Source organism: Squalius cephalus (genome assembly GCF_949319135.1).
Source record: "Squalius cephalus genome assembly, chromosome: 5".
NCBI classification, from domain to species: domain Eukaryota; kingdom Metazoa; phylum Chordata; class Actinopteri; order Cypriniformes; family Leuciscidae; genus Squalius; species Squalius cephalus.
Genome location: NC_137126.1, coordinates 24,803,484 through 24,925,379, shown reverse-complemented (window position 1 = coordinate 24,925,379; position 121,896 = coordinate 24,803,484). Strand labels below are relative to the sequence as shown.

General features: G+C 38.1%; 5 protein-coding genes across 11 annotated transcripts in view; 2 read left to right on the top strand and 3 right to left on the bottom strand.

Moving 5' to 3' along the window:
- Positions 1-236: 236 nt before the first annotated feature.
- On the bottom strand, positions 237-61,969 carry fam222ba (family with sequence similarity 222 member Ba). 6 transcript variants are annotated; one of them, XM_079871464.1, is made up of 3 exons: positions 61,776-61,969; positions 12,753-12,945; positions 237-3,372 (listed from the first exon to the last, which is right to left on the bottom strand). In XM_079871464.1, exons 2-3 carry the CDS (start codon positions 12,832-12,834, stop codon positions 1,697-1,699), a joined length of 1,758 nt encoding a protein of 585 aa, XP_079727590.1. In that variant the 5' UTR covers positions 12,835-12,945; positions 61,776-61,969; the 3' UTR covers positions 237-1,696. The 6 variants fall into 6 exon arrangements, with proteins under 6 accessions (XP_079727590.1, XP_079727591.1, XP_079727589.1 ...); XM_079871465.1 differs by lacking the exon at positions 61,776-61,969 and adding an exon at positions 54,477-54,628; XM_079871463.1 differs by lacking the exon at positions 61,776-61,969 and adding an exon at positions 53,023-53,198.
- On the top strand, positions 61,350-66,820 carry eral1 (Era-like 12S mitochondrial rRNA chaperone 1). Its single transcript, XM_079871471.1, has 11 exons — positions 61,350-61,608; positions 61,809-61,973; positions 62,153-62,280; positions 62,373-62,450; positions 62,556-62,602; positions 62,749-62,810; positions 64,090-64,202; positions 64,460-64,774; positions 64,885-65,034; positions 65,633-65,713; positions 65,921-66,820. The coding sequence occupies exons 1-11, from the start codon at positions 61,500-61,502 to the stop codon at positions 66,041-66,043; spliced, it is 1,371 nt and encodes a 456-aa protein (XP_079727597.1). The 5' UTR covers positions 61,350-61,499; the 3' UTR covers positions 66,044-66,820.
- A 6,715-nt stretch (positions 66,821-73,535) lies between these two features.
- tbx16l (T-box transcription factor 16, like) lies at positions 73,536-79,836 on the top strand. The gene is made up of 9 exons (XM_079870654.1): positions 73,536-73,669; positions 73,846-74,011; positions 74,506-74,608; positions 75,539-75,703; positions 75,831-75,980; positions 76,369-76,439; positions 76,727-76,812; positions 77,051-77,258; positions 78,798-79,836. The coding sequence occupies exons 1-9, from the start codon at positions 73,579-73,581 to the stop codon at positions 79,420-79,422; spliced, it is 1,665 nt and encodes a 554-aa protein (XP_079726780.1). The 5' UTR covers positions 73,536-73,578; the 3' UTR covers positions 79,423-79,836.
- A 1,250-nt stretch (positions 79,837-81,086) lies between these two features.
- Positions 81,087-104,827, bottom strand: LOC307158242 (flotillin-2a). 2 transcript variants are annotated; one of them, XM_079870656.1, is made up of 11 exons: positions 104,587-104,827; positions 99,357-99,438; positions 95,954-96,044; positions 86,082-86,205; positions 85,582-85,700; positions 85,313-85,426; positions 84,297-84,416; positions 83,949-84,163; positions 82,736-82,919; positions 82,386-82,535; positions 81,087-81,769 (listed from the first exon to the last, which is right to left on the bottom strand). In XM_079870656.1, exons 1-11 carry the CDS (start codon positions 104,633-104,635, stop codon positions 81,731-81,733), a joined length of 1,287 nt encoding a protein of 428 aa, XP_079726782.1. In that variant the 5' UTR covers positions 104,636-104,827; the 3' UTR covers positions 81,087-81,730. The 2 variants fall into 2 exon arrangements, with proteins under 2 accessions (XP_079726782.1, XP_079726781.1); XM_079870655.1 differs by lacking the exon at positions 95,954-96,044 and adding an exon at positions 95,296-95,386.
- Positions 104,828-120,912: 16,085 nt separating this feature from the next.
- Positions 120,913-121,896, bottom strand: part of LOC307159622 (C-X-C motif chemokine 11-6-like) — a 1,632-nt gene continuing 648 nt past the window's right edge. The window contains exon 4 of the mRNA XM_079873091.1: positions 120,913-121,748. Within this exon, the coding sequence (XP_079729217.1) occupies positions 121,727-121,748 (22 nt within the window). The 3' untranslated portion in view covers positions 120,913-121,726. The remainder of the gene's footprint in view (positions 121,749-121,896) is intronic.

Here is a 121,896-nt window from a genome sequence, read left to right as displayed (position 1 = left end):
CGAAATCAGAATTCATTATACCTTTATCATAATCATGCTTGTTGTCAAAGGAAAGTCCAAGGACCAAATACTTAAGGCTTCATGAGGGCTGTTAAGGGGAGGCAAACCAACAGCGAGTCAAGACTAATTGACCCACCAGCACACACACACACACACACACACACACACACCTGCGCTCTTCACATGCACACCAAGTCCGTGAACCCATATCCATATGCAGCCGCATTCATACACAGTTATTACACTTCTTTAAAGATACAGCAGTACAGTAGATAAGCCAGTGTACAATAAAATAAGCAATCCACCTGCCGTGTCACTGTTTTGACTTTTTTCTCTTAAAAAGTCCTCCTTAATTTAACCACAAATGATCTTGCAAGTGATCAATTTGGTCAATTCAAGCACACTTCACAAAAGAATCAGTAGCAATTCCTACTTTATGTTATTATAAAGGATGAATTAGAAAAAGCAGGATCATAAACCCCTTGATTTGGTACATAGTTTCTACATCATAATATTAGTAACAAGCCTACAGACACCACCTTCAGTAGTATGTTTAGTCCTGCAAACCCACTTACAGCTATACCACATATGACCCACCTGAAACTGCACAACTCATCTATACAATTCAAGTAGTAGTTTCTCATATGTTAGGAAATAAAAGGAGTATAATGATTAGGTAAAATGAAAATGGCACAGCTTTAACATTGAAACCTCTGTAGCTCTTCTCCTTTGGCCTTTACAGCTTTACAGAGAAAAGAGAGAATCTTTCACAATCATTATACAAAACTTCACTCACATTAGTGACTCAGAATGCAAATGACACCTGATTTGTTGCATCACTAAAAGAGGCATGATACATGTATGCGGTTCCTGTCTTTTAAGTTTCCTGTCGGTCACAATGTGTCCAGCAAAATGAGGTGATGTTTCAACCTTTCACAAGCTTAAAGCAGTTCCCATTTTACACAGAAATCCATAAAGCCCATAACAAATACATTTTATTTCTAAAAATAAAGAAACAGGGGTGCCTGGTGTAAAGGAACACATGACAAGAGCTTTCACCTAGGAACAGTCTGAAGGGACCAGTGATTGGCATTTTTCCACATAGTTCAGACACGAAAAAAAAAAAAAAAAAAAAGGACAAAGAATGTGTCATGCTGAAGAGGGAAGTGCTCTGAGCCTGTCAGCCATCTTGATGTTAAAAGACAGGCTTGAAACAAAGATCTCTCAAATGAAAGCAAGTTGGTTGTCCAATGCACAGAAGGCCTGGCGCTCTCAGCTTAAAAGTGATCTATTTCACAAGACACTTTTAATAATGTAAGTACTAACACATGGTCTAAAGATGGTCATAAATAACCCAGGAGCACTTGAGATCCAGGTACTAGGAGATAGACAGGACTCAAGTTTGGAAAAAAACTAAACTAAATTCCCTTTAGTGCCTCAAAAAGCACTTGTTAAAAGAAAATAAATTGATCACTTGCAAGATTACATACACAAAACACTGCTCTTCATTAGACATGTTTATATTCTTTTTTTTTTTTTTCTTTGTTTTCATCAACAATCATCCTTGAGATTTTGAGCTCATTTAGTTCCTCTCGTAATGTAATTTTATTAAGACTAACAGAAGATGTCGAGGACACGTACATGTGTGGCTGACTTCACTGAGGAGAGACTGTGTCTGAGGCTTGTGAGCTGAAGCTTATCTATACCCTGGGTGCTGGCCTTGCGTCTCGGAGGGGGGGACCACTACCCGGCCCATAGGGGGTGGCCTGTGCATCTTCCCCATCAGGATGAGATTCTGATCTCGGAAGCAGGGCGTCTGGAAGTCCCCTCCCATGCAATCTGCCGTTTGCATCAGATTAGTCTGCCCTATTAAGGCACCCCCTACTAATCGATAATGGGCCGCTCCTCCCACGGGGTCCATCCCTGGGGTGGGGTTGGTATTGCCCGTGCCAGTGCCATGGAAGGGCAAAGGGAGGTCCTGTGAGCCAGAGCTGTCACTGTTGGGTGTGGGAAGAATACTGCCCCACACTGGCGGCTGGTGGTAGTACTGCCCGTTGGTGTAGTGCGTCACCATGCCTGGTGGCATTGCATTGCTGCTGTGGTTGTTGGCAAGTGGCGATGAAGGGCTGGAGGGTTTCATGGCATAAGGCTGCCCCATGCCCATCTCTGGGGGATAGGTACGACTCTGCGGTTTGCAGGGGTGTCCGCCCCCTTCTGAAATGTGCTGAAGGTGAGCAAGCTGATGCTGAGTCCAGGACCTCATCTGCGGATGCTGGGGATTTCGCTGAGGTTGATGGCTTTGATGCTGTAGGTGCTGTTGTTTCATATCGCTGTGATACATGTGGTTCATTGCAGCCATGTTATGTGGAGGCATTGCACTCACTGGCGCAGAAGCAGTTACTTTATCAGGAGGTCCAATAGCACAGGATGGGTGCATGAGACCAGGAGCGAGTGCACTAGGGTTTCCCGCATGCACTGAGACTCGAGAACTGGCGTTGATGAGTAGATTTCGGTTAATGGGACTGGGGTTGGCGATCTGTCCTTCACACATCGACGTGGCACCGGCGCCCTGAGCCCTAGCCTGGCAGAACTGGCTAATCTGATGCACTATGCTGTTTAAGTCCGCCTGACGGTCCTGGTGGAGCCCTCCGGCCATGGACAATGGAATGGTTGAGGTAGAAACAGTCACGTTAGGAGGGGCGTCTGCAACCGGTACCTTCCGAGCACCCACCTGCAGGCTTGCAGAGGGGTTTTGTAGGTGCTGCTGAGGAAGCAGGATGGCTGAAGGTGGGTGGGCGCCAGGATGGCCTAAAGAAGCTGCGTGGGACAGATTTTGAGGCCTCGGAAGGCCCTGGAGCTGTTGTGGCATGGAGGAAGGAGGTCTGTGTCCAAGTCCTTGGTGTGGAGGCCCAGGCTGCTGCTGCTGCTGCAAAGTCTGGAGATTCTGAGGGTGCTGAGGAAGTCCCTGCGGATTCTGGGACGCTCTGGGAGGACCCTGCGACAGGTGGTGCAGGTTTAAAGTGCTGGCCGAGGTGGCTGCATAAGGGCCGCCGGCGGCATTCATAATCACCTCTGGGTGCAGACGTGCCCGTGTGCCGTTAAAGTCCTTGATGATGCCCTTGATGAGGGGAACTTTGACGATGGCAAGGAGACCAGTCTTGGCAGTGGTCTGAGAAGAAGGGTAGGGACTGTATCGGGGGCCAGCTGTGTCAAGTCCGTTGACTGTACGACGAATGTGGTTTCGCTGAGGGACCTTGACGCTGTTGGGGAAGATCTTGATGGTGAGTGGATTGTTGGCAACCTTTTTAGCATATGCATCCAATTCCGCAGGGGTTGGATACTGAGCAGATCTCATCCTTTGTGGAGTGTCCCCTGTATGTAAAAGGGACAAAAAGAAAGAAGAAAAACACATTATGCCTTGGGAATACGAGTCTTTATAACCTGTCCATTTTGTTCACACAACTGGGCAGGCGAGAGAATGGAAACTAAGGAGAGGATCAGAGATATTCTCACTTCACAAACCTGAGCTCAAATAACAAATTCTGTACGAAAAATGCGAGAAAGACGCCATAGTGCCCTTAGAAACTGCATTGGCACAGCTTAATTTCACACATACAATACCTTTCAAAAGTTTAGGGGTCAGTTTTTTAATCCTTTTATTTAGCAGGGACACATCAAAAGTGACAGTAAATAAATGTTTGTTTTGTTTTTTCCATTTCTAATAAATGTTGTTAAAATGTATATTTAAAGAGTCTTGAACAAAAATGATCACAGTTTCCACAAAAATACTAAGCCTCACAATTGTTTTGAACATTGAGCACCAAATCAGCATATTAGAATGATTCCTGAAGGATCACGTGAGACTGAAGACTGGAATAATGATGATGAAAGTTCAGCTTTGCCGTCATGGATATAAAATACATTTTTAAAATATATAAGTGTAATAATAATACTTCAAAATATTACTGTTTTTACTGTTTGATTAAATAAATACAGTCTTGGTGAGCATAAGAGACATAAAAAAAAAAAAATAAAAAAAAAAAAAAATATATAATACCAACCCCACACTTTTGAACTGTGGTGTACATTACTATTATAAATTATGGACACATTTAACTAAATTTGTTTCTCATGATCTTGATAGCTGCAATTCATTCAAAACCTTACTTTGGTGTTAAGTCACATGCCAAAAAGATGTAGGTGAATGTTAGCTATCTCACTTCCTCTCCATCACTCCAAACATAGCATGCTTCCTGTATGCCATGGTGTTAATGCCACACACACACACACACACACACACACACACACACAGAAAGTGTCCTCATAACATTGTAATAAAACCCATGTCATTTTACACGTCTGTTCTCATAAACCATATACAAGAACACAAACACACACTCACACACAATGTGAACACGCAGACGCCAGACAACACAAATAACTTTTAAGTACCTCTGTTATATTTAACAACCCCTCTGTGATGTGTCTATGCTTGATTCTCTAACAGTTTCAGTCTTAGAGTGTGAATAAGAAATTAAAACCTGTCTTGCCCAGCCCCCAAAAATATAGCAACCATGTATGTCTGCGTGTAGTGCGGTAAGCATCTTAGCTGCAACTGCGCTCCAAATAAACCGTCTAATTGGTGAGCTTTTCTATCTGTTTTTCACAAACATCTGTTCTTCTCTTCAGGATCACAGTAATGCTTTTAAAGGTGAACATAAAAGAAAAAAAACATTAATGAGCTGAATTATTTAACTGGTTTTACATTCAGAAGTCTGCAGGTCTACGCTCACAATACAAGCTCTTTCCTTGATACAATGCTGCTTTTCCAGATAGTGACATCCTCACCTGCCAGGACATCTCTGATTCGATGGGTTGAGAATAGAGGAGAGCGGATGAGAGACAGATAGAAAAAACAAAGGAAGCGAGGGATGATAAGTGCTCTCTGTGAGGCTGCTGTCTGCCTGCTGAAAGGGGGTCTTTGTATAAAACAAGCTTTCATCACTTGAGGGGAGAAGAGAAAAGAGAGATAGACAGAGAGAGACTTCTGATGTGCACCCACCTGCACTTCCCTTGCTCACACTGATATGGAGCACACACACACACACACACACACACACACACACAGTATTAGCATGCATTTCTATGCGTTCCTGGCCCCCTCATCCCCAGTGAGAGGATGAACAGCCTGTGCTCTGTGACTGAGCTCTTTCATCCAGCCTGAGCTGATTCAGTCACTGCTCACAGCTCACACTGCCCCGACAAACACCCCAAACACTGAACAAACCCTACACTAGGGTGTAACGGTTCAAATTACTCACAGTTCGGTTTTTATCATGGTTTTAGGGTCACGGTTTCGGTACTGTTTGGTATGTGCTATGTTCAGGGGAAAAAGGACTACTGCCAAATAAAAAATGAAGAAAATAAGAATAATCAAACCACAAGCAACAGCACAAATAAATACAATAAAGCAAATGTACAAATAGAATAATCAGTGTTTTTCAGGTATCTAACAGTAGTTTTCAGGTACAGAAATTGAATAAAGTAATCAAATGTAAAATAAAATATTTCACTGTATAAATTAAAGATTAATTCTTATTAAAGTTACAAAAACTATTCAGTCAAGAGCAGCGAGTGATTTCCTTGTCTTTTGTTGTTTGATTAACATTAAAAACACAGACAGCAGGAATATTAGGTTGCTGTCACTGTAAAACATAATGCACAATCCAAAATACTGACACTGTTACACATGCGCTGTCTTTCTCGACTGTTTACGTTCACTTAAAAACCCAACCGACTATGTCTGCTAGGACACTCGCCAAGATGGGCATGTTGACAGTTTTTGTGTGAATATGTCTGTTACTCAATATTTGCGCGCACGAGTTCTCTTTCTCGTCTTCTTGCCCTTGAATGTTTAAATTGGCATGGCTTACATGAGTTTAGTTTAAAACACAGATAGCAAAGTGTGCCGTTTAGGTTTTACCAGCGCTCGTGCCTATCAACACCCGGGTGATGACGGCGTAAATGACTGGTCATATCAGAGCATACGGCATTCACATTGAACAAAGTTTAACATTAGCCTAACTCTGTCTGTCTGTTTTACACGTTGTTATTTTCAATAAACCATATTATAAATGCATATGCGTCAACATATTTTAGATGAACCGCAGTGCATGCCGAACCGTGGGTGGAGAACGGTACAGTTCGATTTTTTACAGAGAACCGTTAAACCCCTACTTCCTACCAAATACTTAGAAGAACTAAAACCCTGTAAAAATCTAGAAAAAAATTATTAAGGCATGTTTTCCACACAACTTCCAAGTAAGAATGATATATGCTCCAATATACAATAACAACACACAGTAACGTATACACTACCGTTCAAAATTTTTGAGGTCAGTAGGAAATAAATTAATACTTTTATTCAGCAAGGATGCATTAAATTGATCAAAAGTATTTAAATACAAAATATATTTAAAATAAAGGCTGTTTTTTTTAACTTTCTATTCATCAAAGAATTCTGAAAAATTTATCAGTTTCCGCAAAAATATATTAAGCAGGAAATCTCCTCAGTACTGATCATAAGAAATGTTTTTTGGAGCACCAAATCAGCATATTAGAATGATTTCTGAAGGATCATGTGACACTGAAGACTGCGGTAATGATCCTGAAAATTCAGCTTTGACAACACAGGAATTAATTACATTTTAAAATATATCAAAATAGAAACGTTATTTTAAATTCGAATAGTATTTCACAATATTACTGTTCTTTATTTTTGAAAAATTAAGAGACTTTTTCAAAAAAGAATAATCAAATACTGAATAAGTGAACATGTGAGGGGTGGTAGATGTGTATGTCTTTGTGAATGAAGGGCGTTTAAATTCTGAAGAAATTCTGTGGAGCTTTATGGAATTCTGTGGGCACAAGTCTGTGCAAGCATGCTTTATATATGCTAACTTATCCTAACTAGCAAACACAAACATCAACATACACACATATACACCTTATGTTCTTGTTAATGACATTCAGGAAGAAGGAATCACAATTCTCACCTCCATCCTCCAACACCTCACACAACATTCAGAAGCCCTGCCATTCACTCATCTCATCTGTCTTTCTGTTTTTCCCTCTCCCTCTCTCTCTATGTGGGCTGTTGACTAAACAAAATGGCCCCTGACATTTCTTAGCTAAATAGCTTTCCTGCCAATCTCAGGCCATGTCAGCTACCTTCACCGGCTGCCCACATTTGCTCCCCTCCTAAAAGGAGAGAAGAGAGAATGAGGAGAATCAGAGGAAGAGATGGAGGAGGAAGAGCCACGCTGTGCTCAATAAATGAAACACCGCAGGACTAGAACAAGGAGCGAGGAAGAGGACAGTCATTATGTTAATAACTCACAAGGGTGCGCTCTCTCTATTTCCACCGCATCTTTCTCTCTGTCTTTGCCTTTCTCCCCTGTTGAGTGACATCCCGGGGGAGGCCGGCCGGCGATAATGAGGAGTCAATCTTGTTAGGATTAGACAACAACATACAGGTCGGCAGTCATGCAATCCATTCTGAGTACAGGAGAGGAGGGCAGAGGAAAGCGATCAGGTGACATTTAAACATGCACTGAGCATCTATGTAAATGTCTCAAGGGACTTTAACATCTCTAGAGCTCAGTGCCAGATCTGCTTAACTTCTTTTCGGGATTTGTAATTAAAGGGATAGTCCACCTAAAAATGAAGGTTCTGCCATCACATACTTGTATGCCTTTTTTATGTGGAACACAAAAGGAGATATCAAGCAGAATGCTCAAGTTGCTCTTTTCCCTACAAGTGAATGGTGACCACAGCTGTCTCTGGTCCCCATCTACTTTGTGTTTATGCACTTCAGAAGTTCTATTTCAGTCGGACAAAACAGTAATTAAGATAAACGTAATTAATCTTAAAAAAAAAATATATAATGTAAATGTTTTAGTTGAACTGAAATCGTAGCAGCCTATTTTTAGTCAGACTAACAGCTACATCAACTGTAGCTTCATCCAGCATATAAACATTGTAGTCAGACTATAATTCTTCTCAAGGTACACGTGATCTTGAAAGAGATGATGCTCAATGTGTGTTTAATGCTTCAAATGTTTATTCATAATTTTGCATGTACACTACCTTTAAAATGTTTGGGGTCAGTTCCCCCATTGTTACATAATATGTTACATGCAATTACTATAGTAATAACTATAAATTATGCATAATTACATGCTACTAACTCTAAACCAAACCAAACCCTAATCCTAACCCTATATAATAGTAATTATAAATGTATTTACTTAATATCACTCAGTACTTACATGTATAATAACAGTGTGACAAAGACACCTTAAAATAAAGTGTAACCAAAAGTTATTTTAAATTGAAAACATATTTCAATATTACTGCTTTGTCTGTATTTTTGACCAAATACAGCCTTGGTGAGCATAAGAGATTTCTTTCAAAAACACTTGTCAAAATTGTACTGACCCCAACCATTTGAACGGTAGTGTAAAAAGCAACTTGGACATTATTCTAAACATCTGCTTTTGTGTTTTGTATTCAGAAGAGATTTTTCATTTCTTTTTTGAACTATCCCTATTTGAACTATAGTGTTTTGCACTAACTAGCCCCCCCCCCATCTCTCTCTCTCTCTCTCTCTCTCTCTCTCTCTCTCTCATCAGCAGCAGTGATTTGAGGATCACAGTAATCAGCCAAACCCCAGGAGCGCCATTACAGACACACAGGGTTGTTACACAGCTATTGTCAGCCTTTTCTGTCTAAGCACACCATACACATCTCCCAACTGCCTTTTTCCCCTCAGCACAGACATCACACACACACACACACACACACACACACACACACACACACACACGCTTTTAAACTCTCTTTAATCCGTGAGACTGCTGATCTGAGTGGGTGTTCTTATATTGTCTTATATAGGGTTATTCCTCATGGAGAAGCAAAGCCTCCTTCTATTCATCTCTTTCTTCTCATCTAAAGCCATCTCTTCCTCCCCGCTCATCTCACCTTCTTTTCAGCTCCCTTTGAAAGAGTTCAGAGAGAGAAAAGCAAAAGAAACCATGCTCTATTTAGACAAAAGACTATCTTTTTTTGCCCCAATGTATTTTCATGGCTTGCATTCCTGCATTCCAAGGTATATTCTGGCTCTTCCTGCGTCTCCCGAGTTCCCTGAGGGAAACTGTGCCAGTGCCAGATGTGCTCCAGTAACATCTGGACCACAACAGGGAGCACATGAATTTGAAAGGGCAGTTAATGACATGCCATGGGACGTTTAAACCAGCATATGCATCATTACATTACATGATTTTGAGTGCTTTAAACAACTGAGGTTTCTCTGAATCTTTCAGTTTGGAAGTCGGGGGGAAACTGGATAGTGTTAACCTAAAATGCAGTCATTTACCAGATTTAAAAAAAACACTATCACATGGGTGAGGCACAATGACGTTCAGGTAGGGTTAAATGATTTTTTTTTTTTTTTTTTAAACCCAATTGTGATATTTCAGATAAAATGTAACTTTAATTAGAGCTTCAAGTTTGCTGTGCTCGTTTGTAGGGCTATTATTATTATTATTATTATTATTAATAAATAAAATACTAAACAAAATAAGAAATATATTACTGTAGTATAACAAAATATTTAATAACAAATCTTTTTTAAATTGCAATACTAATATTTGTCTTAAACCAGGATTCGCTACAGGTTTAAAAACACTAATTGAAAATCGGATAAAAAGGGTGGCACACATCGTGTTTCCGAATGCACATTTATGGGAAGCAGAATTTACTGCAAACTGAGCCTGAGACACAGATAACACTTATCATGAGATCCATGCGTGTAAAAGAACATTTGATAAGCCATATTACAATTTAGATTTAAGTTTTAAATTTGATTATTCATTCAGCTCAACCTTGAAGTTAATATTTCTATCATTTACATTTTATTTTCATGGAAAAGACAATCTGAATATATCAAATTGACACTAAAAGCCATATTTTGATCAGAGGATTATATTGAAATAGAGGTTTATAGAATGAAATTGTGTTATTTGAGCCCCAATGTATCGGAAAACAGCCATAAATCAATTGTTCAGAAGTTTCTGCCCATTTATTGGCTAATACATGGCTATGCACTATTGAATAAATGGAATTATCAGAGAAATGAAAACAATTTTTTTTTTTTTTTTTTTACCACCAGGTAAAAAAAGGGACTGGATGTGGAACGTTAAAGCTTGATTTTCATTTATGTTTTTGTCCAGTTCATTGGCATTTCTGTGACGTTCTATAAGACAACATCAGTAACATCACAGCAAAGCATGTGGCAAATGAAGGAATCCTCTACAGTTGCTCTCTTCAGAGACAAACACTCTTTGCCTGTAGTTATAGGTCTAACTTCATTGAGTCTTGCGGTTTTGTGCAATGTTTAATGCATCAGAGATATGCCTCGAGTTCCTCTTTCCTACCTGTTCTCCCCATGTAATTCCTGTAGTTAGTAGTATGACTCCATCTCTTTCTGCATTCCCACTAGTTAGAAATACGACTTCCATCTTTCTGTGATTTCTGTTCTCTCCTGCAGTTAAAGATATGTCCTCAGCCTCTCAGTAATTGCCGCCTGATGAGGGTCTTCCTGAGGCGATGTGAGACTCATCAGTCTCCGGGCCATCGGCACTCCCCCGGCCGCGTGTCTCCATAGCATCATTTGTCATCCTGATGGAGAGCTAATCTGACAGGATGTCTGCCCACTGACGGAGAAGGCGAGATACTCTGTCTGTACGTATCCTTTTCCCTCCTTGCCTGACTCAGTTTCTCTGTTTGTCTGACTCTCATTTTCTCGCTGCCTCTGTATGCCACTTATCTGCCTCAATCTATCTCTCTGTGAGCGGTGTGGTTCAGCAGGTGTCTGTCCTTGTAAACCGCCCTAATAAAAATCCTGGGATTTGACAATCTGTCTCTGCAAATATGCTTTTGCTCACACACTGCTCCCCCCCCCCCCCCCCATTCCATTTCCTTTCTTTCTCAGTTCTGTTTAGTTTCTTGTCAGACATTTATCTGCTTTTATAGATCTGTTTTAATCTTGTCATTTCTTCAATGCACTTAATTGCCATTTTTGACAACGTCTGTATGAATTTGTGGTATTAAAACAGACACATAACATGCACAGCATGAGAGAATATTTGTCTGGTTCATTTGAGACTGCTGAGAGGAAGGTAAACAGGAGCATGAAAGGAATATTCACTCAAAAAAATGAAAATTCTGTCATAATTTATTCACCTTCATGTCGTTTCAAAACCGTTTGACTTACTTTCTTCTGTTCAATCCAGAAAGATGCACTTTTCCATACCATTAAAGCAAAAGATGACAAAAAGCACCATAAAAGTAGTAATTATGTGTGATGCACTTCTGTGGCTTACACAGAAAAACATTATTTTATTTATTATGTAGTTGTCTTCATTCGGCTTGTTTTCTGTGCAGTTTGTTTTTGGTAAGATTTCTGCTCATTCGTGGAGTATCACATCATGCCCAGTTTCAACTGTTTAGTTAAATTTTTTATTTGTTTCCTACACTATATGTCTTAACATAAGGAGTATTGTTGACAGAAACATCCAGTTTTCCGTGTTTTCACTGTTATACACTATTACGCATCTTCTGGAAGATGATCAAAACACATGCGAAGAATATGCAGAAACAAGCGATATCATATGTAAGTAGATATAAGTGTGTATCATTATGTAAGCATATGTAAAATAACGCGCTCATCAACATTAAACAGCATATAAATTAAAACTGCCTAATGTTACTGAATTTAATGTCGACCCAGGACGAGCTATAGGACTGCGCAAGCATTTGGGGTGTTGATGGACTCGATCTACTCCATCTATGTTTTGATTATCTTTCTGAATCTGATCCAGATGTAGTCTTTGACAAAAATGTGATTTTCTCAGCTTTTTGCTCAAAATGTTGCTTCTTTATGAAACTTACCCACATTCAAGTGTTGATAAAAAATGCATGAAGCTAGAATAAAACTTTTGTAGTTGTTGTTTAAAAGCAGAGGGTCTATTCCTTCTTTTGATATTATTGCATATACAGATACTCATACAACATAATATTCTGGGGGCCATGAAACTTTTGTGAAAATGATCAAAAATGTCTTTTAGCTAAATATAAAAATAAATGTAAAAATAGGGGAAATAAAACAAACCATTGTCTTTCATTTTGAAGGCAGAAGTTCAACAAAACCTAAAAATATAAAGTCTGTAAAATCTGTTAATATTTGTAAAAAAAATAATAATTCCCCCCGTTTATCCTGATACTTCCCTGCTATATTTGTAAATCTTTAAAAATGAGTGATGTGCTATATTTTTCTGAAGCTCTGTGATACAGTTGTGTGAGGAAAAAACTAAACAAAATGTAAGTCATTATTCTCGCAAACTTTTTGAAAATACACAAAAGTGTTTAAGATCTTAGAGCTGAATTAGTTTATCAGTGCATAATGATTTTCTGTCTTTTTTCACACAAAACTCTCATGTAACTTCAAGAGTTGGAACATATTATGGTGCTTTTTGTCATTTTTGGAGATTCACTTTCCCTGGTCACCTATAATCTTCATTTTATTTTATGCTCATTTTATTTATTATCTTCTTTTATGCTCCACATAAGAACGAAACGGTTTGGTGAGTGATGATAGAAATTTAAACAGTTTTTTTTGTTTCTGTACTTACATTTCTGAAGTCCAGTGTTCATCTGCGAGTGGGGGTGGAGCTGAAGGGAGAGATCACCTGGCCCTGGCAGACAGGCCAGCATCTCATACACACACTCACACACACACGCACACACTCACACACACACCCACACTCACACACACACACACACACTCACTCCTAGAGCAACATGGGCCAAACACTCCGCCTCACACTATAGAGAAAAAAAAAAAAAAAAGAGAGAAAAAAAGGAAAATTAGATATTACTGTAAGCACCTCAGTACCAAGTTCCGGGCCAACACTAGGAACTTTCGCACCGGAGGAACCTTTTCATAGTTCCTAGAACTACTGGCGGTACCCGCTTTTTGGCGTGTTCGCACCGCAGGAACTAGGAATGATTTTAGTTCTAGGAACTCCTTTTGGGGGAACTAAATTAGCTCCTACTTCAGAGTACGGTCTAAACCAGTACTATAGGAACTACCAGTGACGTAAGTGTACACTGATTGGCCGAACGTACGCAAAACACCGGCACCTGCCATTTAAAAAAAAAAGCTGTGTACGCACAGATTATAGCCTATATATTTACTCCACAAACTAACTCTACGAACATGGAAAACAGTGATAGATGGACCTCTCAACCGTTACGCTGAGGAGAAAATCCAACGCACCTTTGGGCCAAGCAAAACATGATTATGTACTTCTGCTCAGCTAGAGACATTGGACATCAATCATACGGCAAATGCAAATACTTTTTCATATACTGTCTACTTTCTTTGTATAACAGTATCTAATAACGTATTAGACAGGACAGACTTAAACAGATCATAAACTAATGGAGAATAGGAGCACTGTGTGCTCAGGCTCTGGCTTTCTCAGCACCATCAAAATAAAAGTCACAACAACAAGTGTGGCTTACGTCACTTCAGAGTTCCTACTGGCAGTGCGAATCCAACCAGGAAAATGGCCCTAGGCCTAGGGGAACATTTCGTTCTCGGGGAACAACCCTGGTGGCTAGTTCCTAGTACTAAGTTCCTAGAACTACCCGGTGTGAAAGCCCCTACTATGTCAGTGTCATTCACTTTGGTTCTAGTCTCGCGTAGCCAGACCTTCAGACTGACAGCAGAAGGTCTGGACTCTATCGCAGCTTTTCTTGGCCAAGGCCCGCCCAAGAGGACGTTTGACTGACAATCAAACAACAAAAGAAAAAGGAAAATCACTCACTGCTCTTGACTAATAACTTTAGTAGCTTTAATAAGAATCTATGTATATATAAGTCATACAGTGAAGAGAGTGTAGTGTTGCAGTATATAGTGTTATATTTTTACATTTGATTACTTTATTCAGTTTCTAAGTAGGCTTTAAGCTGAATACTATATTGTTAGATAGACTTACATGAAAAAGCATTGTTTATTTATTTTTTGTCTACTGTATTTGTCCCATTTTAGTAATTTTCTTAATTTGAATTGTGCCTAGAATTAGTTTCTGCTGTAGTATCGAAATTGGTATCAAGAATTAAAAAATTTACTGTAAAAAAAACCCAAAAACGCTCGTATAAGGTTTTGGTCTTATTAATTGTGTTAAATAATCATGATTACAACAGCGATTGATGATTATGATTTTGCCACAATTGAGAAGCCCCACTTCACATAACTGAACACCAGATATGTTCTGATTAGCTGTGATTGAGTCGTGTTGTGCAGCATTTTTGCATTCAATAATTGTTTAGTGTAATTATTGTTAACTAAACCTATGAAAAATTTCCTTTTGAATTTAAATTGCTGAAATGAAACAAGTTTGTTGAACTTCTAAAATTACCAAATAAAATAAATAAAAGCAAAAATATATAAAAATAAAAGCTAATTCAAAATATGAATAAATCCTTTAACAGTTCATAATGAATCTAAAACAAAACTAATATTACATCTGGTTAGGACACAGTGTTTGTATAAAAGCTTTTCAGAATGACATGATTAAAAGCTTTCACAGTACAGAACACAGTCCAAAATACAGAAAGAAGACAAAAACAATCCATTGATACATGTAATATTAACATGCTGCTATTCACTATACAATAAAAATGTATTAACATAAAATAAATATGTTTGAGGTTTGTGAACTGATGGATGCCTACAGTCTTCATTATGGTTAATAAAAATACAAAAATAACAATCAAAAATAACAGAAATTTCAGATTATTTTCAGAACAAACAATTTCAAAATGTGTCTTTTGATTTAGAATTAAGCGATAATATGATTTTAAAGGGATGGTGTGCATTAAGAAAAGGTGCAAAATAAATGACTCACAAACATGTTTTGGATCATTTTCCAACATAACAGGAGCAATGAGATAATTACCATCTGTCAGTTTTACACACACACATTTTCACTGAATTCATTAAAACTCAGCAAGTCTTCTAATCAAGTGTGTCGTGAGGAATGCATCCAAACATTAATTCAAATGTGCGTTTGAGTGCAATTTCACACATATTTATGTGAGCAAATGAATTGCATGGCAGAGAACCAGTGATAAAAGAACCAGTGATAAACTTAGCAATGATAGCTGCAAAGCTTTGGATTCACATCAATTAACCAACCAATAAACTAACTAATCAAGTGAAGGTTAGAATATCAAAATATCCTTCTCTTTAATCATCTTTTTTGTCAACCGAGTGTGTTCAGAGCAGCAAAAACCCTTCTCGTACCCAAGCCACACTTACTAACCGTACAGCAGCAGGCAAAACACACTTAATATGAAATCTGAACTTCAATTTAACATCAAACATACCAGCCAGAGTGCTCTGACCGTGCCTCAGGCACTTCATCTCTCTCTCTCTTCACCTTCACATCCTCTACCCATCTTCTATAGTGTGAGTGCTGTGATCTAAGGTGACCTTTGCTAAATTCCAAACTTTCACATCAAGCATAGCGTTAGTTCTGGCAGGTCACGTCAGTCAAGCTCGCATCAGAGTGTCTACGTACTGTATATGTGAATATGACGCCTATCACAGCATATAAGATCCATTCAGTATTATCAACAGCTTTATAGCATTGCTCAGGAGCTAATTACCCTCCTCCATCCCCAGAATGATCAACTGCTAGGTAATGCAAATATCGAATCAGCCAATCAAATGGCAGCAACTCAATGTCTTTAAGAATGTAGACATGATCAAGACGATCTGGTGAAGTTCAAACTGAGCTTCAGAATGGGAAAGAAATGTGATTTAAGTGACTTTGAAGGTGGCATGGTTGTTGAGTTTGATTTTGTGGTCTGAGAATTTCAGAAAATGCTGATCTACTGGGATTTTCATGTACAACCATCTTAGGTTTTACAGAGAATATGTACCTCCACATTGTTTAAATGCCACAGCCTTCCAGAGTATTGTTGCTGACCACCATGTTCATCCATTTATGACCACAGTGTTTGTAACCATCTTCTGATGGCTGAACCCAGCAGGATAACGCGTCACATCACAAAGATCAAATCATCTCAAACTGGTTTCTTGAACATGACAATGAATTCACTATACTCAAATAGACTCCACAGACCCCGGGAGAGTGGAACGGGAGAGTCTCATCATGGATGTGCAGCCAATAAATGATGCTACCATGTCAATAATATGGACCAAAATATACCATATTGAATCCATGCCATGAAGAATTGAGGCAGTTCCAAGGCGAAACTAAGTGTAATGTAGTTTTTGACAGGCACAGATGATAGCTTCAACAGAAGCATATACACTATCAATTAATAGTAGCTCACTAAGGGACCGAATTTCACACAGAATAAATTTCTGTCTTTAAAGGTTTATACGTTTTTCTTTAAAATCAACTCCCCATCATGACAATTAATGGGATTTTTACTTCTCGAACTGTTGCACTCTATAACAGTACACTGAATGTTAAATATCATCTGATGGGCTGTGTGATTGGGTCAGGTCGTGAAGCATTTTGGCATGGTGCGGACACCCAAATTGCTGTATTACACCAGGTGCTGCATGTGGCAGCTTGACTCATTCCATCCTCTCTGAATCAGCAACAGCGATGGATAGCGCTGGTGATTTGTGGTGGGAAACTACGCATACAAACATGTACTACATCATCTCACTGCACACTGACACCAGACGGAAACGATTAAAACATGTATAAGCAGACAAACAGTTCAGACAAGAAGCAATTATAAACCAAACAACTCTGACAGGGCAGCACAAGGCCAGACAGAAAAAGGGAGAGAGAGAGCAAGAAACAAAGAGTTAGTATGTAGTGAAAGGTCATGATGGCAGCTCATTAAAATCCTGGCAGTGCACTAACAACGCAGCAGGGTGCGAAACCAGCATGCTCACTCTTTATCAGATATACCTGAGCTCTTATCTGAAACCTTGTGAGCTTCCTCACTGTCTTCTGTCTAAATAGTATGCCTTCTGAGGAAGCTTTATGAGTGACTGATTAGTAAAATCAAATAGTGTTCCACATGTGAGACTCGACTCACTTCAAGAGTCTGTTGTTAGCATGTTGCTAAGCTAATGGCACACTACTCTAATAAGTACAAAAATAAAAAGTACACATAAATATTGGGTAAAATAATCAACTTTAATTACACTGAACTCTCTTTATCAATACGTTTCAATACTGAATGAAACAAGTTTACTTATGATCGATATTTTTCTCTCCTCGTTTTCTTCAATTGATTTTTTCACTGACGGTGCTTCATCCATTTCTTCCTCTCAGCCTGAATCTTTGATTTCTCCTAAGTCGTCACGCGGTGCTTGTATGCGTGCTGAGTCTCAAACACAGACACCTGTCTAGATGAAAATATCTACACAGAGATGAGAAAACTACAACCAGAGGCGTAGCAGTGTTTATATCAGCCAATAAATGATTTTTGATTGTGCATGCTCACTGTCATTGCCCTTGTTTTTACATTAAGATTACCTTTGCTGTAATCTAACGCTTACACAAAGTTTAACTTTTAAAAAACGACTTATTTAATAACACTATTAAAATGTAATCTTTAGCAAATCTTAAAATGAATATCATTTTTCATACTCTATGATGCGAAAATTCACATACGATTAAAAATTTTAGGTGCATTCCTATAGATTCATCTCATATGCCCCTTATTTTATTCAGCAAGGATACATTAAATTGTTGTGACAGTAAAGACATTTACAACGTAATAAAAGATGTTTGAACTTTCTATGCATCAAAGAATCCTGAATTTTTTTTTTATAATAATTAATATTCCATTAATAATAATAAATGTTTCTTAAGCAGCAAATCAGCATATTAAAATGATTTCTGATAACTGATATAATGCCATTACTGGAATAAATTACATATATATTAAAATAGAATGTTATTTTATATTGTAATAATATTTCACAATACTGTTTTACTGTATTTTTGATATGCAGCCTTGGTGAGTATAAGAGACTTCTTTCAAAAAACAATAAAAAAATCTTGTTGACCTTATGACTGGTATAAAATTATAAATATGTGGAGCAAAAGTTCCATCAGAACAGTCCAAACTGCTCCAAAGTCAAAACACACATAAATTCACCTCTGTCATATCAGAGCTGGTGGAAAAACTCTATCTGGAAGAGGGAGAGAAAGAGAGAAAGTGAGTCTGGATTCTCAATGGCTGGGGATGTTTGGGTCAGACCGCATCTGATAAAAGACTTTTCTAAAAGACTCCACTGCTTTTTCTCTTTCTTTGTGCGCATGGGAGGCTGAATGTGGGAGAAGAAAGGATAGAGGGAGGAAAGTGGAGTGGAAGTGAGCTATTTAGAAAATGACTACAGTAAGCTGTAATCAGGCTCTGGTGGGGCTGAGCTCTGGAGCTCAGACAATCTGCCTACACTGGCCTTTACGCTCAGGAAAAACACAGGCTAATTACACTAAAATATACACATACAATAGAGAGAGAAATCCAATGTACGCTTGCATGTACAGTTTTCCAGGAACACAAAAAGCTATTGAGTGAAATGACTTTTCAGGGGAAGAGCTGGGAGGAGAGATTGTGATTATCATTTATGAGGACTATGGAGGAGGACATCAGGTGGGTGGGGGAGGTGAGAGCTCACATTTAGATTTTTTCAAAAGCTTTACCCTTGAATACGAGAACGGCTCAATAGGAGGGAGAGAGAGAAAGCAACGCTGCTTGTAAATAAACGTTCACATTAGTGCAGGCCCATTTAGAACATCAATTTATATAGCAGCCTGAATAGATTGTGCTGTAGCTGCGTGTTGAAGACGCGCAGGCATGTGTTGCTGTCAGCGTGTTACTGATGACTTAAGCACATCCCCTGAACGGCACGCTCTCTTTTTTTTTTTATTCTGGGAGAGATATTCTGAGAGGTTTTTTTTGGGCTAACAGTGTCAATTTTAAGCATATGAGAGTGTGTAACACGCAGTTTGAGAGATATAAGCAGTCAGAGAAAAATGCAGCTAAAAGCCTGTGATAGTGAGAAAGAAAGAAAGAAAGAAAGAAAGAAAGAAAGAAAGAAAGAAAGAAAGAAAGAAAGAAAGAAAGAAAGAAAGAAAGAAAGAAAGATTTGGACTTGAGTAAGTGGAAGAGAAAAATATATGAAGCCATTATTTAAGCAACAAATGAAGTAATAAAGCATTGACACTTCTCTAATTAAAGGTTAACAGAAATGAAAGATTAATAGAAGAGGTGAAAAGAATTAAAGCTTGAAACAGAGACAGAGACACTGGCTGTCTGAGAGCACTTCAGAGTGGAGACTCCCATGATGAGATATACATTATGTGCTGGTATTCAGTAATATGCCATGTTGCTGTAATGAACACACATACATTGTTTTTGTGGGCACTTCAAAATACCATGAATAATTCTAGATACTTTAAGCCCAAAATATACTTCAGTTTTGGTGTGAACGCTGAACGTACGCATACAGCGGAATATGTAGCCTTTCAAAGTATACTTCATTTGACAGTGTGTATGAACACACGCACTGGACGCATGCACACAAGAAATCTTTTCAGTATCTGCACTATGTTTGTCCAGAAGTTATGACCGATAAAAAATCTGTATCCGAAAAATTAGGCAGCTGACTTGTCTCGCTGCCTTATAGGCAATGACTCTGCAGGCAGCATTTGCGCATGAAGGTACCTCACGAAACTGATTTACTACAGCTAAATAGAGTGAGCTTTGGTGAGAACTAAACAAATATTTAATTACTACAGTAGTAATGTCTCGCTAGAAATTACATCAGAAGTGGAAAATGTAGGTCAAAAACATTACATTTACACACAAACTGACCAGCAAACGCAACTTTCAGACGCCATCTTTCTTTTTCTGGCTCAAATGTCACCAAAAAGAAAGCATAGGATTGAGGGATATCAAAGGCAGCGAAGGATACATCTATGCTGCCTTCAAAAATCAATCAGATGAAGGTATCTCAGGAGACAGGAAGTGAAGCTAACATTGGATTCGGAAATGCCTTGATGCCTTAGTTCCTACCTTACAATGCGTCCTCCGAAGGCAGCATTTTTCAGATGAGTTTTCGGATGCAGCCAAAATGTCTTTGTAAACTCGAAGCAGGAAATTTATTTTGACAGCGTGTGGGGCTTTTATTTTGAAAGTGCTGAGAACACCAGTGTAGGCCTACTCTGTGCGCAACGATCGGTCCATGTGAATCGGATGTGGACAGTTCAGCTGTCACTGGACACGGACGATCGACAAACTTTAAATCCTTGATTTCAAATTATGGTGCACAACAGTGGGCCTCTACGTCATGTTCATTGTGTGTGATTATTTCAGCAATTATCATGATGTGAAAATTTGATACCATCACATACCTAATATACATATAGCGCAAATCACAGCATATTTATATGACTAAGACCACTGACATTATGCAAACTTTATTCAAATGAGCAGGGACTTCCAATGAAAGTACAGACAGTGATCAGTCAGTGTTTAGAGTAGAACGCCTACAAGAAACCAGCAACAGCACAGCGACATGATGACCTCCAGCGATTTAATCATGGCAGTGTGAGCGATTGAGAGAGCCTCTGACATTTCTACTCATGATCATTCAGCCACTGAACATAAGGTGTGAGTGCAGTAGAAACTGAGCGATTTGTGGGTGTGCGAGAGTGTGAATAAACGTGTGAAAAGATCAGACTAGTAAATGTGAGTAAGCGTGACTGTTTATATGCATGAAAGAGAAAATGCGGATAGAGCCAGCTTTAGGGCAAGAAATAAAATGATGTGTATCCAATTCATTAATATATCTTCATTTCTATTCTAACATATAGAAGAAACAACCAGGAAAAGCAATATGTAGGATGTGTGCGTGTGTGTCGACCACTTACAGTAAGGTGATGTGTGAACAGTGAACCACAGTCCAAATGAAAAGGTGTTGATGCTCTCTGCATTTTTATTTATATCTGGACCTGCCTGAGAAAGGCTGTGTGCCCCATAACGTGTCAAAAACAAGAATAACGTTGAGAAAAAGGAAGCAGACCTGAAGAGAGACAGAACAGAACTGCACCACATGCCTCGTCACAATGGTATTCCAAAAACAATGCATCTCAATTGTTCAGCAGCATATGGGTGTACATCTTTATTGTGTTGCCAAATTCAGTATAAGGATTTCACTTTAAAAGCCATACTAAAAGTAGAAGGTGGAAAGAGAGATTGATCGCTTATGAGAGGAAGAGCCACTCACTAGATATTGGAGTTGTATCTGGGCGCTGTAAATCATTGGATGTACCCTGCAGACACACAGCCATTAACTGCTTCATACACTAGCAACTGGAATCACAATTGAACAATTCTGCTTTCAATTCCTTAACAATTCTTTTAGTACTTGTTTGTGCATGTTTGGTTATGCTAGAGGTGCAGAAATTACAATTGATTTTTTAAGTACACATAAAAACTAAATTCCTTAACAATTATTTTAGTACTTTTTCGTACATGTTTGGTTATGCTAGTGTCACAGAAATTAATTTTATTTTTTAAGTACACATAAAACTATTAATTACTCAATTTTGAATTGCCAGTAAAATGTGACACTTTTAGTCAGTGAGTGAGTGACTTGACTTTTTATTGTAATAAAATCTTATTGTAATAAAATAAAAACAAATAATCAAACTACAAGCAATAGCAATAACACAATAGAACAAATATGCAAATTAAATAAACAGTGCTGTTTCAGGTAGATCTAACAGTAGTTAGATACAAATTAGGAAGATTATGTACAGAAATCAGTAATCAAATGTAAAATAACACTGCATAGTCTTCACTGTTAAATATAGACGAATCCTTTTTAAAGTTACAAACGTTTGTCAAGAGCATTGAGTGACTTTTTTGCAACGAGTCTGTTGTTTGATTAACATTAAAAACATAGACAGCAGCAGGAATATTAATCTGATGTCACTTTAAGATATAATGCACAGATCCAATATACTGATATTGTACACATGCATTTTATTTATCGTCTGTTTATGTTCACTTAACATATAACCGACTATCTTTACTAGGATACTCGCCAAGACGGGCATTTTGACATTTTTTGTGTGAAATTGTCCATTCAAGCACAAGACGACGTGAAAGATCTCAATTCAGTATGGATCGGATGTGCAGTTTGCACACACAAAACTTCTCACACAGCCTGCGCTAGTTATCTTTCGCTTCTTCTTGCACTTGAATGTTTAAATTGGCAAGGCTTAAAAACGCCTGCAAATGAACTTTCATGACAATACAGCATTGCAAGTGATTTACTTGCATTATAGAGTGTTGAATCCGTCTCTTTTGTCCATTTTCAACCACTTCTGTCCTGATTTCTTCGAGGGGAGGGGTTTGTATGTTTTTTTCCCCAGATCTTTTGATCTACTGGACAAAATAAGCTCACGCAATTTACATATGAATGCGGCCGGAGATGATACACATACCGAAAGCATTAGCTTTAGTCTCTGCTCTGATAGCCGCAAGAACACACTGAACGCGATGAGTGCGTGTTAGAAATCAGGAATGATTCCATTAAAAGAATGAGCTCATAAGAATCAGACTATGCACACATAAACATCAATATGTTTCTGTAAGAAGCTGTTACCATCCAAGTTGTGAATTTCATTTATGTGAATGATTGGATTATTACACAATCAAGAATAAAGCAGAGTTTACATGCCATCCCACATTGCGTATTCAATTATAGATTAAACTAAAATCAAACAAAGAAACGAATTAGTACAACATGGCCATGATTTAACTAAAATTAGTGAATGAATCAATGAAATGTGGCCACAAATGAATATGTTGTGGAAACAAACTCTTATTTCCTGGCCATTATGTTTATTTCTTCTTGTTGCATGCCAAGTACGGACATTCTTTGATGAAATTATTTGCATCTTGGTGTTTCCAAATTAAAACATATTTTTATGTGATAAGCCAAAATCACATAAAAATAGGTGAATGGAAATCCGGCTAGTGTCTTAATGGTGCATGATGAATTCTGCTGTAGAGTTTCTCATGCACACTGGAAACAAAGCAGAAAAATAAAAAATAAAAAAATAAAATCAAATGAGAAATGTTTCAACAACAATCAGCTTTTCTTATGCAATAGGATGCAGTTATCAAAACACCTCACATACATCCCACCACCACCAAAAAAAACCTGCAAGAGCAGCAAGACCATATAAAGTAAAAAACGTCGTTTTTAAAACCACACAATGACATACCCAGATTACCCAATCTGATGTAAAACCACTTTGGGAGTGAGTGTCCCATCACATGCATTCTTCATATACCAGACGTCAGTGCTTGTTCACAATAACACAAGGATAAAAAGGCTCACAAAACAGGATGAAGAAATGACAGAGTGAGACAATTTCATTTATAAAAAGATTCATCCATTTACTGCTCATCCGTTTGCCCAAGAAGCCTGCAGCTCATCCGAAATTGGACACCCTGGTGATAAATTGCGGCAAAAGGAAAAAAGGAAGGTTTTTTAAAGGGCAGGGGAAAAGCTGTATGTCTGCCTCTGGTTAGTGTGAGGGCCACTCTCTCTTGGATTCAGACAGCTGCCATCGCATCCCAGAGTGCATTAGAAGAACACGCCCATCCCAACAGCTGTCCCCGTGCACACAAATGCCCTTCAACCGATACTGGACAAACCCAAAGTTTAACACTGAGAGGAACCGAATCAGCCTAGAGTGCAGCTTGACTCTTCATCATGATTTGTCACGTTTACGCCTCCTTACAACGATCTATGGCAAGCCTCCGCCAGCCATACCCTTCCCTCATCCATCATAATGTGGGCGGCCCAATTGCTCCAGAACCTCTAAACCGCAGCATCCACACAAACACTTTACAGGAACTAGTTTGGGCCAGGCTCTCATTCTGGGAGCAGGTTGGTCTTTGTGTATAGAGCTCTGAGACAAAGCAAAGATTGATGAATGGCCACTGAAGATATTTAACACACAGAGACACAAAAAGCACAAATAGCTGAAGGTGTCTGATCAATGCGAGTAAATCACTCGCATATGCGACCAAATTTCAGGCTAGGCAACTAAAAATGTCTTTAATTAGCCAATGGCTAGTTTCACGTAGCCAGACCTTCAGACTGACGGCAGAAAGTCTGGACTCCATAGCAGCTTTCATTGGCCAAGGACCGCTCAGAGACCGTCTGACTGACATGTAAAGCATCCAATCACGGTTTGTTTTGTTCTGTGTCCTGTTTAGGGGCTTAAAAAATGCAACGTTGATGTCCCTACAATAACAGACCGGTGTGTGAAACTCTTGGACGTATTTGAAAGTTTATGCCGCAAACTTTAGGTACTTTACATACTTTTGAAAATCCAGTGTTTAGTTGATCCTGATAAGCGCTCATGGTTTGGTATCTTTGTCTTCAGGCGGACCATTAAAGAACGTAACACACACGCCTCCCAGAAATCCTGATTCAACCAATCAGATGCCTTCAAAAATCCTGTAGTGTTTCCAATTTTGTGTGCCAAATGCATCAGACATTCAGCCAACGGCCAATGCGAAGAATACTGAATTGAGTTCTCTTTCATGTCTTCTTGCCCTTGAATGAGCAATTTAATTGAAAATCACTGTGTCTTTCATTTGTATCTTTGTCTTATTGTGTTTATTTGTGCTACTGCTTGTAGTTTGATGATTTGTTCTTATTTTATTACAGAGACTGTTTACTTGTCTTTAATAATGTTTGAAATTTATATTTTATATTATAATATATAAAATTTTTTCATTTGCTTTGTTCTTGCATTCCATGTAAAAAGTCTGGCGAGTAAAATAAAAAATGTACAAGCCAATGGCGACTCGAGCATCAGATTGACTGTAAAATTGTTTCAGACAAAAAATGAGTGGTTAAGGCGCAGTCACACTAGTCTTTGATCGGCAACAGGATATGATGTTGCACTCTAAGGCAGTGGTTCTCAAACTTTTTAACTCAAAGGCTCCCCATTGTCCACAAACAATAATCATAGGCCCGATGACTTACTGGATAAGAATTAAGGATAATTGGATAAATCACTGACAATTTCTACCTGACAAAATTTTGAAAAGCTTGGCACAACTAAAAAAATGTATATTCATCATAAAAATCACCATGGAGTTATGAGATTTGATTAATTTACATGAAATATCCAGATCTAGAAATCATACTTTTAAAATTAGGCTACCTCATACAACCAGGTTTTTTTTTGAGAAAACAGACGTTGAGGGGATGTAGAATACAAACAGTTGTTTTTATTATTTCAATGGAGTCAATAAGTCAAGTCAAACATCTATTTGCCATTTGAATTTGAAATATGAACTTAGGAACAGAAGATGAGTTTCTGCTCTCTCATGTTCATACAGTGTGCACATGAAATATGTGTACGGAATTGAAAGGAGCACAAAGTCTAATGCTACACTTTTAGTTTGTATACTTTCTTTCTGCCAATAAAAATAGTTCCAAAAGCACAGCAATTTCCCATCCCTGCTCAAAGCTATCCTCACTCTGCTTCAGCTCCACTCCAGTTTTTAGATTTACACAAGGTCAGCTCCCTATCACAGAGAGACATGAAAGCAACACATCAATATGTCATCTCACATGCAAGGGAAGAAAGAGAGAGAGACACAGCTACCATTGAGGAAAGAAGAAATAAAATGCCAACTTTCTCTTCTACTGTCGTTCTTTGATGTACTCTACACTCTTCTGACAGGCACCACAGTCCACAATCCTCTGCTGTTGTCATGTGGGCTGTGCTGTACAGTTGAGATGGTCAAACAGACAGACAGCTTGGATTTCTGACCACAAACATTTCACAAGGGCATGTGACCATGGGAACAGACACATCAAACACAAGCAAATCACCACAATTGAGCTGAACTTTCCAGATTCCAGGAAATAGATAAAGTCTTGCCATGGATGAGAAGTCGCTGAGAATCTGCTTTAACTCTGGATAATGATAAAACTGTCAGATGTTGTCTTACAACCTACATGTGTACACAAACGCATGCTGTTGAGGAAGGTGACGTTTTGGATGTATTCGATTCAGGGTTCACATCCCTTTTGACATTTCATGTGTTTTTTTGTTTTGTTGTTGTGTTTTTTTTAATCATTTTAGAGCTTACATAAAAAAAGGAACAATTTATAGTTGATTTCTAAACAAAAATTAAATAATCTATTCTATTAATATTTTATAATATTACATGCACTACAGAAAGTAGTTAAAGATTAAAGTGAATTGCCAACTAAAACATAAAATTTTTTGATTTGCTTGTCTAACACTTTACGACATAATGCCTTATGGAAGAACTTATTAATACAGACGTAGTCATGCTGCTTGTACAATAGATGTCTCAAACATTGTACATTTATCTCTATAAGCTTGTGACAATATACGTTTGAATGTAGGAATATAGCTACTAGCGCTTACCATTTCAAATGCTGCAATTTGTAACGTCCATATTACTGATTGTATGGCTGGAAATGTAACTCATAAACAGGTGCACGCTCGTGGTGGTGTGTGCCTGGGTATGAAAATGATATACTTGAATTTTGCATATTTTATGGTAACCTTATCAATGTAATATAAATTGTTAAATGCAGTGTTATTAGTTGAGTTACAATTGGGAATACAAATGTGAAATCCATGAGTACTGAGAATATTGAACATAGGGGTAGGCGCACATAAGCTTCCTTGCTTCAGTCTACTCCTTTTGAGCTTCCATTACTGTGTACGTTTATGACTTCTGTAACAAACATGATTGTGAACAGCTCAAATAAACTAAACTAAACTAAACTAAAAACTTTAGCATTTAGTCTTTGTGCCTGACATTTATCAGAGGCATGCAGATGTGCCCTTCATCAGTACATCACTTCCTCATCACAAACACTCATTTTGTTCCCATCTCGACGTCCTACAATTGTGTGTCCAGAAGTGTGTGTGTTAGCAGAAAGCTGATTGACTTCAGACTTTCAAGTTCGACCCACCCCTTCTCTCTCTCTCTCTCTCTCTCTCTCTCTCTCTCTCTCTCTCTCTCTCTCTCTCTCTCTCTCTCTCTCTCTCTCTCTCTCTCTCTCTCTCTCTCTCTCTCTCTCTCTCTCTCTCTCTCTCTCTCTCTCTCTCTCTCTCTCTCTCTCTCTCTCTCTCTCTCTCTCTCTCTCTCTCTCAATAAGCCCTCAAACATCAATCACTGCAGATACGGTGCTGTTGACACAAAGGCCGCAGAAAGAAAGAGGGCACTGCAAATTCCAGAAGTAACAAAGCTTATGAAGCGAGTCTGACGGGTTCGATAAGCTTTTTACAGGCCAGTAAGTTGCTGTGAAACTGCAGGAGTGACCCAGGCATTTGAGAGGTGTCAGGGAGGTGAGCGTTTTTTTTAAATCTTTACAAGAGAACAGCTTGTGCGAGCATGAAACTGGGCACTGATGCATAAGCAGAATTGTCGCTAACAATGTGTGAGCGGGAGTGAATGAAGCCTTTTGGCCGCCACTAATCAACTTCATCAGCACTTTGGCGCTCAACAGCGGCTCACCAGAAAGCTCAAAATCTGCCCCGTAAGTCCCTTTAGGGACGTCAACAGTACGACTATTTCAGTATAATAAAAAACAAATTAATAAAAATAAATAAATGTAGAATACTGTAATAATTCAATTCAGTACCCGCATTCTGTCTGCCTATGAGAACAACTGTGCCCCGTGAAAATGCAGCTAATTCAGAAATTGTGATAAGTGATGAATTCCTATGAGTTTTCCATGACCTTTTCCATTCATTTGTGATGGATTACTGGATACGGATTTACAAAAATCAATAAAATTCAGACTGAATTGCTAATGAATGATTTTTGCAAACCATAATGAATCAATAAATTATTTGTGAACAGCATACATGACTGTTTGGGGTTGGTGAGATTGCTTTGTTTTTGAAAGAAGTCTCTTATGGCTCACCAAGGCTGTGTTTATTTTGCCAACAAAAAAATAAATAAATAGTAAAAACAGTAATAATGTTAAATATGATTACAATAATATTTTTTTCAAATTTCATATATTTTAAAATTTTATCCCATTTATCCCATTATATAATACGCTGACTTGTTGCTGTTGATAACAGTTATGCTACTTATTATTTTTGTGTAAACCTTCATACTTCTTTCAGGATTCTTTGATGAATAGAAAGTTCAAAAGAACAACATTTATTTGAAATAGAAATCTTTTGTAACATTATAAATGTCTACTGTCATTTTATATATTATTACATTAATATTTATATTATTTATTTACATTCAACGAATAATTAAATTTGAATGGTATTGGTACTGACTTCTGAAATTTTGTTCCCGTGACAACCCAAGTTCACTTTATGGGCTTAATCGGAAATAGATGATATCAGACTTTATCCAGGAACTAATCTTAACACAGCTATTTAAAGTAAGACGATGTTTTTTATACAGCCGGATTTTTTTTTACAGATTCAATCTAATTATCCAGAGGGAATTCTGCACCAGGGCTCATGAATCATGTGAGCCATGAATCTTACGCCTCATACAGAGACGTCTTTGATAAATACGGCTTCAGTGATTGTGAAGAGCTCTGTAGTGGTTCACAGTAATCAGATAGAGCCAGTGATTCATCCTCATTTCCACTCAGCTACATGACCACTTTCGGCCCTCGAATGCACTAATCTGACTTTTCATTATGTATTTGTGTGTTTGTTCCATTTGTTAAATTACATCGCTGTGTTGTATATCCTTGTGTGTCATATGAAATACTGAGCGATATGCAATATGATTCAGGGCAATGCTTCAGTGCACTCTGATAAAAGCAAAGCTGCACATTAATAAGAAAGTCATGGCACAATGTGAAGTGTACAGAAATGCATTTGCTCTGCTACGAACACAAACGCCTACCCCGAGACCCATTAGCCATAAATTACACTTAACCAAGGGGTCACAGTTCGGCTGATTAGCATGGCCCGGTTAGTCCCTGCTGGTAGATACACCATGTGCCTGCCAAAAACATCTCAATTGACTGTCATTCAAAAGTAACCATATATTCTGATGGAATAATAATGTTTTTGCAAGAAATATGTAAATTGCAAATGCTTAATTTTATTATAGTAAAGATTTGACCAGTGACTGATTATATTTGGAGGGCTGTTAAATAATGTAAATGTAAAAATGTTTTCCCTGTCTGCTGTCTGTCACGGCATTCACACTACCGTTCAAAAGTTTGTGGTCGGTAAGATTTTATGTTTTTGAAAGAAGTCTCACCAAGGGTGCATTTAATTGATCAAAAATACAGTAAAAGTAGTGACATTGTGAAATATTTTGAAAAGTAATTCATTCCTATGAAAGCTGAATTTTCATCAGTCATTACTCCAGTTTTCAGAGTCACATGATCCTTCATAAATAATTCTAATAATGCTGATTTGCTGAACAAACATTTCTTAGTATTATCAATGTTGAAAACAGTTGCACTGCTTAATATTTGTGTGAAAACAGTGATTCCTTTTTTTTTTTTCAGGATTCTTTGAAGAATAGAAAGTTCAAAAGAACAGCATTTATTTGAAATAGAAATCTTTCACATTATTGTTCTTACTGTCACACGATCAATTTAATGCATCCTTTCTGAATAAAAGTATTAGTTTCCTTCCAAAAAAAGGAATCACATACTTCCGGGGGGTCCCACACCAGTCGAGAAACTGCAATGGCGATAAACAGATAGCTTTCTTAAAGTATTATAGACCTCCTTAAACACAAGCCACCAAATGTCTCTGGGGGTTATGACCCATGTCAAGGCAATACTCTGACCTGGAAGTGTAACATTCCTGGTGCTCCTACACCATAAGCCCACCCAGCGACTAATGCGGCTGCTTTCAGATGCCATAACTCTCGGTATGTGATGGGAGTGATATAGTGCTGAGCAAGGCATGCAGAAAACAGCAGCGTATCTGATAGAAACACCACCAGCGGTGGGCAAGTTTCCTCCCCCAGTCAGATTGCATTTCATAAGATGGGTCAGTTTCGCTCTGATCGCACAGTAACAGGGTTGGACTTGCTCAGCAGGAGTGCTGATCCTAGATGACTATGATTCTCAGAAGAACAGGCTACAGGTCCAAAATCAGATCAAGAGGGGTTTAATGCGGAGGCAGAGGCCACTGGCTTGTGTGGGTCTGTTATTGTGAAGAGTGGTGGTAACAAAAGCATGTGGGTTGGTGAATCATCCAACAAACGTAATGATTTTGAGATACTCATGCATGTGTGAGCGCACTTGTTCTGAGAAATTGAGGCTGCACAATTTTCTGTGGAGGCCAGGTGTAATTAAACAGTAATCTTCTAGAATCCAAACTGTTGTTTGTGTAAGAAAAGCAGCACAGAAATGAAGAACTGAATACAAATGGTGCTTCCGTGATGAATCGGATTTAAATGTCTCTTTATGGAACAAGCTGAGCAGAGCATCACACCGGAGGAACGAATCCAGCAGTGCAGGTTTTAGTGTGGATTAGACTCTGGGTGGTGATGGCAGTTGGGTTCATTGGGTTCAAGCCTGTGGTTCTCACAGCCAAGCATAATCTCTGTATATCCACTATGTTTTAAGTGCTGTTGCCTGATTAAACAAAATCTTTAAAACCAATTAATTCACTGAACTCTTTCTCTGATTACACAAGTTAGTAAAAAAGTGATTTATAACATCAATACAACCATGATGCTGTAATAAGGAACTTTTTTATACAAGGAGATTATCTTTTAAGAAGAACTGTTGTTTTGTAAAGTGAAGAATATAGAACTACTTAAAGTCGACATGAAACGGAAGTTGAGATAGACTTTTCTTCCCTAGTGAGGTGTACACCTGAGTGAAACAGTTTTTAGAAAAAACACAAAACGTAGGATGGGACTTGTTTTTTTCCATTGGGAATTGATTGGATGGTTGGATTGTTGTGGTTGGCTATAGAGTGGTGCGGGTATGACATCACTTTGTGGGCCAATCGGCAGTAGCATCACACTGGTTCCCTCGACAAAAACCCAATAGGATTTTCGCAAAAAACAAGCTCTGTGATCAACAAAAGTTTATGACACCTAAACATTTTTGTCCATCAAAATAATTTTCACAAATTAACACAACTTTTATGAATTTTAAAGCCTAAATGCAGTCGCCAGAAGTAAAAAGCTAAAGGTAGGCTATAAACAAACTGACGTAACACCACGTTCCCACGACTTCTACGTCACCATCACTAAGCTTCAAACAACTCTTTCAGTTTTTATCTAGAAAAACATTTTCCCTGAAAGTTTGAGTTAGAATAGTTTATAAGAGCACAATTGTAAGCATAACGAGGCTGTAAAAGTGAACTGAATTTACCTGTAGTCCCATTTAGCCAATTGTTAGCACCCGCCTTTGTCAAGGCATGTAACAGCTTTAAAAAAAATCACGAGTGGGGTAATACTGATGTATTTTATGTTGTAGAATAAAAAGTATCTTGAGCTTGTGTTAACCACATACCTTATTTCATTCATTTAACCAAAACCCCATTCAAAAAATACATGGTCTTCGAGATGATAAAACCAGAATTGCTAAAATGCTAATTTCTGCATTGTGGCCTACAAATTTACGTCATACCTGCTCCACTCTATTGCTGGGATCTCATGTGAGTGGCAGGTTGTCCTCACGCCATCAGAGAAGAGATGCTGAGAGACAGATGTTCTTGTTCAGGATAGCTGTACTATTGTACACAATTTTCAGACAAATTCTCAACTGGGCTGAGGTCAGTGCTTTCATTGAGCCATTTCATGACATTAATCTTGTTTTTCTTGAACCACTATATTGTTCATTTAAGTCTTGTGTTCGGGATCATAGTCCTGCTGAAAGAAGAACTTTCTCCTAAGCTTGTTTTTCAGCAAGCTGAAACATCTAGCATTACTTCACTGTATTTTGAACCCCACAACATGATGAACTACAACAGTTCCCTTTAAGTGTTTTTAGGTTTGAGTAATGTACGATTTGCACAATACTAATTGCTTTGAAAATTTGCCAAAAAGCTCTTTCTTGGTCTCATCTTTCCACAAACTAAAAATGAAAATTACTTCTAAATCATTTATTAATCATAGTTAATATTAATTTCAACATTTTCTATTACATTGTTATTATTTAATGGACCTGTGCTAACATGAACTAACAATGAACCATTGTATTTTTATTAGGTAAGAGATAATGTACATCCAGTCGGTTGTTATCTGAGAATAAACCATGAAAAAAAGACTCCGAAGCGAAGCGGATGGGTCTTGCATCAGCCTGAAGGGGGTTTATTCTGAGATAACAACCGGCTGGATGTACATTATCCCTTACTTAAAAAAAATACAACGGCTACTTGCCACATAAGTAAATAATTAGACACAAAATATTGATCTGATTATTAATAATATTTTATTAGGTCTTTAAACGCAAAGTTTCCTCGGAGAGAGCAGTTGCTAGCGCGGCAAGTTCAAACTAGACGGTCATTTAAGAGATACGATATACAGTCATATCACTTATTACACAGCATTTTTTCACATAAATAATTATGGCGATAAGAGATATTATTTAATTATGCCATTGTTAATCTTAGTTGATGCATTAACTAACGTTAACTAACGGTACTTTATTGTAAAGTGTTACCTAAATCTTTTGTTTATCAGCAAATAGTAACACTTTACAACACAACTCTATACATCAACATTATTTAAAGCATTAGGTATCATGAACTAAGAACAACAATTTTACAGCATTTTTTAATTTAGGTTAATGCTAATTTCGACATGCACTATTTGAAAAAGCATGGAATTGGGAATGAATAACAAATGTATAAATTAACACTAATGTTAACTAAATTAACCAACTAAAAAGTGTTAACTAATGTTAATGAATTGAACCTTATTGTAAAGTGTTTCCCAGAAAACTCTAGATATACTGCCATGTTTTTATTCCACCCTCTAGAAGAGAACCACCTTGTCTAGGCATCTTCTGGGTGGTTTGATGCATCTTCCATTTCCTCAGTAATTGAAACAAGAGCATCCGCTGAGACATCCTAATTCTTGATATTTTGCTTTGTACTCTCTTTTACAGTTTACGTTATCTCTAACTTCTTTAGTCTTTATTTTCACATCTGTCCTTCAGATTCAAAAACTGAATAATTCTTCAACTGTGTGTTTATTGCACAAAGAATGTTTTTAATTTAATAATTCAAAAGAAGAGGCCAATTAAGACAAACTAAGACAAAAGTGTCCTTGATAGAGCAATTCTTTTCATCAAGGTGAACTCATATCATCTGGAACACTGTTTGCACAATATTATTTCCTAACAAAAAAAAAAACAATGTTGCATTAAATTTGTGTCAGTGCTCAGAACTGAAAATATAACAGAACTAAACTTTAATGTCAGATGAGAGAACAGGTTTAATTTTTAGAGTATCTGACTGCTTCTGGAAGATTGGCAGCTGCTGTCACCAGTAATCAAAGGTCACATCATTTTTATTTCTCCAGAGAAAGGCAATAGACGTTGAGTCTCAGCAACACCTTGAGTGTGAAGTGCATGCATATGCCCCAGCACATTTATGTGTGTGTGTGTGTGTGTGTGTGTGTGTGTGTGTGTGTGTGTGTGTGTGTAATATGCTCTCTTTCTCCACAGCCTCCAGGGCACAGAGAGGGAAATTGAGGCGCGCTCTCAAGGGTGGAGAGACGGTTGCCAGAAAGATTAACCCGCCTTCCTTTTATAGCCCCTGACAAGAGGTTAAATCACACGTTGCAGTTCCGCACACTAACCTCTCCCTGAATAATTAGATCATGAATATTACAGTGGCTGGCTCTGTCAGGCCACGGCTGATCGGTTCTGGCTAGAGAGGCTGAGGTCACCACAGGTTTTAAAAGCTACTCTCATCACATCAGCCTCATAGGCCCTTTTTACACCTGGAAATAAGATGCGTTTTGGTCGAACAGATCCAAGTAGATGAGGGAGACACATACCCGTTCACACCTGGTATTCTAATCCGTCTCTTTTGTCAACTTTCAACCACTTCTGTCCTGATTTCTTTGAGGGGAGGGTCTATGGGAGAGTAAATGTATGTTTTTTTTTCAGATCTTTCGATCTAATGAATAAAATAAACTTGCGCAATTTATATATGAACAATTTATATATGTCAACGGAAAAACACATGGAGAGCAGCAGCTTTCATTTCTTCTCTGATAGCCGTATGACCATGCTGAACGCAATGAGTGGTGTTAGAAATCAGAAATGGTGAGAGAACATCTTGGTACATTTTTCGTCTTCAAACCCTATCTAGGTCTTTAGCTGACAAAGTTTAAATCTGCCTCGCGCACTTCCCATAATGTTTATGCATTAGCTCAGTAGGCGGAGAGCAGGTGGTCTTTTGTGGCTGTTCGAAAGCATTTGACCACATGAGCGTCCACACTATGAAAGCAATCTGGTCGAATGAGTTTTTGATGACCTCTGGAAGTGGTCGAAAGTGGACAAGCTCAAAAAGTTTAATAATCAGTTTACACCTGTATTTAGAGTTGTCCACTTGTGATCCGATAGACCAAAACGCATCTTAATACCAGGTGTAAACAGGTAGCCTAGAAATCTAGACACACCCTAGCGGCAGCAAAATTTATTTTGCAGCCAGGGTAGTCTAGCAACTCTCCGTTGACTTTCGGAGCTGTAAAAACCTAAATTGGGTCAGGCCAATCACGTCATGTATAGAGTAGGCGGGGCGGGCTTAACATGATGACGACAGAGTGTGACGGTTCCCTGCTACTTGAAAACAAAGAATGGCGGCTGCTGCTGGAGAACAGTCTTTCGAATCTGCTTTGGCCGCGACTCTGGAGGACTTGGAGTTAAGTTTTTCTTTGAGAAAAGAGCAAAGAACGGCACTTAAGTCATTCTTAAAAAAGGAAGATGTGTTCGTAGTTTTGCCGGCCAGATATGGCAAAAGTTGAATCTATCAACTAACGTAAGCTCCGCTGTTGGGAAAACGCTCTGGTTGGTTGAAGCGCTGTCCTATTGCGTGCAGAGGGAATTTGAAAGACAGCCGTTTATCCCGCCCCTCGGATTGAGCCGTGTCTATGGTGAGTTGCCAGACCCAACATCTTGATGTAGGTCTGGCTTGCCAGGCTAGTAAACAGGGCCATAGAGGGAAACATTTGGGTGAAACCAACAAAGACTAAGGTGAACACAATAGATGTCCGATAATGTCCTCTATATACCAACAACAATGTCCTAACAAAACAATGGCAACTGGAATTGCATTTAAATCAAGCCCATAGATTTCATGAAGTTGAACGGCTATCAAATCCACAGGACAGGAATGAAATATGGAGTGAATAATGGAGAAAATTGCAATGTTATTTTGCAGCCAAAAGTGCAGAGTCTATCTCTGTGTCCAAATATCCTCTATATAGTGGGTGAAAAACAATACGTAAAAAGAGTAGTATGTCCAAATTCATAAAACAACAATAGGCAAAAAAAGCCCAAATGACCAACTACTTCTGCCAAGATAATGAAACACACTTTACTATCCCATGAGGCCACAAGAGAGGATTTGTGAATGGCAGTGAAGTGACTTAAGCGAGACCAGTCACATGTCAAATCATAACATGGTGGACATAGTATGTCCGGATTTTATTCATACTAGTTTTTCTAGTAAAAACATGGGTTTTTCTGTTTATTTCCGATTTATTACAAAGAACTGGCTCATAAGTGTGATTTGTTCTGGAATCAAACTACATCGATTGCGCTGTAGCATGTTGTGATATAGCGATATATACTATGTTGCATCTAAACATGTACCGTATATTTGTTGCGTGTTGTTATGTAGATGTCAGGTGTTCAGACTGAGTATCCCCAAGTCAAAAAAAGCCTTCAAGTCTCTATAACATTCTAGCTACTGGATATGACCCCACTTAGCAAGCACCACTAAAAGCGTTCTTCTCTGTTGTCACTAAACTGAAGTTGATTTGTGGATGGAGGCAGAGAGTGTTCATTGATATGGGAGGATGAATATTTGTCAGGTCACAGAGATAACGCTACTACACTTCACAGAAACACCTGCTCTCGGATGACTACGGGCAGGAGCCCCTATAAATTACAGGAAGCCGTCACAGAGGGACAGTCAGCATGCAATGAGACCCTGGGACATCAACTACAGGAAGACAAATGGCCCCAACCATGACTGAATGCAGACTCACACACATTCTCAAACACACACACACACACACACACACTCAGCTCCCTCTCATCCTCTTCAATCAAGCTCCGTAATGCTGCCCGTGTAGGTCTTACTCACTGCCAGCCAGGCTATGCCGCATTTCAGAAACTAGGTCACATGGATGGCTTTTCATCATACGACTCTACATTATATGCTCCAAGCTGACTTCAAAACACTACAGGCTACTTCAAATACGCTTTCGTATGCACACTAGCACAAAACAAACGGAGCTAGCATTAAGACACATGCACAAAAGAGCTTCTAGTAATGGACGGTTTCTTCAAGTAACCCTGCATTCGGTCTGTGGCACAAAGGAGGGAAATGGCTGAAGGTGCACCCACTGCATTGATCACTGAGAGACACCTGACAAAAGGTCTCCCCTTGCCCCCGTAGCTAAGGACTACACTTCTCAGACAAGACCTTTGTGTAGCTCGTGTAGCTTTTGTATCCCTTGTACAGACATTAATAGCACACTAGAGTTATAATGCCCACCGGATCAACTTGTTTTTGCAAGAATTCAAGCAGGACGGCAGAAGCCTGGAAGGCATCTTTGTCTTTTGACAGGATATTAAGCCGCCCTCATGTCTATCAGCGCACCTCTCTGCACCTGCTTCTGCAAACAACTCTCTCTTTCTCTTCCCCACAAACTGGAGCAGGGCTTGACACGAAGGACTGCCCGATGGCCTGGGGCCAGCGTGAAAGATGCTTAGGGACAGTTGATAGAATTGTCACCTGGGCCAGTGTTGCATCTGAAAGTTTATCATTTGCATGTGTTCTTAAGTCTTGTCAATTGAAACATTCATGTGATTTTTAACCATTCAAATTTAAGCGCAAGAAGACGCGAAAGAGAACTCAATTCAGTACTTGCTTGCACACTGTTTTCTGTCTCGGACAGCTCTCGACTCGGTCTACGCGCGTACACAGAAAACAGCTTGTGAGTAATGAATTGAGTTCTCTTTCGTGTCTTTTTGTGCTTGAATGGAAAAATATACACAACAAAAGTATGTCTAAATGCCTGTCTTGGCATGTATTCACGTAAACACGGTCAGTTATGTCTTAACTGAACGTAAACAAATGAGAAATAAAACAGTATTAATTAAGGCCCTGATATACTCACCGCAAAGTTCCTTTTCATTCTTTGCATAAAGGTAAAAAGAAGTTAGAAATATGTGACCAGTGATATGCTGTGATAACGATCCGTGCGAAAGATGGTTGAGCCTCAGCGGACACCTAGCCTACATATTACGTAGACCAACATATCGCCTAGCCTACATATTACATATCGCCACAGACCAATGTTCTAATCTAAGGTGTAAACCAGCCGGAGCAAACTTTTCATGAGAGTTTGCTTTAGCAAGCTGTTTCGAACTCACAAATGACGTCGGTCACATCAGTTCGTTCTTCGATTTCGCTTGAAGTATATTGGATCCGTTAATTTGATCTTAAAGTGACAACAGCCTAATATGACTGCTGCTGTCTGTGCCATTAATGTTAATCAAACAACAAAAGACAGGGAAAATTATATACTGATCTTGACTGAACAACTTTTGTAGCTTTAATAAGGATTAATCTATATTTAATTTATACAGTAAAGACTATGCAGAGTTATTTTATGTTTGATTATTTTTAATGTCTGTACCTGAATACTGGTAGACTTACCTGAAAAACTTAAAGCACAGTTTATTTCATTTATATCTTTGTTCCGTTGTATTATTTGAGCTGTTGCTTGCAATTGGTTTACTTATTCTTATTTGATTTGAACTTTATATTAGTTAGGGTAGTAGCTTTTGCTTTGTCATCAAAATTGGAATCAATCAAGAATTGTGAAATTTCACTGGTACCTAAAATTTTGGTGGCTTATATATTAGAATATAATGTTACATGGGTCAAAACAGCAACAACAAAACTTTTATTTATTTATATTCTGGTAGGGCCAGTTCATATCTTTGCAGGGCATGTACAAATTTAAACCACCAGTAGAAAAAATCCTTTTAGCGTTGAGCCCTGGGGAGCCAATGTCCTCAGAGCCAGGCCTGTGTCTGATCCTGCATGAGATTGATAACCATTGAGCTGCTCCGATAAATCAGTGGGAGGCATGAAAGTTCCACATCACATACCTTCAGAAAACACACCTGATTTATTGGCTTGCCTTGTTGACGTCCATCTTAAAAGTTAACATTTCTCTAAACTTGCTTGTGAAGAAATTGCCTCTAGAGAATTTTTTAACAGGCTATGAGATTCTCAGACACTTTTAATATTCAAGATCTTTTTGAATCTCCAACAATACAGGTTCTGCAGTGGACATTCACTTACAGTAATTTGGGTTAATCGCTAATCATTTCATAACACTGTTAAATGTAATCTTAAGCCAATCCCAAAATGAATATCCATACTTTATACAGTACATTATAATGTTGTGATATCTAATTGTAGAATTTAAAAGTGTTGACATTGCCAACTAAAAAAACCCAAGGCTAAAACTAATCAAACTAATTGTTGTTAATTGAAATAAATCTGTAAAATTATAATAAAATGTAAACTTTTTATTGTGGTTTGTTGCTAAAGTACTAAAATAAAAAATACAAATTAAATTAAATTAATAAATAAATTAAAGCTAAACAGGAATAAAGAAACAAAAGCTAATAAAAATGACAAACAAAATTACTAAAACTTAAACTAAAATTAAAAGGTAACTGAAAATATAAAAATAAATACTAAATACTGTAATAGTATTCAAATAATACTAAAATAACACTGGTTTAAACTTATTGATTCAAGTTTTTGGTGTTTTATTTTTAATGAATTTAGTATAAAAAAAAATCAATCACCCATTTAATGGCCATCAGCAATAACATATAAATTACCGTCTCATTGATATTGGCCAGAATTTTTATATTGGTGCATCCTTTGTCAAAACATCTTTAAAACCTTAATTTTATCATAACTTATTTGAAACAGTTGATGTGTTTGACGCAGAAAGAACGATCAGGAATAACTTTAATATACACAGAAGATGACACAACTACTTTAACATGAGACACTGAACAGAAGGAACAGAGGGCTTAAATGCACAGAGAAAGATCATTAACTGAAAAGGTAACAGGTAAGAAATAATTGGGAAAACTAAACAACATGACTGTGACATTATCATGTTTCTGGGAATGTTGATGTGGTTTTTGCAAGACTAACATTGCTAACGGCATCTAATGCAGGTGTAAATATTTGTTCGCAATCTAAATAGATTGGATTGATTTATAATTATCTATCACAAAACGTAACTGGAGGGTAAAATCGAATGCATTTACACCAAGTAAATTGAGGCTAATCCTTCCGAACACTAGCATAAAGCTTTAAACCCACTGTCCAAGTACTGTCCAATACACATCTGCAGTTTAATTCTGTAAATGTTCATTTTTGTAGCCCATTAAGCTGCAGGAGGATTCAACTGTAGCAATAACATAATTTGTGGAGTAAATCCAATTTACAAACCGTTCTGTTTACACTTGAACCAACATTAGGATGAGCAGTTAGCCCTGCTTATTCTGCCTTTCCCTCAGGCTATATGTTTTGTTTGAGAGAACATCACTGATAAACATTGCCACTGATCCCGAACAAACCGTCACCAACATCTGATTCAGTCAAAAGCAGCAAATTCTGCATAACACCTCCCTGATTCTTGACTTGGCTGTTCACTTGTACACTCCTCATCTCTGACCTGTCGTTAAAGGGCAATGCGATCCCTTCAGCTGAGTTCATCCAGCGTGGAGACACATTCCTGGATTAGTTAGCTGAGAAAGTGAGACCATGTGCTGTGGACAGGCTAGTAAACAGAGACGTTAGTTAGCCTGCAGCTTGTAATTAATAAACCCTCATTCTAGATAGCAGATCTTGATGTGGCCTGACAGTTGTCACAACAGTTGATCTTTTTGAAGGAACTTTATGAGGGTCTGAGAACACAAAGAGGTGTCTCAGGGATGAATAAGTAAGGAATAATTCACGACAGGCCGTTGAATTATTAGAAAAATAATGCACACCCGAGGTGTAACGGCCACTCCGCTTCGCGTCGTGACCGCATTACAACCTCGGGTGTGCATTATTTTTCTAATAATTTCACATCTTGAAATACATAATCTGAACAATGTTTCGAGGTGTGGTAACTGTAGTATAAGCTGAATAATTGACTTCAGGCCGTTGAATTATTAGAAAAATAATGCACACCCGAGGTGGTAATGCGGTCACGACACTCGGGTGTGCATTATTTTACCTTACCTTTTAACAAGTAAGGCCTATCAATAATTATTTATTTGTTATATTATCTGCAATAAAAATCCGTGCTGCAGGACTATCCATTTATTTAGCCTATATTCAGTTTAATTTTCTATTGATTATAGATAGGAATATACTTTATTTATTAAAATTAAACTGCATGTTTCCATTGATTGTGAAGCTAGACATTGAAAATTGCAGATCAAGCGCATGGGGCTAAATGTTTTTTCTTGTTATGAATTGTATCCTATTTTCCGTTATTACAGTTAACTACGCGAAGTGATATGGAACTGTAATGCGGTCAAGACCTGCCTGGAACTACTTTAGCTGTGCGTTTCCCTGAAAATAATGCACACCTTAGAACGTTCATCAACCAATCAGATTCAAGCATTCAACGGCCCTGTAGTATAACTTGTTAAAAGAAATACAGGAAAGCTGAATTTCAAGGCAGAGAGACTGAAAGGGATGGGTCAGGTTGGTCGACAAGTGGATAAGTTCATTTCTCATTTTTGTTTTTGCTTTAAAAAGGAATGAACTAAAAGTCCTGTCATTCGCCTACTTATTGATTAGGCTACTAAAATCCAAAGTCTCATGAATTGTTAAAGGTGCACTCAGTAGTCTTTGTTTGTTGATATGGCAGTCGTTGTGGACTCAACAATTTTCTGCATAAAAAACAACAAAATAATACAAATATATTTAGATTTTTGAAAAAAGTATTTTATGATTATATTTTTTAAATGTAATTTAATGTAATTTATTCCTGTGATTCCTTTAATTATTCCTGTGTGTGTGTGTGTGTATATATATATATATATATATATATATATATATATATATATATATATATATATATATATATATATATATATATATATATATATATATACTGTATATACAGACCCTTTCCCAAAAATTAGAATATCATGGAAAAGTTTATTTATTTCCAGAATTCCATTCAAAATGTTAAACTTCCATAGATTATAGATTCAGGGCCCACAACTTAAACGATTTCAAGTATTTATTTGTTTATTTGTACATAATTTGGGCTTCCAGCTCATAAAACCCACGAAAACAGGATTTCAAAAATGTTTTATATTACATGAAATCACACAGTAATTACACAGTGATACCATGGTCATTGAACCAGGTTTTGGTTATTTTGGCAGTGTGGGCAGGTGCAAATCCTGCTGGAAAATGAAGGAAGCATGAAGTGCTCTGGAAATGTCCTGGTAGACGGCTGCGTTGAGTGGACAGCACAGTGGACCAACACCAGCCGATGACATGGCTCCCCAAACCAACACAGACTGTGGAAACTTCACACTGGACTTCAAGCATCTTGGATTGTGTGCCTCTCCATTCTTCCTCCAGACTCTGGGACCTTGGTTTCCAAATGAGATGCAAAATTTGCTCTCATCAGAAAAGAGGACTTTGGTTTACTGTGCTTTATTAAATCCAGAGTCAACGCAGCCGTCTACCAGGACATCTTCAGAGCACTTCATGCTTCCTTCATTTTCCAGCAGGATTTGCACCTGCCCACACTGCCAAAAGATCCAAAACCTGGTTCAATGACCATGGGATTACTGTGTAATTACTGTGTGATTTCATGTAATATTCTAATTTTTTTTGAAATCCTGTTTTCGTGGGTTTTATGAGCTGGAAGCCCAAATTATGTACAAATAAACAACTAAATACTTGAAATCGTTTAAGTTGTGGGCCCTGAATCTATAATCTATGGAAGTTTAACGTTTTGATTGGAATTCTGGAAATAAATAAACTTTTCCATGATATTCTAATTTTTTTAAAAGGGTCTGTATATATATAAATATAAATATACATATTTGACTGTAACACACAAAACATGCCTGGTAGTCATACACTAAACAACATCTGCTCACAACAGAACAGATCAAGAAACACCGGTAATACTGTATGTCAGGCTGAACCCCCGCCTCTCTCACCCTGAATCCAATCTCTCAAACACGTGAAAGGGAGATGGACCTGCCTCAAATGTCCAAAGGTGCTGAGGTTAATCTAGTGTGGCAGAAGTCACTCTCAAAATGAACACGCAACACACACTGACTTCAGCTCTGAACACAAACGTCCATTCAGAATGACTTCTTTCACTCAGGCCCAGGGAAGGTCAATGCTTACCCTTTACCTTCTCTCTTACCATTGCATACAAGCACTGTTATTCATCCCTGCCCTCTCTACTATACTTTAAATAAATAAATAAATAAATATGGTGGTTAAAGCAATCCATTCCGCTGTACTTTTTCTACAACAAGAATAAATGTCATCTGTCCATTTGGCCCTGTGCAGCATTCAACATTCAGCATTCTCAACAATGGGTTTTAACAGAAGCACTAATTCACTGGCCATATAAAGGGCCCCTATTCTCCCCTCTGGATCCCTCACACTGAAATAACACACACGCTCTGAAATTTGCACACACATACACGCTAAACAAACACTTACACACATACACATTCGCATAATGGCGGGACTCTTGTGCCGCTGCACAATGAAAGGGTTTTTACAGGATATCCAGGTCAATACTCTTTTGACTTTTACATTCACCCTTTAATTTGAAATAAACATACACACACAAAACATGGCTACAGACAAAGTATTTAGTCAGAAGAGGGCTTGCAAAAAAACTAGGCTGAGAGTGAAACCGAGAGATAGTGAAAGAAACACACAGCGTTAATCCTCAGACATGCTTTTTAATAGGCTCAGCGCTAACAGATGTGTGGCAAATACGGTTGGATCAACACCAAACTTTTGGTATCTGGTACCTTGGTTTCCATATTAAATCGTAAACAAAACATTGAGTTAATTTTTAAAGTACAAAAAATAAACTAAAACACACAGGAAATGCAAACAATGAACTCAGTGCAAATCTCTACAATAATATTTAACTTTCCCCACACTTTGTAGATAATTTGGTACAAAATGTAAAGATTTTTCTTTTTTTTTATCACTTATTTATTATGATTCTGTAATACATTATTAGCTTCTGATTTAGGTACATCACATTTTAAGAAATTAGATGATTTTCCTATCATTTTCATTTTTTTAAACACTTAAGTGACAACTAGACTATTGAAAAACAGACATATTTACGTAAAATCTAAATATGCCAAATTTTCCGCAAAGGTAGGCTAACATATATATACGGATATATATATATATATATATAACAACAACTAGTAAAAACTGATAACACAGGCTTATCCAGGTAACTGAAGTCAGCGCTACGCTTGCTAGAAACGCTTTTTCTTTGTGGAAGATTTGAAATTGATGAACTAATAAAATATTAAAACTTAAATCAATATTTTGTGTAGTTATTTAATTATGTCATCCAGGTATCGCAGACTCACTCTCTTGTTTCATACAAATGCAGCTGCTGCCAACAATTGTTTTGTACACTGTAATGGATTATAAGATCAAAATTTTAAGCCTACAATTTTAAAACATTTTCATCTCAAATCAATATCTCTTATCCCCATAAATATTTATGTGGCAAAATGCCATGTAATAAGTGGTATGAATGTACCATATCCCTTAAATGTCCATCTAGTTTAAACATGCTGCTTGCTAGCAGCCGCTTTCTTTGTGGAAGCTTTGCGTTAAAGACGTAATGAAATATTTCAACTCAAGTCAATATTTCATGTCTAATATTTACTTATGTGGCAAGCAGCCGTGCAATAAGCGGGATAATGTACATCCAGCCAGTTTCTGCGATAACAATTATAACATTATCCCTTACACAAAGCCCACTTTAACAGCATACAAAAAGTGAAATTGTCTTAATCAGCATTCCATATGGATTTGATTTCAATTAAATTTGGCTAAATGCATTAATAAACATATTAGTGTATCTCAAATAAGCAAAAAATTAACTTTTTTACATTTTACGTCACAATACTTAAACTCATGAACTGCACAGCACATTGCCATATAGGTCCTATTTTCCTCTTTTATCATGAAGAAAAAAATGGAAAAAGACAAAAGATACCCCTCCCTCCCTAATAAATAAATAATCCAAACCCACAGATTTTAGCTCTCTTTTCCTGAATCTTTTGAAATTTCTGTGAAGAAGTTGGCTTGACTGGTGTGACAGCCCTGATTTTGACCTGAGGGGGATGTAGATCTTTAACAGCCAATGGGGCTGGCCTCTGATAAAAAGCAACCAATGGCAAGGGCTGACAGTAAGTGCTCGCCTGTGGCACAGAAAATTCATCAAAGAGCTTTTATGAGCGGCAGAGCAGAGGCTGGCATGATCAAATTTAACAGACATGCCAAATATCTACAACACACTCCCTCCCTGCCTCTGTATCTCTCTGATTGTCAGCGGACTCAACCTGCTCCATGTAACCTGACATTTACCTTTTGATGTTTCGCCATATTGTTCTCTGATCCAGAAGGAATCAACAATCACATCATCCTGTCATCTCGATGTAGCTTTATTATTTATTATCTCAATAGCACATACAAAAAAAGAACACAAATGAAACACACACATATACAACATACACAACAGACCATGTAGCATCTGTAAACAGCTTGACATTAAAATGGAAAACTGACATAAAAAATACATAAATTATAGCTCATGTCCAAAACAACAGCAAAAATATGCCAGATTTGTGTCAATCTGCCTGTCTCTTGTTAAAGGAGTGTGGCTATCTGCGTGCATGCAAATCAGCATGATTGGCAAAGAAGGGTTGAAGGATGAAGATGAGCAATCATGTCAAAATTACTGTCAACAAAACATTAAAATGCCGCAAATTTATGAAAAATGTGTCATCTAGAGATGCACCGATTGCAATTTTCTATTTATTTGTAAGTGTGACCTGCCAATACCAATTTTTGCCGATTCAGATTTTCTTTAAATGAACTAGCCTATAATTGACAGCATATACAAACAAAAATCAATGCAAATTTTTTATTTTATAATTTTTTTTCAAAAATTTCAAAGTCAAACAAACAAAACAACAGCACAAATGCAACAGAATAATGAGAGATATGAAATAAACACGGCTTTAATTTTTCAGGTGGGTACACAGTATATTCAGGTTAGTAATAATACAGAAATTAAAGAAATCAAATGTAAAATAACACTGGATAGTCTTCATTGTAAAAATTAAATGCAGATTAATGCTTACAATTAGTTACAAAAGTTATTCAGTCAAGAGCAGAGAGTGATTTTCTTTGTCTTTTGTTCTTTTATTAACATGACAAACAACAGCAGGAATATTAGGCTGCTGTCACTTTAAGACGAATCCAATGTACTGTTACACAACATGCCTTATCTTTCTCAACTAATTAGGTTCCAAAACTTGGACAAAACTGAATAGCAAGATGGATATTTTGACACTTCCGGTATATCTCTATATTCGACATCTTTCTATAGATGCCACCCTTTAAATGTTTATATAAAAAAAAAAAAAAAAAAAAAAACAAGTAGAAACAATTATGTAGGCTAATTAAAAAGTCATTACAATGTTATTGTTATAAAAAAAAAAACTTAAAATGTTAAACTTAATTTAAATGTAGGTTGCCTATACAAATTAAAATTTAAAGAGATTTATTTTTTCCTTGAGAAAATTTGCATGGATTACAGGGACTCCAAGTAGCTGAGGTGAAAGGTAAAAACAAACACCAGCACTTTTTGAGGAACTTCTGAGTTCTAAATTGACTTCATCACATGATTGTGCCCCATGGCCCCTCCAGTTGGAGGCAGATCACACTTTCTTCTCTTCACGACTACAGCTCAGTGTTGCATGACCTCAGAGGTGCCAACACGCAGCAGGCCGCCCTGGCATCTGAACAAGAGATGATAGCGCTGCCATGCTAATGGCATCTTTTCAGATTATACTGGACAGATATGCAATTTGCCAAGCAAACCCTCATTATGCAGCAGGGCAGAGACAGAAGGGAGGGTCAGATATCCCGTTCCAGAGGTCTTATCTAGAGCCGTAAACAGATAAGAGCAGATGACTGCTGCCCTACTGCTCAACTTACAGACAGATGCAGAGACAGAGGGGATAAACACGTTCCTCTTCTACAGAATGAGACACACACACACACACACACACACACACACCCTCCTAAAATACAGATCTAATCCGTCCTGTAGAATAGGTGTCATTATACTGGCCATATCACTCAGGCACATGCATGCAAACACTTCCCTTTACAGGTACCATATAGATGTCTCAATACAGATGACAGATCTGAATATTTCATTGGTTGACATTTAAGAATTTCCTATTTTATTCTAGAGAAGAAGACAAAATGAATAAATCAATCAAGTACTGCTGCTACTCAGAAAGATAAGCAAGTTTTCCATTTCATTTTTTTCCAAATTATACCAGGCTTAACCCTGAGACTGTCATAGTGTGACATATTTGGTCACACTTTAGATTAGGGTCCAATTCTCACTGGTGACTAACTATTAGCAATGACTTTTGCCTTAACAAACTCCTAATTATTGCTTATTAATAGTTAGTAAGGTAGTTGTTAAGTTTAGGTATTGGCAGGATTAAGGGATGTAGAATATAGTCATGCAGAATAAGGCATTAATATGGGCTTTATAAGTACTAATAAATAGTATCCTAGTAATGCATGCCAATAAGCATCTAGTTAATAGGGGTGTAAATCGGACAGTTCATCACGATACGATACGATATCGATTCTCTCAGCCAGCGATACGATATTTTCCGATACTTCAAAAAATTCCACGATACGATTCGATTCGATTCGATTCAGGGCTATATCGATCGATTAATCGATATTTAGATATTATGTTCACACAACCAGTTACGTTTTTATTAACTCACAAATGCAATCGAAATATATAACATGAACGTTTAATTAAACTCTTTGAAAATTGCACACCCTCTCCCAATTGGGACATTTATAACAGAAGTGGTCATTTGCAAGTACTCGATTCTTGTTCATTTTCATAAATAATGTTTTTTATTATTATTGTGCATCCAAGTAATATCAATCAAACTGCAGCTGGGTTGTTTTGATTAATAATAATAATAATAATAATAATAATAATAATAATAACTTAAAAAATACAGGTAAATTACAAAATTAAAGTTAATTGAAAGTATGCTTTAATATGTTAAAAGATTTTTTTTTTTTAGCAGAGCAGATACATTCACATTTCATCTTTCTGAGTCAAACAAAACCAAGTAATTGCTATGATAAATAATACAACACTCGGTTAATCTTCATAACGTTAATCTCCTCAACTGACAGACGCCTAACAAACTTTGTTGTGATAACGTACACGCAGTACAGAGAGTTTTTCCCTCACCACTAAACGAGCTGCTTTAGTAAGGTTCGTGAAAATGTTTCAGGTTTTATTTTCCTTTTACGCCCTGAAGAAGATATCACGAGTTCGTTGAAATTATCCATCCTGGATCACTTTTAGTCAGCTTGACGAAACTCCTCTTAGCCAGCGCGTCTTTTCAAAGTGACATCTGACCTGCGCGCTGAGTCGCTAAAACGGACTTATCGTGTTGTGTTCACCAACAAGGGTGCGAGTGCTTGTCTGTTTCTGCTGTAAAACATGAACTCGCGATGCCTTGACAGCGGACAATACCGACTTTTGTGAAAAAAAACTTGTTTAGGGTTTAGTCAGTCAGGCGTCTTTTTCAGATGAGGAGATTAACGTTACACACCGGCAGGCGGTTGGTGAGTAAACGAAAATGTGCGCTTTGGCGGAAGGATTTTACTTGAGAATGTGGAGAGTGTCAAAATAAAGGTGTATCGATATTTTAAGTGTGGAATCGATGCATCGTATCGTTAGACGTTATATCGATGCATCGATCCATATCGATGTATCGTTACACCCCTACTAGTTAACAGTGATAATTGGACACTAAACTATAGTGTTACCAATTACCATACAGCCTATTCTATAAAAATGTACAAAGCAAAAGACAAATATCACATTCTCATATTGATCTACTTGACCTTCCAATGAAGCTTTTGATTATGAATGGTTTTTGGTTTCTATTTACAGAAAACTTTTTACAAAATCATTTAATAACATACTAAATCTGGGATTAGAGTAAAAATACTGCGTTGAAAACTGAATAAGAAATGATCCCTGCATTTGTGTAGTTATTAATCTTACATTTTTTCTAGACACATTATGGAAGAATTGAGCATGCAGCCAGTGTGGTATCAAATACACCTTGCATTAAATTATGTCATTCTGTTTCATTAGACAGTTAGTTAATGCAGTTTAAGTGCCTAAAATCAGCAATCATGACTGCAGCACCTACTGCCACATGACAACGATTTTAATCTAACAATGGCAAAAACATTACGGCCCTGCATTTTTGTTTGAATAGTGTCACACCTCATGACTTTCTCATGCCCTTAACGGTTAACAGATATGTTATCTGATCTTCCTGGTTGAACAAGTACTGCTTCAAAGGTGCCCAAACAATTGTCATAAAAAAAACTTCTCTGGCAAAATGCGTTCATGTGTAGGAAACATTTTAAATGTCAAAATTTAGGACTTATTTTCAGTTTATGCAAGTGAGAAAAGAACAGTTAAACTGGTTAAACTCGAGCATACATTACAAATAAGCTGTCTGATTAGCAGGGCAAACGTATATTTCAAGATGGTTTACATTTAAGTCACCATTAAATCAGATGAAGTGTTTTTCTGCGCGTGCGCGAGACACAACCTGTCACTCACATGAGATCACAGCAAGCAAACTACAACAATCCAATGATTCAATCAATTCCACATGGACAAACTCAGGTCCCACCCTACATTATTTCTTGTTTGAAAGTAATCGCAACTTCCTCTTCATGCTGACTTTAACACCAAATGTCATGTGGTTTGTAATTGGACGGTTATCGGCTATCAGTTCCAGCGTGGGTAAAACTTCATCAGACATTGCATTCCCTGCAAATCTAGCATGACTGTAGTAATTTTAGTGCTGAACAGAGAGCAATGCCATTTTCCCACATATTAATTAGTCTTTTGAAAAGTAGACAATTAGCAATTTCCTTCTCTAGATTGATATTCTCTTGTCTTCTGGTCTGATTCATAAAAATGTTTGTTAAAAACTCAACTCACAATTCACAAACACTAGCACACATTACCATTAACAGTTAAATAAACCCCTGTACAAATCTCTTTCACACACATTCCCATTCTTTATCTACCTACAACAAACAGAGTTCAACCATAAACAAAACAGAGAATTGGTAGACATCCCAAATCACAAAGGCCCTGTAAGACCACCCAGACCTGTCCAGTAAAAGCATATGGCCCAATTGGCCACAATGACATCAGACTCCTTACTCTCATCTAACAGGCTTATCTCAGTCTCTTTCTCAGCTGATCTCTTCAGACCTGCAGTTTGCTCTCATTCAAAGGGATTTTATGAGTCAAGCCACAGATACTTCTTGCTTTAGGGTGCAGGAAAAGAGAGATCTGGTCTGTTTGAAGCGATATAAAGGGCAGGCATGAGAGAGAGAGACGGCAGAGAGGCTTTATGGCCCTAGTGTAACTAAAGATGTTGAGAACTGAAAAAGTGTGTGTGTGTGTGGCCTGGATTAACAGCTGGGTGTTTAACTCAATAGGTGGGGAAAGAGATGAGACACAGACCTGCGTACATGCGTTTTTCTCCAGCTGACGTGCAGTGGAAAACAGCTGTGCAAATGTGCATTCACACCACAAACACACGCAGGCTGGATGTGCAAGCTTTGAGCAACAAGCTCTCTTGAAAGGCAAAATTTAAATAAAAGATGTTATATAATACAAACGGGCAGAGAAACATTAAGAACTCCTGAGAGCCTTTGAGAGTCGTGTTTAATTTGGCTTTTAACTGGAAACAATTTTTGCAGTCATTTAGATGTTTTTAAAAAAATGTAAATGGCCAATGGGACTTTTGATAGACAAAAACAATTATGATCAGATAAGCTCTTGGGAAACAGAAACTTTCCACCTATCTGAAAGCTTCCTGTAATAAGATGTGCATAATAATAGCACCAGATCAATGTGTTAAAAAGAACTCACACAAATCACCACCACATTCAGGTTGAGATTAACACACTCAGCCCATAAATTCTCATCATCTCCATCTTCTTCACTGCCGCCACTTGGGTTCCTCTCCACCACTTACGCTGTGATTTGTCATCTGTTGACTCCTTCAGCTGAGAAATCTGTCCACTTGAACCTCATTCAACTGATCTTCAAAATCACAAGATTGTCTGTGTCTCTCTCAGCGATTACCATCAGTATTTACAACATGACACCGAGCCTCACAGGCAAAGGACAAGAATCAACAGCCAGAATATGAACTCACATCACATGACTGCAAATTGTTGGTACTTTCCTCATGCTTAAATTTTAGCTACAACTTACTGATCACAGCACAAAGCTATTTAATAAAACATATGATCAGTGATAATTACATGATCAAAACCATTCATCATTCCTCTCCAGCTGTACAAAAGCTCTTTCTGGAATGAGATGAATTTATGGTATTCACAAAAAACAGGTTACCGCGTCTGTCTGGCATTTCCACTATAATGAGCGATTCTATCTTACTATTCATGGCAAACATTAAAGACAAACACTGGAAATCAAGCCTGTTCCCACTCTGTTTACCACTTGGTTAGCACAGGAAGGTCAATTAAACATAAACCACTTAAAGAGAAGAATGCAGCCATAAGCCCTCAATACACTCATAGAGGAATGTGTTAATTATCAAATGCATCAGCAGGTTGCCATGAGTTGCAAAACTAAGCACCTGGAGATATTTTAACATTGTGACTGACCACATTGTTATCAGCAGAGGTTACTTACTGGTTGATATTGACATTTAAGCAATAAGCGTTGTTGTTCTTATTATAAGCACGAATCTTTTAAGTCATGAATACCAAGAATTGTGTATTACATGAAACTACATAAAATCCCATGTTAGACCAACAACAAAATCCCCCTGATGTTGTTCCAGTTAGTCAAAAACAATTGTCTGAACAAAGAATTGAACAATATTGCTGAAATGTTAAGGGTTTGTCAGTTCCCAGCATGCACTGCAGCATGCATAAATGATGCGGTTACTGTTATAGGATTATTGTTTTGCTGTTTGCTGACTTTTTCACATTAGTTGATTGCCACCATTGTTGAGGTTTGTGTCATGTAGGTCTATGTTCTACAAACTAGATCCCATCTTTGCTTTGTAAGGTGATTGCACCTTCAGAAAAAAAGATATATTAAGTGTACTAAACCACAAGTGTGATGTTGCTTTTATACAACAGCACTAAAAACAACTAATTAATGTAGAGTAATTTGTTTCAAATAAAGAATGGTCAGTAAACACATATATTTCTTCTCTGGCTCCGCCAATGAAAATATTTCCCCCCAAAAAAAGCAGAAAATCAAGCTAGCTAGCTGTGCATGTCACCCAAAAATAATATGCATACAGTTTAAGTCATGTAAAAATGAACAGCCTATCAGTTAAAGCAAACTGAAATACAGCAAATGGAGACTAGTTACTCTGGATTTTGTGACTGCAGAAAGGACTAATGCACAAGTGAAAATGTATTTATGTATGAGTAGGCATGCATATTGGAAAGCACTGCCCCCGTGATCCATTCATTTAGCCAAATCACATAATGGCTCATGATAGAAGAGAAACGTTACACCCAGATGTCAAAATGATCCTTCACCACGCTCGATAATTGTACTGAGAATAGGAGACCGTGTTTCTCTGGAAATATGAGTCTGAAATTTAATTATCCAGCCTTTGGAAAATGTAGGGCAGACAGAAGACAGCGCAATGATATAAAACTGCACTCAGTGGGTAACTAATGTCAAGCTCTGGGTTTAACTGAGTGAGCACAAGATACCGGAGCCGTAAATCAAATAAACACTATCTAGCCTTAGATAATTGCGCTTTTAGGAATGGTTAGAAAGAGTCCATGGCACACACACAAACCACCTGAATATAAAAACCAACAGTAATTGTTTCAGAATTAGATCAACCAGTGATGCTCTTCACATTGCACTTATTTTTTTTTCACAACGGTCACCCCTCAAAATATGTTAAAGCTAAACTTTTGCACGCAATAATAATCTACTGAGCATGCAATGCAGGGAATGCCAGTGAATCATGTTGTTTGCCAGTTACACAGATGGGAAAAGCTCAGTGCTGCCAAGTGTCTGCTGACTGCATTAAATCCTCTGATGAAAACACGCAACACGGTCGGAGATCAAAACATATGCTCAAGAATAAATTACAGCAACACATACAAGCTTCAATCTTACCCCGGGATCCAGTTATTTACGGATGACATTCGACGAAATCATTTAGCACCAATCCACAAGACCGAAATGCATGGTTAAAGATCCTCTGGTCCGCGACAGAAAGTGGCCAATTCAACACGGGCAGCCGCGGAGACACCAACACCAGATTCAGATTGAGCAGTAGCGTCTATCGCACTGGTTTCTCCGCCAACTAGCCCCGCCCCACTATTTTACATCAACACGGAAGCCTTCTTCCGATTGGCTCTCGGTTAGACTAGGACGCGTCTAGCGGCGCGTTCGACCAATCATTAAATAAAAGGGGCGGGACTTCGAGTTGGAAGTCATGCGGGCGGATGCGATGCATGACGTCAATCCTTTGTTACCTTGCCGACCCCTTTCATCTGAAACAGCAGATATCTAGCCAAAACATTGCGTATTAAATCATAAACATGTTGGTGCAGACTTTAAGAAGCTTGTTGCAGGGGTTTTTAATTTACAGAAAGCACTATTCAAGGCAAACACAATTGGTAGGCTATTATAATGAAGCAGGTGCATCCAGTAAAATTCAGCATTCGGTTTAATTTGAATGAAGCAAAGACTATTACTTGCTGCATGGGTGCCCTCCCTGTGAAGTCATGTCATTTTTTCACGCTCAAAGGCTTTATAACGACTCCATCTGGCTAGACTACAACTGAGATTTATGACGGAGCAACTGTACATTCATTGCTATCCAAATGGCCAAGCGTCGTTCACAAAAACCGTGCATGTATGTGCATGTGGATCGCAGTCAATTCTCCACAAACCATAATAAGCCATTTAATGATATGCGGCTTTATAACTTTCCACCCACCAGCCAATCTGCTGTCGGCTGTCAAAACCCCCAGCTTCAAATACCGCACTGCTTCTCGGCGGAGAAATCCCCGGTGACATTTCGAGACAACGCCTTTGATATTCAGCAAAGGTCACGGACATACATTTATATCATTTTCCCCCCGAGAGGATCAAATGCGAAGTCTGCAGTCTGCCTTCTAAAAGGCCCTGAAACAACACCAAGTGTCCATAAAAATGCAGCCTATGCTTTAGAAATGCTGAATATTTGCTGAGAAAACAAGAACATTGCGAGCAATTTGTGAGGAAATACAACACATCACAGTTACAAGAACTGCAGCTAAATATCCATTCATTCATGAGGATTCAGTAGCCCCAAATTAACATTGGAATAAATGCAACTCACATAAAGCGGATTTTCGGTGTAGCCTATTTAACTATTGTTTTTTTAAGCACTGACGTCAATCCCGTGTTTTGGCCTAAAGTAGAAGGCCAAGTGCTTATTAACCATCTCTTCCACACTAAATGAAATAGAGAGCTGACTCCTTTGTTGCTTCATAAGCCTGATGGAAAAGATGGATAGTAGGCTAGCCTAAGCAACCGTGCACAAAATCAGTACAGTTATCATATCATCATGTTGTACTTACTCTCCGTGGATCATAGCATTATACATTGCGCAGAACATCGTATTGGATTAGCATTATTTGGATTCGGTGTTTTGATTTTTTTTTTTTTCTAGTGTTGTTGGTCTGCGTTGCCGAATCAGTGTTGCTGTCTGCGGCAGCAACTTCCGGCGCATGCGCTACAGCGCTCGCGTCACAGACAATGGCTGTGCTCCAAACATTTTCTTTCTTACATGGATAACATTTAACGCAATTTAAAAGAACACAGGGGCAAAACCAATCACATTCGCACACAAATTTAAATATTGCATTTACAAAATTTCTGCAGCCAAATATAATGATTTCTGCAAAAGGCAGTTTTTGTCTCCAGCCAATCCCACAAATCTTCCCTGAATCTGAGTATGACATATTTACTCTAACTTCAGAGCTGAGCATTCTTGTAGCACCATTTCTTGCACGCATTTACGCATTTATTACTTGCAATAAATCACGATAGTCTTATCTAATGTTTGCCCTTTTTCTTCTCGCTTCATGTTGCTGTGACTGCAAAGATTTATCATTCTCTACAAATCCACGATAGCTCAGTGCAGCTTGGTGAATGTCATTTGTGAGATTATTATCCTCTTTTTTAATTACAGAAAATAAAAGTGACAAATTATATTTTAGTAATTGTATTAGTTCACCCAGATACATAATCTTTAGCTCTATCAGAAATAATAGCTTGAAAAACATAATGACAACAAGAAGTCAATAATCATATTGTCTAAGGAGGGATTAACCCATTTCATTAACTAAAAGATTGATGGTTTTCAATGATCTGTAAGGGAAGTTAATATTTACAGGTAGAATAACAACCAAACACTCAGTTCATGCTTTGCTAGAAGCATAAAACACAAACACTTTTTCTGAACAGTTTTTATTCTAGCATATTCTCACTTACTTAGTAAGTTTACCCTTGTGGTACAATTATTAGAGTATAACATTAAAATATGCCCACTGGTGTCAATTTGTTCCTACATGTTATGTAAAAAGAGAACATCGCTATCACAAATACAGACTATTTACATATAGCAACAATAAATAGGATACAAAATAAAGTTTCATCGAAAAAAAAGAATAATGCAAAAAAACATTCTTAGCAAAACTTGGAAGACTTTTTGGTAGACGGGGGGACAACTGCATTTTCCCACTAGAAAAAAAAAAAAAATGTAAAGTAGGCTAGGCTAAATATATCAAGTGCTTTATATATAACAATATAATATATAATAATATATAACGCTCCATACACTGATGTGCTGCAGCCAGACAGATGTAAACCCGTCAGATTTGTTATTTGTTCGCAAATTTAATTACGTAAGCTATTTTTTATGATAATGTAATCATAATTACAAAGCGCTCTGAATTAAACGATTCAGAGACACGCTTGGTCATTCCAGAAGTAAATATGGAGTTTGACAGTTGCACTTGAAACCTCATCATACATTACCGGACTCGACAGGTAGGCTATTACCAAATAGTCCATGATATTTCAAAAACTTTCAATCTGGAAAGAAAAAAAAAACTGTGCTTAAACGTCCTATAGGTGAGAAAATAGCTGTGGGAAATATATAAAAATTGACATTTGCTAGAACTCAACACAACAATTGAACTCTGTTCGCCATTTTGCCGGAAGCCTTCTTCTTCTTTTGTTGATTTTTGCTGAAAACGCAAGCGGAGTGTGTAGCCTATATCGTCACCTACCGGTCTAATATGCAATCTGAGTATAAACACAATTCATAGGTGTAAAGTATCACATTTGTGTGTTAAAACGAAGGACCCACATTAGAGGACAAGAAAAACTATTAAAACTGTATTTTGACAGACAAGCCTAAACATGAAACGCACTAGCAACCTCCTAATAAATGTTCCCTACATCTACCCTAATATTCTTTACCTTACCCCTTTAAAATGCAGTAAATTCAACTCTTTCCTCATAAATGTCCACTTTCATACACCCCATGTGAAGAATTAACCCTTTGTGTCCCAGGCCATCATGTACTCTAGCCTACTGGCTAATAATAATTTATGCTGTTTCTTAAAATAATGTTCTCACAGAAAGAGATGATAGGCTATATCTAATATGTGTGATATATATATATAGATAGATCTGTTTCTGTTCCCACATTCCAACAATGCCTCCACACATCAAACTTTCAGCTTGCTATATATTTATGTACGTCCTATATGCTTTCGATTATACTTGACATCCTCCATACACGCTGCACTATGGAAAGCAGCTCAGTTACAACAGTGGAGCCCATCAGTCACTTGACATTTAAAATGCTCTCCCCATCACATTTTTCACATCTCATTTTCCATCTGCACACTCCTGCTACATGTCCTGTATGCTGACACCTACAACAGCTTAGGATCGGAGGAATGATATTTATACCTTTTCGGGAAGTCATCCCTCAGACTGAATTAAAACACTCAGTCTATCTTCAGTAATTCCTTCCTTGATCCTGAACAGACTCATTGCTTCCCACTTTACTTCTTTTACGTCTTCAGCTGAGATATTATTTCATGTTCATTATGTCAAGTTTTACAATATATGTATCATATCAGTCATCAGCCAGTATATTTTTTTTTTTAAGTGCCCACTTATGCTGTTTTAAATGTTCTTATTTTGATTTGGAGGTCTTCGACAATAGGTAAAATATCGCTTTAATTTTTTTCATAATATACACTGCACATCACCTCTTTTCTTACAGTGTCTGAAAACGGTTTGTTCAAAGATTCAGTCTCTAATCCCCCCCTTTCCGAGAGCTTACTCTGTTCTGATTGGTGGTCAGATGGCCCAGTCTGTTGTGATTGGTCTACCGCTTATAGTGTGTGTCGGAAATTAAATGCCTGATACACAGTGATACGAATGATGGCGTAGGTTTTTCCGTATAAATTCCAATTCCAAAAAATCAAGTCCACATACTTTTGAAGCGCATGCAAAGCAGATTCGCAGTGCTGAAAACAGTCTCTTCTCAACATGTCAACAATACGAACCAAACTCTTCCAGGCCTCAGCTAAAACTACAGTGTTTGAAGGCGGGTCAAAATAGGTGTTGTTCGTTGTCAGCCAATGAAGACCATAGGCTGGCATTATGCAAATTTGGTACATTGTTACGTAGGTTTTGAAACTGAATTTCCTTCCTTCCCTACTTTTCTGGTTCCACTTGTTAAAAGCAGGGGGGCAGGGTTTCATAAAATATTGAAGCTTCCCCGGGCGCCGCCATTGATTAGCGGACCATCACCTGCTGTTAGCATTCCATTGACTCCCATTCATTTTGGCGTCACTTTGACAGCGAATAACTTTACATCTGAGGCGTTTAAAGACTCTATTTGTCCATTATTTATTTCTAAAGAAACACGAGTATAAAAGGCTCCATTACCTTGTATACGTTATGGCCCCGTAGACGCAGTTTTTGTAAAAATAGGCTAACGATTGCGTCATAACCACGCGACTCTCTGTCGCACAGTAGAGAAATTATCGTATAGACAGGAGGAGAAGCTCGCGCGCAATCGGGGGGACGTGGAGGCAAAAGTTTCTCCTGCTCCTAGCTCATGGACACCTCCTACTCACACTCTCCGTCTCTGCAAGTTTCGGAAGGGAATGATTCAGATTTCTCTTGGCACAGCTACTAGAAGACAGACGGGTTGCTCACGTCACATCTACGTCGTCAAGCTCAGTTTGAGTCTGCGCAGTACGGTCAGCCATCAGGAAGTGAGAGCTTCTAATTGACTTCACTTTTCTCCACTGAAACCTATGGGGTCGCTGTGTCCAGTTTATATACTGTCTATGGTTAAAAGTCATACATTTTGAACACTCAATGTGTGGTCCTTCAAGCAGCCAGCGACACCATCAGACAACATATGTAGGACCACTGCCGTTTTAAAACAGTATTTGATAGAATGAATAATGATATTTATGCTTTTAAACGCACATCCTCTCAGAAACTTTTCATCATGATTTTCATTACCAAGGCATTGTGTGATTCATAGTAGAGTGGTGATCAAAACTAATTATTCTCAGCTTTGCCATTTAGAAATAAGAGAACACTGGTTCAGACTATAGGCCATTGAACATGCTCGGAAATCATTTCAGGGTCACAAGGCTTTCTCAAAAGAAAAAGCCATTATGTGCACAGGAATAATGAAATATAGAAATCTTGAGCTTGAAGCTCAATTATTAAGGTTATGATGACTGATCCTAGACCAGTAGAAAAGTCATTTTTTCCACCCACAGAGCCTCAGGCAGCTGAGGGGAAGTGCTCAGCAGTGTGCTTCATCACACAATAATACAACGTTAATGACACAGGATGGTGTCTTTCTTTGGCCCTGAAAGACTTCAAGGCAGGATGTTTAAGGAACGGTGGTCCTAATTATGCTTTTTATGCCCAACTCTGATGTGATTGACTGTTTCAAAGGAGATGCATTATTGATCCACTTCACAGACAAGTTGTATTGATTGCGAAATCCTGATAGAGTATGATTTTTCTCCCTCCTCTTACTTTCTCCGTCTTTCTCTCTCCCGCTCCAGTCAGAGAGCGAACTTAGAATCAGGGCTGGAAAATATGACCTCTGGGTGCTTTTTAAAATGATTCTCTCTAAAGCGTTTTGATGAGGATGTGACAGAGGATGCCCCAGCTGCGTTTCTTTGTGTGCTGTGCTGCAATCATGTGTAATGGCTGAGCAAGTCTGTGCCTGAGTAGCAGCTACCCAGCACGGCTCGGCCAGCTCCTGTTATACGCCTGTCGTATACTCAACATCTCTGCAGCTTTGTTTTTCCTCCTTGCCTGCAGAAAGGTCGTAGTGCTGTGCTGTAACTGCAGGACATATTTATCTTTGTGTGTGTGTGAGTGCGTGTATCTGTCTCCACTGCAAAAGACGAGGAGAGACCTACTGAAATATATATATACGAGACCTGTCAGAACTATTTTCGTTATAGTCAACTTCTCTTATTTGTTTAACCATTTAAAATGATTCCAAGCCAAGACCAAAACCTGCATATTTACAAATCTTACAATGAGTTTTTTTTTTTTTTGTGACATTTTAATTATGACACTCAAATAAATTATTTTAATGTGACATTGTGTTTAACGTATTCAGCCCTTGTTCCTCAGAGGCTCTGTTCTTTTCTGGATAAAAACCACATATAAGGATGAATATTCAGATGGTCATAAGACTTATGTGAAAATGAAGACTAAGAATTTAGGAGTAAATTACCAGGATTCAGTTTCCAGGAAGACGAAGACACATAAAATCCCACATGACACTGGCCAGAAAAGGTCATCTCGCAAAGCTCATGCAAACAAGGAGTCTTTTAAGAGAAGAGAACAATGCCATATATGTGTCCAAGTTACGGTATACATAATAGCACTATAGGCTGTAATGGGTGGTAAAGGAGTTATTACTCAAAAAGTTCCATGTGGAAGCATAGAGTTTGCTAATGGTGACCTAGTTGTGAAGTGGAAAAAGATTTTGTGGTTGCATGAGACCTCAAAATTACAGATGATGTGTGTGTTGTGAATGTAACGCATGGCCACATCTTGAAAAAAACCTATAGTGAAGAATGATGGGGACTGCATTTCTTCAGCAATGACTGGACATCTTGTTAAAATAGAAGGAATTGCAGTGAAATACTGCAATGTTTCCTTGTGCTAAAAGAAAAGCTTACGAGAAGGTTCAACTAATGTGAGAACAAAGGTGGTAGTTAAATCCCAGTTTTCCTCGTTATTCAACACAATCTCATAGCAATTTGTAACTATTGAACATTTTGGCGAATTGGTGGCTAATTCGTTTCATAGGCTACGCTATGCTTATGCCCCTGCAGTGACAGTTTTGTTTAGGGGTGGACCTTCATGCAATCGTACATTTCAAATCATATGAATTCAAATGAAATTACCACCTCGTAAAATAGTTACGTTATCCCATAAAATTGGGTTACGTTATCTCATACAGCAATAATAATAGTAGGACTACCTAATTATGGCACCAAAGATTTTTAAAGGTCCTGCAAAATGACATTCATTTGTAATTAACAAATACCTAATTAGTGCTTTAAAATACAAATATCACAGAATAAATGTTGGATTAGCATTTATCTATAAGGCTATAATTTCTAGTGCTTACATGTAGTCTGGCTCATATTCGCAAATGATCTGTTAAGGAGACAATGTGCCATTTCTCCTGGTCTGTAAATAAAGGCAGAGCAAATCCATCTGAGAAGAGGTCTTGTTTAGGTGAATGGTGCATGTGTTGTATGTGAGTGTATCTGATATATTTGTGTCTGTTCATTGATTTAATGTGGCTTTTTCCCTACTTCAGTCAAACCCCTAATTTTCCTTGCATCCTGAATGTGTTGGGTTTTGCAAGTTTTCTCTGAGCTGATATGCTGACAGATTGTGAACCACCTGATATCCTTTCTTCTCCCCAGTGGAAGCATTTTTCCGCTCTGCACTATCCTGGTGGACTGGCTTTTGATGGGAGATGGAAAAACACATCTGTTCTCTCTGATTTTACCTGAGCGGATGAAAACAAGATCAGCTGCTCTGATTGGGGATCATATTCTCAGCTCTCTGGTCCTAATAGGCTCCTTTTATCCTTTTATGTCTCTTTCTTGAACAGTGATTCTCAATCTTTTTAACTCCAAGCTGTCTGTCAAAGTAAATATTAAAATATTCAGCCATCCTACACGCTATAGTCCTTCTTCTTTAACTAGCTGAAATGATAGCAAAGGTTCTTGCTTTTTATTAACATAAGATGTTGCGGTCTATATATTAAAATATTAATAATTAATGAAGACTAGGCAGTCGCGCGTTCGTCGCGGCGCCTGAACAGTAGATGGCAGTGGTGTGTAATAAGATTCAGCACTCCAGTTCACGCGATAGAAGCAACATGTCTGCGCCCTGAACACATGTGTAAATAAAAATGGAGAGTAGAATAACCTTACCCAAGGGTTAACATAAGCAAAACGTTTTGAAAGTATCCACTTGTGCAGTGGAAACGGATTTCAGAAATGACCTTACGGCTTTGCGAGACGTTTGTACGCAGATCTCTGCAATTTTCAACGATCCGCAAACTGACAGCAGCTCCAGAACAAGCGCCACTGTATCTGCGAGTATCAGGTGATTTGCAGATTATACTGTTTGTTTACTGTTCTTGTATCTCGTATCGACAAGCTGATTTTTTCGAAGAATATGCTAGACGTCAAACTGGTTGTTTTTGCCACCAGAAATAAAACAAAATTCATAGAAAAACAATAACTTCAGCCATGTAATAGCTTTCATTTTACCTGTCGCTTGTCCTTTATTTGTTCACTTCACAGGTTGCTCGGTTTTTCGTCCACAGACAGTAAGGAAATGTCTCTTTCACTGTTCTCCGGCCAGTTTGGTGTCTTCGGATGCTTTTTTGGACAGATTGCAGAAGGGGAGACCGGTTGTGTCCGATGAGGGTCTCGGTCATCACCCTGTCTCGGTTTCATCGGACAGCGGTAAGAATATGTCCAGCCCTTCTCAAAGCTTCAAGACTGTTGTTTTAGAAATAACATGTGGAAAACACAGTTCTTTGAATCTTATCTTAACGGATTTTTATGATGTTATAGCTTAGTCGTTAAACTAATTTTATGTGTGTGTGTGTGTGTGTGTGTGTGTGTGTATTTTCTGCTCTCAGGTCATCAAATTTCCTTATTACTAAAGGAACCTGATCAACCTGAAAATGCCAAATCTCTTAAAGTGGCAATAGTGGGCTCACCGAATGCAGGAAAATCCACACTGACCAATCAGTTGCTGGGTCGGAAGGTGATATTATACTATATGGAAAAACATAAACAACTATCCCTTTAAGAACTTATGTCTTTTGTCTTAACTGTTAGAACACTATTTTCTTACAGTTGTTTGCGGTTTCTGAGAAAGTGCACACAACAAGAGCACGTGCTGTTGGCGTCCTGACAGAGGATGACACTCAAATCGTAAGTACCTCTTCTAGCCCGTGCTAAATGTCCAAATAAAAGTCTAGTCTGTTTAGGAAATATCCTATGGTTGATTTGCATTTTCTGACCATCTTTTTTTATCAGATTCTGTTGGATACCCCTGGCCTCACCACACCAATTAAGGCTAAAAGGTGAGTATGTAGTAGAGCAGTTTCTTAATAACATTAGGTGAAGTGTATAATTGTTTGCATGTTAAAAATACTTTTTCCTGTCCCAGTTTAATATGCAGACATCTACTCAGAATTGAATCTGGATTGTTTTGTTATGTGTTTAACAGACACCAGCTGGAGAAATCGCTCCTGGTGGATCCTTTTGAGTCACTACAAGAAGCCGATCTAGGTAGCAAAAACTTAGTTTTCTTGTTTATTTCTTAAGGTGATGATACACAGGGCAACTTTTTGGCCAATGTTGCTGGGCAATGTTGCCGTCAACGTTGCCGTCAACGGGGAACCAGATGAGACACAGGGGCCACAACCGATCTAAATTATCCAGATAGAAATGTATTAAAAAAAAAAGAGGACACAAAGTCAGTATCCATCTTTGTGTGATGGTAATGTCATGTTGCTATTGGGGCTGACCTCTAGTAGTCAACTAAACGTTAGTCGACGAAAAGAGGCGTAGTCAACCAAAATTGTATTTGTCGGTTAGTCGCAGAAAAAAACCCTCAATCACGCGGAAATTCACTCAGTCCGCGAGTGACTGACATATCGTTAATGGCGGGTCAATGTGGTAATTACAGTATGCGGGGCAGGAAATCTAAACATTCGCCTTTCATCCATCGACATCAGATATGCTTATCATGTGAAACATGTAAGTAGTAGCAACTTTACTTAGCTGCTTGCTCTAACGTTAACCTAGTTAAATTTGCACTATTATTATGGTAACTTTTTTGAGCATTGTTGTTGAGCAATGTTGCTTGGGCACTTTCCCATTGAGAACGGGCAACAAGTATCTGGATACTTTAGATCGGTCGTGGGCCCTGTGTCTCAATTGATGGCAACATTGCCCAAAAAGTTGCCCTGTGTATCATCACCTTTAAGGCGCCTATCCAAGTGTGGAGAGTGTGGAGCTAAAGTATTAGCCGGCACGATCACTTGCATTTTTTCCTGATAACAGCAGAAACAACTTAAAATACTCAGTCATTTATGGTCTTTCAGATAAGAGTAATAAATCATTCGAAATACACCCACAATAACAAACCGATGTGCTTTGTAAAATAAAGAAAACAAACAGGATGTGCTTTCTGCCGTCTCATTCTCCGTGAACTGGAGTGCGTCACAAAAATGTACCGAAACTCAGCGTATGCTACTTGCCTCACAGACATGATAAATATATCTATAGAAATGTCTACTTTTAAACAAATCATTTCAAATCTAAAACAAATACTCACTGCTTATGTAATCCGTATAAGGTGCATTCGAATAAACACTTGTTTATTAATAATTAAAATTATGTACATTTTGTAATTTTAACATAATGTTTATTAAAATGCTAAAAAAGTCAATTTCAGCTTAGATAGGAGGGCCTTTGACTATAGTCTTGGACAAAGACGGGCCTTGGAGGATTATGACTCATGTGCTGCATCATCTTTTTCTCCATTTCTCCTTTGTATTTGCAGTGGTGGTGTTAGTTGACATGTCTGATAAATGGACCCGCAGTAAGCTGGACTATGAGGTGCTGAAGTGTCTGGCCCTGAATTCTGATGTCCCTGCCATCCTTGTCCTCAATAAGGTATTAGCTATGTCATTTTGTATTGATCTCTCCCAGTCTTGACCGTAGGATTAATTTGTGGAGGAAATTACCACCGCTTTGTTTTTCTGGATGTCCCATCTCTCGTCTGACAGAGAGAGGGGGGTTGTATTGCTGCAATTGCTACCACAGAAATGAATGTCACGATCACACTCAGTGAATGATTTACATCTGGGCTGGTGCACTTAGAGGGACTTTAAAATAGATGATAAAGCAAAGCATCGACTCTTAATGCACAGGTGGACCTTCTGAAGAACAAAACGCTGCTGCTAGACATCACAGCACAGCTGACTGAGGGGGTGGTGAATGGAAAGAAGATTAAGATCCGTGGCGCAGTGAAACAATGTATGAAATTAGCAGCTGAACCCCGCAGCAGACACGCTGAAAAAACTCTTTCTGAGAGCACGCAGGACGGGGTGTCTCAGGAGGGTCAGGACAAAGACAGACTGAGCCAAGAGACGCTGAAGGCCCTGAGGAGCCGCAGGGGGTGGCCACATTTTAAGGACGTGTTCATGTTAAATTCTCTTGACAGAGAAGATGTGGAAACATTAAAGGTTAGAGAATACGTTTGAGACTACAAGAAAATGACATTTGCTTTAAAACCAAAAACTGACATTTTAGTCTCAAGCCTTCATTTGCTTGTGTTTGAACATTTGTGCAACAGAGGTACCTGTTCAAAGGTGCAAAGCCTCGCCAGTGGCAGTACCACAGTGAAGTACTGACCGATCAGGGTCCGGAGGAGGTGTGCAATAACACCATCAGAGAGAAACTACTACAGAATCTCCCTAAGGAGGTGCCGTACACTATGTCGCAGGTGGGTTATGATTTGTGGGATATACACTTCTGTTCAAAAGTTGTTCAAATGCTGCATTTATTTAATCAAACATACAGTGAAATATCATTAGTGTATTTTTGAAGAAATGTAATATGAAATGAGCACCAAATCTTACCATATTATTAGAATGATTTCTGAAGGATCATGTGACTGAAGACTAGAGTACTTATGTTGAAAATTCAGCTCTACTATCACAGGAATAAATTACATTTTAAAATATAATAAAATGTAGTCGTAATTGCTCGTTTCTGATATTCTCATTTTCTTGCTTTGGTCTGTTTTTTCATCATTAATTTGTTGTTCTCCTGTTAGAAAACACACATCTGAGAGCATAAATGCTCAGGAGAACATTCCAAATCATTGAAACTGGATCAGTATCTGTTTTAACCCCAGTATGATTCTCATTATTTATAAATTGGGAATTTCTTCACAAAACTTAGCCATATACCCGTCTGTCCATCTGCCCATCCTCCAGAATATTTTCTACTTCTCAAAATATTAATTGACATTTTTTAATTATTTCATGTTTGCTGGAATGTTATTTGTTTTTTTTCTTATCATTTTGGTCTTTTTACAGCAAATTGAAATCTGGAAGGAGTCCGAGGATGGGGTACTCGACATATCCATCAAACTATACGTGAAGAAAGACACTCATATGGTGAGCTCTCTCATTCCTTCTATGTTTTCTGGGGGAAAAAGGCTAGTTTCCCGTGCTGCTGTTTTTACCATCAGGGAGCCGTAGTTTTATGGTAGACATTTTGTGGAATTGTTCTTAAAACAAATACGGTTTCTCTCTAGCTGAAGAAATGGTAACATTATTATACTACATTATAAAGTGAAACCTTTTATTCTTTCTTTCTTGCAGAAAATGGTTATTGGTCCTGGAGGTCAGTTGATAACCAGAATAACCCAGGAAGCTGAAAATGACCTAATGAAGATTTTCTTGCGTAATGTGCGTTTAAAAATCTCGGCGAAGCTGCAGAAGTGAGGTTCACAGTTCAGACGACGAAGGTCAGAGCCTGAAGCACACAGAGGGATACGGAAACATGAAAAGTGATTTAAAAGTGAAGAAATGGACTTGAACTGAAAATCTGTTATATTTTGGGTTATAATGTGAGGTTGATCTCAGCAGACCCCCCCTCATTTCTCTAAACTGAAATACAAGTTGATCAAAGCCACATTACATGGTTTTCTTAATTATTTCAGTTACAATTTCAATAGCAAAATTGTAGTATCACAGCTGCCTGTGCCGGTTATATATCTTGCTATATATCTTGCTATATAGAATCACATAGAATACATAGGCAAAAGTATAGAATCACATAGTTCTGTTTTGAGGGTCGGGACAGGTTCACTTTTTATTTTCTGGAAGCAAGGGCTGACCTTGTTTTTTTTATTCATCATTATTCATTGTCTTCAGTGTGGTCAGGCTGTTATCTGTGGTGGAGTCTTGCTGTTTAACTGAAGGTCTTACATAAGACCCATTACACTGGCTTGAAATCACTCATCTGCAGGCCTGGCTTCAGCTGGGCCACAGGACTGTGAGAGGGGGCTGGACCGTTGGGGTGGGACTGGAGCCGGGGCTGCTCATCTGTGGCTGTACATGCTACTTACTGCAGCAAAGTGGAACTGTTTTCAATTATTTAAAGCTATGTATGTGATATTACATTTTTCATCAGTTGAATAAATTCATGCATCAATTTTAGTCAGTGGTAAATGTTTTGAGTAATAAAGAATAGGCAATAAAGTTCTCATGTTGCTGGACTTCCTGTGTTATGGTCACTTTATCTACAGACAGCAGAAGTCAATGCTTTTACAGCAGGTAGACAAACATATACGCCAATATTATGAGCTACACATACGGAGTTGATGGAATAATCTCATTCATTCACTGAACACATTTAATTGTGTAAATCTCATTTGTTTTATTGTGATACACTGCCATTCAAAGGTTTGATCTTTTTTTGTAAATGTTTTTTGAAAAAAATCTCTTATGCTCACCAAGGCTGCATTTATTTGTTCAAAATACAGTAAAACAGCAATATTGTGAAATATTGTTACAATTTATACTACAGGGCCGTTGAATGCTTGAATCTGATTGGTTGACGAACGTTCTAAGGTGTGCATTATTTTCAGGGAAACGCACAGCTAAAGTAGTTCCAGGCAGGTCTTGACCGCATTACAGTTCCATATCACTTTGCGTAGTTAACTGTAATAACGGAAAATAGGATACAATTCATAACAAGAAAAAACATTTAGCCCCATGCGCTTGATCTGCAATTTTCAATGTCTAGCATCACAATCAATGGAAACATGCAGTTTAATTTTAATAAATAAAGTATATTCCTATCTATAATCAATAGAAAATTAATCTGAATATAGGCTAAATAAATGGATAGTCCTGCAGCACGGATTTTTATTGCAGATAATATAACAAATAAATAATTATTGATAGGCCTTACTTGTTAAAAGGCTTTTTTTTTTCATTTATTTGGCTAGTCTACTGTCATCTGTCAATAATGGCTGTTTTCTGCCATTATTGACTATATTTGAATTTAGTTTAAAATGTAATTTCCTGTGATGGGAAATTTTCAGCATCTTTAGTGTCTTCAGTGTCACATGATCCTTCAGAAATCATTCTAATATGCTGATTTGCTTTTATTTGCTATTATTATAAAATATTGAGAACAGTTGTGCTGCTTAATATTTTTGAGGAAACAATGATAATTTTTTTGATAAGTATTCTTTGATGACTAGAAAGTTCAAAAGAACAGCATTTATTTGAAATACAAATCTTTTGAAAAGTTATAAATATCTTTACTGTCACTTTTTGATCAATTGAATGCATCATTGCTGAATAGGGGTAACTAAAAAAACATCATACTGATCCCAAAGTTTTGAACATTAGTATAAAGTTAAGAAGAAGTTAAGAAAAGTTAATCAAAGATTCTCATTTATTTTATCTTCAGCTCTCAGGGGCACAAGTGCAATCTTAAAAGTAGAGGTTCCAAAAAGTTTATTTGTTTTTGCAGTGATGCAATAGAAGAACCATTTTTGGTTCCCCAAAGAAACTGTCAATGAACAGGTCTTGAAACAACTTAATATATATTATATTCAAAAATATATATTCAAAATATATTTTTTTAAATCTAAAGAACCTTTTTTCCAGTATAAAGTGCAATGGAAAGTTTCCATGGATGTTCTTAATTGAACCATAGATGCCAATAAAGAAACTTTTTTATTTTTTTTTAAGTGTAAGCATTTTACCAACAATATGCCACCTTTACAGACTCTCTGTGTAAAAGTGATAGCCAAAAGTGGATTATGAAGGGCTTTGCAAACACAATTGACATTAATAAAATGAAACAAGCAGAACATTTAATTCAACCTTCAATGATATTTATTGAAATGACACACAACGACAGTCTCATATAACACACTATAGACTAAACAAGTTGAATGGATGGAATGGATCAGAATTGCATTAGTACATTTAATCCATTTAGCATTTGTTTTTCTGGTCTTTTTATCCGTCCGTTCACTCGTCTGATTTTGACCGCATCATCCGTTGCTCTGAAGTTCACTTGACGCGTGCTTTTTCCACTCATATCCAGATGATTTTTGAGAGAAGGCAATAGAACCCTTACCATTACTAAACTCAGTAATGGTAACGGTTTAATCGCCACTCTCTGTCAAAGTGTTTGTGGGTCCAGGAAACTGTCGGAGGCATATTGACCCCCCTGGGTAGTACATCATCTATACTGTAGTGTCTCAATAATGAACTTACAGTATACGATGATATCCTGTCTAGAGGGCAAGATTGATGAAACACTTCCACTTTGGAAACCCACTGAACATTCACAACCACTATTTCTGACATTTTCTATGATCTATTGTTTAGTTTATCTAAAGATTGAACATTCTTTTTAGAAACATTAGAATTAGAAATGTTACATGTCCCAAATCAATTTACAAAAACTGTAAAGAATAGTTTCCATATATGTTTCTTTAACTACATTATTATCAGTTCAGATGGTCTAAATTGTTAGATTCATTTGTGTTTCCAAAAGGTTCTCCTGCAGAAATTCTTTCCAAATCTTGAGAGATGATCACACCTGTGGAAGATCCACCACATGGGTCTATTCATCTGAAAGGAAGAGCAGCTGCCATCCTGTGGTTCATAGTCACCGGTGACACACTCACCTTTAGGTCTGCGTCCGCGTCCTCAGTAAGTGTTTTAATTGCCTTCATCCGTCACCTCTAGCCGTCTTTTCACAAGTCTGTTGTCTCCATGCTGTGAAGCGATCGTAAACTCTGCCCCCTTGGTTCTGAGTTTTAATGCTCGCTGCTCATTTGCATATGATGACTCAAAGGCTGTTCCATCCTTATCATGCTCTTCCCTTCACTCTGCTGGCCAATCAGATTCATTCCCTATATCAGACCCCGAACAGCTACTTGGTCCCAGGACTCGCTCTCACGCGAGTGTGTGAACCCACACCCAAACTCCCCCACCCCTGGAATAAATTTGAAATTGTACCAGATAGTTGGTGGAAAATATTTAAGATAAAAAAAAACATATTTTATGCATATTATCTTCGTTTCTTAAGCTGTTATATAGCCAGAGGTGCATATTACAATAAAAATTACACGATAAAATAACCTTAAAACATCTTATATATATATTGCATTATAGCCACTTGAGACTGAACTGAAATATTTTAAACGTCTATATTGAGACTGTGAGGGGTTTACAAAAACATATGTGACCCTGGACCACAAAACCAGTTATAAGTTGCACGGGTATATTTGTGGCAATAGCCAACAATACATTGAATGGGTCAAAATTATCGATTTTTCTTTTATGCCAAAAATCATTTGGATATTAAGTAAAGATCATGTTCCATGAAGATATTTTGTAAATTTCCTACCATAAATATATATAAAAAATATTTTTCTGAGTGAATTGCTAAACAAAAATGGACAACTTTAAGGGCGATTTTCTCAATGTTTAGATTTATTTGCACCCTCAGATTCCAGATATTCATATAGTTGTATCTCGGCCAAATATTGTCCTATCCTAACAAACCATACATCAATGGAAAGATTATTTATTGTAATTATAATTATTATAAAAAAATTACCCTTGTGACTGATTTTGTGGTCCAGGGTCACATATTACTAATCGACAATTTTCTATTCAATTTATCCACAAGATGGATTTCATGACATTACAACAGTGCAATAGATGCATGATTCATGGATCACAGTGGCCAATTGTTGATTGACTACCAAAAAAACAAAAAATCACCTCTGGGTGTCTGTCCTCATACCCATGTGTGAGCTGTGACAAATTAACCTGATTCTACATCTGTAGTTGTCCTCAGCATCTAGATGTTGAAGGTCTATTAGCTAACATGGGAGTGGCCCCCCACAGTTACTGTGGAGACAGACTCTCGGTTAGGGTGGGGTTGGGGGGTGTTTGTGACTGCTTGGCCATGCAAACTGATAAAAACAAGATTGTGGCCTATCTGAGTTACACCAGCTTGTAGCAAGCCTCTGACGCCTTATCTGCCTCTCGATAGATGGACATTTCTGTTAATTTGTGATTATTTCACTGAATTTCACTGGCTGTGGCCAGTTAGACATGAAGGGTGCTGGAAACTGCCTCTTATGAAACACAAGTATAGATCCTAGTATCCTGATCTAGCTGATTTGGGATCATTAAACTTGATGAGTCGTTGAGTGCTGGCAAAATGTATGTGAAGATTAAATTCTTGGATAACAGTCCAGCTATATCAGCATCTTTTTTAGCAAAACACTTAAAGGGATATTTCAGCCAAAAATGAAAATTTTGTCATCACTTACTCACCCTTAAGTTGCTCCAAACCTGTATGAGTTTCTTTCTTCTGTTGAACACAAAAGAATATATTTTGAAGAATGCTGGTATCCAGACAGTTGACGGCACCCATTGACTTCCATAGTATTTTTTTTCCTACTATGGAAGTCAATGGGTGCCGTCAAATGTCTGGTTTTGGGTGAACTATACCTTTAACGAGATGATTAGTAATGACTTTTTTTATCAGGTAGTTTACTGTAACATACTACTAAATGATTGACAGTTTAGGACAAGCCAAGGGCTCTTTGGTGGATAGACAGACTGAGGAGGGACCCCTGTAATTATACATTATGTATTAAAATTAGTGTTACACATATAACGTGTGTACTATTTAATGTGTTTACATTCCATTCACATCAATTAAAATAAATTAAAATCTATAAAAGCATTCTCTTCTCTATCTTGCTTCTAATCTAGTTGTGCAATAAACCGGGCATTGCATATTACGATGTTGGCTCTTTGACTAATTGCTTTTGTACCTCTTTTAAGTCACTTTGGATAAAAGCGTCTTCTAAATGCATCAATTTAAATGTAATATATAAAATAATTTGTAATTTGTATTTATTTGTCATTTATATTGATGACAATACAGTATGTGCACATTTAATTGCACTTTTATTTAATTTTCTTGTATTTAAATTAGCATGAAAACAAATATTGCAGGAGGAACAATAAAAAATTAGCTTAATTAACTCAACATTTTTTTATGAAGTGTTTTAATTTTTTCAAAATTAGTTTGAGCTCAAACAGTGGAACCTCTGTTGAAGACTGCTATTTCATGTCAAACATATTTGCCTTTAAATAGTTAAGTAGTCTAAACTATTTAAATAAGCTTTGTCAGATGTTTAAAAAGACCTGTCTATTGTTTTAGATTAAATGTGCATCATATTATCTCTGTTCGTCGAATCCGAATGTAATAGTCATTTTAATAGGAATCCATGCATTCCATCAGGATTTTTTTATGAAAAAAAAAAAGGATGAAAGATTTCCCAATGCAGAGTTTGCAACGGTTTCATGTTGGTCATGTGGAATTGCTGCATTGACCAACTGAAAGCTGCTTTGTTTGAAAATGGCTTCCATGTGAGCTGTGCTTCATACATTGCTATACAACAATATCCTGGGCAAAAAAAATGGGCCAAGCCCAAATTGGCTAAACACTAGCTTTTAATTGTCTTAACCACAGGTCAGGAAATAAGCAAAATGTAAGTAAATGCCCTACTTAAAAAGCCATTGCAGTCTCAGAAAAATATCAAAGACAGAATAAAGTTTTTGGCTGAATATGGGAGTGTGTGGAGAAATGAATCACACTGAAACACCAGTTGCATGGTGATGCTCCAGAGCGGTGTCTTCGAAAATCTGGTGAGAAATATAAGAATAAATTCATATCTGTACCACAGTGAAGCATGAAGGAAGCACTGTCATTGTGTGGGGAGCCCTTTTAGTTGCTGGTATTGGTGAGCTACTTCACTGTGAAAAGTCATTTAGAGAATATTGCAGAATGCCTTGCTTCACATAATTGAAAAGTTATCTAAAGAGGAATGATCAGATGTTATTTTTCAACATCAAGACAACGCCCCTGCACAAATTGCAAAGATCCAAGAAATGGCTTGAGATCAAGTCCATCATCAGGCTCATGTTCGGCCTGTTAAGAGTCTAGATATGAACCCTAGTGAACATTTGGCCTCACATTAGACTCAAACGAACTGGGAGACATTTTTCAACTACTCATGAACAGTTTGAAGCCATCAACATTGAGTGGAACAACACTGATTTTTCTTTTTCTTAAACATTTAACAAAGGGGAAGGCTTTTCCATGCTATGTTACTTTGTGCAATTTTGGCTAATTTTCTGACCAGTGATTTGTGATAAAAATGGTTGAGACCATTAAAAGACTACTAAATATTTTGTCATTTTTGCCTCGTTCCATTTTTTTAACCTTTAAATTAACCTTTTTTTTTGTCCACAAAATGTTACGAGTATAGTCTTACTTGAAAATAAACTTGGAGGTATTTAGCAAGGTGGATTTAAGTGCCTAAACACATCCAAAACCAGTATAAAAATGCACTTAAGTTGCCACACATAAATACTGCTGTCCAGGTTTATTTTGTCAGGCCTCACTCAATGGGTGTTTTGGTAGAGAAGCCCTTAGCAAATGACCTGAAACCATATTCAATGCATGATTTTAATGTTTAAGACTGGCAATTATCCACTGAATGCTGATCTTTGACAGCTCTACCAAGAGCCAATAAATAGTGAAGACTTCCTGCAGTAATGAGGGGACAAACTGCTGGTGTGATTAACACCAATATGTGCGTGTCTGTATGGGTTTAGAGGAAGTGTTAGGGAACCCTTGGCCTCCAGAGTAAAATGCACCCCCCTTTCCCCCAGATCCAGAGAATGTTGTTTCTACACACCTATGTGGGCAGGCTGGAGCACAAACTGGGAACTGGGAGAGACAAAGAGACAGATCAAAGACGAGACTGATGTTTTGACAGAAGTGCACATACACACCTCTGTCCTCTTTGAAGTGATGGAAAGGTAGCAACCTAAGGAAAGTCCTTGCAGGTCATTGGCTTTGGAAGCTACAAACCTCTGGACAAGTCTCTTTAGTTTGCTGCTCCGTTCTCATGGTCATGTATCTCCCAGAGGAACGGCCTGTGCTGGACCTACCTTACCAAATGAATCATTTAACTAATAACTATGGATATTATCCACAAGGTAAGACTGTCTTTACGTTCCTCACATTTTGAGAAGTTCAAATTCAATTTCAGGGTTATTTATGAGTTTTTCAAAAGACTTTTAACATTCAACAAACAAGTGTCATGCTGGAGAACTAATGTTGTAAATGTGTAACGTGGTGAATGAAAATGTGAAATGATTCTATTATTGATTAGACTGTAAGGAACCCATCTGCCGAACTCAGCACAGCACCAATGGCAGGATGAGCAGTGCTGAAGCTGAACTGACCTCACTGCCAGTTCATGTGTCACTGCAAGATCGGGAGCTTTGGGACAAATTCAGCGGTATCGGCACTGAGATGCTGATTACTAAATCTGGCAGGTATGCACTTATTTTTATGCTTGGTTTCACAGACCAGGCTTAAGCCTAGTCCCAGACTGAAATGCATGTTTGAGCTGTTTTAACTGAAAGCAACTTGCACTGACATATCTTAAAATATGCCATTGTTTTGAGATTCACAACAGTCATTTTTTCCTAAGGTATTTTCATAAAAGTTTAGGCCTTAATCTAAGCCCTGTCTGTGAAACCAGGCCATGATGTTTATAATATGGAATTTCTACACGACAAATGGAATTGTGTCTGGATTTACACCTATTTAGTGCAAAAAGTCTTAAATATTTGTCAATGTATCTAAAGTCAGGTTACAAACAGAAAAGGTGTTATTAAGTGAATTCATTGAACCGTTCATTTTGTTGAATATTCCTAAACACATGAATCCTAAAATAATCAACAATTAAAATTGCCTTTATAGAGGCCGTCTTCTAATATGTGATGACTAATTGTTATGGTGTGTTTCCGGTGTACTTTTATTTCAGGCGTATGTTTCCCAGCTGCAAAGTAACAGTGACAGGACTGAATCCTAAAGTCAAGTATGTGGTGATAATGGACATGGTGCCGTTTGATAACCGCAAGTACAAGGTACCTCCCCTCCACCCCTCCACCCCTCCCTTATGGCACATGCACACATACTCAATTCAACCCCCTCCATTCTCCCTAACAAACACACATATACTATCTTTCAAACGTTTAGGGTCAGTATAAGATTTTTCGGCTACACTTTATTTTAAGGTGTCATTGTTACAGTGTAATTATATATTTAAGTACTGTGTAATAATATTTAACTACATGTACTTACTATAGGGTGAGGGTAGGATTAGGTGTTGTTTGAGGGTTAGTTGCATGTAATTATGCATCATTTACTAGTATTACTATGGTAAGTACACGTAACGTATGTAACAAGGACACTGTAAAATAAAGTGTTACCGATTTTTCTTTTAATAATTTAATACTGGCACAAAAGATTTCAAACAAATCCTGCTCTTTTGAACTATCTATTTTTTGCTCTTTTGACTTTATCAAAGATTCCTGAAAAAACATACATCACAGTTTCCACAAAAATATTAACCAGCACAACTCATAACATTGATAATAATAAGAAATGGGTTTTTTTTAGCACCAAATCAGCATATCAGAATGATTTCTGAAGGATCATGTGACACTGATACTGAAGATTCAGCTTTGTCATCACAGGAATGAATTACAATACAAAACAGTTCTTTTAAATTGTAATAATATTTCACAATATTACTGTTTTTACTGTATTTTGGCCCAAAAAAATTGCCTTGGTGAGCATAAGAAACTTTTCAAAAACATTTTGAGTTTACCATTTAACTATTTTAACAATCTCTGTTCTATTCCCTAATATTAATATTTGAACTGATCCACATGACATTTTAGCTCCAGGTGAGTATAGGGATGTTATAGTTCTGCAAACCTGATGTTTCTAAAATTGATGTTTCTTTGATTGTTGTACTCTTAATAACTATCTATACACTTATATTGTTGCAGTGGAATAAGGATTGTTGGGAAGTGAATGGTTCAACTGATCCACACCTGCCCAATCGGTTCTTCGTCCATCCAGACTCGCCTGCACCTGGAGAGAAATGGATGCAGTATCCAATCTCCTTCCACAAGCTCAAACTGACCAACAACACGCTTAACTCCAATGGCCTGGTGAGCTTTTAGAAATGGGGGAAATGTTCTGGTTGAAAGGTTCATAAAGAAAGCATATTCATAGAAAGTATGTTTTTCCATAATCCATAGAAAGGATTATATTTCTGTTTCTCTCCACGTTCATTAGGTGGTTCTCCACTCCATGCACAAATACCAGCCCCGTCTACACATAGTCCAGTCTCCAGACCCCTGTAACCCTCACAACCCTGGCGGTTACCTGCGCTTCACCTTCCCTGAAGCTGCTTTTGTGGCCGTCACAGCCTACCAGAACCAGGAGGTGAGCACAGACGTTTCACATGTGATGAATACTGTATGACAAAATAGGAAATTTAGAGCTGGCCTTCAAAGATGCTTTTTTTTGGAGTTCCACTGCCATCTAGTGGCTCAAATTCACGAGGCTAAAGACGTATACAGTAATAGAATCTAGTATCCAGTTCAAAAGTATGTGATGCTTGTAATTTAAAAAAAAAAATTGAATCTCAAAATATCAGCAATTTAAGTGAAAGCTGAAAAATTTACATTTGTGCTTGACTTCAAAGAAAGTCTCTCTTTTCTCCCTTGATTCATTATTTTCTATTAGTCCATTTTTGTATGATTTATAAGTGTTAACCGGCATGTCTGTGGTTTTTGTTGATGGTACCCTTTATTTTTCTTCCTCAACACAGATCACAAAACTCAAGATTGACAACAACCCCTTTGCCAAAGGCTTTCGTGACAATGGACTGAACAGGAAAAGGTGAGAAACAATTGGTCACCACAAAAAAAGTGATGGAGAGCTATTTTCATCATTTCTTTCAGTTCAGGAAAATTCACCAACATATGTCTCCTTTAGAGAATATGACAGTATCAGGGCTGATTGATTATAATGTTTTTCAACCGTGTAAGTAAATTAGTAGATTTCCATCATTCCAAAGGGTAAATCAAATGTACATAGTGTATTTAATAAACTATTGAAATGACCTTCACCCTGATAAGTAATTCTGATATTTTATCAATATAACCTTTATAATTTCTCCTCATTAGGTTTAGAGACAAAGAGACCCAAGAGACCCAAGAGATCCAGGATTCAGATGGACAGGACAAACGAGATCTGACACCAAATGAGCATGGTATGATTTTTTCCCCCATTGTTGCTTCACATTATATGCATTGGTATTGCTCGTTGTTTCTGTTGTGATGACCTGGTGCCCAGCAGGTGGCAGCACAGGGGCTTCATGGCAATCACGAGGGTCACCTTGATGTGACATTTCACTTACTACTTAATTAGCTGTTTTTCTTTGGACAGACTCTTTGAAATAAATTGTGTAAGTTAAGTTTCACTATTTCTGATTTTCTGTTGTCCAATAGCAGTGGGACAGTCACAGAAAGACGAGGATGTGGACGTGACCGTGTCCAGCTCTGTTGACTGCAGCAGTACCCTGAATTTTTCAGACGTGGCTTCCTCGGTCACCCCAAACCCTTTCATATCAGCCTTTAAAAACCTCAGCACAACTGGAGGACCTTCACCCCAGCAGACCCACACCATTCTCAGCCTCAGTAACAGACACCTGAACAGGTGAGTCTCGCTTTGTGTGATGCAGTGAATATCGGAATATAATCACACTATAATATTTTGCTGCAGTTGTACTGTATAATACTCATTTTTTGCCCTGAACCTATGTATTACATTTTATTATAGAGATTCAGAGGTAAAATATGTGACAAAGATGAAAATCCCGATGGGGAAGACCTTTTCTAAATATCAGCTAAGCTGTAAAATGTGGATTTAAACAGTCAATTTTAGCATGGAGAAATAGGGATAAAACTTAAACCCTTTATAGAGTCCTTTATAGAGAAAATATCTCTCTTCACTTCAGTTGTCTGAGGCCACACTGTTATATATAAAAAACCTATTCAATTAAATATGACAATACTACTGCTTATAATAATAATAATAAGAAGAAGAAGAATGAACATGCAGGCTTGTAAAAAGCTTAAATTTTAAGTGTTTTGATAATAGGACACATTATTACTTATTATTGACTAATTCTAGAATAATTCTAATTACACAAATGTGACCCTGGATCACAAAACCAGTCTTAAGTCGCACGGGTATATTTGTGGCAATAGCCAACAAAACATTGTATGGGTCAAAATTATCGATTTTTCTTTTATGCCAAAAATCATTAGGATATTAAGTAAAGATCATGTTCCAAGAAGATATTTTGTAAATTTTCCACCTTAAATATATAAAAAAAATTATTTTTGTGAGTGGATGCAGCACAATCGCCAATAGAAATGGACAACTTTAAAGGAGATTTTCTCAATGTTTCAATTTTTCTGCACCCTCAGATTCCAGATTTTCAAATAGTTGTATCTCGGCCAAATATTGTCCTATCCTAACAAACCATACATCAATGGAAAGATTATGTATTCAGCTTTCAGATGATGTATAAATCTCAATTGTAATAAAATTACCCATAAGACTGGTTTTGTGGTCCAGGGTCACAAATCAGTAAAGAAATATATTATTATAGTAACAATACTATTGTACTGTAAAATAAAAATTGTATTTAATAATATTAACAATATTAGTAACAATAATAATAATAATTTCATTTTACAGAACAAGTTACAAGTAAAATTACAAGTACAATTCTGAATGTGATTTCAACAAGTGTCCCTGGATCAACATCTGGATCAACCAACCAAAGATTTGAGGGGACATGTTTACAGTTCATGTCAGGTTTAGGCTTCCAACCAGGGTTAGGCGCTTCTATATCAGTGTTATTCACATATTATTTCCCTCTGATTTCAGGGATAAGTTATGGGTAGGGTTAGGTTTAGGAGTAGGGATAGGGTTAGGAACATGTTTTTGGACAGGAATATGTTGATCCAGGAACATGTCTTGGCAAAATCACGGTGAACCGTAAGAACTTTTATTTTGAAGGAAAGGCTACTTTGGAAGCAAAACAGTGATTTTTGCTGAAAAAGTTTGCATCCCTGGAGATCAAAATTATCTCAGTTTATCCCTTTCTTGACAAGTACTACATGCAGGTGTGACAGTGTTCAAAATAACTGTCCAAATAACTTTTTTTTTTTTTTTTTTTTTCAGTCCCAGAGAAGCCAGACCCTCCAGCCTCCATAGTCTTTGCGCAGCTCTGCCCATGGCCCAGAGCTCCTGTGTCCAGTCCTCCACAGCAGACACCAACCTCAGCCGACTGCCATCTCAGATCAGCAGCCCTCTAAACCACCACCACCACCGCAGTCCGGCCTCTCAGACCCCTGGCAGATCCATAATTCAGCTCCAGTCTTATTTTCCTACCCCTCCCCATCCCTCAAGGCAATGTCCTGACATGGAGCTGCCTCTCCCTCTGCCTCCTAAACTGAGTCGGATGCAACTTCCTGAAAGTGTTCTGAGGAACCTGGAGATGACCCCAGTCTACGACTACATTAATCCGAGACCCTTCACCGACATCCTCAACAGGATCCATTTTCGACCGTTAGACTCTGGACCAGCAGGGAAGGGCCTGCAAAATCCCCACCACCCTGAGCAGTTCCTCCGCGGGTCAGAACGAGAGCCGCGCCCGCAGATTTATCCAGCTGTTCAGGAATACATTGATCAACAATTCACATTAAACAGCATGCTGAACAGCCAGACTGAACACAGATCACAGATGGACTACGTCAGTGCCAGGCCACTAACTGAATACTATTGTGAACAGCAGACTGGGAAATGAAGTTTATCGGTTATCATCTAATTACGCCTCATTATGTTGCTCATGTCCAGCAGAGACTGCTCTGCTTCAGTCTGTTCCCCTCTGCAACACTAGTTTGCAAACCAGATGTTGAACACAGAGGGCTTCCCAACAAAAGAATGTAAATATTATTTTCAGTGGGATATATGGTTGTTTGCTGTAGCTGATGTCCATATTTATGTGCCCCACTCCATCTGGTATGGAACACACACTTTTTATTATCCAAACAATTCCTATCATTTTTTTTTTTTACATTAAACCTAAATACTGTGTTCTGCATTGAGTTTTCATTTGTTTTAAGTCGTTACAAACATAACTTTTCTTAGCATTATAAAGTTGCCTTTTACAAAGCCCATAAACTCAAGTCTAGTCTAAAATGGCAACATTTTCACACACAAAAAAGACAAAATAAATCAAGAGAAATTTATTGACTGTGATCAGAAACTCATTTCTAAATAGATACATGTATGCTACATATTCATTCATCAACAATATATTGGCATTAACTATATGCACTGCTATATAGCACATTCTCAATTGAGATTGTTAGTGTGGAAACTTTACAAACTCTAGAACAAACACACTCAGCTCAGAAACGACAGCCTTCGTTAGTTTGGATTAAGCATAGAAAAGTTTTTGCCTGAAGTTGAGATTAAATGTGTGCAACATCTTATAAACAATGGCTATATTTTCAGACCATAATTCCCTTTTCCTCAGCTGAAACGGACATTGACATCGAAAACAACAAACACACTTCATTTTGAAGAATGAAAATTGAACATCAATTTTAATGAACTTGTTTCTGACAAACAGAACTTTTCCCCCCACAAATACTTTTGCCAAAGTGTACTGATAAAAAAACGTTATATTTGGCATCAGATTACCTATGATCAAAATACACAATAACTAATGATTCAGCAGCAATGTAAAATAAATGTTGCTATACTGTTTGGCAAACTATTTTCTATGACAGAATGGCAAGCTGAAAATCAGAATAAAATAAAATAAAACAAAACACAAAAGCATACTTCAACAGAAAAAAAAAAGTTAAGAGTTAAAATTCACATATATCTGACAGAGCTCTCACATTATCTGGATGTTGATAATTAGTACTTAAGGAACCAAAAACTGCATATGACGTCTGATAATGTGGTTAAAAAATAAATACAAAAGAGGAAGTCCTGTCATTATCAAGCTGCATCATTTAATTTAACAAAACTGAAATTATTCAATATGGAAAAAAATCTGCAAGGCATAGAATAAAACTACGGAGATGGTAGATGTTCAACTTTAATTGCACAGCGTGTAATGTATCAATCTCTAAACTTTGTCAGTTTGTCTGAAGGCAAGGTTCATAATATCTTACTTTCAGCTAATGGAAGAGGACCAAATCTTTATCATCTGCATAAACATTGGTTGAGGTAACTTTTCTGCGATGAAAAAATAAAGATACCTTCCTATATCCTGCTGATTCAGCATGTTTGGCCTATGCTTGGCATCTTGGTAAAAATGCAATTGGACCACATTTTTTTAACATCCAAAAATAGGCAAAACATTCTCAAAGAATATACATACGGAAATGATTAAAAATCACATGGAGTAGTTCCACATAAAGGACTACATGGTGAACATGTGACCTGACCTACAACCCTAAAAGCAAAATTTTACAAAAGCATTCATGTCCCGCTATAAAAAAATATTAAATCACTTAATGTTTGAACTGTACAAAAAGATGTTGCAAATGGATGTATGTCTAAATGTGTTGGTTAGATAAAATAATAGTCAGTCCTTCTCTCGTGTGTCACTATTTGACCTGAACAGCAAAGTCTTCACAATGACCCCGTTGATCAATCCACTAAACATGCTGTAACAAACCTAATGGCTCTTCTACACTATACGTCTATATATTTTCATACACTGCATAAATGTAACTGATTACAATCTTAGCCACCCATCAAAATGGGAATACATCCTTATCTTCTAAATAACTACTTGCACATAGAGCTGCCCACTAGCAAATTTTATGAAATCGTTCTATGATTAACAAAATAATCTTTTTTGAGGTACATCGTTTAAACAGAAAAAATGGCAAATAAACAGACAGAAAAGGACACAAGTGATAAAACAAGAGCACATGCAGAGAATCTGGTCCTGAAGAGGTAAGGCACCAGAGGTCTAAAAAAATGAAATCCTCAATTTCCTCATTTTAAAAAGAAAAGAGCTTTCAAATGTTTCTTTTCAAGGCAATCGATGTGGGAGTGTTGGAAAGGCAGCAGAGTGAAAGAAGAGTTCAAGCTTGAGGGTTGATCATTTTCTGCAGCAATGGGATCTGTAGAGAAACACATTTATTTATGTTTATACTGACAAAACATAATATATTTGACTTATTCATACACTCATTCTGTTTCATCTCTGAAAAACACTGAGTGTCTGCAAAAAGTGATCCGGCTTTAGCCTTTCCCTGTTCTGTGGCCTAGCAGTTACTGCAAAAGCTACAGACATATAAGGCAGAATATAATGTTCAAAAGTACATACAGGTAAAGTACAAAGTAATGTTACATTGTTACAAAAACGATATTTAAAATAAATGCTTTTAATCTCTATATTCAAAAAAGAATCCTGTAAAAATGCATCACGGTTTCTTCAAATATATTAAGCAACTGTCTTCAACATTGGTAATAATAAGAAATGTTTCTTGCGCAGCAAGTCAGTATATTATAATGATTTCTGAAGCATCATGTGACTCTGAAGACTTGAGTAATGATGCTGAAAATATTAAAATAGGAATCAATAATTTAAAACTGCAATAATGGTTTACAATATTACTGTTTTTACTGTATTTTTGATCAAATACAAGCAGACTTTATTTGATTTTTTTTTTTTACAAATCTTAAAAACTTTTTTTTTTTTTTAAACAGTAGTGTACATTAAATATTTGTATTCACCTTGGACAGATCCACCCCTGTGAGGGCGTTGACAGAAACGGGCAGTTCAGCCAACAGACGATTGACTTCCCCAGTGACACGGCCACCGTCACCGCTCAGGATCACAATCTCATTGGTACGGGCCAAGGGTGCTGACACCTTTTCAGCAATCTGTGATGGTACAAATTCAGCCACTGACATGTTAGCATAGCAAAAACACAATCAGATTTATTCTTAAGAGCATCATCTTTCAAAAAAGACTTAATAACAATAGTGTTATTAAATATTAGTAGTATTGGACAGGTCTAAAAAAGAAAGCATAAAAAGTTGGAAAATATAGCTGTAATTTAATCCCACATATTTCTACACACCTTTGGCAGAGCCTCCAGGACGAGGGCGATCTTCGCAGCATCCCCGTACTGCTGATAGGCCTCAGCTTTCAGCCTCATCTTCTCTGCTTCAGCTTTACCCACAGCCTCAATGGAGCCGGCCTCTGCTTCTCCAATACGCTTGATCTTCTCCGCTTCAGCCTGTGCCGTCAACACCTTCTTCATCCTGACAGAGAGGAGCAGAAGTCAGATTGACTTCCTGAAGCCTCTGTTCTTCCCTTTCTTATCTGATTTACATGGATGGAAATTCCCTTAAGCTCTGATATACTTCAAGTGAAACTGAAGAATGAAGTCATTTCGAACAAAATCAGGCCGAAACAAAGTTTGATTTGCGAGTCGAAGCAGCTTGCCAAAGAGAACGTTTGCTCTGAGTGGTAAACACCTTTGAACTAACATTGGTAGGAAGGTTTGGCTTTGCGGCTCCGCCTTATTTAACATGGACATTTTCCCAAGTTCACTTCTTCTGTTCAGTCCGTTGAGGTCAGACGCCAGTTAAAACATGAAGACACTGGAGAGCTGCTTTAGAGCACAAATTGAAGTTGTAATTCTAACTGAGAGAGGCACTGACACTTTTTTTTTTCATGATTAATACTATAGAGCAGTGGTTCTCAACTCCAGTCCTCGGGACCCGCTGCTCTGCACATTTTGTATGTCTCTCTTATTTAACACACCTGAATCAGATCATCAGCTCGTTAAGAGAGACTCCATGAACTGAACTGAGTGTGTCAGATAAGAGAGACATACAAAATGTGCAGAGCAACGGGTCCCGAGGACTGGAGTTGAGAACCACTGCTATAGAGCTGCTTGCTTTAAAGCAATCTATTGTATAAAGTGCTTTATAAATAAAATTGACGTGACTTTTTGGAGTGTTGAATTGTAGATTGTACAGACATCTCCACATCGCTATGATTAGATGATTTCTTAACTGCTCTATTCTCACCGCTGTCATTTTTGTTGTGCGTTTATTTTGTTATTGAGAGGAAAGCGCATATGCAGCAGTGTGGGCGGCGTCAGGATTTTAGCTAACAGTATATCGCTGCTCAGGTATTTCAAAGTTCTTTTTACACCTAAGCGTAGCATGAAAAAGAACTTTGCTGTGAGTATCTCAGTGTCTAAATCTAGCAATTTCTCACCTTTAACAGTCTCCTTTTCTTTTCCTGCAACTCACTAATTCCCTCTCATTCCTTTTACTCACTTCCTTGCCTCTGCGAGCTGCTCCATCTTGTAGGCTTCAGCCTCAGCTGGTCTCCTTACGGTGGCGATCAGCTCTTTATCTGTCCTGAGGATCTCCTTTTCCTCAATGGTGATCTGCTTCTTCCTCTGAACCACCTCGATCTCAATCTCCTCCAGTCGGATCTTCTGCTGCTCCTTGGCTGCCTGAAGCTCATAGGCCAATTGCGCCTCAGCTTTCTGAAAAGAAAGAATGATTATATATGGGTGTTGTGTTTAGGTGTCCACAAACTTTTGGCCATATAATGTGTATCACATGATTGATTGCCCAGACTGATCTTAAAATTACCGGAGGAATAACTCAGCTCTATACCTTTGTGTTCACTTCTTGATTGAAGGCAGCCTTCTGCATCTCCAGCTCTCTCTTTGAGTCGGCCATTTTTGTATCTGCTTGGAATTTCACATCCATCATCTCCTTTTTACATTCTGCTTCCTGTAACAAGAGAATAAGTGAAATGCCCCATTAACATTTTTGCCATCTGTTGAATTTATATTTTATCAACTGCAGTAAAAACTTTTCAATTATTAATTTATTTTAAATACCAAAAAAATTGCATTTTTCAATAACTAACAACAAACCAACATTTGGTCTTAAACTAGCCAGCCCCCTACTTTGTCTTAATTTTGGCTATATTTGCAGACATTCTGCAGTACTTTGGATTTTCTAAATTTTGTCATTTAATTTTGAAGTTATCACACATACAAATTATTATATAATAGGAAAAATAATGATTATAATATTTAAAATAACTGTTTTTTATTTTTAAATCTATTTTAAAATGCAATTTGCTGTGTGATCAAAGCTGAATTTTTCGCATCATTACAGTCTTCAGTGTCACATGATCTATCAGAAATCATTCTAATATGCTGATTTGGTGTTCAGGACACATTTCTTATTATTATCAATGTTAAAAACAGTTCTTGCTGCTGAATATTTTTTTTCTTTCAAAAATCTTACTGACCCCAAACTGTTCAATGGTAGTGTAGATACTGCATGTCCAAAACTTTCTAATCTTATATAAAATCAACATAAAATAAAACAATATTTTATAAAGTATTTTGATCATTTTGATCCTGATTATAAATTTTCCCCTGACCATTTATTTTACAAACACACACACATATACATACATATATATATATATATATATATATATATATATATATATATATATATATATATATATATATATATATATATATATGTATATGGAGAGAGAGAGAGAGAGAGAGAGAGAGAGAGAGAGAGAGAGAGAGAGAGAGAGAGAGAGAGTGAGTGTGTTGTGTGTGTTTCAGGCCCTTTTTCGTACACTGGCCTACACAGCTCACCCTGATTCCAGCATCTCTCTCTGCTTCAGCCACGCCAATGTCAGCATCTCTCTGAACAGCAGCAGTCTGGGATTTCCCCAAGGAGCTCAAATATTCCACCTTATCATAGACATCCTAATAGAAGAAAACAGACAAGATTATCACCCTGACAACAGCAGTGGGTTTGAAAGACATTGACTGATTTGTTAAAAACAGCATAAAAGCAAAGTAAAACAAAAAATATTTATCTCTCTCTCTCTCTCTATATATATATATTAATGTAAGAGCACCTTAATAGTAAAGCTTAGGATCTCAATACCCATCCTGCCCACATCAGGTGCCGCCACCTCCCTCACCAGCTTAGCAAACTGATCCCTATCCTGGTAGATCTGCTCCACAGTCAGAGTCCCTAAGAACACAAGCAAACGAGGTCAGTGAGAATGTGAAACATGTGATGCTTTCTTGTTTCCTTACTCCTCCATCTTCAAGGATTGAAGATTGGTCTCCAATTTGGATCTCCAAACTGATCGAAGGCTACAGTAAGTATGTGTCATACAAAGGATGTATCAGTTTTTTAAATGCACTGCAAGGACACAAGGAACAAGGAGAGGAAGCTTTGAGACTACAACTACATAATACATAATGTCCCAATGATCTGTTGAAAGATTCATGCTGCTTATCTGGCAAGAGCTTGGATCTAGCACTAACTGTGCACCCCGTCTAAACTCTTCACAGTGAGGATAAGAGTGCGCTCTATTGGAGATAGACACAAGTGTCCAGCATCACTCACCCAGAATAGAGCGCAGGTGACCCTCCAGCGTCTGCAGAATGACACTTTTTATCTCTGCCACTGTCTTGCCCAAGAACTGTTCACAGGCATAACCCAGCAGCTCATTGTCAGTCATGACCTTCACCTGATAGCAGAACACATACAGTTATGGTCCAACACTTACACACACGGGATCACAGCATGCCACTGACACCTAGAGCTTGATAAAATATGTCAGGTTAACAAGACATTGAACATGTCTTACTGTATTAATATTTTAGAGACAGACTATTCTAGAATTATATTCTAGCATCCAAACAGTCATTTTATATATATTATTTGATCAACTGTTTTGACATATCTAAAAAAGGCTATTTTTCAGGTATGAGGGACAGACATTAAAGGGATACTTCACCGATTAGCATTAAAAGGATACTTCACCGTTTTTTCATATTAAACTGTTATTCCCTTAACATAGACGAGTTGATACATACCTCTCTCGTCTCAGTGCGTGCACTCAATCGCTCTGGTGCGCGGCGACACTTTGTGGTGACACAAAATAAAACGTGGCACTTTTCTAAGCGGGTAAAAAGGATAACTATAATGTATGGCGGAATAGCACTTGGGAGCACTTCGACTCGGCGCAGTAATATCAGGGGAGAGGATTTTTCAGGAGTGATATTACTGCGCCGAGTCGAAGTGCTCCCGAGTCCCAAGTGCTATTCCGCCATACATAATAGTTATCCTTTTATGTATGGCGGTTTATGAGGTGTTTGGTCGCTTCTAGCTTCATCTCTGTTTGGATCCTAATGAATGAACTGGGCTAAGCTAAGTGCTATCAAAGTGTCGCCACGCGCCAGAGCGATTGAGTGCACGCACTGAGATGAGAGAGGTATGTATCAACTCGTCTTAGTTAAGGGAATAACATAGTTTAATATGAAAAAATGGTGAAGTATCCCTTTAAGCTTTGTATCAGTAGAAACCCAGTAGTATTTTCGAATGACCGTGCTTCCCTCACTCATGTCCCCCTGAGACGAGAGATTTCTGTGTGTCTGGAATAAAACCTCAGATGACACAAAAATCGTCATTTTGCGTCATCGGAGGCTTTTTTGGCCAGAGGCGAGAGACTGCAGCCAGTAGTAGGAGCTAGTTCCGTATGTTTTCAACCCGTCTGTAGGGGGTGGGATCTCACGATAAAACGGCGTCTTTTCAGTTTCAAGTCAATTAGTAGCCTAGTTGTATCATTTCTTCCGATACCACCCTCTGTAACCGGAAGGCGTGGCTTGGGAGTGGCCTCGTAGGGCAGCAAAACAAGTGCATTCTGGGAGTTGTTGTCTTTCATCCACATGAGCCAAAAATACATTTTCTTCTAAAGAACTTCTAAAATAATTTCTACTACATAAATGACCCAATTTAAATACACATTCATCTTTCCAGCGGTGAAATATCCCTTTAAGCAATAAGCACAACCAAATCTGCTGGATGCTGTAAAATAGTGTATAACTGAGGTTGTGGTTACTTGTGGGACATGCATCAATCAGTATTCATGCCACTCTGAATTGACACTTTAATCAGAATGTAAAAGAATCATGTGTTTATACAGTTGATAAAAAGGAAAAAACATGCTTAAAGAATCTAAGGGTGGGTTGCACCAATAAGGATTAAATTAAGCAAAGTTTATAGAGCGAATCAAGGATTTGTTGATCTGGGTTTCATTTTAAAACGAGTTGTGTTGCACCATTTCATTTTAAACACAGATGTTGTGGGTGAATTTGTCCCATTTTTATTTTTGAGTTGTCAGAAATACCACTTAACCTATGTTGTTTTTCTTAAATTTTTGTGACTTTTCCTCATTTAGGCTCATGAACATGCATACAAAGTTTCATACACGCTGATAATTACATAATTTCTATTGCGTTTGTGATATTCGTGGGTCAATTTGACCAACATATTTGAATGTTTTAAGGCAACTGTAAAGACCCAAAATAATACGATTTCTTGGTTATATTTAGTTATTTTAGTTTTTTACTGCCCTATAAAGCTAAAAAGGAGCTTTTTCCCACTTGTTTCAATACGGAAAACAATATTTATTTATAACCACTATTTAATTGTTTTTATTGATATTGTGACTTTTTCCCATTTAGGATCATGAACATGCATGCAAAGTTTTAACATGCCGATGTGTAGTGAAATGTGCATACAGACATTTTTATATGATCTTGATGTTCGTGGGTCAATTTGACCCATATAGGCAGCTATTCAAAAGCAACTGTACAGACACAAAATAACAACATTTCTTTGTTGTATGTCAGAGCTCTTCAACTGTAGTCCTGAAAGTTCCAGTGTCTTGCTGAGTTTAACAACTTTTTATTTTCAAAGTTTGTGAAAACAAAACAGTTTAATCTGTTAACTGTCAGTCCCACTTATTGAGCATAGACATGAAAATGACTTTTCCAACTTAGCCTAATTGTTATAAGTCTAGAATACTTTGAAGAACAGATTTAAGTTTGGTATCTTTTTACAAACGAAATATCAGATTATTGTAGAAGGTAACAGTTATGAAGAGTTCTAGAGGTTAAAGTTTATGAACATGTAAAATATAAAAATATTTTACATGAGAAATGAGAGTCAGGGCAGCCTTATTTTATTTAAACCTCATCACCTGTTAATTTAAAGTTAACCTAATCCCTAATTAAGATTTAAATCTGAGTTCAAAGTTATGGAGCAACAGGATTAAAGCTATTCTATCTTAAATATAAACTAAATCCAGGATCAAAATGATGGTTTCAATGTAAACCTGCTTATTTTTAAACGCTTTAAAGTTTGGTGCAACAGAATTATTAGATAAACATTCATTTAATCTAGATATAACCTTAATCCTTATTGGTGCAACCCATTATTAATGTCTAATTACATTCAAGCAGCGGGAAGGGCTGGGCAATATATTAAGCATTTGCAATCACTTACATAAATGTAAAATTATTAAAAGCAATATTGTGATCATTACTATATGACTTTTTATTATTTATTTGTTTATCATAATGAATTGATCTATAGATGCATATAATTATTACTTCTTGTGTTGAAAAACATTTTAAAACAGATCTTGACTAAGACAATTGAAATTAGTCAACCCCCATTGCAAATCAGGTTTATTGGCAAAATAAAGTTTGCAATGAACAAATCAAACAAAAGAAATTGAAAAAGCTCAACACAACAAATGTTTCAAGTGGTTTCCCCAAATTCAACAGAAAATGCAACTTTTAATGACTTCTGCAATCTCAAAATTATTCAACCCCTTCATGGCAAGCATCTTTAATACTAAGTAGAACATCCTTTTGCTGTTATGGCCAGCTGCAAACAAGATGTATAACCAGACACCAGCTTCTGGCAGCGTTTCTAAAGAATCTTTCCTCAAGAGCAATGGCCTTCAGTTCAATAATATTCTTGGTTGTGTGCTGCAATCGCCTTCAAATCCCACCAGAGATTTTTATGGGGTTCAAGTCAGGTGACTGTGATGGCCACTGTATAATCTTCCAGGACTTTTTCCCGGAATTTGAGGTATGCTTGGGATCATTGTCCTGTTGGAAGGTCCAATGACGACTTGAGCTTGAGCTTCCTCACTGGCGGCATGACGTTTTCTCCTAGGATTCCCAGATATTTCAATAAAACCATCTTGCCTTCCACAGGTTTCCAAGTGCCAGAAGATGCAAAGCAGCCCTAGAGCATCACCGAGCCCCACCATGGCATGCTGAACTGTAGACAGTGTTTTATTCAGCATATGCTTCATTCTTCTTCCTCCAGACATACCGCTGATCCATAGGGCCGAAAAGTTCCAGTTTTGTTTCATCGTGTGTGTGCTTGAGATAACACCTTTTTTGCAGATTTGTGCTTTTGTGAGGGATTCTATTCAAGGGGGTGAATCATTTTGAAACTGCAAAAGTCATTAAAAGTTGCATTTTCAGTTAAATTTGTGTTGAGCTTTTTTAATTACTTTTGTTTGATTTGCTCATTGCAAACAGCTGAAAGTCTGTACATTTTGGCAATAAACATGATTTGCAATGGGGGTTGAATAATTTTGATTGCAACTGTATATAAATTATGCATACAAGATATACAGTACATTATCAAAAAGGCTATGATTATAGAGACATATTTCTATCTATATAGCCCAGCCCTAGTGTGAATTAACAGAACTTATATTCAATGTACAGGGTAGTAAAACCAAACTTAATGGTATAAATGTTTTTTGGGGGGGTAACATACTCAAAAATGGCCATGCAAAATACAAAAAAATTAAATCATGTCAGGAATTAATTGCAAGACATTTTAAATGCAACCATTGTGCAGACTCATACAGCCCACTAAGTTGTGTAAACTCAAGGCCTGGACTTGCCACCCCTTCACCTTAAACTGCAAGTTATAGGTCGAGGAGAGACACTTTAAAAACAATCTCCCTCCATGGCTGTGAAAAGGAAAGGAGAATGAACTCATGCTGCAGAAAGAGAGGGGGAGTTTTTGTGGGTTTAATGTTCCGGGTAGAAGCCGTCCCTCTGTACTGAACTACAACCAGCTTCCCATGTAAACATCAAAACTTTTTTTCAGAGCTGAAAAAAAATCTGCATGTGGCCTGGTTATTGCAGCAGTACATGATTATGAAAAAAAAAGCTGATTTCAGTGCAGTCAAAGGTGAACTTCAACCAACACTGGCAGGAGGGTGTTTGTGCATCCTCCCCATAGTCGAGCAGTCATCAAACAGGTGGCATATTATAAGCAGTGCAATACAGGGCAGCATGCAGCCACAAATGTGGGTTGGGGAAACCATTAGTCACACACTGAATCTCAAATGACTCCATTTTACAGGTGTAATGCCCTGTGAAAATGGAATCGGGTAATGGCTGGTCTAGTATCTCTGATGTTCTAGATAAATGTTCCACTGAAATGCTGTGATCAATAACCATATTTACACATACTGACATTTCATTTTCAGAGTAATCAGACTGAACGCCTGTTCACACAACAAACATTTTCTGAACGAACAGCTGTTAATGTGTCTTTTATGGAAGCTAGTTTTCGCCACAGAATAAAACATTTTAAAAGATAACTGCGTCTTTTTATTTCATAATTGCGAGTTAACAACAGAATTTCGAGATATACACTCACAATTGCATGTTATAAAGTCAGAATAGAAAGATAGGCTATAAACTCGCAATTCTGACTTTTTTTTCAGAATTGCGAGATAAACTCGAAATTGCCAGTTTAGAAAAAAGTTCTTGCAATTCTGAATTTATTTCTCGCAATTGCGACTTTATATCTAACAATTCTGAAGAAAAAAGTCAGAATTAGCCTTTTTATTTTTTATTCTGTGGCGAAAGCAATCTTCCATAGACTTTTCATATGCTGTCAATGTGACGTTTTTTTTTCTTTTCTTTTTTACAGAGGTTTTCTAATTACTTATTCAATTATACTTTGAAGAAAACAGGCCAACTAATTAGATTTGCGCTTTTGGTCACATGTTCATAGGATTTTGCTAAGCAAAAGTAAATAGCAGAACGAAAAAACAGAATGGTCTCTCTTGTCTCTGTAATCTTGTATTTGGTGGTGATTAACACCATAGAAAAAACAAAAATCCAAACAGTTGTTTGAAAACATGTAAATGTTTCACTTCCTTTCTTCTTTATTGTAAGTTGGTATCAAAAACAAAAAGCAATGTAGTGCTCTGTGTCCCGGAGTAACCAGGTTATTTCTTCTTTTCTACTGTTAGTGAGTGAATCTGCATATTCATTCAGTCCGTCTGCATTTTTTTTTATAATAATGTCCTCTGATGTCCACTTATAATGTTATCAAGATGTTTACATTAAAAAATCCTAATTTAGAAGTAATAAGCTATTTTCTATCCTGTTTTTGACCCTCTCTTTCAAACACTGTTTTGATGGGTGTGCCGCATTCAAGACTAAACTCCCACTGCTATGAATGGGTAACAGTTTTACATATTAAAATAATTGATATTAATTGATATTAAATTAACATTATTAATACATCCCTGCCATTACACATGTGTGATAAATATATCGATATATAGTTGAAACATTGGCAAACAATGGGAAACCTTTATGTGTATTACATAAGATTTATTTGCCACAACCAATACTTATAAAGCATAAGTGCTGAGTTACCACAGTTATAGTTGAGAGGACAACTTTGTTCTGTGTCCGTCGTTCTTATATGCTATCATCTTTCATCTTTTTCGATAGAGTAAAAAACTTAGACATTTTCAATTGCAGTATCATGTTTTAAATCAAATTAAACACGTTGTAATGTCTTACTGATGACAAAACAGAAGATGCCGGTCACTTATGTTTGTGTCTCTCTTGTATTTACTACTACCTGACATGCGTTAATTGGTGGCAACGATGTAGAAGCAGGCGTTGATTTTCTTCTGCAGAGGCGGCCTTTTGCTACACTATTACATCATATTGTGAAAAATTTAACAATTAGTCATTAGAGCAGCCTCGTTTCAGTAAAAGCTGTTTTTGGACTAACAGAGAAGTTTTGAGTTTTGAAACTTACAGGATATTTTTCCATAGTACAATGACCTCTTATATGTCAAAAGATCAAGGAAATTTTGATTTATCAATTCATGACCCCTTTAATGCAAATTGCATGCAAAAACCGAAATGAATTTTCATGCAAAACATTTTTGTTGGTGTGAACAGGCCTTGATATGCAAGTGGAAAAGGTAATTATTATGAAGTTTAGATGATTTTGGAGTGTAAGTGGAGTTATCTCAGAATCAGCGGTCATCAGGAGGACAGACATGTAAATAAAAAACTGTCAATAACAATGGAGTGTTGTAGCATTCGCAGTCAACAGTGGAAGCCGTGCTGTAAAAAGGATTCAAATGAAGGCTGTGTGCACTGAACCCCACTAAAACAACCACTCATGGTGTGCTCATGGGAAACCACAGCATAAACTCAAAGGGAGGAAATCATGCAACACAGTGAAAATGAAAGTAGGGCAAGACTGAAAACATGTCCTTGGATTAAAGAAGACTTTCTCTTCTTTTCAGGTGTGTTTTTCTTGTTAAGAAAACAAAGTAATCTATCATCTGGGTATATCCATGTCTGCTGCTAACATGTAATGGGAACTGATTTATTATCGAAACAGACAGGAGGATATTGCAGAGGACTGGGAGGTCAACAGATATGTGGGTCCATTAGATCAACAGATGCAAAGCCTCTATTTACAAAACACACAAGACAAACTTTTCAAACTTTGTCTAGAATTATAGGGGGTATAACATGCAGGGCTAACCACTGTATTACATACTAATTCTTATTAAATAACCTTCACGGTTATGTTACAGGGGAAAAATTGAATCATACAGTCTCTATATGGAGAGACCTTGAGCTCAAGTCTCTATGGAGACTGAATTGTGGAATGTCTTGTTTAAGTTCCTCATCCAATCACATGTGACCACCAGAGAAAAATGCTCTGTAATCTGCCTCTTTGTGTTACAATGCTCTCATTGTTCACAGCAACACCAGACCAAGTAATCACAGAGAGAAAATAACAGCTGAAGAAAAAAAAAATTAGGCTTTAAAAAATTAATTTTGCAGTACAGGTATTGCCACATACTCAGTTGTAACCATAGTGGAAACAAGTATTTTCCTCTATGAAGTTGGGTTTTCAAAAAAACAGAGACATGTTCATGAGGGTAAACATGTGACTTCAGTTAAGCACTGCAAGTTTTGGCACACTGGCAACCGAGAACAAAAAAGAGAAATAAAAGAACGAAACAAATCAGCATTCCTTTGGTCTGCTTGAGAAAAGCTTTTAGGTGCTCTTAAAAAGAAAACCATTACAAACATATACACTATAACGACATGAAGGTCACAGAACGTGGCAACATACAGGCTCTGTTCTAAAACCTTGTGGTCTGCCTATGTAGATGGCATTTTAAGACATTATAGACAAATTCCCGACGTGAAGGTTTCAAAATATGAGAAGATTAAGTACTCTTTTTGGCCAAATTCTGTCTCTTTTGTAAAGAAAGAAGTCAATCTGCTCTACTCAGATGAGCCCAGTGGACAAAAAAAAAGAAGAAAAAACATCCAAGATGGCAGATGATACCAAAGGAATGTCAAGTATTTCATACATTTTTTAGTTAAGGGGTCAAAACATGGATTTAATTTTTACAAATATATATATATTTTTTATATGTCCCTTGAGGTAATGCTAAAAGTTTTTTTCATTGTTGGGAGTAGGACGTGGAGTATTTCAGAAACGTAACGGCATCTGTATACTGGATCCAGTGTGTATGTCAGTCATTATAATGGGTTCTGTTTGCTTTTGACACGTTAGACCGTTAGACCATATATAAGTGTAAGTCATTAAGTGACTGAATGCCAGTTGGCAGGGCCAATGGTGCGATGCAAATATGCAAATGTATTTGCCCATTTGACATCACAGAACCTATTTAACTATTTTTGGTGCTTGGTTAGATAAATGCTTTATTTATAATGAGGAGACGTGTTAAGCTTAGGGGTTGAACGACGTCAGATTTTTTTTACGTCAACATTTATGTGATTAAAGTCGAGTCAACCTGAACCTGAGACTCAAAGGCGGGTTGCGCGATCTGCACTGATGTGTGCGTTACTGTCTGTATGTGTGTGCGTTACAAAGCAGCAGCGCATTAGTTTAGATCGCTGATTAACTTACATTTACAATAAGCTGTTTAAAACATGCATTCATCCGATCTTGAAATCAATTGTAAGTCAAGTTTCCCATGCACTTTGCACTAGTCACTCACTGTTTCGATTAGGTTGCTGCCTATATACTGCCTATGAAAGCAGTATAATGCAAGATATCTCACAGGGTTTTGAAACAGAGTCATTGGTTTTTCTACTTAACAGATCAAATTAATTCACAGCATAATGAGGGGAGTTTCCCCCCCAAATAGATTGTTTAAAAAAATCATCAGTAAATGAACAATAAATTAAATTAACTAAACAACAGTTCGTCATGTTGAGCACAAATCAGTGACCTTCAGTCTGATGAGAGATTGACTAAGAGTAGCACCGTTCATCCCTGAGGGGGGGTCAAATTTAGGGACCAGAAAAGGCAGCAATGGAATGAAAGGAAATGATGATAAAGGGGTGTTGGCTCTGAAACCAGTCTGGCAAACCTGAAAGAGTCATTTGGAGCTGAGGTTAGGTGAGGTAAGGTGGTTTACCTGTGCCACACCTGTGACAGTAATAGCTACCCCCTCCGCTGTCTCTACATCCTCACACTTGGGTTGCAGGGTCATAATCTCAAGGGTTATCCTGTGGAAAACGCAAAAAAGGAAACAAAACAAAAAAGTTGGCTATGAACTACGGGAAGAATGTCAAGCGGTGTGAAAACAGGAAGAAGGAGGGTTTAAAGGAAGACGTGAAACACAAAAATGAATCTGCAGGGTGAAAATATGAAGACACAACCACTTGGTTAGCACAAATCAGGTGTTTTGAACATGGGCTGTAATGGAATTGTCTGGATTCAGATTCCCAGCAACTCAAAGATTATTTCCCGACCCACAATATTCCCAAAAGCCAATCTGATCCGTCCATCGTCATCCATTACAGACCCAACAGTCAGAACACGCTGACGTGAGCCATTAGTTAAATGAGCCATGAGCGCGCTGCGTAGCCAAACATCAGACAAGGATAGTGTGAGATGACTGGCTCTCCTACACTGCAGAGGAAGACCAACACAAGAGTGTGGAAGAGAGCATGAGAGCACGTGTATGCGTGTAATGCAGGAAATGGAACCAGGCCACTGCCCTTCATACCCTGAGCACCTAGAATATTTCTCATTGTCTCATTTGGTTGGCTTGTTTCATTCAGTGCAATTACCTGAGCGACCCCTGTCACCTCCAAGGGGACACCCTCCGAAGTTTCGATATTCTCACAGCGACAGAGGATGGTCATTATCTCCAGAGAGAGTCTACGTGGGAAGATGGGAGGGGAGGAGGAAGGGGAGGCAGGACAGCACAATATTGTCAGTGTGTTAACATATGTGAAAGGGAGGGGGAGAGAGGTCAGGGTTCAAGGTTAGGGAGGATGGGTTCTGGTGTTGATTGCAGTTGAATCCAGACCATCAGGGAGCCACTGTCTGCTGCAGATGGAGAGATCTTCTGTATCATGTCATTTATCTTTGATATCTCATCATTGACGCTGAATGGATGTCTTATTCTGTATATCTCTCCACTATGATGAGCCTTTGGCACTACCTGTTTGTGTCCCTAGACCACTCCTTTAAACATCTACGACAAAGCAATATATATTTCTTTAAGGTGTCCTTGCTAAAGGTGGATTTGGATAAAAGGCTGCACAATAAAATTTAAAATGATTAAAAATTTACCTCAGCATTAAAATTGCAATTATTTATTTAGTTAATTTTTTTAAATAGGGTTTGATTTTATTATATTATAAATATATATAGTCCTTCAGACTATAATCGGTGCAAAATAATTACTTGAATGCTGCAGGTTTACAATGTTTCACATAAATGAGACCTGCAGTTCAGCACAAGCTAATTGACTGAGGTGAAAAGAACGTGGCAGGTAGTATTCTATTCTAGTGGATTGTTGGGCTAATATAGATCACTCCTAATGTAGTCAAAAACCATTTAACACGGGACAATTCTCAGTGTAAGAGACCATAGTCTAAGATTCATCTACAAAGTTAATGTACCAATATAGTTCAGTGTTCATGTGCAGCGAGTGTGGACCTCTCCTCAATGGCCCTTTTCTGTATATTTCAAACAAATTTATTCAGCTGTTTTTGTCTCTTTGAAAAACTGTGGCTCTTTAATTGGATTAAAATGAGACAGGGCGTGTCTGAATGGGTAACATGCACAGGCATATGGAGTAGGATCCCTCTGAATGTTTATTTCAGCCATTTTGATGCCACAAGCCCTACATCTCTCTCAATCTTTTAAAATTAGATCAATGTAGCTTTTAGAGCTGCCAGCAAACTAGATTACTCCGTTCTTCATCAGGAAAGGGGGAGGGCAAGAGATATCCCACCCAGCCATGCTTTATTTCTAAGCTATGCACTCAACTGAACAACTGCTGTAACCACTAAATACAAGAACCCTTTATAACTACACATTGTTACATTTAATTTTTTTTGACATTTAATCTTTCTTACAATTGATCCATTGACTTAATATAAAACAAATATGAAATATAAATCTTCCTTTTAGCTGTAACATTTAAAAATCATAGCTGCATTTCCACAATAGACCTTTTCCACGTCCATGTGTCGTCACGTCAGACTCGTCTCTTCCCACTTTTATAGATAACCAATTTCCCCACCTGTGTTCCGTTAATTTTGGTAAATCAAATAAAGTAAGCGAACTTTACAGTAAACCTTTCAAATGGTCTCTTTAGCTTGAAATGGTACTTTACCATATATCATATTCCAATTTAATGTACAACAACATAGCATCTGAAGTGACAAATCTATTAAATGAAGTTCCAAACGTAGATTTGGGAGGAGCCTAAACATTCAGTCCTGTCGATCATCATTACGGGCATACTATATAAGCAGCAGACACCACGTCATCCTATTGACAAATTCTTCAAAGCCCTCCTCCTCCAGTAAATTATCTCTATCCTCTTATGTGCAATTCCATCATAGGGGGGGGGTTAATTCTGAGCTCAAGCCGAGCCTCGGGTTCGAGCCTCCTCCACGGACAGCAAGCTAAGTTAGTTTACTATTAAACTTTAAGGCTGAATTGGCAGGCGAACTAGTGAATCTAGAATTAAATCCTTCCGCTGTGCAGACTAGAAATGTGATAAAAGTCTTGTGATCTGTATTTCCACAGAGTTGATATAGCGTAATAATCTTATGATCCCCAGCAGAGAGATACCAGAAACGGATCAGACGGTCAGACACACACGGGTGAGTCCAGCGTGTAAAGGCAGGTTAGCTCGGCAAACACTTAAAAGAAATGAACAGGAGAGGAACATCAGAGAATAGGCAGGCTGGTTATTACAGATTGCACATGCATAATCTCAAAGTCAATAACTATTAAAAGAGGGAACAAAAAAATGGAAACAAACCGTACATTCCAAAATGATATATAGTTTTCTCACATTTCTTTCATACATATGACGTGTGTTGTCCTCTTGCTAATGTTCTGATAACTACAAGTACTGTGTATATTACACAATAAACAAAGCTCATACTGAATGACATATATGGGCTTTTCACACTGTGCTTAACCCTGGGTTATCATATTTAGTTTACAACTTTTAGGGGAAAAATTTAAATGTCAAACAGTGACAGAAAAAAGTAAAAAAAATAACAAAAATAAAATTGTATTCTGGTCTAAAAATGTGGATGTATAGCCTTTTCAGTAATAAATCTGATGTGCAGGAGAGGAACAAGCTTTTATTTAAACAGTTAATCCAATCAGTGATATTGATACCGTAAATATGCAAATAAGAAAGTTAACCCAAGGTTAATCTCTCAAAAACCTGAATGGCCAGGAATAATTCCTAACCTAGGGCAAAGAATAAACAGTATGAAACGTAAAAAATGATAACCCAGGTTTCCTATAACCCGGAGTAAACAAAGTTAAATGTGAAAAACCCTATATATTTTAGCACAACTGTAGTTCTGTTCTACAGATTTCGTAAAGACTACAGTACTATGTATTTATCAGGAGAGGCTGCACCACTAATGATTATCTATTCGTAGCCATTGAAGCAGAACTTCACTCTACACTCTAGTATTGTTAAATCTGTTTATTTTTCCAAACACTGGCCCTGGATACTGAGGCCTTAATGAAGTGAGTTCATGTAAATGGAGGGGGTTGAGTTCTGATGTTTGTGTATAATGTTTGTTAGCTGCCTAGGTTTATGACTATATCACTGAACACACATTTAAGAGGAAGAGTGCTCAACAGCCTAGTTAACAGGACTTGATATCAGTATCACATCACAGACAGGTAGTTTTACAATGCAGTGTGAGAACAGCGACCTACGATATTTCCTTTCTGGCTAGGAAACTAGTTATTTTAGTTTCTTTACAGTGGACATATTATATTCACAAGAAGTTCTCTAGCCAGAGAAACGTGAGCATGCTGTGACATGTCTCTTTAATGGTCCTAATTCCCACTCAAGGGGAACTGAAAGGTACATAAATGGAGGATAGTGTCATTCAGTCAGCGCTAGAATGATTGTTCATATTGTGAGCCGATAAATACAAAAAAAGGTGAGTGAATGTGATGAATGGACATTCTTACTTCTGTATGTCGGTGATAAGCCACCATGCCCAGGCCCAGCCGCCCACTGTATATTGCTTGTCATCAGAGCCACAGCAGCCACCTGAGAAAATAAACACAGGCATATTTAGTACAAAATAATGCACATTTATCCCATTCTAGCATGGCAATCTAACATGAAAGTGAATACTAAGTTAATTCAATTTCATTTCAAATTGTATTAAAATCAAACCATATCTTTCCATTATAAAAATCTAAATCATTCAGCCCATTTCACAAGCTGTCCAGTTTCACCACCAACAAATGTTATAAATCGAATACAAGCCTCAACAAACTGGTTTACAAACTGAACAACTTCATCAGTAAAACCAATAAAAATGAATATCACTGGAAAGCCCCAACTCACAGTTACAGTCTAACCAAACCACTATGGTGAGTAAATGTTTACAGAAATCAGCTCAAGTCAATAATCAACTAGACTAGCTGTTCTAAACAAAATATGTTGTGCGCCAGTGCGTGGATGGTGCATATCAACAGGATGTACCAAAAGAAAGAGTATTTAAAATGGTTATGGTTAAAATCATCACGGTTACCATGAAAATATTAAGCAGCACAACCCAAATTAGCAAACAACATTGATAATAATAAGAGATGTTTCTTGATAGACAAATCAGCATATTAGAATGATTTCTGAAGGTGGCACTAAAGACTGGAGTAATGATGTGACTGGTACTATGACTTTTGGCATATGCGATTTGACTTTACTTTTCATGCAAATGCTCATGTTGTGATTTGGCTAGCAAACTATTGTCTACTTAACAGTAGTTGTGTTTCCACTGTAGGGCCAAAAGCGAGCATGCTAGTGCGTCCCAAGGCCAGTAGCGTTTCCACTGTCACTTGATGGAGCCTCATCCTGACTTCCTCGGCGGTTGTGTGACGTTGTTCTATGAAGGCACGTTAAGGGCGGGTTTTAGGGTAGCGCTGCGGGGCTACTGGCCCAACAGTGGAAAAGCAGCTTGATTTTGGCCTCGCGGCTCGAGGTCGAAGGCTATTTGCCCGGATTTAGCCCAACAATGAAAAAGCAGCTAGTGTTGGGCAAGTTACTTTAAGGGTACGTTTGCGCTTACCTTTTCAAGTACAGACGACAACGTTGTCAAAATGATCCTCTGCAAAAACGACTAAAAACGCTGTTATGCATGCCAGGCAAGTAGTTGGCAATGTCACAAAAACAATGCGCCTATAGACTGAACACGTAATACGCATGCGCATGACGTCAAGTTTTCACAAATTACCCATTGATAGACGGCTGTTTTAAAAGCTCCAGTGAGTTTTTGTGTGACGGTGCATGTCCACTGGCACGAAGCGAGTGGAGCAGAGCGAGCGTTTTCAATAAATTCCTATGGAAGTTGAGCTTCACGTTTGTGCTGTGAATTGTGGGATTGACAGTGTACCGGAGAAGCCGTTGAGAGTGCCCGAGCTGTCCATCACTTTCTCCGGTCCACTGTCAATCCCAGAATGCACAGAGTGAGCGTGAAGCTCAACTTCCATTGGAATTGAAAACACTCTTCTCCACACATGCACCGTTAATCCCAAAGTATACGGCCGTCCACGTCCGTGCACTGTCTGCGTGACACGATTTACGTAATAAGGAACCAGCAAGCAATTGCCGTCATTTTCACCGTCTAGGTTAACTATAGACCCGATATAGTCTGGCTATGAGTATGACTATGAATTTGGTTACATGTCGTTTTTACCAAAATAACTTGAGAGAGATGTATGACATTCCATCATGTAAGCAAAGTCAACAGTGATTACAAGGTGTTTGGTTGAATTTTTTGACATGTTATCTAATTGATGACTGGTATATCCTTGGGCTATGGTTAGACGCCTATTAAATTTTCACTGACAGCCCAAATTTGGCCTTGTTTTAGCCTAGATGTCAGGGCTGTGTTTGGACGGCTAATGGACGTCTTTTAAATGCAAAATTGCTTGGTACACGGACGTCCACACACCCCGTCCGCGTGCAGCCTAATTTTTGGAACCGCACGGATGGTGCGTTTACAATAATGCATGTGCGATTGACTTGAGCGGCCAAAAAACTATACTTTGAAAGGCTTGCGTTTGAAAAGTTGAGTGCGCGAGGTGGAGTGGAACACAGAAAATGAAGTAGCCTATACCTGGGTCTTTAGGTTTTTGTTTACAACCTGTTTTGTTCAGCATGTTTGTTGCAGCCAATCATAGACATATCTGTTGATGAGTGCATGTAATGGCCAATCAGATGTGTTCAGCACTAGTGCTGTTTGCTTGTGAATCCTTTCAATATAACCAACAAATTATAAACACGATATCATTGAGAGTCATTGCACATCATAGACAGCTTCATTGATTGTAACGGGAGTTTTCGCAGCTTTGTGTACCTCATGTTGAAATGGACAGCTTCAATGATTATAATGGCAGCAATCTGTTGCTCATTCTCTCTCTCTCATATATATATATATATATATATATATATATATATATATATATATATATATATATATATATATATATATATATATATATATATATATATATGATATTATTTTCATGTTTCCAACTACAAATTGCAGAATTTCTGGATTGTGTCCGATTGTAAGTGATAACCTGAAACGGACGATCTGATACTGTATGTCAAATGATCTGTGTATTAATAGGGCCTTATTTTAACGATCTAAGCGCATGGTCTAAAGCGCACAGCGTAACTTCACTTAGGGCGTGTCCGAATCCACTTTTGCTAGTTTAACGACGGGAAAAATGGTCGGCGTGCCAGGTGCATGGTCTAAAAGGGTTGTCCCTATTCTCTTAATGAGTAATGGGTGTGTTTTGGGATTTACGTGAGTTAAACCAATCAGAGTCTCATCTCCCATTCCCTTTAAATGCCAGTTACGCTCGCGCCATGGTAGATTCGCTATTTACATGACGGAATTTGATAGTGGAAAGACCGAACGTCTCCAGAGCGCAAACGGAACTGCTCGTGTGCGAAGTAAAAGTGCGCAAGCAGACCATCTACAGGACAAGCCGGATTCCACCATATCTTTATGTACACACTACACAATAATAATCTTTTACATTGTAATCCTTTTATTTTAAATATTTGGCATGTTTGTGTGCTGCTGTGCGTCCCTGTGTGTTTAATAAGCAGAGAGTATGCGCGCTGTAGACTCGCCTATAGGCGCACATTACTAACGTGCTCATTAAATGGTCTGTTTTCAGACCAGCATGCCCATGAGCGCACAAATGAGCGCAAATGCATTTGCTATTTAAACAACGTGGCGCAGGACGTGAAAATGATAACTGCGTCGGACTGAAACTAGCAAAAAACACTTGCGGCGCGCTTGCCGCTGCATTGCGCCGGGTGTAAGATAGGACCCCTAGAGTGTAAATGCAAAATAATAGTCCTGCCTTTGTTGTTTAATTTATTATAGCTTTCAAATCAGTCACTCAGTAATCCCCATGCTTTAAATTGGCTCTATCACTCCCTCTTTCTCCTCTCCACCTATAGCTGGTGTGTGTTGAGAGCACTGGCGCCGTTGTTCTGTGGCTGCCATTGCATCATTCCCCTAGGTGGGTGAGGAGAGACCCCTGACATGATTGTAAAGTGCTTGGGTGGTGTACAGTAGAACATAGTGAAGAGCTATATAAAAGCTTCATTTCATTTCATTTTTACATATCAATTTACTGATTTTTAAGCATAAATAGTTCTAAGCACTTTGTTTTATGATCTGTCCTGACAGTAGTTATTTTTTTATTTCATGAATACATAGAATAAGTTAATATTACAAACTGTTCCTTAGCATTTATTTTGAATTTATTGTCAGTACTGGGCTTGCAGTTCACTGTGTGGATGGTCGTGTTTGTCCGCCACAACCCAAGACCATTTCTGACCCAGGGAAAACCCTAATAATATGGAAATTATATTTTTAAAGAGAAAAATATTTAGGCCACTCATCTGTGCAAATATAGTTATCATTGGCTCAATCATGACAGGTCACCAGGGGTTCAGGGAGATAATCTAGGATCTATTACATTCAGCTGTCAATGTTATAGCAACCAGGACATGTTGCCTAAAGTTTAAGCATCAATCTGGGATCCTGATGTAGTGTTTAGAATGTGATATAGACAGTGGGGGCCTGCAACCTTTAGATATGTGAGGTATGCGAGGAAATTCCTCACAGATCTATGTACATAGGAGGTCTGGTCCCAGACTGGAAACTATTCCAGCAGATTCCCAGCTGGTCATCAGCTATTAGTGTGCAATCCTCAGCTGTTGATAGAATCATTGCACAACTGAAGTGTCTGTCATGTGACTTTATTTCATAAACATGACCAATGCGGACATACTGTTTAGGCAAGTTAAGGAAAGAGGAAATGACTCTTCAGGAAAGTGTAAAGTTAGAGAAAACTGTAGTTTGCAGACAATTTCAAACCAATGAACTATCTAATTTTATTATGACTAATCATATATTTTTTTACACACTATATAACATCAAAAGTGAAAAGTAACCCCTCCCCCCCATCATTTTAATGTGAAATGTTTATCACTAACTATACTAGCCTATATAGTTTGGTCCCAACTACGTAGAAACAGGAATAGGCTAAGGGATAATGTACAGTAAGCAGCATTTTTTCGCAAAATAAATGTATTAGTTTAAATCACGTGACTGTCTTGATTGATTATATCTATTAAACAACGCCACAACAGCGAGGCAACGTAATACAAACTAGTCATACAAACTAAGATACGGGTATACGGTATATCGACGAGGCACTGGCAGTATCAAATAAAATGCACAGCCAAAAATCACAATTCGTAAGTCGTGTGTTTAATCTAACGTTAAACAAATCGATATTTTAAAGCAAGAGGACTTCAAGAGAACAACGTAATCATTGCGCAAGCACGTCGAAATCAAATAGAGTGGAGCACGAGTGAGACACACAACACGTCGAGACTGTGATGGATAGTCTTTTATCATGCTAACTTACACAAACTACAATGCAACAAGCAAACACGAATATTTACACGCTAACTTACTCGACAGAAACGCCGGAGAAAATAAGCGTTAATTACTGTTACAGTGTCGAATATCATACATTTACGATCACCAAACACATTCTACGTTAGGTACAATTCGGATGAATATACAATACAGTCTGATTATAAGAAAATGTAGGGGATTGCTTTTAGAAAAACAGAAGGCAGTTGATATGTTACCTGATACCACCAAGGCTTCGTTTGGTCCTACCGTGTGGCAATTCCCCATATTTTTCCTTTAAAAAGCTTTTCTGAATGTAAAATTGCTTCTTTTTTCGAGGATGACGGAATAGCGTGATACAAACAGTCAGATATGAAGGCACTCAGAGTAGTCTTGTGTACATCATATTCAAGATTTCTGCCTGCATGCACCAGTAGTCACCGCCCTTTCAGAGATATGACGACTATACACAGTGAATCTAGGTTATTCCTCAACCTTCCGGTAGAGGGCGCCATGACATTCTAAATGAGCCTAAACTCCACAGAAACATTTTATGCAAGAAAGAACGTCCAATAATTTTTACTATTTAAAGGATTCGGGCTTTGAAATATTTCATATAAATTCTAAAATTCAATGTTTAGGCGTACAACTTTTGTCATTCATCACCTGAAAGGCCAGAGACGCAACTTTGAAGTCAAATTTGCCCTGGATTTTTTTGGACATCGGTTCTTCATTTTTTTTTTTTTTTAAATCAAGGTTGGCTTTCAAAGGTTATTTCACAAGAAATTCCAGGACAGAAATTACACCACTCAGCACAAAAAAATAAATAAAATAGGATTGGTTACATCATGTTCATTACTGACCTGATACAGCTGAAGCTTTTTGGCGTTATGCTCATAGTCATAGATGCTGTGTTTGTTCAAAATCCCTACATTACTCCACTATATATTTCACTTGAAGGAGTGAATGAAAACGAGTGAGTGAATTAGGAAGGTCTGGCGCTTTTGTATAGTTTGTGCTTGCTGTTTAATAATTAGGCCTAATTGAAACATAGCAAACTGACAGCTCCCCTATACTAGTAATGAAAGGATTTATCCTGAACTCTGTCATGGAAACTAGCATGTATAAACCGTAATTAAACAATTTAATATTCAAGTGAAAATCAATTTATACCTGTATGATATTACTGGACCATGCCGGTTGGAAAATGAATGGATGATTTATTCAGCTGCGGCGCCATCTCCTGGCGAGACGCGGGACTTCATTAATCATTCAGCGCGCGACTCTCACAGTGCATTATGGGTATTCTCTAGCCTTTGAGCGCATGGACAAATACCGACAAATACCATAGACTGTAAAAAATACCCACACTTGCGGTCTTTGTACTTGACCACTTGTCTACTTGCATGACGTATTTCCTCTATTTGCCCCGAGTGTTCAAGTAGGCGTAAAGACTGCAAGTGTGTGTAGAACTTTTGATTATGCAAGTGAATACAAGTGTTTAGAGCTTTTATTTATTGTATTTTCAATACTTTGCATTTTAAAATAAACTTCTACATGTCTGTTCAGTAGTCGCTATGAAGACACAAATTTAAAATTGTGGTGCTTCTAATTAAGTGATAAAAACAGTTGCAAATGTATAAATAGGCATACACATACCTTTGCACTAATATAAAATGTGCAACACTTTATATTTTTACTACCAAATTATGTGTGTTGTATGGTAGATACAAAGGGAAAACTCAGAGAAAACGGAAACTTTTGGATGGTCTCTTTTTATTAGGAAAAAGGGAAAAAGTCAGCACACAAGCACGCACACGTCATGAACGATCCGTTCATTGCGTTTGTCACGTGACAAATGAACGAAAGACTCGGAAGGTTAAGTAATTATGGTAAAGTAATTATTTATGTTCCCTGAAAATTATTTTTGACTGCATGATGATTTCTTAATTCAGAATATGATCAAGATTGCGTAGGTGGATGTGTTCGGGGAATGTGCCAGTTACAAGTATAACATTTAAAGCCCGAACGAAATGACTTGGAAAAAAGATTCGTTCATTTTGATGAACGAGATCGAACAAGAGAGTCAGTAAAATGATCCGAACTTCCTTCTCTGCTTCAGTGCTACAGCCCACAAACACAGTGCGCCACCGACCCCTACTGGACAAACACAATACCACCCTTAACATACAACATTTCCCCTCCACCCCAAGACACAAAATCTTCTACTTTTACAGTGATTTTTTTTTACATCATAGGTCTATAGTTCATAATTCAATCCACCTTATTCCTGACGACCTTACTGCGTTTTGAATTATGGATAGCACTTCCGGTTTGGGGAACTTCCATTCAAAAAGGCTGAAACGAATCATTTCAAATCAGTTGCCCTACAAATAATCCATCAGTTTGACTGGATGAGCTGTCAATTTTCCATCATGATTTATTTTCAGACATCATGAGAATAACGTTATTGGTATTTTAACGTGACATGAACAATATCTATGGCAAGAGCTCTTTTCAGTCGCTGCTTTTTACTAGTGATTATTTTCTTTTTCCCCATTGCAATCCGCTGTGAAAAGTAATTTGTGGTCTGTTCTCCCGAATTTAATTTACGATATATTCCATTAATAATTCACTGGAATGCACGAAGAATCTCTCGTTATTCTCCTCAAATCCTCACGTCTCTTTCCAGGTTTGTTTTCACAGGTAAATGCAATTTATAATCTGTCAAAATGACGGAAATCACTTTGAAATAGTATCACGTAATGCTTAAAGGGGACATATCATGCTAAATCCACTTTTTTAGCCCTTAAATGCATTTTGTTGTATATTTGGAGTGTTTAGAAGTACAGAAAAGTTGAAATTATTCTCTTCAGGTGCTTCGTTGATATCTTTATATTCTGTTTTGGCCTTATTTTTCAACCTGTTCCGATTTTTCTGTTATCTATGACGTTTTGTGAACTATTACGTCACAGTATTTGCAGTGGAACTGCCAAATAAGGACATTGACTTCCGGCCCAACACTTCGAGCAATCCGCCATTTTTATTTCTCGCTGCAATTTTGTAGTCCAAGCTAAAAGATGCAGAAGTTACGAGAGGGTAAGTTAAAATGTTCGGTTGTTGGATGTAGTAACCCACACGCTTCATTACACCGTCTAATGTAGATGAACTGCCGCGCTTGACAGGGCGTATGTTTAACTGAAAGAACGAGCAGAGAGAGAGAGACCCGGTCGCGCGCACGCACTCTCTCTCTCTTCGGAGCCATTTTGGCTAAAATCATAATCGCAATTCATCAAACAAGTTACCTCGATTACGATTATTGAACGATTATTTAAAAAAAATTCCTATGTCACTGGCAAGGCTTATTTTTTCTAATGAAAGAGTTAGGGATGTCCCGATACCACTTTTTCACTTCCGATACGATACTGATGCCGCAGCTTTGGCTATTTGCCGATACCGATATCAATCCGGTATCTTTATTTTATTCTTGAACTAATACTACTAATAATAAAATATATGGAAGCACTTTGCTCAATTAGCCACATAAAAATATCTCACTCAAATAGAGAACAAATACTTCTCCAGTATATAGTCCACAACAACAGTTGATAATGAGACTGCCACCCTTTATTCAAAAGGCCTTGAGATATGTTTGGCAACCTGAATGAATTTAAAATTAATGTGCTATTTTTCAGATCAATATATTTGTTTCCTTAAAATTTAAATGAACTTTAACTTCTCATCTGAATTATAAATAATTTATTTCTGTATAAAATAATACTATAAAACACATTTGATTTTTATTTTTTAATCAATGTAGAATGTGTAACTTAAAAATAAAAAGATTAGTGCTCTGTTTTAGGACAAGAAATGAAAACCAATGCAATATGATGAATGCCCAAAAGATGAGATCATTTTTGCTTTTTGATAATTTGATTAAAAAAATGTACACAGTGTGTGTGTGTGTGTGTGTGATTTTGGTTGGGTGACAGTTGTAGGTTACAGTTTGACAAGAGTTTACAGTTTGACAAAAGCACAATGTTTTACACAAATATAAGTAGGCTAAACACTTTGCAGTTTTAATAATGTCCTGTATGAACAAATTGACGTTGATGTTATAATGACGAATGATGTTTTTATGTTTCCACTGTTCGATCGCGCCCGTGCCTCTCTCTCTCTCTGACACACACACACACATTCCAGCATTGCAATCTTGACATCGCAGCCTGTTCATTATGCTGCGTTCACACCAAACGCGAATAGAGCGTCAAATTCGCGTCTATCGCGTCTAGTTCTACGCTTAAACATTTTGAATCCATTCACGCGTCCAAAGCGAATAGGACGCGCGTAAGCGAGCGTTTGAAGCGAAATAGACGCGCGTTCAGGGACGGGGTGGAGTCAGGTGACTACACACGCGGTAATATGTTTTAAGGGGAAAGTACACACACAGTAGGCGGAAATATTAATAGGATTAAAAAAACGAAATAACCGACTTGGTAAAATTACGTCGGTTATAGGCTCTGAATTTCGGTTTCGATTACTTTTCGATTAATCATCCAGCCCTACTGTCAAGAATGCCCAGTATGAGCGATATAATGGTTGGTGACTCAACTCTCATGGAAGACACAAATATTTACCTCACCCAAATAGGGAAAGGTTTCCCTGCCTCAAAGAGCCGCCTAGACAACATTCGACAGGAGTTAAATAAAGACCCTGTATGCAGCCAAGTAATGAGGTTCCATGAGCATGGATGGCCGAGAACTGTGCAGGCCAGTGACAAATTCAGACCTTACTGGTTGGAAAGAGACATGATTTCCATCCTCGACGGACTGCTTCTACATGAGACAAGGTTGATAATCCCTGCCTCACTCCAAAGTTCAGTTCTCCTCCACATTCATCAGGCACACCAAGGAATAGAAAAATGTCGCCAAAGGGCAAGACAGTCTGTGTGGGTGGCCCAGTCTGAGTTCACAATTGTGAACTATGGTGCAACAATGTGATGAGTGTAGAAAGGCTTCCATGACAGTTGTAGAGCCGCTACAACCTACAGACTTTCCACTATATCCATGGCAGAGAGCAGCTACAGACCTGTTTGAACTAAAGGGACAAAAGTACCTTTTAACTGTCGATTACTATTTAAGAGATGTCGATGTAGTCAAATTGGCATCAACTTCTTCTGCAACCATAATAGAACACCTTAAAGCAGTGTTTGCACGAAATGAGGTGCCTGAGATACTATTATCTGACAATGGGCCACAGTATAGCAGCGCTGACTTTCGGGAGTTTTCGAGGGAATATGACTTTAGTAGTAGTAGTAGTAGTAGTAGTAGCCTTTATTGTCACTTAGTCACAAGTAGCAGCGAAATTAGCCATCAACCTGTCCATACAAACATACATACAAACAAGGGGGTAGACAGGACAGGAAGACAGAGCATTGAGGAAAAAAATACAGCATAACATGAGGAGAGGTGAGGAGAAAAAAAGGCAACCCCCAGACTATGCTCCTGTAAGGAGTACAGTTTGGGAACAGTAAAAAAACACCTCAGCAACATTAGCACATAATCAGTACACTCTACAACATGAACACACAAGACTTGCAACAGGGGAGGGGAGTGGGGGATGGAGGTAACCCAGCACAGGCAAGCAGCCATCCGGTCCTGCAGCCATTCTCGGCGCTGGTAACAGACCCACCTGTCAGACTGGTGGTACAAAGCATCGAAGGCGAGGGATGGGGGGTGGGGGGTGATGTGATTGCATACCTGTATATACACTCACCTAAAGGATTATTAGGAACACCATACTAATACTGTGTTTGACCCCCTTTCGCCTTCAGAACTGCTTTAATTCTACGTGGCATTGATTCAACAAGGTGCTGAAAGCATTCTTTGGAAATGTTAGCCCATATTGATAGGATAGCATCTTGCAGTTGATGGAGATTTGTGGGATGCACATCCAGGGCACGAAGCTCCCGTTCCACCACATCCCAAAGATGCTCTATTGGGTTGAGATCTGGTGACTGTGGGGGCCATTTTAGTACAGTGAACTCATTGTCATGTTCAAGAAACCAATTTGAAATGATTCGAGCTTTGTGACATGGTGCATTATCCTGCTGGAAGTAGCCATCAGAGGATGGGTACATGGTGGTCATAAAGGGATGGACATGGTCAGAAACAATGCTCAGGTAGGCCGTGGCATTTAAACGATGCCCAATTGGCACTAAGGGGCCTAAAGTGTGCCAAGAAAACATCCCCCACACCATTACACCACCACCACCAGCCTGCACAGTGGTAACAAGGCATGATAGATCCATGTTCTCATTCTGTTTACGCCAAATTCTGACTCTACCATCTGAATGTCTCAACAGAAATCGAGACTCATCAGACCAGGCAACATTTTTCCAGTCTTCAACTGTCCAATTTTGGTGAGCTCATGCAAATTGTAGCCTCTTTTTCCTATTTGTAGTGGAGATGAGTGGTACCCGGTGGGGTCTTCTGCTGTTGTAGCCCATCCGCCTCAAGGTTGTGCGTGTTGTGGCTTCACAAATGCTTTGCTGCATACCTCGGTTGTAACGAGTGGTTATTTCAGTCAAAGTTGCTCTTCTATCAGCTTGAATCAGTCGGCCCATTGTCCTCTGACCTCTAGCATCAACAAGGCATTTTCGCCCACAGGACTGCCGCATACTGGATGTTTTTCCCTTTTCACACCATTCTTTGTAAACCCTAGAAATGTTTGTGCGTGAAAATCCCAGTAACTGAGCAGATTGTGAAATACTCAGACCGGCCCGTCTGGCACCAACAACCATGCCACGCTCAAAATTGCTTAAATCACCTTTCTTTCCCATTCTGACATTCAGTTTGGAGTTCAGGAGATTGTCTTGACCAGGACCACACCCCTAAATGCATTGAAGCAACTGCCATGTGATTGGTTGATTAGATAATTGCATTAATAAGAAATTGAACAGGTGTTCCTAATAATCCTTTAGGTGAGTGTATGTAAGAGTTTGTGTATGTGTAGGCCTGGAGAGTCGCTACGCCTGGCATCATAATCTAGGTGCCTCAGTCCGCAGGATTGTCATAGCGATACACAGCAATTGCCATGGAGACAACCTTGATCAGGTCCCAGACAGAGTCAACAATCAGCAGGTGTCTGTGGGGAATGGGGGAAGGAACGCAAGAGCGCCTCGCTGCAGTGCTCTTCCGGGGGAGTTGTTGTTCCAACAGCAGCCTCGGCCAAGGCCAGTGCTGGTTGAGGGGGGCTGAAAGCAGATAAGATTGAGGTTGTTTGGTCTTGGGACGAGTAGCCGCATTCCAATTTACACTGCTCCTGGTCCATTTTGGTCTCCGAAACGATAGTCACAGTCTGAGTGCTGACAGCTCTGCCCACTGCTTCAATCATGACGGGCAGCCTTGTGGGGTTTTGGACAGCTGTCACCGTCTTCTTAATTCCTCGATAAACCAGGGCAATGTCTAATCCAAACAGCAGAAAACCTGTTATCATGGTTCCGAATAGGTAGATATCTTCAATGTCCTCCACGGAAAGAGCCGCCAGACACACGACCCGCCACCTCTCCCACACGTCCATCGTGTAGCCAGCTGCGAACGTTCCGGCAGGGCAGTCAGGTTCCCCCGAACCCAAATCCATAATTTCTTAGTTTGGAGAGCAGTGTGGAGAGTCTCTCAAAGTACAAGACAGTAGACTAGACGAGACGAGAGCAGCAAAGCAGGGGAGATAAGGGAGAGGAGGGGAAGAAAATGTGACCGCCTTCGTTGAGAGCCAAAGAGAGCACATTTAAGCACATAACAAAGCTTTAAGCTTTTACACATAACAAGCAGCCCACGGTATCCACAAGGGAATGGTGAAGCCGAACGAGCGGTGCAAACTGTCAAAAAACTCCTGGGGAAAACATCTGATCCGTTCAAAGCCTTGCTTGCGTACCGCTCTACACCACTAGCAAACGGTTATTGTCCAGTGGAATTGTCAATGGGCAGAAGACTGAGAACAGGCTTATCAACTCTGCCGTCTCTTCTCACACCTAAACTCCCAAATGCATACAAACTGAAACAGTTTGATTCCAACTTGCTCGAACAAGAAATTCGTACAATAAGAGACATAGAGCAAGATCTTTGTCACCACTGAAGCCTGGACAGACTGTCTGGATTAAGGACCAAGCCATCACTGCGAAAGTGATCCGACAGCCGGCCCCAAGGTTGTTTGTTTTGGAAACCTCACATGGAAATATTCGACGCAACAGACAGGTGTTGGTGCGACTCCACCACCCTGAAAAAAAAAAAAAAAAACAGATGATGTGCCATACTTATGTGAGGATGATCATGTACCTGACTGTCAAGCAGCAACAGTTCCTCAACCAGCTCCAAGTCCGCAGTCTGCCATACCTACCCGACAGGGAACTTACACAAGGTCAGGATGTTTGACTGTTCCACCAAGACGAATTAACCTTTAGTTCATAGCCGGTGACCACAGAGGCAGAATAATCCTCTCACTGTGCCAGGAGTGCTCAGGTAGTCCACCCTGACCTCCTTAGACAAAAAAAGAGGGGTGAACACAATGTTATTGTGATTTTTTTTTTATATATATATATATATATATGAAGAGTTCAGATGCAAAAGCCTCTAAGTGCCATCTGAAATTTTCTTCTAGAATGATCATTTTTATCAAGCTTGTATTATTTAAGTTCAATAATTTCACTTAAATGGCAATGCAAATTAGCTATTAATTGTCATTTAAGTGAAATTACTTAACTTAAATATACAAGTTTTATAAAAATGATCATTCTAGAAGAAAATTTCAGATGGCACTTAGAGGCTTTTGCATCTGAACTCTTCATATATATATATATATATATATATATTGTAATACAATTGAGGAAAATTATTGTAAAGGGAAAGAAAGCGAGACAAAATGTTATGATAAAGCATGTTTATTAAAGCAAAAATGTTATTTTATGTTATAGAAGTAGGGCCATACTATTGATTATGGTTAGAGTATGTTTATTATGCCAGAACAGTAACATTCTTGGATTCACCAAGTTCATTGTTTGGGGAAGGGGAGATGTAGTGATATCTGATGGGTGAGATTGTTACTGAGTGAGCCACGCCCTAAAGCCTAGTTCACACTACAGGATTTTAAGCCCGATTTAAGCCCGATTTGCAAATCGTTGAGCTCGCCGACAGGTCAGGGTGTTATCGCGTGCAAATCGCGGGGGATTAGCGGGCGATGAACGCTCGCCAATCTGTTAGTATGAAGAGCCAACAACGCATCAAAGATGCTCGCAGACGCCTCGCAGACGCGTCGCCGAGCCCAGAAAAATATCTAGCATGCTAGATATCCAGAGCTGTCGCCCGACTCAACCTCATGTGATGTCATGAGCTACAGCCAATCAGAGCAAGGCATGGGTTGAGGTCACCGGGTAAATTCACGGGTAAACAGCCAAACATAAACATGCAGCTACATCTCCGATATAAACATGTTGTACTCACCTCCAACTCTTTCTGTAGCACAGACAATCCCTGCTGTTCGCGTATGCTGATCCACTCTTTCGCCCATATACTCTCTTATTTTTTCTTTTTTTGCGTTTTTTTTTTAGAGCAAATCATCGCGCAAACAGTTTGCACTAATTTCTGTCTGACGTCCATATTCGCGTGTTGTGTTCTTCGTCTTCTTCGGTGGGTAGTGGCGCGCGTGCTGTTTCGCGTCATTTCCGGTTCGTTTTATCGCGTGATTTTTCGTGACAAAACGTGGTTTGTAGACGAGATAGAATCGTTGGGTGACAGAGTTGTAGTGCGTTACCTCCTGTTGCAGATCAATCACGTTGTGTCGTGTGGTGTGAACAGCTCAACAACTTGAACACTCCTGATTTCACAGAGAGCAAGTCATGTAGTGTGAACCGCACAGTTCAGCCTGACGTTTTAAAATCCTGTAGTGTGAACTAGGCTTAAGACGCTCTGCGAGTGTTCAATAAAGTTCAGTTATATACCGGCTATGCTGTGGGATCGCTGTCTCTGCTCATTCACGAGCACAACAAAGACATGCTCGAATTTCCAGCGGAAATCCACCAGTACCACTGGAATTAAAAACATTATTACAAGCTTATCGTTTTGAATCGAGCTAAGGCAAGTATATAGTTTTGAACACTGCCTGGTTATGTACTTCCTAAAATTGTTATTTTGGATAATTTTTAACCCAAAAAAGTTACAGAATGCAGCTTTAAGATATGCTGGTGGTTTCCTCTCTCTTACTGAATGTAAGATGTAAGAATGTAATTCCTTTCTATCTGCAGTTTGAGTCAATTCAGGCATCATTTGAGCACTGGGTGAATCTGGCAATTGATTTCTTTGACATCCAGATTTCGAACTCTCAGGCTCCCAGTTATGTACCGTTAGCATTGATTCAAGTGTTGTCGACGTACTGAGTGATTCTGGCATTTTATATATACACACTTTTTATATTTTATATATACACACCATCAATATCAGAAGGTTGAACACCCAAGGCAGCTTGAAAGTCTTTAGTCAGCATCTCTTTTTGTTGTCGACTGAATAATTGATCCACATGACATCGCACTAGGGCTGTCGCGGTGAATAAATTTCCTTTGCGGTAATTTTGAGTGGCTCAATAGCGCGATATGTGGTATTATCGCCATTTATTTTTTTATTTGGATTTATTTATATTTATTTGTTGATATATTTATAAGTGTTACGATGTGGTCAGCATGCACAAAAACTAGTGCATTTTCAGTAAATGTAACCAAAACTAAACAGCGTCTCTGCTCATTGAAAGGCTGTCACTCAGCTCGCAGTTACATTGTTACGGCAACGGACTGTCATTTTTGGGTTAACTACTTTATTCAACTATTCATTTTCTTCTGTGTGGGCCTCTGATGTGAGTTCACAAGTGCGCCACAACACATCCGCGAGAACTGAGAAGATGAAGATCACGATCATTTGATGGGAAAGTGTTAAAGGTAAGCCATTCGTTTTGCGGCATTGGTAAGGCACTTTTACGTTTTCTCGTTGGTTTCTCACGATTTGGACATCCAGGAAATGCACACTTTAGATCCATTTTAAACACTACATCAAGACCCATCTGCATCATCTTCTGAGTTCTCGCGCATGCGTCGTGGCACTCTCCTGAACTCACGTCAGAGGCCCACACAGTTGAATAAAGTCGTTATTTTTGTGTTTTTTTCGCACAAAAAGTATTCTCATTGCTTGATAAACTTAAGGTTGAGCCACTGTCACTTGGACTATTTTAACGAGGTCTTTACTAACTTTTCTGGGCCGGCAGATGCAATTACCTAGCACCCTATGAAGGAGTGAGCAAGGTCTCAGTTTTCATCGAAAATATTGAAGTAAACCTTTTAATTTCTTTAAAGAGGTTTAACCAGATTTATGGAGGACGGAGGGTACATCACAACACAGGACTTTATGGAAAAATATCACTTTATTGACAATTTAATTTAGAAAAATATAAGCATTATGTAAATAAGCATTTAAAGTCCAACTGAAATCAAAATTGACCCTATTTACTTTGTTAGCGCATATTACTAGTCTTGTGGTGAAAAATTAGTCCGTGCAAGTTAATACACAGAAAAAAATTGTTTGCCGTCATAATCTTTAATCAAAGTCTGAAAAGTTACTTCCGGTCTGGAATGGCTGATGATGTAGGTATGACGGCTTGGGTTGGGAAACGCCTAACCACTCCCCTCAATCCGTTAGTCTGCTATGAGTGAGAGATGGAGAGGAGGAGCGCTAGAGTAAAACCCTGCCCTCTGTTCAATATTCCTTTTCACTGGGAATACGTCACAACACTGGAGAAAAGTCGTTTGCAACTTCCGGTTCACGAGGACTTTAAAGAAGTTCAACAAACATTTACTCAGAACGCCCCCACTAGGACCAACGATGATACACAAGTGAAACTCCAAAACGTCACTACACTGCACTCCAGTGGTTATTCCCAGCCCTACAAGGCACAATAGAAATCGTGATCAAATGGCAATCAGTTTATCAAGTGGAAAAATCAGCGTGTCCCCAGTCCAGCATACACAAAGTAATGTTCATACAACCTCTAAAACTCAAAACTAGAACATACACACTCACACATGCACACAACACATGAAAGAATGAAAATATAAAACACTTCCTCGTTTTCAGGAAACAAGATCCTGTCCCGGGGTCTAGGGAAAGGAATCAGCCGTGCCGAATTGTCCGCAGAGAAAGCACGCGTTATTCCCGTCCCCGCAGTCACAGCAATTAATCACAATGGCACTGGCATTAGTTAGTTCTCTTTGCAAAAGAGATTCACTCTTTGGGAATCACAATGTCTAGTAGGCTACTGAATGAGTCCTCTTTGGGCAACACAGCTCTTAAAACCGCTCCTGAAACATGTGGCCAGCGCTCCTACACACCCCACTATTATCTAACTACACAGATTCAATCTATTTAGCTAGCTATCTTTGTTGCCGGACAACCCCAATGGTCTTGAGCAACACAAAGCGTCCCCGTTTTCCATTGCCGAGCCTCCTTTCTCTCACCTCTCCTCTCCTAAATGTCCTCCACTCCAGGTGAGATCAAATATCCCTGCCTTCGGTCCATGCAACGAAAACGTGCTGCAGAAAGGTTCAGATGGGTGGGACCAAGCCAAACAAAAAGATTAATCCCCAGCGTTCATCACCATATCTTAATTTGTGTTCTGAAGATGAACGAAAGTCTTACGGGGTTGGAACAACATGAGGGTGAGTAATTACTGACATAATTTAAATTTTTGGGTGAACTAACCCTTCAAACCATTCATTCAACGAACACGTTAAAAAACGCTGATTCATTAAAAGATATATGTAATAAAACAAGGTGTTAATTTTTTTTAACTTTGAGCTCCACTTTTCAATGCTCAGCTTACCAGCAATGCGTTGCATGGGTAACACTGAAACTGATGCTTCACCAATTTTTTTTTTTGATTTGATTTGATTTATTTCAACAATAATCATAAACTTATACAATCATGCCAGAGGCAGTTCATATACATTGAATACAATTTGTTGAGGATAAAATACACAAAAAAGCCACAGGCAATGACATTGATTCAATGCGTGACTCGCTGATGTTTTTCCCCCGCAGCTTCCTTGCGCTGTGGAATGCTAACCAGCGCTAGCGCTGATGCCATTCATGGTAAATTAAACGTTAAAAGGGTGATACAACAAATATTCTGCTTTACTTGGACATGGTAACCTTTTCACGAATATATGACTTGGCCTCAAAGACAGGGCACGCGCTTAGTCGATCTCTCTCATTCAGTCTGTTTAGGCTTAAGTGCAAATCCACAAAGCCTCTGTGCAAATCACCATGATAAACAGTCTTGTTATCATTATTAACTTATTTAACATTCAATACACATGCAAGTTCAAAACAAGAAGGGTATATCCTTATAAAAAAAAAAAAAAAAAACATGCAAATATCGCGGCTGCTGTGGTTTCTTGCATTCCTCTGTGGTTGGCTTGTCAGTAGCGCGGTAATATTGCGGTTATCGCCACAGCCCTACGTCGCACTACTTGGGCACTTCCTAGTGCTACTTTATATAGGCTACAGGTCCTGTGATTTCCTAAATTACTCCTTGCACCCATTTTGGTCCATACCCAAAGTTCTTAGTATACACTGTATCTCCTCCTTCAAAATAGCGAGATTTTGCATGTTGGTCATGTTGCTCTTTTTGAACTTGTTTCAATTCAATTTTGCTTGTGAAGTCAGGGTGCATTTTGTCTAGGGTGCATCGCAATTTCCTCCCCATCATCATTTCTGCAGGTGACAATCCCGTGGTAGACTGAGGTGTAATACCTACGATACCTACCTTAAGATAACTAAACAATGCTCTATGCAACTTGCTCTCCATAGTGTTCCCAGAACTTTTTTTCATGAGGTCCTTAAAAGTTTGGACTGCCTGCTCAGCAAGACCATTGGATGATGGACGATACGGGGCGGAAGTGACGTGTTATTCCATTCCTAGACATAAATTCTTTGCTCGCTTGACTTACAAAACACTGAGCGTTATCAGACACCATCATTTCAGGAATGCCATGGGTACTGAAACTCTTTCTGAGGCACTCAAGAGTAGTCGCTGTAGTTGCTGAATTTACTGGATATGCCTCAATCCACTTAGAATGGGCATTCATTTACAAACAATTTACAAAATTTTGACTGTGTAATAGGGGGTACATGGGGCTGTGGTGTCTCTATACATGGTGAAAACTTCTTAAGACTGATCTTCCTCCTTTTCTTGAAGATAATTTGCCCTCTTTGCTTGATTTCCTCTCCCCCATTTCCAAACTTTCCTGTCTTTATCAACACCAGTTTCTTGTGGTTTCATTCTACATATTCTTTTCACATGTCCAATTTTACCACAATTATAACACTTTTCATTCGCAAATCTACAGTCTTTTGGCCCATGGTTATCTCCACCACATCGATAACACATTCCTGTAACACTCGACTTACTTTTTTCTCCTGTGTCCATCTTGAAAACAGTGGTACCCATTCGATTTCCTTTATCTTTATGCAAATCAGCCATATCCTTATTAGCAGCTTCAATAGCCTGAGCTTTCCTTAGCGCTGTCTCAAACGTCAGTCCATCCTCAGCCAGTAATCTCCGTTGTATGCTGTCATCATTAACACCACACACTAATCTGTCTCTCAGCATAACTGTGAGCGTGGCTCCAAAATCTTGTGCCAGCTTCCTCAGTTCAGCCACATATTCTACTATGCTTTCATCAAAGAGTCTGTTACGTGAATTAAACTTCCACCTTTGAAGTATTGCACTGGGCTTCGGATTAAAGTGATTTTTCAGAAAATTCACCAGATCCTCATAAGTTTTTGGTCCAGATGTTGTGCCGAATTTCGACCCCCGCCAAATTATTACCCCCCTAGCATTGGTAGGTTTAGGATTAGTTGTGGGGGAGGGGTTAGGATTAGGGGTGGGGTTAGGATTAGGCAATCAGGCAATCAGACTTCAACGAGGGGGGTAATAATTTGGCAGGGGGTCGAAATTCAGCACAACAACGGAACCCATGCATGCCACCCATCGTTCTGTTCAGTCAGTACTTCAGGTGGTAGCTATTAACTTTAGCTCTAGCTCACCCAGTTGGCATCCTGCTTTTTATTTGCACTAAGCTAATTCATTTAAATTACAGTAGAATGTTTTCCTCGACATCTCGCGATTTCGGGGCACATGAGTTCCCGAACATAATGCATGATGGGATACGCTTAGCCTTGAATACTGCTTTGGAGAGGTATTCGAGATAGTGTGGGTTTAGTGTGCATTAAGAGCACTGCACTTTGGCATTTTTAAGACATGGGCTCATGTCATCTCAAATGGCCAAGATCGCAAGTGTGGGTATTTGGACAAGACAAATCAATACATAGACCTTTTTTTATCCAGAAAAACCGCAGCTCCCCCGTTTACTTGCATTTGTTTACAGCGCAGTCTTGCCCTGAGCAATATGGCGGACGCGTTGACGTATTACAGCAATGTTCCAAAGCGGCCAATGGGGTGTCTATGTATTTATTATGTCTATGGTTGAGCATACATCAGTTGTACACTCGTTATTGTGGGATGAGTGCACTCAATAACGTCCACTGTGGGCCCTGTCCCAAATGGCACACTTCATATGCACTTTTGGTCTTGTGGACTTACAATGGCTGCCGCGTGCGCATGTCCGTTAAGTCCATGAGACCGGAGGGTGTCCCATTTGTCATTTTAGATTTCAGAAGGGTGCTTGCGGTCGATATGCGCCCTCGATGCGCACTTTTGCTGAGCCCGCACTGATACGAGCAACGCAGCAGACTTCTTCCCGACAGTCAAAGTGGCGTTACGTCACGAAAGTCCGAACTAGGAAGACCACAGGTGGGTGCCATATGGGACAGGGCCATGGTTTCGGACACCACTACAAATGGCTGTCCCCTAAAATAGTGCCCTATTTAAGGTAGGGGGCGCCACAGCCACAGTTTTCTTGCTGTAAATCAGAGTTAGGTGACATCCTCACCTTCCACACTGAGATAACATCACAGTAGTGTTTCTCTTGTTTAAGTTGCATAGAAATTATAACAGAGAAAAGATAAACAATTAAAATGGTTAAAGTTTTGAGCTTGAGCTCAGTCTTGGATTTAGAAGATGCTTTTAACCAAAGTGACTTACAAAAGGGGAACATCACAAGAAATTTGCCGCGAGTCAATGTTATTCATAATACACAATTTCAAATTGAAGTATAAACTTGCACAGAGCAGATGTAAAATGAAAGAAAGAAAAGAGAAAAACGTTTTAATAGCAAACCAAATCTGTTTACTTTCATCATAGCCTATCATGGATTACGTAAATATACACATTCACAAATCTACTTTTGGCATTTGTGTATATATATATAATAATCATATATATATAATTAATATGAGGCTGAGGAATCCAAATCATAGTTGTGTGGTTTTGGTGGTTCATAATATATTATTCAAACATGTGCAGGCTTGTCAACAATGGAAAAATGTAATCAGGCTGAAAGCTGCAGTGCGTTTAAAAAAAAAATTTTTTTATGAATGTGTTGTATTAACCATTACAATAACAAGGTGATGGGCACAGAATATCAATTTCCATTTCCCAGCATTAGAGAAACCAGCCAGGATGATGGCAATGCCTTCTATTGCAATGCCAAATGAGGCTTAGTCTCATATACAGTAACTGCCTGGACAGTCATAATAGTTTCATAACATAAATATTATATGAGAGGCATGGGACTAAACAGTCTGGAAAGAGATAATGTTCAAAAACAAAACATTCCCCTGAACTTTCAGTTTTATTACTCCAGTTAAAAATTTAAATTAAACACTGAATAAAATAGCTTTACACAAGCTTTGGATGTTCAGTTGGTAGTTGAATTGTTCATCTTTGCTTTCCATTTCTTTTCTATTTATAACTAAATATCGAGTTCTAAATGTAGACTTGTTATTATATCGACTTAATGTGCAACTCGAAATTAGATTCAAAATGAAATGTTCACATTTAGATGTAATAAATTTCTTACAAACAGGCTAATTACATAACAATGATTGTTTAATGCTTGTTTGATTATATTGTTTATTTCACATATTAGAAAGATCATAAAAATAATGAAATGTCACAGAAGCTTTAATCATGTTTTGCATTACTATTTTAAAAATGTACTACCGTGATTAATGATAATGTTTATCAGCTAAACAAAGATTAACATTAAGAAACATTTTTGGTTCAAAAATTTGGCTCTTGTCATAAGGATGTTGGTTGCTGCTTGCATGGTGTTAATATCATGTGTACTTCACTTAGCAATAGCTCATCTGGATTCATATTTCAAACTTCCTTCTGCAGGCTCCTGAAAATAATCAGAAACAGTCATTAGTGAGTCTTCTCTGCTTATTAAGGGACATTAAAAGTATTTCTTACTGTATTTCTCACTCTGCAAATTTTAGGTGTTTGTGTCTTGTGGACAAATTACAAACACAAAATACTGTATTGAAAAA

What these genes read in the sequence shown, in the direction of transcription:
- fam222ba (XM_079871464.1), bottom strand. Translation starts at nt 12,834, where the DNA reads ATGCTGGCCTGTCTGCCAGGGCCAGGTGATCTCTCCCTTCAGCTCCAC. An exon ending in GAACACTGGACTTCAGAAAT is followed by an intron (nt 3,373 to 12,752) that starts GTAAGTACAGAA and finishes TTTTACATACAG; the next exon opens with GGGACACTCCACAAAGGATG.
- eral1 (XM_079871471.1), top strand. Translation starts at nt 61,500, where the DNA reads ATGACCTTACGGCTTTGCGAGACGTTTGTACGCAGATCTCTGCAATTT. An exon ending in CTCGGTTTCATCGGACAGCG is followed by an intron (nt 61,974 to 62,152) that starts GTAAGAATATGT and finishes TTCTGCTCTCAG; the next exon opens with GTCATCAAATTTCCTTATTA. An exon ending in AAGATGTGGAAACATTAAAG is followed by an intron (nt 64,775 to 64,884) that starts GTTAGAGAATAC and finishes TTTGTGCAACAG; the next exon opens with AGGTACCTGTTCAAAGGTGC.
- tbx16l (XM_079870654.1), top strand. Translation starts at nt 73,579, where the DNA reads ATGGTCATGTATCTCCCAGAGGAACGGCCTGTGCTGGACCTACCTTAC. An exon ending in CTGATTACTAAATCTGGCAG is followed by an intron (nt 74,012 to 74,505) that starts GTATGCACTTAT and finishes CTTTTATTTCAG; the next exon opens with GCGTATGTTTCCCAGCTGCA. An exon ending in TTGATAACCGCAAGTACAAG is followed by an intron (nt 74,609 to 75,538) that starts GTACCTCCCCTC and finishes ATATTGTTGCAG; the next exon opens with TGGAATAAGGATTGTTGGGA.
- LOC307158242 (XM_079870656.1), bottom strand. Translation starts at nt 104,635, where the DNA reads ATGGGGAATTGCCACACGGTAGGACCAAACGAAGCCTTGGTGGTATCA. An exon ending in CTTATCACCGACATACAGAA is followed by an intron (nt 96,045 to 99,356) that starts GTAAGAATGTCC and finishes CTTCCCACGTAG; the next exon opens with ACTCTCTCTGGAGATAATGA. An exon ending in TCCTGGAGGCTCTGCCAAAG is followed by an intron (nt 82,536 to 82,735) that starts GTGTGTAGAAAT and finishes GTACCATCACAG; the next exon opens with ATTGCTGAAAAGGTGTCAGC.